The 114,812-nt window shown below is 52.1% G+C and overlaps 6 protein-coding genes and 1 long non-coding RNA gene across 8 annotated transcripts in view; 4 read left to right on the top strand and 3 right to left on the bottom strand.

The window, feature by feature from the left end:
• Positions 1-8,502: 8,502 nt before the first annotated feature.
• PDRG1 (p53 and DNA damage regulated 1) lies at positions 8,503-14,976 on the top strand. The gene is made up of 5 exons (XM_046680065.1): positions 8,503-8,665; positions 10,210-10,285; positions 11,350-11,424; positions 13,359-13,439; positions 14,033-14,976. Exons 1-5 carry the CDS (start codon positions 8,579-8,581, stop codon positions 14,113-14,115), a joined length of 402 nt encoding a protein of 133 aa, XP_046536021.1. The 5' UTR covers positions 8,503-8,578; the 3' UTR covers positions 14,116-14,976.
• A 1,827-nt stretch (positions 14,977-16,803) lies between these two features.
• Positions 16,804-63,842, bottom strand: TTLL9 (tubulin tyrosine ligase like 9). Of its 2 annotated transcripts, XM_046678222.1 has the most exons (15): positions 63,788-63,842; positions 60,474-60,517; positions 49,692-49,784; positions 45,535-45,646; positions 44,516-44,701; positions 36,095-36,163; positions 35,350-35,424; positions 34,161-34,251; positions 32,693-32,733; positions 31,778-31,865; positions 25,855-25,913; positions 24,564-24,760; positions 22,888-23,001; positions 21,546-21,670; positions 16,804-17,307 (listed from the first exon to the last, which is right to left on the bottom strand). In XM_046678222.1, exons 1-15 carry the CDS (start codon positions 63,800-63,802, stop codon positions 17,231-17,233), a joined length of 1,386 nt encoding a protein of 461 aa, XP_046534178.1. In that variant the 5' UTR covers positions 63,803-63,842; the 3' UTR covers positions 16,804-17,230. The 2 variants fall into 2 exon arrangements, with proteins under 2 accessions (XP_046534178.1, XP_046534179.1); XM_046678223.1 differs by lacking the exons at positions 32,693-32,733; positions 34,161-34,251.
• Positions 63,843-69,231: 5,389 nt separating this feature from the next.
• LOC124249222 (uncharacterized) lies at positions 69,232-70,955 on the bottom strand. The gene is made up of 3 exons (XR_006891299.1): positions 70,646-70,955; positions 69,643-69,843; positions 69,232-69,408 (listed from the first exon to the last, which is right to left on the bottom strand). It is a non-coding gene; the product is annotated as an uncharacterized LOC124249222 (long non-coding RNA).
• LOC124249221 (dual specificity protein phosphatase 15) lies at positions 70,471-78,808 on the top strand. Its single transcript, XM_046680113.1, has 7 exons — positions 70,471-70,555; positions 71,269-71,302; positions 72,888-72,970; positions 75,077-75,126; positions 76,061-76,135; positions 77,274-77,445; positions 78,290-78,808. The coding sequence occupies exons 1-7, from the start codon at positions 70,535-70,537 to the stop codon at positions 78,560-78,562; spliced, it is 708 nt and encodes a 235-aa protein (XP_046536069.1). The 5' UTR covers positions 70,471-70,534; the 3' UTR covers positions 78,563-78,808.
• A 2,922-nt stretch (positions 78,809-81,730) lies between these two features.
• LOC124249219 (interferon regulatory factor 4-like) lies at positions 81,731-91,175 on the top strand. Its single transcript, XM_046680111.1, has 8 exons — positions 81,731-82,072; positions 85,126-85,315; positions 85,619-85,716; positions 86,581-86,692; positions 86,812-86,877; positions 87,518-87,889; positions 88,469-88,587; positions 88,828-91,175. The coding sequence occupies exons 1-8, from the start codon at positions 81,842-81,844 to the stop codon at positions 88,933-88,935; spliced, it is 1,296 nt and encodes a 431-aa protein (XP_046536067.1). The 5' UTR covers positions 81,731-81,841; the 3' UTR covers positions 88,936-91,175.
• Positions 91,176-91,230: 55 nt separating this feature from the next.
• On the top strand, positions 91,231-92,940 carry FOXS1 (forkhead box S1). The gene has a single exon (XM_046680112.1). The coding sequence runs from the start codon at positions 91,686-91,688 to the stop codon at positions 92,676-92,678; it is 993 nt and encodes a 330-aa protein (XP_046536068.1). The 5' UTR covers positions 91,231-91,685; the 3' UTR covers positions 92,679-92,940.
• An 8,621-nt stretch (positions 92,941-101,561) lies between these two features.
• Positions 101,562-114,812, bottom strand: part of MYLK2 (myosin light chain kinase 2) — a 14,294-nt gene continuing 1,043 nt past the window's right edge. The window contains exons 4-14 of the mRNA XM_046677997.1: positions 114,126-114,812; positions 112,953-113,254; positions 111,253-111,358; positions 110,556-110,649; positions 108,237-108,346; positions 108,010-108,151; positions 104,797-104,867; positions 104,545-104,673; positions 103,789-103,941; positions 103,505-103,637; positions 101,562-102,516 (exon numbers count right to left, since the gene is read on the bottom strand). Coding sequence (XP_046533953.1) covers positions 102,436-102,516; positions 103,505-103,637; positions 103,789-103,941; positions 104,545-104,673; positions 104,797-104,867; positions 108,010-108,151; positions 108,237-108,346; positions 110,556-110,649; positions 111,253-111,358; positions 112,953-113,254; positions 114,126-114,812 — 2,008 coding nt within the window. The 3' untranslated portion in view covers positions 101,562-102,435. The remainder of the gene's footprint in view (positions 102,517-103,504; positions 103,638-103,788; positions 103,942-104,544; positions 104,674-104,796; positions 104,868-108,009; positions 108,152-108,236; positions 108,347-110,555; positions 110,650-111,252; positions 111,359-112,952; positions 113,255-114,125) is intronic.

Raw genomic sequence — 114,812 nt, 5'->3', positions numbered from 1 at the left:
CTTTTTCATGGCATCACAGCATTCCATGGCATGGATGTGCCACAATTTACCTCACCAGTCCCCTAAATGATGGGCAATTAGGTTGTCTCCGGCCTGTTACAACAATACTTTAGTGAATAACTTTGTGGACATTTTGGACATCTGTAGAATAAATGGACTTGCTGATAGAATGGCATGTGTGTTTATAATTTGGTAGATGCCCTCTGTAAGGACTATACCAATTTATTCCCCACACACCAGCATTGAGTGAAAGTGCTCCTAAAAGACCTTCTAAAATGGACTGCAATAAGTCCTCAAGATGCCTTACAGATGGGCAGATCACTCCACCTTGCTAAGCCTGTTTCCTCTTCAATAACATGAGCACCCTACTCACGGGGGGTGAGGATCCAATGAGCCCGTGCGTGGAAAGCGCTCAGTACAGTTCCCGGCACACTGTAGGGCCTCTAGGAAGGTTAGCCACTCATCCTCTGCTTAATGCGAGCCCAGTGGGGACAAAGACCTTGTCTGTCTTGCTCACAGCTGTAGCACAGCTCCTAGCTAATGGAGGGTGTTCAATAATTATTTACTGAGTGAATTAGTCCACTTTCCAACTTTGCTTGGCCCACCAGGCCCTCCATTGTGACCTAGTTCCTGCCTACCCATTCAGCCCTCATCTTCTACCGCTTTCCCCTCTTCTCCTAGCCCTCCTCCAGGCTCCCTCCTACCACAGTGCCTTTGCACTTGCTGTTTCTCCTACCTGAAACAATTTCTCTATTCCACCTCCCCATAGCTTCTCTGTTTGCTTAGTTTATTTCTACTCATCCTTAGATCTCTGGTCAAGTGTCACTTTCTTAAGAAGGTTTCCTCCACATCCACTCCCTGAATTAGGTTAAGACTCCCCTTTATACAATCTCATTGGACTCTGAGCTTTTCATTTAAGCCTTATCACACTAGGAATGGTACAGGCATGAACGTCAGTCTTATCCTTGTGACTGAAACTCCATGAGGCTCAGGACTGGGCCTGTCCTGTTTACCATTGGGTCCAGGGGCTGGCGCAGTGTAGGCATCAACAACCATTGCCTTCAGTGAATAAGTGAATGCCAACATCCATTTTACAGTTGGGTTGAGCCACTTATCCCTGCTCAAGACAGAAAAAGTCTTGATTCCATGTTCTTTCCTCTTTCCAGTGGAATGAGCTACAACTGAAATTTCCTGGTTGGTAAAGAAGGGGAGAGAGAGAGAGAAAGAGAGAAAGAGAGGGAGAGAGAGAGACTGGACCCTTAATTCCTTCCAAGGCATGAGTAGATCATGGCCTCACTGAAGTCATTCAGCAGACCTCTCCTGAGGCATCCTCTGAGGGTCCTGGGCACCATGGGGAAGCACACAGAGCCCCTGGCCTCAGTGGGCTCCCAGGCCGGTGAGAAAGCCGAAACCATGGCAAAAATAAGCCCAAAACAAGAAAGTGATTGATGCCAGAAGAAAAGGAGGACCAAAGTTCCTCTGGAGGACCTGAGTGACTCTCCTGGGGGATCAGGAGGGGTCTTCTAGGAGGAGGGACCTTAAGGGGAGTGTAAGCACTCAAGAAGCGGAGAAGGAAAGCAAAGGCTATTCCAGGCAGAGCACAGCCCGAGCAAAGGCGGGGAGGTGGGAAGGCCAGGCTGTGCTGGGGAACCAGGGTTCAAGAAGAGTGAGGAAGACGAGGCAGAGAAGTTAAACTCACAGACAAGGCCAAGGAGACGCGCTCCTGAAGGAAAACAACTTAAATGTCCACCCACAAGAGAATGTTTCAGTAAATACAACACTAACAACCACCCCACTGGCCAGCTGTAGAAAGGTGGATAAGACCTAACGGTGGAGAGGATGCGCATCCTTGGTCGGAGTGCAAACGAGTACAGCCATTCTGGAGAGGAGGGTGGCAGTATTTAGGAAAAGGAAGTGTGTGCATGCCCTAGGACAGGGCAACAGCACACTCGGGGGATCAGTGTGGCACTGTGTGTGTTGATGGGGGGGGGAACTCAGGCATCCACAACCAAGGGAGAGGACAAGTGAAATGCGGGGGAAGCAGCCCTGGGTTCTCCGGAGCTCCCAGGAACGAGGAACTAGAGGTACACAAGTCCATGGATAGATCTGAGAAACACAGAGATGAGCAAAAAGAGTAGGAAATGAACACGACTGACAGCACAATAATATTCACGTGGATTAAAAATACATACCTGGTTTATCAGTATCTGCTAAAACTAAACACACCCAGCAATCCCACTCCTCGGTATACACACAACAGGAACGCATACAGACGTGAGTGTTCCCAAAGACACACACACAACTGCTCATCTCTGCGCTATTTGTAACACCGCCAAGCTGGAAGCTACCACATGTCCACCAACGGCCGAATGGTTTAATTGCAGTGTCGTCATCCAATGGAACGCTCTATGGCGTGGAGAGTAAGTGATCTGCAACTACGCACAGCAGTAGACATAAATCTCATGAACAAAATGTGGAGCGAAAGAAGTCAGACACAAAAGAGCACACATTGTGTGGTGCTATTTGTACAAAGTTCAAAAACAAGGAAACCTATGTGCAGTGTTGGGATCCAGGGTAGCGGGTACCGCTGGGCAGTGGTTGCCAGGGCTTGGAGGGGATCTCCTGGGGGCGGGGGTGGTTGATGTTCCGTTGCTTGATTGGAGGGCTAGTTACACGATGTGTTCAGTTTTCGAAAGCTCACAAGCTGCGTTCTTATGACTTGTGCACTATTCTGTGTGAGTGTTACATCTCAATGAGGATTTTAAAAATACATCAACACATAAAACAACGACTATGCATTTTGCAAGAAAGCTCGAATATTTCAGGACGTACGTCAAACAAAGAAGAGAGGGGGTCAGTGAGGTCAGAATTGAGGGGGCCTGAGGGAAAAGGAGAAAATAATATAAACAAGAGAGGGTCCTTCCAGATGAGCTCATGACCGTGTGCTAAGAACGGAGAGCTGGGACGAATTCAACCCTTTGTACCTCAGCGCATGAAAAAATTAATGTAAAATTTAATTTAGAAAACTAGAGAAACAAATGAACCATAGTGTTTATGCACTATAGGATATTTTTCAGCTGTCAGAAAATAAGAGGGAGATGTCGATATACCAATCAAAGATGGCCCAAAGCAAACAGGCTTCAGAGTGTGCGACACCCTGCATCTGACCTTCCCACCCTGCCATGTACACGACTGTGCCGCATACGTTCTCCAGGCTCCTAACTATGTCTCTACGTGCATATCGCAGTTCTGAAAAGACACACCCTTTTTTCCTCAATTGGGAGGGAACTGAGATGGGGGAGGGGTGTCAAAAGGAACTCTAGTCTTCTCCGTAATGTTTTCCTTTTTGATAAGACGAATCTATTAGTGGAACTTAAAATGAATGGATCTAGTATTAAAGGTAGTACTAAAGACCAGCTCAGGGAGGCCTGGAATGTTCTGGGCTTGTATTCTCTTTGAGGTCACTTAAGCTTTTTCAAGTCAAGCCTTGGGACCATCTGTTGCCTGATGAAATCGAGGTGTGGAGAGTTGGGAGACAGGTCCCCACCTGGTGTCTCCATCTGGCTGCATGACCTTGGGAAGGTCTTATCCCCTTTCCGGGCCTCAATGTCTTCATCTGCCCAATGGGAATCAGATTTCTGTGTGACCCGGACATGTGGGAGGATGAAGTCAGGGCAGGAGGAGAATTGCATGAATGTAAGGGATTATTCTCTGGGTCAGGGGAGGAGAGGGCGCGGAGGCCTCCCTTCCACCTGCCAAGCCCGCGAGGGCGCAGAGGAAGCAGAGGGAGGAGCTGGGGACCACCCAGGAGAGCAAACAGTCCATCTGTGGGACAGGGGCATGTTGTCAGCAGCTGGGAGGCCTGGCCTGGACAACTCAGAGGCCAGAGCCAGGGGGGCAGCCACCCAGGCTGCCTGGAGAATTGGGATATTGAGCTGTCTTCTCACTGCTCCCCTCCCCAGTGCAGCCACAGCCCTGTCACCTCTTCAAGCTGCCATCATCACTGTCCCACCTCCAAGACACACCCCTCCCCCGGAGGACTGTACCACACGTGCCCCCTTTCAGCCCATCCCATCACCACAGCCAGAGGGGGCTTTCACAAAGTAAACCTAGTCACAGCCTGTGCTTGCTCCAAACCCTCCAGTAGCTTCATGCTAATCTGAGAACAAAATCCAATGCCTTACCTAGGCCCACAAGGCCTGGCGTGATCTGCCACTCCCGCCCGCATGCCCAGCACAGGGGCTAAAAGCCTGGCCTTAGAGAGGATCTGCCTTGGTTAGAATTCCGGTTCTTCTCCTCATTCATTCATTCATTCAAAAATGTTTATTGAGCACCTACTATGGGCCAGGCACTGTCTAGGCTTTTGGGATACATCAGGAACAAATGAGACAAGAATCCCTACTCTCACCGGGCTTCCTTTCTAGCAAAGGGAGATTAATAAATATAAGGAAATATAAGGAAATTAATATAATAACTATAAATAAATACAATAAAGATAAGTAAATTATATAGCATGTTGGAAAGTGACAAATGTTAGGAAAAAAAGGGAAAAGTAGAGTAGAGGAAGTTGATCAGGAGTGCTGGGAGGGGCGAGGGTTGCATTTTTAAATAAGGTGGCCAGGGGAGGCCTCACTGAGAAGGTGAAGTTAAAGCAAAGACTCCTAGGAGGCAAGGGAGGGAGACATGTAGACATCAAGGGAAAGTGCAGGCAGAGGGAGTAGCCGGTGCAAAGGCCCTGAGGTGGGACTGTGCCTGGCTTGTTTGAGGAACAGCAAGGAGGTGGGGAGAGAGGTGGGAGATGCCTCAGAGAGGTAGGGCAGATCAGGTAGGGCCTTGTGGGCCTCCCTTAAGAGTTTGGCTTTTACTGAGTGAGATGGGAACATTGCAGGGTTTTGACCATAAATGAGCGAGGGAGGCAGGACCACGAGGGTGAGGAATTGAGCAGGGCCTGTGGATGTCGTGTGAGTGGCCGCTCAGCCTGATCCCACAGGGGAGCTCTGGGGTGTAAGTTATACCTCAGAGTTATCCACCTACACACTAGCATCCCAGGCAGGGAAGATGGACTTTCCTGTCCCTGAAATGATGGGTCACAGCTTGGCGGGAGAGTAAGGCCCCCCAGGAGCTCCAGTAGCCTGAGGGCAGTCCTCCCCAAGGAGGGAAGCTGCTGCTGGTCACTGAACGCATACCCAAGGTGGGTGTACAGAAATGGTAACAGGAGACCCAAGGGGAATGGGCGGAGCATCATTCTTGTTGGCTCCGGTCCCCAGATACCAAAGCCCCAGCACCTACCTCCCTTTCAGCCTGGCTTGGGGTGGCTAACGATGCGGGCATACCCCAGTGTGACCAGGTAGAGTTATGCTGGCTAGGAAAGACTTAGGGATCACCTACTCCCGGGCTGCAGAAGTATGCACCCTCCACAAAATCCCGACCGCGTGACAGTCAAGTCATGCACACCTTCTAGGATGGGAACTAGTTACCCTTGAGTTAGCTCTGTTCATTTTTGGATACCTTGGATTTTAGAAAGTTCTGCTTCATGTTGAGTCCACTCGTTCTTTCCATAAACATTGGCTGAGCACCTCCTGTGTGCCAGGTACCATTCTAGGTTCTGGAGACACTGTAGCGAACAAGGCAGATGAGGTCCCCACCCTGAGGAGTTCACGAACAGAGAGGGAGATGATTAGAGAAAAAAGATGGTGTGGTAAGTGCAGAGATGGCGGAAGCCCCGGAAACTGTGGGGGCCCCGAGAGGATTCTTGACCCTTGGAAAGAGGTGACATCAGGCAAACAAGTGGTGGTAGTTACACAGGGACAAAGGTGTGGGAGAAAATTAACCCAGGCTCTTGGAGGAGTGTGTGCAAAGGCCCTGAGAATACCACTACTGCTCACCAGCCCCACTGCTACCCCTGGTCCAGCGACCATCCTCTCTCACCTGGATGACTGCAGCAGCCTCGTCTTGGGTCTACCACAGAGGGACAAAGAAGCTGGGGTATGCAGCCTCTACCTCCTCTCTCTTCCTCGTTGAGGGCCACTCCTGTGGGTAACTCACCAGCATTCCCCACTCAACCTGCATCAGAGAGGGCGGAAAGCCACAGGCCTGTGCAGCAGCGTCTGCAGGTGCCCTCCAGGGACGGCCTTGCCAATTTGGGCGGGGCACCTACAGCCCTTTCTGTAACCCCACATGCCAACGCCTCCTTCCCCTTTCTGACCTCACTTCTTACCTTCTTCCCCTTGCTCATTCTGCTCCACCTATGCATGGCCTCATTGTCCTTCCAACTTGCCAAACAAAGGCTCATCTCAGGGTCTTTGCATTTGCTGTTCCCTCTGCCTGGAATGCTCTTCCCCCACATATCCACATGGCTCACCCCCTCGCCTCCTCCACATCTCTGCTCAAATGCCAGCTCTTCAGAGAAGCCCTCCCTGACCACCTTTTCTCACAAAGTCGCTTTGTCATTCCCTCTTCACCTTGGCCTGCTCTGTTGTTCTCCAAAGCACTCATCACCACCTGACATAGGATGTGTTTACTTGTTCCTGTGTTTATTGACTGTCTCTCCCACCAGACTGGAAGCTTTCTGAGGGCAAGGACCACGTCTGGTTTTGCTCATGGTGGAATCCTTATAACAGGGCCAGGGTAGTGAATAAACATTTGTGAAATATATGGTTCTGAAACAAGAGCCTTTCCAGGTCAGACTGTCTCAAAGTCTTGGGTATGACCTCCCTCCCCAACACTTCTAGTGGCCGGGGGTGCCCTCTAAGGGCCGTCACAGCCAAGAAGCTGCCAATCTGGGAGCCTCCCTCAATCCTTCCCCAGCCAGGCCCATCTAGCAGAGGTCAGGGGTCAGCCTGGTCCAGCCCTCTTTGGGGCCCATGGTGGAGAAGACCCAGTTCTGGGGTCCAGGCCCCAGGGATGCCTGATGAGCACCATTTCTCCTTAGGCAAATGTTCCCCCTTCCTTCATAGGGCCTGTGTCTGCATTTCTGAACCAGAAGGTGTTTACACAAAACATCCCGGGTTTGGCAACAAATTCACCCTCAGTGAGGAATCCTTAATGAATTTCCTTCTTTCCCCACGCCAGGCGGCGGCAGGGATAATTCGCCGGGCCTCTGGCAGCTGAAGGAAGCCAAAGGCCAGGCACCGAGGAGGTGCTCCTGAGACTGCTGGGGCCACAGTTTGGGGGGAGTTATTTTCAGGATCCAGAGACAACTGTGGTTGGAGAACAGAGCACTTCTAGACTCACGTTTACTCCTGATTTGCTGTGTGACAAAGCAGCGCCCTTCTCCCGGCCTCGGTCTGCAACTGTGAAATGCGGCAACAATAACACATCTGCACAACGGTTGTGAAATTCATGTAAGGCAAGGGGTGGGAAGGGTTTTGTTCCAAGGGGAGAAGAAAAAGCTGGACTCAGGGAGGCGGCAGGTCAGAGTTCTAGTATCAGGTCTGCTGTTGACTTTTTGAGTGTTGTCCTCACCACTCTCTGAGCCTTGGCTTTTCCAGCTGTACAATGAAGGGCGTGGGTGTGACGACCTGTAGGGAACCCTCTGGTTGTGAAGGGCAGCCACTTTCCACCTGCCTGCCTCTTCTTGGAGGTCTTCCTGGATCCTATAGCCCACCCCGATTTGCTTTCCAGAACTTCATTGCTCACTGACCTTTCCTTGGGTCTAGGTCAACTGCTCTGGGCATTGGGCCCAACACAGGGACTCAATGAACGCGGGTCAAACTGAATTAAAAATGATTGCTGCCTCCTTCCAATCCTGCAGAGAGACAATGAGGGGGATCTTTATTTATTTTTTTGAGGAAAATTAGCCCTGCGCTAACATCCGCCACCAATCCTCCTCTTTGTGCTGAGGAAGACTGGCCCTGAGCTAACATCCGTGCCCATCTTCCTCTACTTTATATGTGGGATGCCCGCCACAGCATGGCTTGACAAGCGGTGCCATGTCTGCACCCGGGATCTGAATCGCAAACCCCAGGCGCTGAAGCGGAACGTGCGCACTTTGCTGCGCCACCGGGCCGGCCCCAGGGGAATCTTTATTGACTTCCATTTTCCAAATCGGAAAGTGAAGGTGTCAGAAGTTAAATATAAGTCACATTGCCACATGGGCCTCCTTGGCGTTCCTCAAACAGGGGAAGAATGATTTATACTTCTCAAAGCTCTCTGGCTGCCTGCCATAGTGTATAATTATTTGTTTTGTCATTAATTGTCAGGTTTTGCCACTAGGATGAAGTTGCATGAGGACAGGGACTTTGTTTTGCTCACTGTTCCATTCTCAGCACCTTAAAAATGCCTGGCACGTGGCAGGTGCTCAAGAAACAGACGAAGGGAGCGAGACGCAAGCGGCAGCACTTCGGACCGAGCTCTCTAGGCCTGCAGGGGGCGCTCCAGCCTCGCCCCCAAGCTAGGTCCCGCCTCTTGCGTCCGGCTGACGCGCGTGCGTTGGGGCCTGCGCACCACCGTTCTTCTTTAATTGCGCATGCGCGGCGGAAGGCGTGTCCTAGCAGCGCCTGCGCAGGCGGAGCCGAAGCGGAGAAGGAGTGGAGCTAGGTCTCCGTTGCCCTGGAGCGAGTCGGAGCTGGTGGGCACCATGCTGTCCCCCGAGGCGGAGCGGGTGCTGCAGTACCTGGTGGAGGTGGAGGAGCTCGCCGAGGAGGTGCTGGCGGACAAGCGGCAGGTGGGAGGCCCGTCCGCGGCGCTGCGGCCCTAGTGGGCGCTTGGGGCCTGGCGGCGAGCGCCGTAGGGACGCGCGCGGGGTCGGGTCTGGCTCCAGCCCCGCTCGCAGCGAGTTGACCCGGGCTGGTGGGCCCGCGGCCAGGACGGCAGACATAGGGCGGTTTGTGAGAGAGTGTGGGTCAGACGCTTGGCACAGCGCCGCGCTTCGCCCTGTATTCGGCTGGGCATTCCCTCTCTCTCCATCCTTTCTCTGCCCGTTACCGTGCCTTCTGGATCCCGACCCGTTGTTCTTTTGGGCAGTTTACCCGAACACCCTTTTCAGAATGCATTTCCTGGGTCCCCTCATTGACCTGGGCTGCACCGCCCGGGGCCAGGCCTCGAGGGGAGAAGAGGAACAGAAAAGAGAGCCTGAGCGGCCTTGTGATTGCGCAGGAGTGCGGACGTTGGAGGAAGGTGGGGCCGTGATCACGGAGGACCTTGTAGGGATTTGGGTCTGGTTCTAATTGGCGTGTTTGAAGCGAGTTCATGGTGGGGGGAAGCGGGGCGGGGGGCGATGATGTAATTGGATTTAGGTTTTAAAAGGATCCCTCTGGCTGCTCTGTGGAGCACAGAATATAGGGGGGGCCAAGGAGCTGGTGAACGGCCATTGTCATGGTCCAGGTGAGAGAGAGATTTGGACCAGGGTGGTGGTGATGGAGACAAGTGAATGGGTCAGAAACATATTTTGGAGATGGACTTAGACTTAGATGATGATTACATACAGGGGTGAGGGCGTAGGAGGAGTCGGGAATGATCCATGACTGCTCATTTCCAGTTAGAATGACTGGATGCTTGCTCATGGATTTACTGGGAAGGATTTACTTCCCTCCAGGGGAAGACTTGGGGGAAAGCTCATTCAATTAAACACTGCATCGAGGTGTGCCGGGTGATAGTAGCAATAGCCGTGAGAGTTTATCGAGTACTTAGTGTGTCAGTACTTAGTACTAAGGTGAAATTACACAGCTCATAGCAGGCAGCAGGATTCAAAGCTGGGTGTCGGGGCTCCAGAGCCAGCGCTCTGAGATGGTGGACCGTACTGCCTCCTCACTCCCTTAGCAGCTCTTGTTGTGTTACCACCACGCGCTGCTTAGCAACCCTGCTGCTCCAGTGTAATATTGCTGGGTTTCTCATGATCCTGGGTCAGAATCAGCTGGAGGAGCTTGTCCAGGGCGAGGTTTCCATGCCTCTGGCGATTCTGAAATGCTCGAAACCTTGAGAACTAGTGCTCCAGTGGATAACAAAAAACCATCCGTGTGTCAGCAAACACTTTCCTAGCACTTTCTCTGGCAGGAAGACACCTGCACAAAGCGTGGTCTTTAAGGACCTGGGAGCTGAGCGGGGAAAGGTACACGCTAACACAGCAGTCCATTTTAGACAGGACGTTGCAAGTAATCCAGGAATGATGCCTCATTGTCTCTGTTAGGTTTTAAGAGCCCCTGGTCTGTTAGGAGGTGACAGGTCCAGGCAAGAGGTAGCTGAGTTCCCTCCTGCCTCTGTGCTTTTCAGATTGTGGACCTGGACACCAAAAGGAATCAGAACCGAGAGGGCCTGAGAGCCCTGCAGAAGGATCTCAGCCTGTCTGGTGAGTCAAGACAACGTAAATGCGTAATGGAAAATTGTGAGAAAGTGGAAGACGGAATTGGATATGGGGTAGGTGTTGGAGGAAGGGCTGGGGGCTCTTTAGATGAGGCCAAGTGACTGTGACAGAGTAAGCGCTGGGGAGGGGCACATGATAAGGCTGGAGAGATGGGCAGAGGCCAGGCCATAATGAAGGGCCTTAGGGGCCCAGGGAAGAAGTTTGAGTTTTGTTTCAAGTGCACTGGAAAGCCTAAAACCTTCCAGTTGCTTATCCAACCAGAGTAAAATCCGGAGTCCTGCAAGACCCGGTGTAACCCAGAGCCCCTTGAGCTCTCCCCCGTCATCTCCTCCACGCTCCGCCTCACTCATTCTCCGTCCATCCTGTTTCCTTGCTGTTTCTAACACTCCGAGCAAGTTGCTGATCTTTCCTCTGCCTGGCTCCCTCTGTCCCCGCATGTCTGCAGGGCTCACGCCCTCACTTTCTTCACTTTCTTTGGGTCTCTGCCCAAATGTCACCTAAGTGAGAAGCTTCTCACACTGAGAAGTTCCTCTCAGTGAGGCCTTCTCGGACCACCTGGTGCAAGTAACGAGTCCCTCCCCCACTCCAGCATGGCCCATCCCTCTCGCCCTGTGTTGTTTTTCTTTTTTTTTTTTTTTTTAAGATTTTATTTTTTCCTTTTTCTCCCCAAAGCCCCCTGGTACATAGTTGTATAGTCTTCGTTGTGGGTCCTTCTAGTTGTGGCATGTGGGACGCTGCCTCAGCGTGGTTTGATGAGCAGTGTCATGTCCGCGCCCAGGATTCGAACCAACGAAACACTGGGCCGCCTACAGCGGAGCGCGCGAACTTAACCACTCGGCCACGGGGCCAGCCCCCCTGTGTTGTTTTTCTCTACAGTACTTAGACTTGTCAGGCTCTCACGGATGATGTCTTTGCTTGTGTATTCCTCTTCTCCATTACAACATGAGCTCTATTAGGGCAGGAACTTTGTCTCTTTCTCAGCATCTAAAACTGCCCGGCAAACTGCAGGTGCTCAAAAATATTGAAGGAATGACCATTTGCCATTTCAGAAGATGTGATGGTTTGCTTCGGGAACATGTTTATCAAGATGCCTCACCCTCAGACGAAGGAGATGATTGAGAAAGGTAAGGCCTCCTGGGCGTGGGTGAGGGACATGGCTGCCTCCCCCACCGGCCTCAGTCTGAACCCGGAACAGGCAGCTTGATGAGCGGCAGCTCTGTTGAAGGGCTCAGACTGATGAGGGTTTTAATCCCTGCTTTGCCACTGAGTTATTTCCTCACCTCTGAAGGGGCGATGCATCTACGCAGCTCAGTTGTCGTGAAGTTGAGATAGAATGGTATGCATGCTCAGCACAATGCTTGTTTATCAGTGAGGAACAGGTTGGGCCACAAATAACAGAAGACCCAACAAATGGAAGCTTAAGGAAATAGAGTAAAAAGTTGTCCAGAGGTGAGCAGTCCAGGACTGGCACCGCTGCTTAGCAGTGTCACCTTAGCATATTCTCATGGTTGTTGTGTCATCATTGCTGGCCTCATGTCCACGTGCCAGGCTGAAGGAAAGGCAAAGGGCTTTCTCCATATGTGACCTTGCCTTCTATTTTGGAAATAAGGCCGTCCTCCTCGGGGGCTTCTGACGTTTCATTGGCCAACACTAAGTCCTATAGCCACCCATAGCTGCAGGAGAGCCTGGCAGGGTGAGCTGCTATTTTCACATCCCCTGCAAGAGAGACTGGGTTGAAAATGGGGGTTTGAGAAGAGCGACTATCTAGGGCCTGCCACAGCCCAGGCACTCAGTATGTGTTACTCAAATCTTCCTAACCACGATCCTGGGGCTCTCTGGAGCAGCATTGTGCAGGCAAAAAGGCAGGCAGGGAGAAGGGCAGGTTACAGGTATTTTCTCTTCCCCACCCTTGGAAATGGAGAGGCCAAGAGGACCAGCAAGGTTGCCTCAGGCCCTGAAGACAGGGTATCTCCATCCCTTTTGAAATCAAAATTCCAACAAAGGAAACTAGGTCAGCTTGGAGGAGACGTTTCTTGTCCTGTTGAAAAATACACACTAATATTATGGTGATAAAATTGAGAGTGGTGTTGTGGACTGGAGGCCACTCAGGCTAAGCTTTCAGAGGGTCGTTCGCTAGGCTCAGTTTCTGGTCCTCAGCTCTCTTGGCCCACAGATGTGGTCTTGTCACCGTACCTGGAGGGGTTCCGGGACATCATCATCACTGATTCTCAGGGATTGGCACGGGCTAAACAAGCTTGTGAGAGCTTGGGGTTACTCGTTTGCAGTGAGACCTCGGACCTTGCCTGAACCGGCAGGCTTGGCTGGTCAGGGCTTCTCCTTCAAAGGATGAAAGTCTGTGGGGAGACAGACAGCCAGAAGGTCCCTCGTGAGCAGGTGGGGTTGTGGGTGATGCTAGTCAGTTGCACCATCAAGCTTGGACAGCCTCCACTTGGTAAGATGCGGTTTCTTCGGGTCCAGTCCGTTGATGGTAAGATACCCTTTTCTGTTCCCTACGGTTGAGTAGGTTTAGGTTAAGCTTAAGCACTAAGTTTAGCATTAACTGCTTAGGTTGCATGTTAGCACAATCATGTTTTTCCAAAAACTCCTCTCCTTGACGGACTTGAGTTTGTAAAATTCCTCAGCCACCCATTGTCCAACCATCTTAGGGTGGGCTGAGTCTAGGTTCTTCACTTTGCTCTTACATTTGAGTTTTCTGTAATTTCACTGTGGGAGGGTGACCTAAAATCCTGATGTTTCCTTCCCCATCCACTGACCACCCCAGGTTCTCTGCATAATGCAAACAGGCCAGTGAGCTGAGAGGCAGGGGACTGGGGTGCTCACCCTGCCCTGGGCTCACTGAGTGGTCGTGGGCAGGTCACATCCCTTCTTCAGCCTTTGGTTCCTTCCTCAGTTGGTCTCTGAAGTTCCCTGTGGCTTCCCTGGTGCTAGAGCCCTTGTTTTCAAGGGGGCTGGGAGAGGCCAGCATCCCCGACTCCCTTTGCGTCAGTCCGTCTATGGGATAACCTCACCCTCTGTTTGCCCTTCTCGTTTTTCCTAGATCAGGATCATCTGGATAAAGAAATAGAGAAACTCCGGAAACAACTTAAAGTGAAGGTCAGCCGCCTCTTTGAGGCCCAAGGTATTGGCCTGGGGCGGGAACCGGAAACCAGGAGGGGAGAGAGCCATCGGCTCAGAGTCTGAAGGGCAGGGTTGGGAAGGCCCTCCCAGGTGGGCAGTGGCCTGGGCTGCAAGTGAGTGGCACTAAAGCTGTGGGTGGTGGGGAGTAGTTGTCTCTAGCAGTCCAGAGATGGAATGGACAAGGAGGTTTGTGGGGTCTCATTCCTGTCACGAGTTCTTTTCCAGGCACAGGTACACCCTGCCGTATCTTACGTTATATTCTAGGGTATGGGGTGGGGACCAGGATAGCACCCACTGAGGGGACTCATTAAGGCCTCGGTCAGGGGGTCGAGGTCAGAGCTGAATTTCTGGGTAAACCTAACCACTGCAGGTTGGTCCCAGGTCTGCCAGAAGTCTGGAGCTTTCAGGGCAGCAGGGTCACGACTGCAGGTTCTCGATGACTCAGGAGCAGGTGTCCATGGGCGGTGTCCGGTTTGCTGCAGAATTTGAGGCCCATCTCTGTCAAGCCTCAGGCCAAGTGTTTGGCCCGACTCCAGGGCCAGTAGGTTGGCCCGCAGGAGTCCTGACTTGCTGGTGATGGTCTTCTCCCCCTAGGCAAACCGGAGCTGAAGGGTTTTAACCTGAACCCCCTCAACCAGGATGAGCTTAAAGCTCTCAAGATCATCTTGAAAGGATGAAACTCAAGGAAGAAGACGGGGGACCTAAGTCCAGCATCCCACCTTGGCTCCTAGAGGACCAAGGACTCTCCAGCCTTGAAACCTGCAGGGATAGGATCTCCCCTAAGGGGACAGGCATCAGGAATCTGGCTGTGGCTCCCGTATGAAACCTCTTTGTCTGTAGCGCTTGGCTGCTCTGTGACGGCAGGAGGGAACTCTCAGCCTGCCCGGGTCTGCACCTGACCACTGGAGCTGAATGGACACAAGACCCATTGACAGGCCCTGGCAGCCACCAGTGGGTGGGTGGGGGCAGGCCTGTGGGGCTGTGAGAATGTCTGCAGCAGGCACTTCTCATAATGGCCCGCTGTTCAAAGGGGCCCCGGGCAGGGAAGAAGGGAGGGGAGGAGTGGGCACATCATTCCAGCGTTGCTCTCAGAAAGGCAGAGAGGTGTTTTCAAGCAGCGTGTGTAATGGAATTGGAATAAACTCCAGGGGGCTCACAGGTGGTTTCTGAACGAAGGGCAGGATCTCGGGGCTTTGTGGTTCACCATAGCCATCTGTGGGCAGACACGCTCTTTCCCCCACTCCTTCCATTGTGGCCCTTTTTTCCTGCTTGCCCCTCGTAGGGGCCCAGAGTGGCTGCTCTTCAGGCAGGAAGGCCTTGCAGAGTCCTGCCCCAGGCCTGGGTGAGGGGGCTGCCTCGTACAGGCATCCTTACATCCATGATGCCTGTCCACCACCGAAGGCAGGGCTGGGGCCAGTGCTGCTCAGAGTTCCCGTCTGCCTCAGGGGTCTCAGATCCTAATGCGAATGTGCTCTGAGGACAAAACTGTCTTTTGTGTTTGTTGAGGGCTCAATAAATGTTACCTAACTGAGTGCATAGCAGCTGCTAATGTTTACCTGATTTGGTCCTTTATTGAGGGCACACCACTCCCTTTAGGATGCCACCTACAAAGGGACTGTGGTTCCTCCTTGAAATGATAGCAGGGTTAGACAGGCAGCAACAACCACAAATGCCAAAATGGAGAGAGCAGAGCCAGCCCTGATGGCCTAGCAGTTAAAGTTTGGTACACTCTACCTTGGCAGCCCAGGTTTGGTTCCCGGGTGCAGAACCACATCTCTCCTCTGTCAGTAGCCATGCTGTGGTGGCGACTGACAGCAGAAGTAGGAGGACTACACCTAGAATCTACAGCTGTGCACTGAGGCTTTGGGGAGGTGAGGAAAAAAGGGAGATTGGCAACATGTTAGCTCGTGGCGAATCTTTCCCTCGCTCACTCGGCTCCGACAGATGGTTATATAGGAACACAGGTTAGCATGGCCAGATTTCAAGAGAAGCTAGAAATTTGGATTTTTAAATGGAATCTTCTGCCTTTTAAATACTCTAATTCGGAACAATTTTAGAACTTGAATTTTAGCCAAATAAGATACCTTACATAAGCAAAATTTGGCCCAGACCTATGATTTGGCATTATGAATTTTTTAAGTAGACATTACTGTGTATTTTCCTCATGATGGCCCTACGAAGTAGGGAAGTGGAATTGGAAACTAAATGTCCACCCCAGTAGACTAAAGGGATCCATAGCTCCAGATAGTGGAGTATTATACAGCTATAATCAAGAAGAGGGAACCTCTTTGAGCATTGATTTGGAACAAGCTCCAAGATGGGTTAAGTGAGAACGGGGCAGGACAAGTGTCGAATAGGCTGATAATTTGTGTGCAAACACTACGTGGTTCCCTCAGGACAGAAATTGCATGGTTGGGGCACAAGACTGGAAGGGAAGGACGTGTTAGATTGCATGTTTTAAAATATAAATGTAAAATAGTAGGGAGTTGTGGAACTCACTTTGATAGATTCAGTCCTGTATGACTGCCTGGCTCACAATTCCTCCATCTGTCCAAAATTATCCCTGCCTGTCTGGGACAATGAAGAAGAGCCAATCAGATTCTCTTTCCTAGAAATGTGGACCCCATGTCTGGGGCTGGCTGCGCTTGCCTCAGTCACAGACATGGAGGGAAGTCCCCACACTCTGGAGGCAGGAGACCCAGAGTGGTGTGGCTTCTGGCCTTCCCAAGCCTGGCTGGTTCAGTTCTTAGATTTGCCAGTATTTTCCTTCCAAAAACCCTCCCTTTGCCTAGGCAGATTCTGCTATTTGCAGCCAGAAGAACTGTCCTAAGCAGGGAGAATGGTAGGTCCCTCATGGAGCAGTTAGCCCACCAGCCCACTCTTGCAACCCCTCTTAAACCGAGAGGAGACTGAGGAATGTTGGGATGTGGAAATGTTACTTGTAGTCAACTCCCCAAGCCATCTTGCCTGCCAGCCCGAGGCGTTCTAGTTTAAAAAGCTCAGCTCCCCACCTCAAACAGGAAGGCCCAGAGGGCACCTACGTCACCCAGCTGACTTAGATAAGCACATGTTTGCAGAAACCCCCGTTAAGCAGCTCTGCCTTCTTGGCCCTGACCTTATCCATCTGAGAAATGGGGATGCTCTGGCCCACTGCTTTTCAGATGGTCAGAGATCCTGAGTTCTCTTGACATGCAAGGTCAGGGTTTTGCAAGGAGGGGAAGATATACTTAGGGCTCACTCAGCCCTTCCCCAGACCCCTAATAAGTACAGTCTAATCGTGCTGCTTTGCAAGCACAGCTTAAGTCCGCCCCTCACCCCCTGCCCCCAAACCGTGCTCCTGAAGACCCTTTCAGCACTGACCTCCTGAGAGACATCAAAGGTCAAAGCCAGGAAGACTTGGCTGCAGCTGACAGCCGCCATGCCAGGCCTGGTGCCCAGTGACTCCGAGTAAGGCCTGTGCTCGTTTATTAGATGTGCTCTCTCTGGGGTAGCAGAACTTGATGCCTTTGGCCTCGTTGGGCCTGATTGCCAAGTCTGTGAAGGTTAGAGCCCATGCAGTCCTGGGGATTGGCTGTCTCCCGGTGCAGAGATGCCCGCCGGTGGCAGGTGGGAGGGTGTGCATCCAAGGGGCCTGGAACGATTGGCAAGCAGCCTGCCGCTGAGCCAGCAAAGCTGCTGCCAGGCCGAGGGAGGAAGGCGAATGCTCTGAGGTGCTGCCATGCTGGAAATGTGGAGCGGAGAGAGGACTGGGGTGGCACTTCCCGGGGTCGCTCTCCTCCCGGTGGCTGAGGATTAGCTGGAAGCTTTCTTCTGGCCTTGAAGGGAGCGGAACAGCTGCCTCAGCTGTTTTTTCCGGTCGTTGACGCAGCCTGCAAGGCAAGTGAAGTGTTGGGACACTCTGGGATGGCCTGTCCTTGGTAGAGGGGTCAGGGGGGAGTGGAGGGGCCTGTGTCCCCACTATCTGGTGGGAAGAGGGGGGCAGCAGGAGCCACGCAACCACAGACAGCCTGTGGTTTGCATCCTGGCTCCACTCCTGAATCCCGTGGCCCTCCAGCGGGTCATTTACCTGTCTGTCAGTCATCTCATCTGTGAGCCAGGGCATGTGCGTTACGGGGTGAATGTAGGGGTCGTCAGAAAAGGTAATGTTCACTGGGGACTTAGCTCAAGCCAGCGACTGCTTCAGGTGCTGACGTGAATTAACTGTTGAGCCCTCCCAGGAATGATGTGTAGAAGAGAAAACGGAGGCTCAGAGAGGTTAAATGATTTGCTCCAAATCACACACTAAGGAGCAGAACTGAGACTTGAACCCAGGCTATCTAGGTCCAGAGGCCAAGCTCCTAACCTCTACCCCACACTGCCTTTCCTCCTGGCTTTGCTCAGGGAAATGCATTCAAAGCCAGCACAGTGCCTGGTACCGCATAGGTTAGATGTTAGCTTTCTTCCCTTACCCACCCCCTGCACCAGGCGCCATCAATTAAGAGAGGACTCTTCCCCACAATTGGCCCTACTCTGATGGAAGTGTGTCCCAGGGCAGTCCCCGCTGAGACCTCTCCTCTCCCAGCACGTTCACGGTGTCACCCACTTCCTGTCAGCTCTCAGATCTGATTCTCGAGGCAACTCCATGGGCATTGCCTCTTGTGCCAGGGACATTGATGACACAGTGGTCGAATGACTGAATCTCCATGGCCACAACTCCTGACCTGGAGGTGTCTGCCATCTTTCTCAGCACCCCAAAGCCCTGTCCTTGCCTCTGCTGCATGCACCGCTCATCACGGTTTCACTGAGCTGAGAGCCCACCATATTCATCCCCAGGGTTTTTCCAAGTGAGTTTCATGGGATGCTAGCTTTAACTGTAATTGGCTCTTTCATCACTCCCAAATCTTCACAGCCAATGCAAACCTCTTCTCGGAGTTCTAGGCTCATCTCCGAGTTATCTGTTGATCTTTTTCACCAGGAGATCCCTCAGCACATTCCTAATTCATTTCATCAATACTCTTCCTGCCCCAACCAGCTCCTGTTGTATTCACCATCCACCCAGACACTTGACTGGAGACTTGGGGATCATTCTAGAAACTTATAAAGCAGTGGCTCTCAACCTAGTCTACGTTTTAGAGTCATCTGCAAGCTTTTAAAAGTACTGACATCCAGACCAACTGTATCTTTTTTTTTTTTTTTTTTGAGGAAGATTAGCCCGGAGCTAACTACTGCCAATCCTCCTCTTTTTCTGAGGAAATCTGGCCCTGAGCTAACATCCACGCCCATCTTCCTCTACTTTGCACGTGGATGCCTACCACAGCATGGCTTTTGCCAAGCGTTGCCATGTCTGCACCCGGGATCCGAACCAGCGAGCCCTGGGCCGCCGAGAAGCGGAACATGTGAACTTAACCGCTGCGCCACCGGGCCCGCCCCCGACCTGTGTCTTTATCTTCCCCAGGCATCAGTATTTTCTAAAGCTCCCGTGTGATTCCAACATGCAGCCAAGCTGGAGACCCACAGTTCTGCCTCTTTGCTACTCAGATTGGGTCCAGAAACCAGCAGCATTGATCTCTGAGGTGGGCTGTTAGCAAAGACGGCTGCAACAATTCCTCCCATGCCTGTATGCACACCTCTCTGCAAGGTGGCTTTGCTGCTCCTGACATCAAGAGGTGGCGTCTGTTTCCTGGCCTCGTGCATCTGGGCTGGGCTAGCTTTGACTGATGGATTGTGGCAGAATGACACTGGGGGTCTTCTGAGCCTAGGCCGCATGCGGCTTCGCTGTGTCTTCTCTTGCCTTCTTGGAGCCCTGAGTCAACCATGGGAAGGAGCCAGGGCTGGGCTACTGGAGGACAAGTGGCCACCTGGGAAGAGAGGCCCCGCCGGCAGCCGGTGTCAACCACACGTGTGAGAGAGGCCGTCGTCCTAGGCTATCATGTCACGGTAATCTGCCAGGGGCCTGCAGCCCAATGAGCAACACCTGAAGAATCATGAGCGAATGAGAGAGTTGTTTTAAGTCGCTGGGTTGGGGAGGGTTTGCCACAGAGCAGTAGTTAACCCGCAGAGCATCCCGTGGGAGCTGGTTAGCACTGCAGAGTCTCAGACCCCATCCCAGACCTGCTGAATCACAGTCTGCGTTTTAACAAGATTTCCAGGCGATTGTATGCACAGCTTGAAAGCTATATAGTCATCCAACAACGCCACATGGCAGACGCTAGGGATCTGCTGTGGAAAAGCCATTCACAGACCCCCTCTCCTTTGCCTTCCTCAAGGCAAACTACTTGACATCATAGGCTTCCTTGCGGCTGGGGTGACCACATGACCCAGTTGTGGCCAATAAGATGTGAGCAGAGGTCCCTGGGAGGGCTTCCCTTTTGGAACAAAGAGTCAAAGCTTGAAGGAAAGGCCTTGGCCCTTGGGCCTTCCTGCTTCTTCCTGCCTGGGGCAAGGACACAGTGTCTGGAGTTGGAGCAGCCATCTTGCAACCATGAGGCAATAAGCATGAGCACCAAGACAACCTGCTGAGTGTAGCAAAGCAGAAAGAGGAAAGAGCTGGTCCTTCGGGGCATCGTGCAGCCATGTGTCAGTCCTGTGCAGCCCACCCCCAGACCCCCTGTGGCTCAGGACAAGTCAGGCCCTGTCTGGGTAACTATTTGTTGTCCTTTTAGTTGCTTGCCGCCAAATCCAATCCTAAATCATCCTAAACCCTAACAATGATTTAGAACTTCTTTTCATCAGGAAAAGGAAAAAAGGTGCCACAAACAAAATTTAAACAGCAAGTGACAAACTCAGGAAAATAGTTACAATGTCTGACACAGGGGTAATATCCTTAACACATTAGTATCCAAGGCCTTTATAAATTTAGAAAACTGTAAGGAACCCATTGAAAAATAGATAAAGAGTCTGGACAGCTTACAGAAGAAGAAACGCAAATTAAAAACTCTGAAACCTCACCAGTAATCAATGGAATGCACAGAAAACAAGTCAGTACTTTTTACCTGTCGAGTTGGCAATTTTTAAAAAAAAATAAATTCACAATTGGCAAATTCATATAATCTTTCTAGAAAACAATTTGGCTGTAACAAGTCTGTCCCTTTGACCCAGTAATTCGACTTCTAGGACCTGTCCTAAAGACATAGCCAGAATTCCAGCTGAGCTTTATCTAGGAGGATGTTCGTCACAGCATTATTTATAAAAGTAGAAAAGTGGAATTGTGCCAAATGCCCGATTATAAGAAAGCGGCTTAGTAAATTTTGGCACATCCACAAGCTGGAACATCTTACAGCCATATGGTAATTTTGTTGTTCACTGCGCTAAGGGGCAGGGGAGTCTAGCAGTCAAGCTTTCCGTTTGAAGTCAGATTGGAGCTGAGGTTATAAGGGGAGCGCGCCATTTATAACCGAGCCCTCCAGCAAGGTACGTCAACACATGCAGGCCATTTCCTCGTCTGCATGCTGGTAGGAGAGCAGCCTAAAGAGGAAATGAGACCGTGTACTCAGTTTGGACCTGGCCAAAAAGTGTTTCCAAAACAGAGGCTTTTATTAATATTGTTGAATGACATGAAAAACGCGATGTGGAAAAGTGGGACTCTAAACCCCAGCGCCATGCCAATTTTCTAGAAGAAAAAGTAGGAATGTATGCATTTTTGAAAAACTGGAAGCAAATACGCCAGATTGTTAAAGATGGTTGCGTCTGGATGGTTTTTTATTTCCTGCTTTAGTTTTCAAATATTCTGTAATGAGTGTGAACAATTTTGATAATCAGGGAAATTTTTCACTTTTTAAAAACCAAGTTTAAAGTCAAGCCCTGAAGGCTTTAATTTCTCTTAACAGCATATCGCGTGTTTTTTTGTTTGTTTTCCACCTAAGCCTTTGAAATCCACCTCCTGGCAGATTAATAGTCCCCCTCACTATGTGCCAGGCAGTGTTCTGGGCAGATATTGAGGATAGGAACTATTTAACCTCTGTTTTACAGATGAGGAACAGAGAGGTTCAGTCCCTTGCCCAAGGTCACACAGCTGGTAAATTTTAGATCAAATTAAAACAGTCTAACCATTGTGCCAAGCTGCCTTCTAGACTTCCTGGCACCTCCCATGACACATCCCCAGTGCCCACTCCCCACCTGGCCCACATACCAAGGTGCGTGTTGGTCACAAAGTTCCCCATCCCAGACAGGTCAGGAGGCCCCTCCTCTCTGCTGACAGGGCCGTCATTCCACATGAGGTCAAAGCCTCCGACTCGCTTCTCCCTCCCTGTGAGCCTGGACGGCAGGAGAAACGAACGGTTAACGAGGGTGCACCTGGTGGGGCCCTAAGACCCGAGCCAGGTCCCTGCTCCACCCCCGCACCCAGTGGTGCCCACCCTGTCAGAATTCCTTCTTCTGTCCATCCAGTCACTCCCCTTTCCCAGGTGCCCACACAGGCCTCAGAAGGGTCGTCCCCTGTTTTGTCCCCAGGTACCCACACATGCACCTAGTTGTGCTTTCTGGTTTAAAGTCTGCTGTTGTCCTCCCCAGACCATAAACTCCATGAAGGCAGGGACTAGATGTGTCATGTTCTGTACTGTGTCCCCGGTGTGTGGCACAGGCCTAGCACACAGTAGGGGATCAAATGTTTGTTGAATGAATAAATGATGGTGGATATAGTAGCCATCTGAGGTTTCTGCCTCCTGCAGCATTTCACCTTCTTTCAGCCTAAGTGTACCTTGGTTTTTCCTTCAAGAACCACTTCTCCGTCTCTCACCCACATGGCTCAGGTGGGGTTGACCTCACCCCTGGAAGGTGGGCACAAAACCTCAGCCTGGTTGATCAAGTCATAAGGATTGTTTCAGGAATGGGCCAGTGACCCAATCCCCATCAATGACCCATGAGAGTCAGCCTTCAAACTTGTGCTGGAGTAATTGGGAAAAAGCTAATGCAGAGGAGAGGAGAGAGAAGGAAAGAGGGGGAGGGAGAGAGAGAGAGAAGATAGACCATCTAACACCGACTGAGCACCTAGATTCAGCCATTCCTGAAGTCAGACCCTGGATTTTTCCATTACACACACATTGCTATAATAATATATAGTCTGTTATTGAACACTTTCTGCAAGCAAGGCTCTTCACATTATCTTGGTAAATTAATCTAACAATCCTGAGAGGTAGACAGGATGTTTCCCCTTTTACAGATGAGGAAACAGCTCTAGAGAGGTGGAGTGACCGGTCCAGGGTCCTACAGTCAGGAAGTACAGAGGAAATCCTGCTGGACCAGATCTCAGAAAGCTGTAGTTGACCCTGCTCTGCTCTGAAAGGGCTGAGTCCTCGGACCAGGATGCAACTCTGTGTGGACATCTCAATTTCTCCATCTATAAGATAGCAGACAGGCCAGAGCTGTCTCTGAGGGCCACTCAAGTCCCAAGGTTGTTCTGAGCCCCCTGTCTTCCTTGTCGGGAGCCCCGGTCGCCATGCACAGGCGTGCATGAGCGAGGTCGCCTCCCTCACCTGGCCTCCATGTCCACAACGTGCAGGGTGTCTTCCAGGAGGCAGGTCTTGAGCTCGTAGTCCTCCTGGCTGCTGGCTGTCAGCGATGGGGACGCATTGACCTCCAGGAGCCACCTGGGGAGGGCGGGAGGGGCATGGAGAGCCTCAGGGTCACCTGGTCCCCGGAGACCCTGGGATTTCACTGAGAAGCTGGATGGGGAGCCTGGGCCCCACCCTCAATTCAACTCGGGTCGCTCTCTCCATTTTTCCATTAAAAGAAAGGTTGCAGCGGCTAAAACTTTTTGAAAACAATTGTCGCAAACTTGAAATCCCCACAGGGGTCAGGTGGTAACTTAGGAGGCAAGCTGGAGTGTTTAGAAGGATGCCGGGGCCCTCGTGCTGTTACTGCTTTTCCTTCTTCCAGTAGAGCTCTGAGAGCAGGAAAACTTCCCTTTCCTGGTGAAAGTTTGCCTATAGGTGGTACCCGACCTGCCGGGTCAGCGTGGGGAGTAGTAGGGAGGGGTGGAGACTGCGGTGAACTGGAAAGAGCCTTCCATGGCTAAAGGGGTGGCTACGGCCAGCTCCAGGAGCGTGCTGCCCTGTGGGGGTGTGAACCCAGAATTTTGAGATCTTCCAAGTTTTCCAGAAAAGCCAAAAATCCAGATTTTCATGCAAACGCAAAATCTCCCAATTTTTCTTCCAATATTTGGAGATTGTCAATGAATTTAAATTGAAAGCAAACAAACAAAATGACATTCTGACAGTCAAACTCGAAGTTTCTGGAGGCCAAAAGCAGCCCATGGGCCTCCAGCTTGCAAGCTCTTGCTACGTACAACCCTGTCATTTTACAGACGGGAACCCGAAGCACAGAGAGGGGAGGGCTCACGGGTGGGAGATGGAGCCCCCTTTCCACTCTCTGCTGCCTCCTCGCAACTTTGCTCCCCCATCACTATTCACTCTAATGCCCTGGCCACATCTTGCAGGAGACAAAGGACACTCGCTGGGGCTGGAACCCTGTTTCTCTTGAAGCCCGGCCCGACTTAGGTCTTGCTCCAGGGCCCCCACGCCTGGCTCAGACAGCCGCTCCACACCAGGCAGCGGCCCTGGGGAGGGGTTGGGTCCAGGAGCCGCAGTGCTGGCACGGAGCAGCTCAGCCCAGGAACTTGGGCCTGGCTCTGCCCTTGACTCACGGCATGACCCGAGCTCCTGGAACAAGCTCACCAGGCTTTGTGTCCTGCTGTATCGCGCAAGGGCCATCCCCGTGGTCCCTGCCGGCTCAGGCGTGTTCTACTCTTCAACACAAGCTCCTCCACAGGCACTGTGGGAGGGCACCCAATTCTTGGCAGGATCGCCAAGTAACAATATTCCCTGATGTGGCATGCACATCCTCAAAGCACCAGGGCTCACAGAGGGGAAGTTTCTCATCTGATGGTAGGGGAGGGGCCCTGACTCAGCAGATGTTCAGGAAAGTTCTCTTAGTGCCAGGCATGGGGCTCAGTGCTCGATAGACAGCACTTCATTTATTCCTCATAACAATACTACAGGCACAACGACCATTTCACAGATGGGCAAACTGAGGCACAGAAAAAAGAAAGTGTGCCCAACGAGGAAGCAGCAGAGCTGATCTGAAGCCTGGCGGTCCGGGTGCAGAGCGTGTGAACGACCCCCTGGCTGTCTGGCCCGAGCCCACCACTTACGGCTTGAGGTCCTGATCTATGAGGATGTCGTAGCCGTACAGCTCGAAGCAGTGCTTGTCGCTGATGATCACCTTCTGCACGCTCTGCAGGCTCCTGATGAAGATGTTGTCCATGTCACTGAATAGCGTCTCCACCGCCTCAGGCCCGTGCTTTGACGCCAGGTACTGTCGGAAGCGCTGCAGCATCCACTTGCAGCCCTGGGCCCCGTGCACCCGGGTTGGGAGAGGGAGCCTCAGTTAACCAGAACGGGCCTGCCAGGACCCTCAAACAACCACAAGCAGCATGACCCTTAGGCTCGGACAAGAGGGGCCCACCCTGAGTCCTGTGACTAGGGGAACCCCGAGTGTGTCCCTCCTCATGGGGCAGAGATCCTGCATGCCCAAGGGGATGGGCCCACCCAGAGCCTGTGCCTCTCTTTCTAGAGCACAGCCTGGGTACCCACGACCCCAGAAGTCCCTGCCCAAATGCCCTGCACAGGCCTCTTCCCTGGGCCTACCTGCCTGCCTGAGGACGACTGCACTGGCCACGTGTGCACCCGAAGGGTGACCAACAGGTTGCTGTTTAGGGAGGTGGCACTTCCTACTTGGGCACACTTTCTTTTTCTGTGCCTCAGTTTGCCCGTCTATAAAATGACCCTTGTGCCTATAGGGTTGTTAGGAGGAATAAATGAGGTACTATCTATAGAGCACTGAGCCCCATGCCCGTGTGGGACGGAGCCTGCGGGACGGGAAAGAAGGGAGCAGGTGTGAGCCAGGCGCCAGCTCTCCCTGTGCCCCTCTGTCCTGGCTCTTAACTCGGAGAAGTCTCAGAGTTCTTCCTTTGATCCTGGCCTTGCAGGTTATTAGATAGAAATGAAAGCTAGATAGACAGAGATAGATGACAGACATAATGATAGATAGATAGATGATAGACAGATGATGATGATAGATAGATAGATAGATGATAGACAGATGATGGTGATTGATAGATGATAGATGATGATGATAGATAGATAGATGATAGAAAGCGGATAGACAAGCACATCTGTCAAGGTAAGAGGAGAGAACACATTTTGTTCAAGGGTGTGTTGATTTGATTTGTAACTTTTAAATTTTGAGACACGTGATGCCTGGGCCTCCACTCATCCTCTTGCCCTAGGCCGTGCACACGGGAAGGGTGAGTCTGACTTTGCTGGTGAACTATGAACCTAAGACGGGCCCATTCTGGGGCCCTCAGTGCTCCCCACCCCAGCCCCCCGCCCTCCCACCTGGCCCCAGAGGCGGCAGCGGGGGCAGAGGCCCGGCTTCCTCACCTTCTTTGGGTGGTAGTCGGGAGACGTCTTTTGCACGGCCACATTGGTGAGGTGAACATCTGGCAGAGATGGTGGTCAAGGGCAAGTGTGGACAAGAGCGAGCCCTGCTCCAGGGAGCCCTCAGGGATTTAACTGAGACCCTTGCTTGGGAATTGATGGGGAAAGGCACAAAAGAGCCCAGAGGTCACGTGCGTGGGCTTTCGGGTCAGGTGCGCCTGGGTTTGAATCTTGCCCGCATCTATCTTTACTGGCTGTGGGCCCCTGAGCAAGTCACTTAACCTCTCTGAGCCTGTTTCCCCACCTATTAAATGGAGGCGCACAGTAAAATACTGACCTCGTGGTTATTTGAAAGATCAGATCAGACACTGTGAAGAAGCGCCTCTGATAGTGCCCGGCATCGCTGATATTATTATATTACGATTTTTCAACTCCAGAAGAGGGAACCCTTCCTAACAAGTAGAGAGACCAGATACAGAAGAGCCATCTCAGGACATTCGGAGCTCTCTGCCACCAGAGGGGTTCAGGCGGGGTGGCCACTTTGTAAGAATACTGGACAAGTGATCCAGCATTGGGGTGGGGACAAGATGGCCTTTGAAGTCCCAATCCTGAGAGTCTGCCTTTCCGTAATATCATCATCGTCACCAGCAGTAACATCGGCAACACTGCAGCTTACAGAGCACGTTCACACACGTCATCGCATTTGTTCCCCAAACTTTCCCGTCTCACGGATGAGAACTTGGAGGCTCAGAGAGGTTGAGCGACAGCCACTCTGACTGCCCCTTCCTCCGCATCCTCCCCCACAAGCTAGGTAGGATGGATCCCCCACATCTCGTGAAATGCCCGTAAGACGTAACTTTCCCCGGGACTCATTGGGCCAGTTCCCAGATGGGGAAGTAGCGGCTCTCGGTCCCTGACCCAGGTCCAATTCCCCTACAACGCACGCTTCTCCGTGTCCGTGGTCTATGGGACAGGGCAGGGGCTTCAGCCTCTCGAGAGGAGGTGGCATCCTCTTTCTCATCGTTTCCCTAGAATGTCTTCTTTAGAGCTTTTCAAAGACTTTTCACTTTTGCCTGAGAGTTTTTCTGCCTTAATTTCAAAAGAATAAGCACGTGACAAAGCATTAGATAGGAAGAGGGCCCTAAGGTTTAGGGTCCATCAATTTTCAAAAGGGTGTCAAGGCAGTTCAGTGGGAGAAGAGCAGCCTTTCAACAAACGGGGCGGGGACGGCCGGGACCCACGGGCAGAAGGGGGAAGTCGGGCCCTCCCTCTTACCACGGACGAAAGTCAACTCACAGGAACCACGGATCTAAACATAAGAGCTAAAACTATAAAGCTCTTAGGATAAAATCTGGGAATAAGTGGTTGTGACGTTGGGTCAGGCAGAGCTTCTTAGATGCGACACCAAAAACACAAGTGGCAACAGAAAAAATAAATAAACTGGACTTCATCAAAATTAAAAACTTTTGTGATTCAAAGCACATTATCGAGAAAGGGAAAACAGGGCGCAGAGGAGCTTTAGGGCAGTGGAAACACTGTGTATGGTACAATAATGACGCATACATTTGTCCAAACCCATGGAGTGTACGATCCTAATGTAAACTACGGACCCTGGGTGATAATGGTGTGTCAATGTAGGTCCATCAGTTGTAAGAAATGTCCAACTCTGGTGACTGATGTTGCTAATGGGGGAGGCGATGCATGTGCCAGGGCAGACGGCATGTGGGAAATCTCTGTACCGTCCTCTCAATTTTGCTGTGAAACTAAAACTGCTCTTCAAAGATTAAGTCCTTAAAAAAAATGGACCAGAACTGTGAGAAATAAATTTCTGGTTTTTAAGCCAAAAAAAAAAAAAAAGGACAACTCATAGAATGAGAGAAAACATTTGTAAATCATGTATCTAAGAGGGAGTAGTATTAAAAATACATAAAGAACTCTTACAGCTCAATAATAAAGAAGACAAATAACCCAATTAAACAATGGGGAAAGGCTTTGAGAAGACGTTTCTCTGAAGATTTGTGAATGGTCAAGGAGCACAAGAAAAGGTTCTTAACACCATTAGTCATCAGGGAAATGCTAATCAACTGCTCTAGCTCACACCCACTACGGTGGCTTTAATAAAAAGGACAGATAATAACAAGTGTTGACGAGCATGTGGAGCGATTGGAACCCTCAGACCATGCCGGTGGGAACGTAAAATGATGCAGTGCTTTGGAAAACAGCCGAGCAGCTCCTCAAAACATTAAACATAGAATTAGCATGTGACCAGCAATTCCACTCCTAGCATACACCCAAGAGAGATGAAAACATGTGTCCACACAAAAACTTGTACATGAATATTCATAGCAGCATTATGCATAATAGCCAAAAGGTGGAAACAACCATCAACCCATGAATGGATAAATAAAATGTGCTCTATCCATACAACAGAATCTTATTTGGCAATAAAAAGGAAGGAGGTATTGATGCCTGCTACAACATGGATGACTCTTGAAAACATTATGCCAAGTGAAAGAAGTCAGGCACAAAAGACCATATATTGTATGAATGCACTTATATGAAATGTCTGGAACAGGCAAATATATAAAGACGGAAAGTGGTTGCACAGGGCTGGGAGGGGGGCTGGAGGGAAATGGGAACTGAAGGCTCATGAGTATGGGGTTTCTTTTGGGGGATGATGAACATGTTCTCAAACTGATTGTGGTGATGGTTGTGTGAACACAATGAAAACCATTGGGTTGTGTGCTTTAACGGGTGAATTGTGTGGTATGTGAATATATCTCAATGAAGTTGTCATAAAATAGACAGGAAGAGAGGATGTTCAGGCAGAGCAGGTTACTGACTCAGGGGAACTCACCGCGTGTGATGGAGGAAGCATTGTTGCCAGCACTTCACACTCCTCCACACCCTGCTCCTGCCTGTGAGGAGGAGAAACTGGGGCGTGCCCTAGTTTCGGGGCAGAAGCAGGGGCTAAAAGAGGAGAGTGGGGGACGGTCGGCTGAACTCCATCCTCCCTCTCCACAGACGGACTTGAAATCAGGTTCTAATGGAACAAAGAGCCTGGTGGCAAAGAGTAAACAAGCAATTCAGATCAATCCATAGAGAAGTGGAACTGATTCGTCATGAAATATTCCAGGCAAACAGAATTTTCTTAGCTTAGAAATGACAATACAAATCACAGAGGAAATCAGTGGACAGAGTCAACTATGTAAAAGTAAAAAGAATCAGATATCAAGGCAAAAATGAAAGGCAAATATGACTAGAGAAAAGATTTGTAGCAAATATGATAGGCTAATGTTTTTGGGTTTTGTTCTTTTTTTTCTTTTTTTGCTGAGGAAGATTTGCCTGAGCTAACAGCCATTCCCAATCTTCCTCTTTTTCTTTTTAACATGTGAGCCACTGCCACAGCATGGCCACTGACAGATGAGTGGTGTAGGTCCATTCCTGGAAACTGAACCACTCAGCCACAGGGCCAGCCCTGAGGTGGATATTTTTGAATTTTCTGTGAGTGTGTGTGTGTATATATACATATATATATGAACATATATTTTAATAATTGTGTGTAAACTGTATATATATACACACGCATATATATTTAAATTTAGGTTAAAAATGTCTTATTTTGTGAGCCAAATTTGCTTTATTATTTTAAAAGTTGGTGTGTAATATCTGAAGCAAATATGGCAAAATATTAGTATCTGTTAAATCTGGACAGTAGATGCATGGGTTTTTGTTGTAGTCTTTTCTGCAGTTTTCTATATATTTTAAATATTTCAATATTAAAAATTTAAAAACAATGAAAAGAAGGGTGGAAAATTACGTGTATTCACTCATTGTGAAAATAGCAAAGCCTCATTCAATAGAAACTAGCCCTGGGAGAGAGCTGGAGTGTTTAATAAGGCCCCACAAGGGCAGGAGATGTGCAAACAGCTTTAAATGGGGGAGAGGGGACCACTAACGTGTCCTGAGGCGTCCCACTGGGCCAGGCCCTGTTCTAAGTGCTTTCCATCTATTGTTTAATTTTAGTGAAAAACGAGGTGGCAAAACAACGAAACTAAAATAAATTTGATGACTTGTATATGATAAATGCTTGTTAGAATTACAAAATAAAACAAACATACTAGAAATGCTGTAGTTGGCAAAATAGAAAAAAACAAACTGCACAAAATTTCCCGAGTAGGAGGGCCTACACTCATTACCCATCATGAGGCAAATGCGTTACCTCGGACGGACACTCAACGGAACGCTGAAATGAAGGCAGAGAGAGGTGAGGCGGCTAAAAGCATCGGCTGGGTCACCAGGGCCAGCGGCTTGGCAGCGTCGCCCTGCATTTCCATCTCTCCCACACGCAGGTGGTCGAGTCCTGCCGATTTATCTCCTAAATATTTCTGGATTGTCTACCCCTTTTCCTCTGACACTCAGGTCTAAAAACCTTTAAAACTGTTTTTTGATGTTTATAGTTTAACCAGATAATACACCCACGTTTCAAAAGTCAAAAGGTACAGAAATGTATAAAAGGAACTACCTCCTTCCCAGCCCTGCCCCACCCACCCATTTCCGCTCCCAAAAGCAACCGCTGTTTCCAGTTTCTTGTACATCCTTCCAGAGATGTCTACGCACAGATAAAAACATATACAATCATGCGTGGCATAACGATGTTTCGGTCACCACAGCCCACGTATAGGATGATGGTCCCGTAAGATTAGTACCACACAGCACAACCAGAAGCACACACAACTAGAATGTACAACTATGTACTGGGGGGCTTTGGGGAGAAGAAGAAAAAAAAAAGAAAAAGATTGGCAACAGATGTTAGCTCAGGTGCCAATCTTCTAAAAAAAAAAAAAGATTAGTACCATATGGCCTATGTGTGTAGTGGGCTACACCATCTAGGTTTGTGTAAGTGCACTCCATGATGTTCGCACAATGACGAAATCGCCTAATGACACTTTCCTCAGAATGTATCCCTGTCATTGAGTGATGCATGATTATATAGAGATATAATTTTTATATAAATGGGAGCATACTTTTCACAGAGTTCTACACTTTTTTTTCCCCAATTAACAGTGCATCTTGGAGATTGTTTCCTATCTGCACATAAGGCACTTCCGCCATTCCTTTTTACAGCTACATAGCACTCCATTGCGTAAATGAGCCATGCGTTTAGTTGTCTCCTAGTTTTCGGCTCTCACAAACAGGGCTGTGCAGAGAAGAATCTGTAAACCTCTCTTTCCCTGCCTTGTGCGTGTATCTGTAGGATAAGCTTCCCAAAGGAGAACTGCTGGGTCAGAGTCTGTGCGTCAGTCTTTGATAGACATTTGCCAGATTGCCTCCCAAGATGTTGTGCCAATTTACACTCCCACCAGCAACATATGCATTCGCCCCGCCTCGCCAACACAGTGAGTCATCAAATTTTTGGTCCCTGCCAATTTGACAGGTGAAAATGGCATCGTATTTGAGAGAATGAGCCAATGACTAGGCGCTGGAGCACAGGCACATAAAAGGATGCAACTGCTCTCCTGAGGGGCTCAAACCATCCGATCCTAGAATACGGATCAATGTGAGTGTTAGATCCAATACCCGTGAATCACTGTCAACGTTGGGTCCTAATATGAGTCAGTGTGAATGTTAGGCACACCAACAGTGTGATCATCAGGCAGAGCAGTCGGGATGGGCTGCTCTGAACAGACTGGGGCTGCTTCCCTCGGATCCTGGGGGATCGCCCGCCCCCTCAAGACTCTAAGCTCCTGGAGAGAAGGGCCCAGGCCCGTCTTGCTCACTGCTGTACCCCCTGTGCCCAGACCAGAGCATGATCCTCAGCAAGCCCCCAGCCAAATGTGTGGAATGGACGAGTTCTCTCCGGACCAGCCAGAGGACGGGAGGGGCAGGGCGCGCGGGGTACGGTCAGGCGGGGGTCCCAGGATACACTGGTCATCAATGCTGCTGAGTGTGAAGCGCGTGTTGGAGAACCGGGCGAAGCCATCCCGGTACAGCCAGGTCCGCAGCGGGATGTACTGTGGAGCAGGTGGGAACCGAGGAGAGAAGAGGGAGGGGAATAAATACAAGCACCCCCAAGCCTGCTGGCTTCTGCAGGAAGAGCTTGCTCAAACATCAGCCTCCTTCGATTCTGCCCCCTCCTTCCCTGGGGGTGGGGGCGGGGAGATGCAGAAGGGAACAAAAGGAATGGGGCTCTTCTCTGCTCTACAGCAATGTGCGTCACCCCCGGGCTCAGGGTGTGTCCATATTCCCCATAAGCCAGTGAGCCTGTCTCGGACACCCTATCTCCTTGTGCCCACCGTAGAGTAGCACACCATGAAGGTTTAAATGTTTGTTGAATGAATGAGTGAATGAATGGGTGGAGGGAGTAAAGCAACAACTTGTTTAAGAGAGAGGCTCTGGGGCTAGGCTGTCTGGCTTTGAATCCCAGCTCTGTTCACCAGCTGTGTGGCCTTGGGCAAGTCACTCAACTCCTCTGCATCTGTTTCCTCATCTGTAAGATGAGAATGATAGAACCTACTTGCCCAGTTAGCAGGAGGGCCGAGGAGATAGGACCTGCTGCATACCAGGGCCTGGTACTTAGTAGGTGGTCAATAAATGCGAGCTGTGCTTACCGTGGGTGACTGGGGGAATAAAGAACAGGTAGGGGGGGCAGCTGGGCTCTGAGACAGCAAAGCTTGGGTCCATCTACCTGCCCCTGGCCCACCCTCAGATGTCCCCCCGGGGCGGGTAAAACCAGTCGAGCTCACTCAGAGGTCCCCAGAATGACTTCTGCCCCTGCCCCCCAGGCCAGCAGCCCCCCACCCACCACTAAGACAGGAGGGTCCCTGGCTTAGTCACTCACTGACATCACCAGCACGTAGACACGCAGGTCAAACTTGCGGCCTGTCAGGCAAGGAAAGAATTAATTTCTGTAACAAATATCAAGGGATCACTGGGCACCGTGCTAGGTTTGGGCGTCCAGCAGTGGACAGACAGACAGGAATCCCAGTAAAACCATACGAGGTACAAGGGGAGGATAACTGGGGGGAGGGTCGATGTTGGGAAAGGCTGGAGACATGGTGGTCAAGGAAGGCCTCACGGAGCAGTGGGGACCCGAAGGAGGAGAAGGTGCCCACCTAGCCCGGGGGGGCGGGACCCTCAGGCGGGAGCAACCGAATGAGCGGAGGCCCGGAGGAGGTGAAGAGCTTCGTCCAGGGGCAGAGTGGAAGGCGGTCAGCGAGGTCAGCAGGGGCCAGGGCATGTGCAATTTTGAGAGTTGGTGTTAGCAGCCATGGGAAGCCACTGAGGGTCATGGATCCCTTGGGCTGCTGTGTTGGAGTGGAGCGAAGGGGACCAGAGCAGCAGCCAGGCACCAGTGAGGAGGCCAGCCCAGGTGTCCAGGTGGGAGAGGACAGTGGCCAGGACTGGGATGGAGGTGAGAGCGCTGGCCAGACAGATCGGAGAGCTGTGTGGGAGCTTGATGAAGAGCCGGATGTGGGAGGGGAAGAGAGAGATGCACCCAGCACCCTCTCTGACTTCTGGCTTAGCAACCAGGCGGTGGAGAGCTACATCCCTGGATGCGGAGGGCTGGGGAATGCGCCACATGGTGGGGGGAGGACGAGGGATGGATTTTAGTCATGTTGGGTTTGAGTTGCTGGGAGATGCCCAAAAGGGGAGGTCACAGGCTGTGGGACATCAGGGTCTGGGATGTGGGGGTAAGGTCTCGGCTGGAGACAGAAAGCTGGGGGTCACTGGCATCCAGGTGGTGTTTAAAGCCACGAGACAGGATGGGGTCAGGGGGGAGGGAGGGAGGGGAGGAGAAGAGACCCAAGGACTGCCCCCTGGGGAAGGACATTGCCCGAGGGTGGAAAGAGCCAAGTGGCATCAACACTATTCAATGATGCCCTTGCTCGATTTACTTCATGACGCCCACCACCGTGTGGACCTATCTTATTCATTTGTTTCTGATTTATTGCTGTCTGCCCATCTGGGGCGTAAGCTCCATGAGAGCAGGGCAGGCAGCACCCCGGACAGTGGCTGGTACTGAGTGGCTCCTATAAATATTTGTTGAATAAACTCACGAATGAGTTGCTTCTTGAAGAATGAGGAGAATTTTAGTGAACCAGAAGGGAGTGGGAAAGGACATGCAGGCGGAGGGAACTGCATAGACAATGGCTAGGAGGTGGGAGAGTGCAGGGTGGACCTCCCTCTGCATCCCTTCATGCCTGCTGTCAGGTTGAGCCCACGTGAGGCCGCTAGTCAAGCCTTGTTGACTGACTGTTTGACTAATGGGTCAGCGGAAGGGCAGGGAGCAGAGACGGCCATCTCACCTCCTATCAGGTAGGGATTTTCGATATATCGCTGAGCTACATAGTTCTCCACGGGAATGTCCTCTTTCTGGTCGTCAGAACTTCTTGCGTCCTAGTTGTAACAATAAGCAATACTAACATTTATGGAGCATTTCCTGTGTACTAGGCACTGTGTTAGGCACTCTACTTGGGGTATGTCACTTGATCCTTAAGTCAACTGCATCAGGGAAGTACTAGTGTTATCCCCATTTTACAGATGAGAAACTGAAGCACAGATAGGGGGAGTGACTTGCCCAAGGCCACACAGCTGGTCAGTGATGCAGCTGGGAAGTGGACCTACACAGGCTAGGCCCAGAGCCTGGGCATTTAACCTCCAGACCCGCACTGCCCAATAGGGCAGCCGCTGGCCACATGTGGCTCCATATAGTCACAGTGAAATTGATTAACTAAGTGAAATTACATGCTACAACGTGAATGAACCTTGTAGACATAATGCTAATTGAAATTAGCCAGACGCAAAAGGACGCATATTGCATGATCCCACTTATGTCAGGTACCTGGAGTACCACATCCACAGAGACAGAAAGTAGAATGGTGGTTGCCAGGCACTGAGGAAGCTGAAAAAGTCCTGGAGATGGATGGCGGCGATGGTTGCACAACGCCACTGAACTCTGCACTCAAAAATGGTTCAAATGGCAAAGTTTATATGTATATTACAATAAAAAAGGAAATAAAAAATCCAGTCTTTGGGTCGCACTAGCTGCATTTCAAGTGCTCAGTATCAACCCGTGGCTGGCGGTCACCAGGGTGGAGAGCACGGTATGCACTGTTTCCATCCCTGTGGAAGCTTCCGTGGGTCAGAGCTGCCAAGAGCACACACAAGCCCCCGAGGACATTCCGCTCCCTTCTCTCCTGCTAGTTCCTTCCCAGCCAGCGCAGCTCAGGAAGAAGCAGCGCTCTCTCCCACCTGCTTGCACACCCTTCCCCACCCACTGTCCCCTTCACAGCGACCTTGCGAGGAAACTGAGGCCCAAAGTCAGGTGTCACACATTTGAGGTCACATGACAGCCCAGTGGCAGGGACACTGGAACTTGGGGCTTCTGGCCCCAAGGGCAGGATTTTCTACACCTCTCATCACCCCCGCCCCCCATGCTGCTTCAGGACAGAGGCAGCCAGGCCTCCCCTTCAGGGACCCCCCACTTAGACTCACATGGCTGCCAGAGGGGTTGGCAGTGCTCCGGGCTGGCTGGGCCTCCAGGCTGGTGAGCTTCTTCCTGGCGTTGCCCTGATGGTTTCATGGGAGAATCCGAGACACACAGCGGAGGGGGGAAACGCATTTATTGAGCGCCTGCTGTGAGCCTGCTGCTGCAGGAGGTGCTGGTCATGAGGGAGTTTGGTCATCCCACAACTCTCACCCTCCCTGCACCATTATCATCTCTAAGGTTCTGAGGGGTTGAGCAATTTTCCCAAGACCACACAGCTGCTGAATGGTAGAGGCAGGACTGGAACCAGGGTTTCTACTGCACCGCATCCTGCGACGAGGATGGGGTGGAGGGGAGGAAGGGAGCCAACTTAGGCTCAGTCTAGGACCTTGAGGAAGAGTTAGTTAGCTAAACTATTCCCAGCCAGGTGAGCAGGAGGCCCAGGCAAAGAACACACTGTTCTCAGCTTTTGGGCATATTAATTCCTTGCATCCTCAGCAGGTATTATTACTATCCCCCAGTTACGTGGGCACAGAGAGGTAAAGTAACTTGCCCCAGGTCCCACAGCTATTAAGTGGCAAGGTCAGGATTTGAACCCAGGCAATCTGGCTCCAGAGAGCCCATTCCCATGGGCAGGCCTGTGGACAGAGCTCTTCTACCAGCCCTCTGAGCTTTGAGGGCAGGAAGAAAGGGCCCCTCGTCCCAGAAAGAGCAGAGGAGGGTTTGGGGAGGAAGGGGGAGAGGCAAGCTCACCTTCCTCCAGTCCATGATGTCCTTCAGCCTCCGGAAGAGGAAGATGCCCTTCCCCTGTGACCGGGCCACCTGGGGGGGTGAGGTTGGTGAAGAAAGGTGGGCTCTCAGCTCTGTGTGCTTCCTTGTTGGCCCCTGCGCCCAGGCCCCTCCCCAGCACTTCTGTCTCCATCTTCCCCACGGCCCCCAGCCTTCCCCAGAGGAATGGCCCCTCCCGCCCCCTGCAGGGGCTGGGACAGTGAAGGTGCTAAGGCCAGGGGAGGCAGGGAAGCGGGGAGGAAAGTGCAAGACCGACCTAGCTCTCAAAGGCACGCAGTTGCATGCATAATACAAAAGAGCAGACAATTAAAAAACCATTTCCAAGAGTCCTGGGAACATATCATCCAATTCTTTTTTTGGAAATCAATTTGCCTTCCTAATTAGGTTTTGCTTCGGCTAACACTGAACTCACTCTGCCTTCGCTGAATCCCAGCATGGATAATTCATAGCTTCCCAGAGTCTAGGGGCTGGGGAATTTTTAATATCATGCAGAGCAGTCGGCACCAAAGGCATTACTCCCTCCTGTGACATTCCTCTACGATGTCACCTGCCTGGCCTTGCACACCCACAGCGCCAGGGAGCTTACCACCCTCCCCCACCTCCCGACAGCCCATTTTGTTGCAGGATAGCTCTAGTAAGCAGTCATCCAACAGGTATATATTAGGTGTCTACTGTGTGCTGGGCATTATGCTATAGCAGTAACCCAGATCTCATGGAGCTTTCACAGCCTAAACCGTATTGAGCTAAAATTTGCCAGCCTGGTTCTGGCCTCTAGGGCTTCCTAGAACAAATCTGATTATTGGGGCAGATCAGCCCTTTGATTATCTGCAGCCTCTGAGCAGGTCTCCCTGAGTCATCTTTTCTCCAGCATAAAGGCCCCCAGCGAGTGCGAAGTCTCATTTCCCTCTGTTCTCCTCTGAGCACGGCCCAGCTCGTCAACGTGCGGCTCTCTGTACAGTGTAGGGGCGGGCAGAGCTGTCAGGCCCGGCTCTACAGGTTGTCCACTGCATGAAGGGCTCCCAGGTGTGGGGGCAGTGGAAGCTGACACCCAGCCCTGCTCTGCCTGCAGTACTGTGCACCCTGGTTCAGGGCTATGTGTTCTCAGAAAATGGCTCGGGGACAGTCACATGGGCACAGTATTTTGGAAAGCAACTAATCAGTGTGCTCCAAGGGCTTCCAGCCATTCACAGCCATGCAAAGTCTTCATGAAAGATCACCGAACGTCAACAACGAAAAGACACTCAGCTTCATTAGTCTTCAGGGAAATGCAAATGAAAACCCCTAAAGGATACCACCACACACTCCCTGAGAACGGCTAAAATTAAAGACAGACAATGTCAAGTGTTGATGAGGACGTGGAGAAACTGGAACTCTCACGACTGCTGGTGGGAGTGTCCACTGTTTGGAAACTGGCAGCATCCACTAAAGCTGCACTAGGCACCCCCTATGACCCCGCAGTTCCTCTCCTAGGTACCTACACGACAGAAACACGTGCATATGGGCACCCATGGACATGTACAGGAACGTCCATGGCAGCCCAAATCATCATAGCTCCAACCTCGAAACTCCCAAAGGGATAAACACCCACTCAAGGAATAGTATACAACAAGGATCATTAACAATTACCCACATCAGTACGGATGAAGTGCATGAAAATAACATTGAGGGACAGAAACCAGATACAACGTAGCCATACTATATGATTCCAATTATTGAAAGCACAAAAGCAGGCAAATGAACCTATGCTGTTAGTGACTTGGGGAAAGTGGAAAAGGGTCTGAGGGGAGCTGTTGAAGAGCTGGTAATGTTCAGTTTATGGCCTAGGTGCTGGTTACTCGAGCGTGTTCACTTGTAAAATTTTATCAAGCTGTACTCCTATAATCTAGGCACATTCTGTTTTATTAAACTTCAATTAAAAAGTTTTTTTGAGGTTCACACGTTATGATGTAGGAAGCCCGGCCCCCACTCCCACTCCTGTTGGCTGCCTCCCCTACAGCCGTCCCCCTTGAGGCTTGACAGACCATATTCTTGTTTTCCCAGCCTCCCTTGCAGCTAGTGGAAACCATGTGACCAGTTTTGGCCAATGAGACCTAAGGCGAGATCGGCTTGGAGCTTCAAGGCTTCTGAGAAAGATTTCCTCTCTGTTAAAAATATTGGGATGGGAGTGAGAGAGAGAGAAAGACAGAGAGAGAGAGAAAGAAAGAAATGCCTGGCCCCTTTCCTTCCTTCTTTGAATGTCACAGACTGAGGAGGTGATGCCTGCAAATACAGCAGCCATGTCACATGGATGAGGTGACAAGCCTGATGACAGAAAGCCAACACACTGAGGATGCAGAGTGGACAAAGAGAAGGAGCAGGGCTTTTAAGGGCATCATTGAGCACATTCCCAAACCTGGAACTTCCTGCCCCCAGCTTTCTTGTTATATGAGATAATGAAATGCCTTTGCTGCTTAAAGCATTGTTGGTAACTGACATGCCTGTTCCAGGAGATGCCCTCCTAAGGGAATAATCCTACAGTGGAAAATAAACTTCCTGCATCATCATCTATCAGGGTTGTTAAGACTGGAAATCACCTAATAGCTAGCTCCAGCAGATTGTAGTTTCCAAAAGCAGTCACAACAATATTTCCAGTCCCATATGTTTTGCAGAACCTTGCTACCCCTGACCTCCATCAAGCGGTAAAGTCAATGTCCCCTCCTCTTGAATCTGGGCGAGCCTTTAGGACTGTCTCGAACAATCGTGCATGGCAGAAGTGACGTTGTGTGCATTCCAATGCTGGGTCATAAAAGTCAATACAGCTTCCACGCAGCTTTCTCTTTGGGGATGGGCACCCTTGGGACCCAGCCCCCGCGCTGCGAGGAAGCTCAGGTCACATGGAGAAGCCACAGGGAGGGCCACTGAGCCTTCCAGCCCTCAACTCTGGCTGAGCTCCCAGCCGGCAGCCGGCACCAACTTGCCAGCTGAGTGAGTGAGCCAGCGTGGAAGCAGACCTTCCTGCCCTCAGGGAAGCTGCCTCAGTGGAAGCTGGAGCAGCGACGAGCCATCCCTGTCAAGTGTTCCCCAAACTGGAGGCCCACGAGCTAAATAGGACACGGCTGTCGTTTCAAGCCATGGAGTTTTGGGGTGCAGCAATGGAACCAGAACACCAACTTTAGGAAAATGCTTCATAACAATGGCACCACCAGCAGCTAAGTCTTCTCAGATGTTCTGTATGTGCCAGGCACAAGGATTTACACACACTACCTCATTAAAGTTTTCTTTAAAACTCCTATATATAGGCATTAATATTATCCCCATTTTGCCGCCAAGGAAACCAAGGAACAGAGAGGCGAGCACTCTGCTTAAGGTTACCCAGCCAGTAGGTGACAAATTCAGGACAGTTAAATCTGTGCTTCACAAGCCTGGCGCTCGCGCACCTCCTGCAAAGTGCCGGGGAGAACACAAAATCACGTGATCAACATGGTGTGACTTCCGGGAGTATGACCTTTACTTGATAATTTGGGAGGAAAACATTTTTATATTATTTTTATAAAAAGATACATTATTGATTAGAAAACAATGTGAATGAATATTAGAATGAACCACGCTTTGATTTTGCACCACGTGTGGCCACTCGCAGCCTTGCAGATGTGGCTGGTGGTCTCCCCAGCAGCCCTTCCCTTTTTTCCCTGCCAAGAGAATCCCACTCAGATCTCCTCTTCCCCGTGGCCCTTCTCTCCGGGGAGGTCGGAGCCCCCGTGGTGGTCCCATGCCTCTCCCTGCCAGGTGATCGGTTCAGGGATGGAACAGCAGGCTGCCAGCGGAAGTCTGCTACAGGCACTTCTGGGAAGCTGTGTCTTCTTCAAATGGGACACAAGGCCAGGGGGCAGGTGGAGGGGTGAGGAGGTGAAGCTACACCTGCGGCAGCCGTTTTGTGACCGAGAGGAGCAGCCAGCCCACTGGGTTGGGAATTGATGATGACGTTCAGCGGCCCAATAAACCATCCCTGGAGTCGACCTTGCACCATTAAAGGAAATTCTCTGGGGTCTGTAAACTTGAATGAGAAAAAATTTCTCATCTTTATTTTCATTAACCACCCCCCAACCAGATTTTCACACTGCCTCCTGTTACGAACGCAGCAACAAATCCTAGACTACCAGCCACACCAAAGATGTAGCTCTCAAAAGAAATCAGTTCTTTTTCTATCGCATTACGATTGTTACAGATACCTCAAAATACTGTTTATGCTCATGATGACTTTGAAATTACGGTAACCGTTGGGCCTGCTGTAGCCTCTCTTTAATTGTTAATGAAAAACGCTTACATTTCTACAGCATGAAGACTGTTTTAATAGTTTGTGTGGCAGCCGGGAGAAGGCCCTCGAAGGCCTCCGACGGCGGGAGAGCCATGGCTGGGAGCGCCAGGCGCGGCCGCTGAGATGCAGGCTGTGCTCGCCGGGCGGGCCTCGCTGGCTCGCTGGGGCGGCTCCAGGCCAATGACCGAGGACTGCAGGGTCGTGAAGGCTGGCCCACTCCTGGGAGACAGGGGACGCCTCTGACAGTGACTTCAGCTTGAGGCCTCCCCGCAGCCTTGCTGAACTTCCTGTAGGCTGCACAGCAGTCTAGCGGCTTCCGCCCAACCTTCCCTCCCTGTCTCCCTCACTGGGGTCTACAGCTCCCCCAGCCTCCCAGGCGCCCTCTCCCTATTCTCTCACAGGCAAAACTCTGGTGTGTTGAATCTCTTCTTGGCGTCTGTTTCTCCAAGGACCCAGACTAACACGGCTTGATAACTGTTTTTCAATATAGCTGCTTTCTTTCACAATCAAGCCTGTGTTATGTGATGCTTTGGAAAACATTACTCTGTGACAGGGTCCACACATCTCACCAGATGCCAACGAGGCCCACGGCATGAGAACGGTCCAGAAGCCCTGCCCTCTCGTCGAGTTACTTTAATTGCATTCTCTGTTATTTGCTACCCAAAGCATCCCAACCCTTAGGAGATTTCAGTGAAAAAGCGTGAGAAGCTCCGATTGCGGTAAACCCGAGTCATGGAATGTTCAAATGCGGCTCTTCCTCTCCTGCAATTTGGACGGAGGCCTCCAGAGCAGAGGTTGGGTCCTGGGACGCCCACAGCCAGCCCCGAGTGAAGTGCTGGACCAGCCCCATGGACACACAGATAGACTGACAGACAGGCCCCGGTCCTGACAGCCTGGTGCCTGCCTCCCAGCCACATGAGGGAGGCTGGGGGAGGCGGTGTGGTCCCATTGGTCTGGGTCCCACCCACCTCCCCACCAACCCAAAGGGCCTGAGCTGGTGGGAGGGGAGAATGTTTAGACAAAAAAAAGTTTGGATCGAGGAAATTTTTACCCTAGACTGGACTTTTAAATGCCAAATCCAAGGGCTTGTTCTTATGGTCCCGAGAGTGATAGCAAAGCTCAGTGGGCCGGGCCTGGTGGGAGGAGGGGCCCCGCGGGGTAGCATGGAGGGGACGATGCGGCCTGCTCCCTTCTGAGTCCGACTCAACTCCCCTGTCCAGGACTATTCTGCTGCCAAAGAGGAAGATGAAAGCTCACAGGCCCCCGGGAACGGAGCAGAGGAGACCCCGGAGGAGAAAGGCAGGCCATCGGCTGCCCCAACGGGCCCGGCCACTGCAACCATGTGAAAATTCTTGTGTGTGGGTGGAGGAGAACCAACTGCACCACAAAGATAGGCCCTGTGGGAAGAGTGGAGGGATCCAGGGGACTTTTTCCCTCTATCTTCCAAATTTGGGGTTAGGTTCTATTTTTTATCATTTCCCCACCCCAAAGGAATCCAAGCAACAGGATCCCAGAACGAATGCTCTAGCCCCGTGCTTCTCAGAGTGCAGTGCCCAGACCAGCAGCACCCCCATAACCTGCGGTGATGATCAATTTTATCTGTCACCTTGGCTGGGCAAGGGTGCCCTGTTGTTTGGCCAAGCGCTAGTCTAGATGTGACTGTGCAGGGATCCTGTAGATGGGATCACGTCTACAATCAGCAGACTTTAAGTAGAGGATGTCATCCTGGATGACGTGGGTGAGTGTTATCCAACCAATTGAGGACTGAAGAGCAAAAACTGAGGTTTCCAGAAAAAGAAGCAATTCTGCCTCAAGACTTTCACATAGAAATCCTGCCCGAGTTTTCAGCCTGCTGGCCTGCCCCTGCGGGTTCCAGACTTGCCAGCCCCCACAATATCACGTGAGCCAGTTCCTTAGACACACACCCAAATGGCTCTGTTTCTAACTAGAGCTAGAACTAGAAATGCACCTTCTCAGGCCCCGTGACAGGCCTGCACCACGCCAGGCACTTTAACAAGCTCTTCAGAAAATTCTGACGCACTCTCACGTCTGAGAATTACGCCCCCACAGTGTCAGGACTCAGTGTTGTTCGAAATGCAGACTCTTGGGCCCCGCCCAGACCCGCTGAGTCAGGCTCCTCATCTTCACCAGGTGCCCCATGATTTGTGGGCACATTCAAGTCTGGAAAGCGCTGACCTCGGGCTTCCCAGGGGCACGGGGAACAGACGGTGTGGCCTGGACTCTCGGACATGAGAATAAAAATGGTCAATTACTGGGCGCCCGAGTCCCAAGCCCTTTATTTAACTTGTATGATTCACATACACGACATGTACAGCTTCACGGAATTCTCTCACAACCCTGTGGGCAGGCACACCTGTTAATTCCATTTTACAGATGAGGAAATGGACTGAGAGGGGTTGAGTAACCTGCTCAGGGTCACACAGCTGATAAGTAGCAGACACAGAAGTAGAACCCAGGCTAGTCTGACTAGAAGCACCCACTCTCCACACCCCACACCCCAGACGCGGTGCCTCAGCTATTCCGGAGAGAGGACACACACACACACACACACACACGGAGCCAAGATTCCTCCTCTTAATTACAGCTGTCGTTGTGTCTGCCGCTACAAAGGCCGTGGGCTGGGAAAGGAATCAACTTAATATGCGATTGTTCGTTCCCAATTACACAAATCACCATTTGTCTGAGAGGATAATGCTGGGAGCTGGAATGCGCGCAGTGGGTGACAGTGTTCATCGGCCTAACTCCTTCTGCTCCGGCTCCAGAGCCCTCCTCACTGCCCCTTCGCATCGCTGTCCTTGTCTGCTCCGCCTCCAAGATCCCATGCATCGGCCCACACAGGCCCCACAAGGAAGGGCTGCTCCCTCCTACGCGACCCCCAACTCCCTTCCTGAGGGCTGGCACAAGCCCAGAAAACATCAGGGGGCTTTGAGGAGGCCCTTAAAGGCTAGGGTGGCTTTGCGGTGAGGGAGGAAGAGGAAGGTTGAGGGCCTGGTAGGTGCTCTGCCACCCTCGGCCTCCACTCAGTTTCTGGGTCCCTAAACGGCTACCCCCAGATGCAGGGTCTTTGGGCATGCAGTTCTCTCATTCCGGAATGCTCTTCCCTACCTCTGCCCTTCTCCAGGCTGACTCCTCTGCATCCTTCAGGTTGCAGCTTAATGCTAATTCTTATAACAATAATAATAATAACAACTATCATTTATTGAGTACTTAATATGTGCTTTACCTGTGCTAACTCACTTATCACACAACAACACTATGCTATAGGTACTACAGTTATTCTCACTTTGCAGATGGGGAAACTGGGGCCCAGGGAAGTTAAGGAATCCGCCTGAAGTCACACAGCCAGTACGTGGTACAGCTAGTATTTGAACCAAGGGGTTTGGCTTCAAAGTCCAGTCTCCCACTTCTTCAGAGAAGCCTGCCTGGCTGGGGGACATCATCCCACTGTTTTCCCTCCCAGCACCATTCTCCTTAATAACTCTTAGCACAACTGTAATCAAGCATATGTTCCCTGCGAATTGTCCACGCTCAGGAGAGCAGAGACCCATGTCTCACTCGCCAAGGGCTGTGCCTGCAAAGCGCCTGGTTCTGTGCCTGGCACGGGGCAAGTGCTCAGTGTTTGTGGAGGCTTAGACACGGGTCTCAGGCTCCTCCTCTTTAAAATGAGGTTGGTACTACCTCCTCCCAAGGGCCATTATGCGAACTGGGGCATTGCTAGTGAAACACTTGTCACAGCCCGGCCACCATTTCCTTTCACGTCAAGAAGACAGGTGGGGGTCTAAGCTCCGGTGAGGCTCAGGATCCCTGCCCTGGTGTCCTGAGGATCACTTGCCCACCTAGTGAACACTTATTGAGCACCTGCATATACCAGCAGTCACAGCTGCTGGCTCCACACACCTCAGGGAGGAGGAGATGAAGTTGGCCCTTCAGGGGAGCAGGCAGTGCAGCCAAGGCTGGATTCCCAGGCAGAGTCCTGTCCTGAGAATGTGCCCTGAAGGATCCCTGCTCTAGTGTCTAGGAAACCCTTCCTCCTGCCACCCTCTCCCCAGTTCCCAGCAATGGGCACTCACCGGCTTCATGATCCAGGTGATTCCTGGGTTTTTGCGAAACTCCTCCACAAACAGGTGGTACTCGCATGGCATCTCAAAGGTTTTGGGGAAGAAGTCGCACTTGGCCGCCTCCAGCTTTCCTGCCTCACGCTCCAGCTGTTTCCGGAATCGCTTCAGGTTCTTCACCATGTAGTTCTTGCGGGTCAGCTGAGCAGCAGGATTGGGGGGCAGGGGGGATAGGCCCTTAGTACTTGTGCCCACTGCCCTGCTCCGCTTCTCAACCCACCAACTGCCCCCAAACCCCTGCAGCCTCCACCCTCTGGCCCACAGAACAACAAGAACAGTGAGAGTACCTCTGACTGAGGGCCTGCTGCTCTAGAATTATCCCCACGTTCCAGGCCCTGAAGGTTGTCAGCTGCCCAGAGCTATCCAGCTAACGGGCAGCACAGCCACGGTTTGACCCCAGGCCTGTCTGACTCCCAAGTTCATGTTTCTAACCGCAAAGCTGCACTAAACTCTTTTTTTTTTTTTCTGCTTTATCTCCCCAAAACCCCCTGTACACAGTTGTATATCTTAGTTGCAGGTCCTTCTAGTTGTGGGATGTACACTAAACTTTTAAAATCTCCTACCACTGGCTCCTCCAGCCCCGTCTGTGTGGTCTGGTTTCTCCAGACCTCTCTCCTATCTCTAGACTCCAAACTGCTCAACTTGCCTCACCCTGAAATCCCCATAATCCCTCAAGCATCCCGCCCCCTTTGCACCCGCAAGCCAGCCTGCCCCTCACATCTCTGGTGCTAAAAAGCCAACCAGCCCGTGACTTCAATCCTCACCCCAGGACAGCTGTTCCTCAGGTCTTAGCTCCCTCCCCCTCACACCATTTTGCTCCTCATATGCCTAGTGCACGCAACTATTCCCCACCTGGCACGAATCCCGAACTCCCTCTTACTTTTCCATTCTGGTCCTTGCCCCCTAAAGCCAGCTCCTGCTCAGTGCCACACCCAGGGACGTGAGTTGCAGTCCCCTGGGCCCACGCAGCTCACCTCGTAGTGGTTTCGGAAGTGGCTGATCCGCACGTGCTCGTCCATGTAGGTGTGGTCGAAGTTCTCCCGGAGCCAGCTGACATCACACCAGTAGAAATCCCACTCCCCTTCGCTGAGGGTGGGGTAGGACAAAGGTCATGACCTGAGGACCTCAGCACTGCTGGGGGTCAGGGACCCAGAGAGGTGCAGCTGAGGGGTAAGCAGCAGTGTGTCCATCAGGAATCAGGGTGGCCGCTGTGGGCCACTGCTGCCCACGATGTGCTATTAGGCCAGAGGGAAAACTAGAGAAAGGTTCCTACAGAAATCCAGGCTGCTGGCTTCCTTTGAATAATCAGCAGATCTGGCCACACTGAGCCCAGATGCCTCCTGGCACCTATTGGCTGGACTGAGGAGTGGCCACCAGGTTAGACAGGGCACGCTCTCTCCAGATCACATCCCCACCGCTCTGCATGGCCCATGACAACCAACCAACCTCACCTGATCATGCTACCCACCTGGGCTCTGGAGGCGTCTCCATTGCCACCCCCCAGCCCACACAAGCAAGCAGCGGAATTAGGTAACATCTGCAACCCCTTCCCAGCTCCAAAGGCCCTCCTCTCACTGAGCCCTCAGCACAGCCCCAAACAGTGAGAGCTGACTTCGAGCACGCCTGCAGCTCTAAGTCGGGGGCGGCCTCACTCGCTGAGCACACGGCAGCGTCAGGATTCACCCCAGGCCTGCCTCACTCCAAACTCCAACCCCCGTCTTCACCACCACGCCAGGAGAGGAACAGGAAACCAGACTAAACCATCAAATCAGACACCAAGCTGGGGTGCGGAGAGCAGGGGCCCGAAAAAGACGTGATGGGAAATCAAATAACACCACCACGACTGCTTCCAATTTTTTAAGTAAAAAGTTACAGATATAAGTGAAGCACCACGTATATTCCTGCCTGATTCTATCTCCTTCTCTCCTGCCCCAAAGGGAGCTATTAGCCTGAAGTTGGTATCATTTCTGAGTGTCTTTATAGTGCTACTATCTGTATGTGTGTGTGTGTCTCCAGATTTAGCACAAGGCATTGTTTGGCACATTTGAAAACTTTCTAGTGGCTAGTACTCACACAGTGCTTACCACGTGACACACACTGTTCTAAGTACTTTGAGAATATTAAGTCCTTGATCCCCATAGCAACCCTAAGTGCTAGGTTCTGTTATGCCCATTTTACAGATGAGGAAACTGAGGCACAGAGAGATTAAGGAACTTACCCAAGTTCCTACGGCTAGTAGGTGGCAGAGCAGGATTGGAACTCCAGCCATCGGGCTCTAGAGTTCAAGCTCTGTGGTTAGAACCACTCCCGTCTGTTTCCTTCTAAAACTTGCTTTTTCACCAACCCTTTGTCTTAGATGAACGAATAACGCATTATTCATTCATCCAACACATATATGTTGAGGTTGTCCTGGTGTCAGAGACAGTGCTGGGCGATTGCCAGGGGCAAGGATACAGGAGGAAATGAAACACCTGGCCAAGTGGTGCATAGAGTCCAATGAGGAGGGTTAACAACAGACAAGGAAACAAATAAATAACTCCATGATGAGGAAACGTGAAACACGCCACAAGTACTCCAGGAGGAGGCCATGACACAGGGTAGCTGAAGGACCTGTGTTGGGTGGAGGCCACCCTGTGGAGGTGACATTTCAGCTGAGATCTGAAGGGCAAGGAACAGCAGCCAGGCCAAGAGCACTGGGGAGAGGGTTCCAGGAGAGGGAAGGGCAGGAACTAAGGCCCTGAGGTTGGGAAGGGCATGTTCAAGGACGTGACAAAAAGCCAGAGTGGAGGGAGAAAGGTCAAGGATGTAGCTAAAGAGTGGGGTGGGGCCCAGTCAAGCAAGGCCTTGCAGACCATGGTGTGGAGTTTGCATTCTTTTCTAATTCTGAAAGTTCGTCCATTTGTACCCCATCTTCACAACTATCACATTCAAGTTGCTCTTAAATCACCCAGGAAGACATTAACTGCTCAACAAGGCCAGCAGGGATCCAGGTTCCTCTACCCTCCCAGTCTGCCATCCTTAACATGTTGTCCTCATGCTCATCACCTCAGGCTGATGACGGTTGCCACAGTTCCAGGCATCACATCAGCATGCTCAGTGGGAAGCAAGAGAAGGGACAGCTCTGGCCGCATCTGTTCCAAACTCTGACCTCACAGACTGACAGTCTGAACTGAGATGTGATTCTGCCTGGAAATAGCAGACCCTAGGTTAGATCCTAAAGGATGAGGCCTCACATTCACAGGGCCAGGTCTTGTGTAAAGACCCTGGCCTCTGGTCCTTCCTGGTTTGAGGATGCCTGAGGCAATTTAGGATCAGCCATGGAGCAACTTGCTTCGTGGATTCCCACATCGTCAGCATCAGACAGGTGGGCCCTCTTCCACCTGATGATGGAGTGAGGCTGAAGAGGGGCAGGAGGTGGCTTGAGGTCACACAGCAGGTCAGGACAGTGCCCTTCCCCATACACCACCCCCACCTGCCAGTCACCTTGCTGTCATCTCCCAACTCCCCCCGCCCCCCATCCTGCACTACATTCAGTTCTTTTGGATCCAGGGAAAGAAACCCCATCCCGATATTAGTGTGATACATAAGAGAGCCAAGAAGGAAAATCCACAGTGGCTGCCACCATCGCCATCATCAACATCATTATCATGGTCGTAATATTCCCCAAAGTCCCAAAGAGAGGACTCCGCCATCTTGGATTACCTGTACCACAGCCTGCTATAGACAACTCCTAATTTTCTGTGGGATGATTTAGTCAAAGCCTGTCTCTTCCGCTAGATCCCAGCACCAGGCAGCAGGAATCATGGATTCAGCCATCCGCTCCTTTGCTCATTCATTCACTGTATGGCTACTGGAACAGGGCGGAGATGAACCTGGGACTCCGCAGACAGACAGACCAGGTGCAAATCGTAGCCCAAGCCCTTACAGGCTGAGTGACCTCCAACTTGGCATTTTTTACTCTTTTGTGTCCAGTTTCATCATCAGTAAAATGGGGATGATAACAGCACCTACCCTGAAAGTTTGCTGTGATTATTTATAGAGGTCATGCGTGAAAAGTGCTGAAGAGCGCCTAGCAGGCTTAACTGTTGTTTTGCAACAAATATTTATTGAGCACCACACGGGGCAGCTGGCTGCCTCACCCCTCGTATCCATTCTCCTCTTTTTCTATAGTAATAGAATTCCCAACATTTACCTGGGAAAATGTAGTCTACACTTTCCAGAATAAAGACTACATTTTCCAGATTCCCTTGCAGCTAGGTGTGTCCAAATGGCTAAGTTCCAGCCAATGAAACGTGAAGGACTGTTAGGTTGGGTCCTTCAAGGGCAGGGCATGCCTTTTCTGGCCTCCTTCCTACCTATTACTGATTGGAATATGGCTGTGAGGCTGGAGCTCCACCTGGGACCATGAGGACGAGGGCCTCACTCAAGGGATAGCAGAGTAGGAAGACGGAAAAAGATGGGGCCTACATTTTCATACCATCTCTGAACTTCCCACATCCGGGCTTCAATGGGAGAGATAAATAAACTTCTAGTCCATCAAAGTCTCTTTTACTTTGGGTCTCTGTTACATACATCCAAGCCTTACCCTAACTAATATTAGCACCTACTATGTGCCAGCTATTGTAGGCTTATTCTTCTCAGTATCTCCTGGGGCCAGTACAGAAGAAGAAACATAGGCTTAGAGTCAAGTAACTTATTCAAGGTCACAGAACTAGTAAGTGGCCAGAGAAAAGCAGCCCTTGACCTGGACTGTCACTGGAGGACTCAGCCCAGCAGATCTGTGACGGATGTATTCCTTGTTTCTACTGAGAGCCACAGCATACTGGCTGTGGATTAGTAAACTGAACTGGGTTTGAATCCTACTTATGTGCTGTGTGATCTTGAGCAATTGGGTAGATACCTCTGAACATAATCATATCCTGCTGGATGGTTGTAAGGCCCAAGTAAGACAGAGACGGCATCAGTAATGCACCTGATACACTGTGAATGCCAAATAAATGTCAGCCCATGTCACAGCCAAATTGGGACAAGTCCCCGTAGCCACCCAGCAGAACTGGGAGAAAAACAAAGGGAGACAGGACCTGTGAGGCAAAGGGAAGGAGGGATGAGGTTGGAGGGGGTGGTGTCTTACTCCTTCACTTCCACCCATCCCGGCCTGTTGCGAAGGACGTCCATGAGAGTATTCATAAGGGTGGTCTTGAACCGGATCGATGCTCTCTGCTCTCTGCAAGACAAGCCAACAGAATTCTTTCTCAGGATCAACTACTTCCCTAGGATGGTCCAAGGATAGGAAAAAACAGGGAAGAAAGAAAGGTCAAGTTCCATACTTGGAAATGCCAAAACACAGAATTACCAAATTTCAGAATTTAGCACCATAACATGCAACACTCAATCAAGTTTAGAATTACAGAATTTTTGAATTGTTGAAAAATAATAGCAATCATTTTATTTGGTACCCACTATGTGCCAGGCATGGTCTGATTCCTTTACATGTGTCATCACAAACCCTTATATGAAATGATAAGTATTTGCAAATCCCCTTTTCTGGCACTCATCTGGGAAGATGGAGCAGATGTCCTTTTCCCTATTCCTCTTCCTCCTACAACTAAAACCCTAGAACATTACATATAAAACAAACAAAAGAAGACTCTGAAAGGTGGACAGAAGAAGGCAGACTGGCTAGGGACCTCGACCCAAGGAACAACATGGTGGTGAATTCCCCGGGTTTTCTTTTTGCCTCATAGATCCCCAATGTGAAGATGAAGAAGTGGGAAGCCTGAAATGCCAATGGACACAGACAAAAAAGCTCTCTCAAAAGCCTCCTTTCTCTAGCCAAAGGAGCAAGACAGACTTAGACAATAGCTCCTCTACTCCAGCCAACTGCCGCAGAAACAAATCTGTGGCCCACCCCCACTCACGCTAGCAAAGGCTGAGTGGGGAAACTAGACTTCTCACAAGGTTGTAATAAAGCACCCCTATTCCCCCTAAGACCCCTGCTAGGTGGTGTTGGAGACGGTCAAAGATGGAGCTGGGCTTTTATCCCTAACAGGTGGTAGTAAGGCTCCCACCCGCACTGTGTCAGTAGAGACCATGTGCCTAGGCTTCCACCCCCACCTGGCAGTAAGGAGGTGCCCTTTCCCCTGTAGGTTGATGTCAAAGGAGGCCTAGTGGACAGTCAGGACTTTCACTACCACCCAGCAGTAACAAGGCTACACACCCAGTGGTGTCCATACGGGCGAGGTGGGGAGCAGTAACAAGGGACTCCTAACCCTCCCAGTCAGAGTGGTATCAGTGGAGGCCTAGTGGAGCCAGAACTCTCACTCCACCCAGCAGTAAGGAGGAGCCCCCTCTCCCCTCAGGTGTCAATGGAGGCCAAGAGGGGAATCTGGACTTCTACCCTACGAGGCAGCAATAAGGTGGTACTATGTCCCCTTCTCTAGCCAGAGTGGTGTCAGAGAAAGTCAGCTAAAACAGGTTTAAATAAGGTCCAGAGTTCTATAACATAATACCCTAAATGTTCAGGTTTCAATTGAAAAATCGCTTGTCATACCAAGAATCAGGAAAATCACAATGTGACTGAAAGACAAAAAACAATCAATAGACGCCAACACCAAAATGGCCAAAAATAACCAGACGTGTTAGAATTTTCTGACAAATATTTTAAAGGGGTCATTATAAAAATGTTCCAGTGAGTAATTAAGAACACATTTGAAGAACATGTGCCGAACACGGGAAGAAAGCAAGGACGCCCACTCTCACCACTCTCATTCAACAAAGCACTGGAAGTTCTAGCCAACGCAACAAGGCAAGAAAAGAAAATCAAAGGGATAGAGATCAGAAAAGAAGATAAAAAAACCTGTCCTTTCCTGCACATTACTATGTTAAAAATTCCAAGGAATCTAAAAAAACAACAACTCATGGACTAATAGGTGAGTTCAGTGAGATCACAGGATATAAAACAAACAGACAAAAATCAATTGTATTTCTGTATACTACCAATGAACACTGAAATAAAAAATACAACTTACAATTACTTAAAAAAAGAAATATTTAGGTGTAAATCTAACAAAATATGCACAGGACTTATGTACTGAAAACTACAAAATGCTAATGCAAAAAGTCAGAAAAGATCTAGATAAGTTGAGAACCCCACTGAGTTCATGGATTGGAAGACTCAGTGGGGTGGGGATGCCAAGTCTCCCCAGATTGGTGTGCGGATTTAATACCATTCCTGGGATCCAAATGCTAGTAAGATATTTTGTAGATATAGATAAGATAATTCTAAAATGTATATGGAAAGGCAGAGGAACTAGAATGTCTAAAATGATTTTGAAAAGAAGAATAAAATGGGATAAATCAGTCGAACTAATTTCAAAAAGTATTATGTAGCTATCGTAATTAAGACTGTGTGGTACTGAGAAAGGGAGACACACGTAGACCAATGGAACGGAACAAAGAACCAAGAGATAGACCCACACAAATATGCCAATTGAGTTTTGACAAATGAACAAAAGTAATTCAATGGAGGAAAAATAGCCTTTTCAACAAATGGCGCTGGAGTAATTGGATACGCATATGCCAAAAAGGAACCTAGGCCTAAACCTCATACTTTACACAAAAATTAACTCAAAATGGATCACAAACAAGTACAAATTGTAAAACTATAAAACATAGGAGAAAATCTTTGGGATCTAAACGCTAAGCGAAGAATTCTTAGACTTGACACTGTAATCATGGTCCTTAACAGGAAAAATTGATAAATTGGACTTCTTCAAGATTAAAACTGTTTATGCCGGGGCGGCCCTGTGGCTGAGTAGTTGAATTCGCCCACTCTGCTTTGGAGGCCCAGGGTTTCGCCAGCTGGGATCCTGGCTGCAGACGTGGCACCGCTCATCAGGCCATGCTGAGGGGACATCCCACATGCCACACCCAGAAGGACCTACAGCTAGAATATACAACTATGTACTAGGGGGCTTTGGGGAGAAGAAGAAGAAGAAAAAAAAAAGAAGATTGGCAATAGATGTTAGCTCAGGTGCCAATCCTTAAAAAGAAAAAGGGGGGGGGGGGAGTTTGCTCCTTGAAAGACTCTGTTAAGTCAATACAAAGACAAGCTACAGACTTGGAGGGAATATTTGCAACCACATATTTGACAAAGGACTACTATCTAGAATACACAAAAAATTCTCAAAACTCAACATTTAAAAAAAATTCATGGCCAATAGGCACATGAAAAGATGTTCAACATCACTAATCATCAGGAAAATGCAAATCAAAACTACACTAAGATATCAGCTTACATCTGTTAGAATGGCTAGAACCACCAAGAGAAAAAATAAATGTTGGAGAGGGTGAGGAGAAAAGGGAACCCTCATACACTACTGGTGGGAATGCAAACTGGTGAAGCCACTATGGAAAACAGTATGGAGATTCCCCAAAAAATTAAAAATAGAAATACCACATGATTCAGCTATCCCTCTACTGGGTGTTTATCCAAAGAACTTGAAATCAACAATTCAAAGAGATTTATGCACCCCTATGTTCACTGCAGCATTATTCACAATAGCCAAGATGTGGAAGCAACCCAAGTGCCCATCGACTGATGAATGGATAGAGAAGATGTGGGATGTATACACAATGGAATACTACTCAGCCATGAAAAAATAAAATAAAATTGTCCCATTTGCAACCACATGGATGGATCTTGAGGGTATTACATTATGCGAAATAAGCCAGAGAAAGACAAACACTGTATGATTTCACTTATATGTGGAAGATAAACTAACACACGGACAAAGAGAATAGTTTAGTGGTTACCAGGGGAAGGGGGTTGGGGGGTGAGCACAAAGGGTGAAGGAGTGCACGTATATGGTGACAGACAAACAATAATGTACAACTGAAATTTCACAACGTTATAAACTATTATAACCTCGATAAAAAAAATCCAATTAGAAAATGGGGAAAAGACATAAACAGATATTTCACCAAAGAGGATATACAGATGACAAATAAGCACATGGAAAGATGTTCAACACCATTTTTCATTAGGGAAAAGAAAACTAAAATGACAAGGATATGTCACTACACATGTATCAGAATGGCTAAAATTTAAAAATGGTGACAACACCAACTGCTGGCAAGGATGCAGAGAAATGGAATCACTCACGCATTGCTGGTGGGAATATAAAAGGTCACAGCCATTCTGGAAAATAATTTGGCAGTTTCTTTAAAAACTAAGCATGCAACTACCATACAATCCAGCAGTTGCACTCCTGGGCATTTATCCCAGTGAAACGAAAACTTATACTCACACAAAAACCTGCACGTGAATATTCATAACAGCTTTATTCATGATAGCCCCAAACTGTCAACAACCCAGATGTCCTGCAATAGGTGAATGGTTAAACAAATGATGACACATCTACACCATGGAATACTAGTCAGTAAGAAAAAGGAATAAACTATTTATACACTCAACAACCTCGATGAATCTCTAGAGAATTATGCTGAGTGAAAAAGGCCAATCCCAAAAGGTTATTATATATTGAATGGTTCCATTCATGTAACTTTTCGAAGTGACAAAATTATTGAAATGGAGAACAAATTAGCAGTCACCAGGGGTTAAGGACTGGATGGGGAAGGGATTGTCTGGGGGTGGGGTGGGGGGGGGGGGGGGAAGTGGGTGTGGCTATAAAAGGGCAGTATGAGGGATCCTTGTGGTGATGGAAATATTTTCTGTGTCTTGACTGTATCAAAATCAACATCCTGGTTGTGAGATTGTTTGATGGTTTTACTCTATGTCACCATTGGGAGGAACTGAGTAAAGGGCACATGGGATCTCGCTATATTATTTCTTACAATGGCACATGAATCCATGGTTATCTCAAAGTCAGTAACTGATTTAAAAAATTTAACACATCTTTAGAAGTCTGGATAATGGCTACCTTTCTCGGGGGATGACTGGAAGAGGGCAGGAGGGGCATTTCTGGGGTGCTGGGGATGTTTTGTTTCCTGATGTGGGTGTATTAAGCTTAACAAAAATTCATTGAGCTGTAAACTTATGATACATGCACCTTTCTGTATAAATAACATAACTCTATAACAAAATACAGCACAAAGAAAGCTAAAGGACGGCTATAGGTTAAGAAAAATATTTGCAATGCTTATAATCCATAAGTATATAAAGAACTCCTACAAATCATCTTTAAAAAGACAAAAACTCAATAGAGAAATGCCTAAAGGATATGAACAGGCAATTCATAGCAGAGGAAACTTGAATGACCAATAAGCATGTTAAAAAATACTCAGCCTTACTAATAATCAAGTAAAGGCAAATTAAAATACCAAGGAGAGGACCTCTACTTCTGGTTACCATATGAAAGGATGCGAAAGACTTTCACTCCACAGGAACAAGAAGAAAAAAATGTACCAAACAAATGTCATACTTGTCCATGGGGCTAGTGGAGAGCAATGGACAGAAGAAACCTTGACAAACTGATTCCAGAGAGAAACAAGCCCTTCGAGGGTGAGCAGAGAGAGGTGACAGTTTCCCAATCTAGGTGGGGGGCTGCTGCCAGGTCTGGTGTGAGCAAGTGGAGGAATGAGCCCGCCTGGGACAGAGACTTTGCAGGCACCAGAAGAAATCAGCTGAGCTTAGACAAGATGCAGAGTGTCAAAACAAATCAAAATGTGGAAGAAGTCCACTCCAAAACCAAACCTAAGCAAAACCAAATGGTGGCGATTTTGCTTAAGAAAGGAGCAATAGAGAAAACAGAGTAAAATGGAGAGAAAACCCATACTTCTGCGCATTTATGAGGCGTCTGCCTTCTGGCAGCCCAGGCAGAGCTGAATCCAAAAAATACCAAATGAACGAATGAAAAAAACTGAACTGCTCCCTCCCAGGTCAAATACTATCGAGCTAAAAATGGCAGCCCAGGAGGCTGGGCTGGGGGAGAACTCGTTGTAATCAAAGCTTCAGCCCTGCCCGTGCTCAACTCAGCCTCAGGAGGAATCTGGATGATCAGCTTACAGGAAAGGCTTGCAGGCTCTGGGAAATCAATCAATCAATGTCTCTCTCTCTCTCTCTATATATACATATATGGGTGTGGGTGTGGGTGTAATTTTTTGGTTCCACTGTTTTGTTATACACAATGTCAGAATGCAATATAAAAAATATAAGACACAGTAATAAAGCAGAAAAATGTTATGCAAAATCAAGAGGAAAAGAGCCAATTGAAATAAACCTATAAATGACACAGTTATTGGAATTATTAGATAAGGACTTGAAACAGATATTATAAATGTGTTAAAGGATTTACATGAGAAGATGGATATAAAGAGTAAATACATGAGTTACTGCCTAAAAGAAATTGAAAGTCTGAAAAAGAACCAAATGGAAATTCTACTGCTGAAAACCACGATATATGAAATTAAAAATTCATAGGATGGGCTTGAGAGGAGATTGAATATTGCAGAAGAAAGGATGCTAATGTTAGCCAAAGGGGACAAATTTCCAGTTATAAGTGGAATAACTTCTGGGGATCTAATGTACAGCACGGGGACTAAAGTTAACAATACCGTATTATACACTTGAAGCTGCTGAGAGTAGATCTTAAGTGTTCTCGCCATAACAGCAAGAACAACGAAATGGTAATTATGTGAGGTGAAGAATGTGTTAATTAACCTTATTGTGATAAGCATTTTGTGATATATACGGGTATCAAATCATCACATTGTACACCTTAGACTTACACAAGTCATATGTCAATTATATCTCAATAAAATTGGAAATTTAAAAAAAAAGATAGTAAATTTGAAGGCAGGCCAATAGAAATGATTCAAATGGAATTAGAGAGAGAAAAAATTTAAATGAACAGAATCTCAGAGCCTTGTGGATAATATGAAGCAATCTAACATAGATGTCATTGGAGTCCTGCAAGGAGACAGGAGAGAGCATAGGACAGAAAACATTTTCTGAAAAAAATGATGGTTGAAAACGTTTCCAAATTTGATTAAATCATCAACCCACAGATCTAAGAAGCTCAATTAACACCAAGTGAATAAATACAACAAAAAACACACCAGGGCAAATATAATCAAATTGCTGAAAACCAGAATAAAGCCTTAAAAACAGCCAAGGAAAAAAGACACATTTCATACAGGTGTGTGTGTATTACTGCCAGGGGGTGGCCGAGGAGAGACAATGCAAGTGACAGCCGACATCTCATCAGAAACAATGCAAGCCTGAAGACAAAGGAACAGCCTCTTTCAAGCGCCTAAATTAAAAAAGATCAACCTACAATTCCATATCCAGTAAAATTTTACAAAAAGTGAAATAAAGATATTTTCAAATAAACAAAAGCTGAGAGAATTTATGACCAACAGACCCACACCATAAGAAACACTAAAGAACTTTCTTTGGGCAGAAGGAAACTTATACCAGATGGATACTCAGATCTATAAGAAGAGATAAAGAGTGGAGTGAATTTGAAATACTTTCTTCCATGTCTTAATTTTTTTAAAAAACCAATTAACTATGTAAAACAAATATAATAAGAATATATTGTAGGGTTTACAACATATTTACAAGTAAAATATATGACAAAAATAACAGCACAAAGGATAGAGGCGGGTGTCAAAGCATGCTGATCTTGGGTTCTTACACTGCACACGAAGTGCTATGACACTGATTCAAGGTAGGCAGCAACAAGTTAAGGAAGCATGTTGTAATTCCCAAGAGTAGAGGTTCTTGAAGTGTGGTTAGAGTATTCTTCAGGGTCCCCAACTCTCTTCCAGGAGTACACAAAGTCCTCCCTTTTCCAACCACATATCTTTGAGAGCCTGGATTTCCTTCCTATTCTTCCACCAAAACAACAGATCGAATACAGATGATCTGAGAAGCTGAATGTTTTTTATGAAGCCAGACATTAAAGAAATTCACAAAAATGTACAACAATTACTACGTGTCTCAGTAAATTTAGGGGAGGGAGAATATAGTTACAGTTCATGAAAATAGGTTATTTATGCTGCCATGTAATGAACATATTACTGCTTTTAAAATGAACTAATAGATATTTTTTAAATTTATCATTTTAAATTTCTAATGGGAGTAAATATTAATAAGTATAAGCCACATCAACAAAAGTTAGAGTTCACAAAAATTTTTAAGTTGAAAAAGGATCCTGAGCTCAAATTTTGAGAACCACTGCTCTAAAGGAGTAAAGTATTTAAAATTAATCCAAAACAACCAATCAAAATCCATCAGATTGAAGAAAATGTTTAAAAGCAGACAAATACCAAGTGTTCACAAGAATGGGGAGAAAGTATAATTATTCTACAACGCTGATGGGAGTCTAAATTGGATAAACCTTTGGAGAGTGATTTGGAATATTAAAACCATATATACTGTTTCACACACATCAGACTGGCAAAAATATAAAAGTCCAAGTTTTGGCAACGTGTTAAAATGGAAACTCTTCCACTACTGGAAGAAGGCACTTTGGAGAACCACAGGGCAGTATTTATTTGGTAAAGTTGAATGTGTACATACTCTACACCCAGCAACCCTATCTTAGCTCTATTCCCTAGATAGATACCCTACACCTGTATTAGGCAATGTATGTACAGGGATGCTCATTTGTAATTGTTAATATTTTTTAAGGAAACAACCGGAAGCACACACTGTTGGTGATCCACCCTTATCCCTTGGGCATTCGCCATTCCTGAGCATGCCAATCAGAGGGCTTTCCCTGCCAGCACCCACAGCTCTTTACCTGAGAGCTTTTTCTGGCCCCCAGAGTCTGCTCAGCCAGTGCTTGGAGCAGATCTGAAGTACCAGGGAGTTAGCTGCTACCCTCCTGAAAACATACAACCAGAGACGACTGGAGTTGATGGCTAAATCCTCCAGCTCTCTCATCACTCATTTGGGGTGAGTGTGAGGTGTGGTCCATACTGTCTCCTGGGAATCCCCAGCGGGATTGAGCCTCACTTGCCCCTAGCAATAACCTGTCAATAATGCACTTTTATTGGTTTCTTTCCCTTAGCTGTCTCATTTTCCCACTTTCCTGTCAATGCTTACTGAATAACCTTGCAAATAAACTGCTTGCTCTCACATCCTTGCTTCAGGAGGAAACCAATATTAAGACACAACCTGGGGCCAGCCTGGTGGCACAGCGGTTAAGTGCGCACGTTCCACTTCAGTGGCCCGGGGTTCACCGGTTCGGATCCCAGGTGCAGACATGGCACCTCTTGGCAAGCCATGCTGTGGTAGGCATCCCACATATAAAGTAGAGGAGGATGGGCATGGATGTTAGCTCAGGGCCAGTCTTCCTCAGCAAAAAGAGGAGGATTGGCAGTAGTTAGCTCAGGTCTAATCTTCCTCAAAAAAAAAAACGAAAAGAAAGAAAGTATATATATAAAAAAAAAAGATACAACCTACGTGCCTTTCAACAGGAAGATAAATAATTTGTGGTATACAATGGAACACATAGTTACAATGCATCTAGAGCTACATGCACCAGTATGAATAAACACTGAAAACATAATTTTGTGTGACAAAAGCAGGTGTGGAATACTAATAACAGTATAATGCCATTTATGTCACTTGTATTCCTAGCTACTCATGCAGCTGGGGTGCCCATGTGACACAATTCTGGCCAATAAGATAAAAGCACAAGACTGCTAGGGAGGGTGGGAAGCTTTTGTTCTTTTGATTAAAAAAAAGAGAGAGAGAGATGTGAGTTGAGACTTCCCTCCCCTCTTCTTCCCATCTTGATCATGAGATGAGGGCTCGAGCTGTAGCAGCCACTTAGTATCCATAAGGAAAAGGTCAAGACAATCACAGACACTTCCGCTGACATTGTTGAACCACTGCACCAGCCCTCCAGACTCTTTGTTATGTGAGGAAAATAAATATAATTTTTTAAAGATACTATTAGTTGGATTTCCTATTACTTGTCGCTAACCACATTTCTAATTGATATCTGCCCTAATAAAATGGAAAGGATAAGTCCTATTAACTGAAGTGCCCTTTGTCTTGTTGGGATGGGAGTGAGAGTGTAAGTAATGGACATGATCTGCAATAGGGTTGAATTTCTCTCCATAAGAGAGTGAGAGGTTTAAAATCGGTGGGATAGAGTTCGCGTAGAGAGAAAGAAGGCAAAGAAGATGGGTGCTGCATGAGAGAAGGGTCAGAGACCACACATGTCCTCCCCAGTGGTGGGTTAGCCAGGAAGGACTTTAGAAAGAGTAGAAATATTGAATGAAATAGAGAATAGCAAAATCTAAAATATTTGCCACGGTGCGTGCGATGTAAACTGCCTCCTCTAACTCCTCACAAAAATCTTCAGTAAAGTCTACACTGCTCACTCCTGCTTTGTGCAAGTGGATTCTGTTTAGGAAATTCAAAGAGACGCTGAGTTCTGCACCCAGGTTATTGATGCAGGGTGAAGCAGAGGATCAGGGGAGTTGACATGTGAGTTATCAAGTCAACTTCATGTGGCTGTTGAAGGAGGCAGGAGAGCATAGTTAGATACAATTCAGGCCCTGGAGTCCAACAAGCTGTGCTGCTAACTGATCCTATGGTTTTAGCAAGTTACTTAGCCTCTCTGGGCTTCAGTTTCCCCATCTGCAAAATGGACACAATAGCAGTATCTACTTTTAAAAATGACGGTAAGGATTCAATGAGATAATACAAATAAAATGACTAGCCCAGGACCTGGCACATGGGAAGTACTCAATAATTGCTTATTATTATAATATCATTACCATTATTGAATTAGAGAAGGGAGAAGGGAGGGATGGAAGAAGGGAAGGAAGGAAGGAAGGAAGAAGGGAAGAAAGAAGGGAGGGAGGGAGGAAGGAAGGAAAGAAGTTAGCTTGTTAGTTCTGTGTTTATTGGATGGGTGGGACCACTCACCGCTCTTTTCCCTTTGACAGCCCATGGCCCTTGTAATTTTGATTCTGAAATGAGAAAAGGAAAGTGATGTAACTGGTTTTGCACAACCATTCTGCCTTCCCAGCTCAACTTACTGCAGATATTAAAATGCTCAAACCATCAGACTCAACACTGCACAGAGCCTGAGGCAGGAAGGTCCAGCCTGGCCAAGTTCTCATTGGTCAATACGTGCCCAGCAACTTGGTCCTTGGAATGAACCCCTAAGTATCCAAGTGCCCACCTCGCTGTAGGCTTGTTCCCCAGGCATGACCAGTATAGTGAGTGTCTGGTTTTCAATGCTCCAAAGGTCCGACCATGAACCCCAGTTTAAGGGCTGATCTCAGCAGGCTCTGTGAGAAGGATCTGAACCTTCTGCTCTAACCTTGAATGTTTGATTAGACCCATCATCCAGAGGGGCTGGGTCAAAGACTCAGAGTAATGTTAAGTCCTTCTACCCAAAATGGACCTTTCAAATCCTCAAAGGATGGTGGGTGTTATTCTGATCCAACCACGTCCAAAACAGTTTGGCTCTCAGTCCTGGTAAGGCAGGTATGAAAAAAGAAATCAAAATTGGTCCTGCGCAGGATGACCTTTGCAGCTTGGACAGACTTGCCATCTGTATTAGTTTTCTATTGCTACATAACAAATTACCACAAACTTAGTGCCTTCAAACAGTGCAAATCTATACCTCCCAGTTTCCACAGGCAAGAGTCTGGGCACAGCTTAGCTGGATCCTCTGCTCAGGTCTTTCAAGGCTACAATCAAAGTGACGGTTGGGGTTATGGTTCTCATCGGGGCTTGAGGTCCTCTTCCAAGATCATCCAGACTGTTGGTGGAATTCAGTTACTTGAGGTTGCAGGACTGAGGTCCTTCTTTACTTGCTAGTTGTTGGCTGGGGACTGCTTTCAGCTCCTAGAGGCCACTTGCAGTTCCTTTCAATGTGACCCCCATAGGCAGTTCATAACACGGGTGTCACTTTCTTTTAGGCGAGCAGGAGCACGGCCCTCTGACTTCCAACCCACCTCCTCCAAATCAGCCATGATGGAGTCTTATATAATGTATTATAATCATGGTAATAACTATCTCATCAAATTCACAGACTCCACCCACACTCAAGGAGAGAATTATATGAGGTGTGCACACCAGGGGTAGGAATCTTAGAATTCTGCCTCCTACACTGTTTTACCTCTCAAAGAGCCAGTGGAAGGGGAAAGAGGATACTGCTTTACAAAACTGGCAGAAGTAAGCCCCCTACACAAGCAAGTGAAATTTTATCCCATTCTTCCATTCAAGCCCCTCCAATCCCCCCAGCACTAGTCAGCATCCTAATCTCTTCAGATTATATCTTTCATACTCTCTCACGTTTTCAGTTCCATTTTCTATATGTTTATTCAGTTGCTCCAGAGTCTTTGGTTGAAAAACTTTTTGCTTCCTAACTAAATTGCATTAGCTTTTCTGTCAAAATTCAATTGACTATGTATATGTGGGTCTATCTTTAGACTCCGTTTTGTTCTATTTACTTGTCCACTTTGATGTCACTACCACACTGTCTTAATTACTGTAGCTTTCTAGTTAACCTTGAAATCAGGTAGCATAAGTCCTCCAACTTTGTTTCAAGATTGTCTTTGCAATTTGAAGTCCTTTGCCCTTCAATACAAATTTTAGAATCAGCTTGCTAATTTCTGCAAAAAAAAGGCATGTTGGGATGTTTATTGGGATTTTATTGAATCTATAGATCATTTTGGGAAGAAGTGACATCATAAAGTACTGTCTTCCAATCCATGCATATGGTCTATCTCTTCATTAATTTAAGTCTTCTTTCCCTTTCCGCAGTGTTTTCTAGTTTTCAGAATGGAAGTCGTGAACGTTTTTTATTTATTCATAGGTATGTGATTTTGTGATTCTATTGCAAATAGTAGTCTTTAAGTTTCATTTTCCAATTATTTGATGATAGTGTATTGTGGTAGGCACAATAATCCTCCCCCAAAAGATGTCCATGTCCTGATACCCAGGACCTGTAAATATGTATCTGTAGGTGAGGAAGACAATTCCTCTACCCTCTAGGTCCTTCTGGCTGGCCTAAGAATTAAATTGATAGAGACAGAATAACAGGAGAAAATCAAACAAAGCTTTCTAACATGTATACACGGGGAAAAATCCAGGAAAAGTGGGTAACTCACCAGGATGGCTGACGTCGCCACCTTAAATACCATCTTCAGCTAAAGGCAAAGGAAGATTTTGGGGGTGAGGGGAGTCAGTTATGGGAGTTTACCAGAAAAGCACAGTAAACAAGAGTAAGGTTACTATGCCGATCTAAGTCCTTGCCTTCGGCATTGATAACAGTTTCTAGAGATAAGGTCATCCCCCTCTTCCAGGTACAGAGAGAGAGAGATCTTTACAAATGGAGATTTCCCTTACAAATGTAAATGTCTCTTACAAAGGGTAACTTCTACTTGGTTTTCAGAGCTTTTCCCAAGTCTGCAGCTTTTTAAAAAAATAACCAGCCAAAAATAATCCTCATGCCAAAGAGACCTATGTTGAGGTGGCCAATTCTGCTTCCCTACACTACATTACGTGGTAAAGGGAAATTAAGGTTGAAGATGGACTTAAGGTTGCTAATCAACTGACTTTAAAACAGAGAGGTTATCCTGGTGGATTATCTGGTGGGCCCACTCGCTTTTTGTTGTGGGAAGGAATTAAAGAAATGGAGGTGCCATCCATGGGAGATGGAGCACGGGATAAGAAGCAGGTTGGGGTTGGGGGATCTGGGGTCTAAAGTAATTCATTTCCCTTCTTTGAGTCTCATTTTTCACTCTTAAGATGGGGGAGTTGGCCTGTGCACTCCTAGAAGGCAGGGGCTTGTCTGACTCACCTCTGTGTCCGAATTGGCTAGCACTGTGCTCAGCTAGGAAAAGGCACTAATTAGCGTTTTTTGGATGGATGGATTATGAATGAATGGATGGGTAGGGAACCGGAAGTAAGGAATGAATAGATCTCTAAGAGCTTTTCCAAGTCAGGAAATCCGAAATTCTGAGCTTTCCCCGGGATCACAGAAATCGCTGAGTACAGCTCAGAATCCTAGAGTTTCGTAAATTTCCCGCCAGCGAGCCAGAGTCCGCGGACTCGCGCAGACTCCGGCGGCGCGCGGCACACTGGGACTTGTAGTCTTTTCTATGAATTCATCATTTTCTTCCTGAAATTCCTCCGCAAGTACCCCCAAACTTCTGAATCCCTCCGCGGCTCCCCTCCCTCTCTCTAAGGACGATAAAAACATCTGGATCCGGTGGCATGCCTACCTTCGGTCGCGACATGACACGATTCCCCAGGGCCAGATCCAAACCGCCACGGCACCCCGCGCGAGACTGTGCGTCCCGTTGCCAGGGCGACGGAGGGGCGCCCGGATCCGCAGTTCTGATTGGATGAGCCAGGAGCACCTCTCGGCGCAGGACGCAGGCTCAGGAGAGACCCCAGCCGCGGTAAACTTTTGCGAGGGGTGCTGGCGCAGACTCTTCTACTGCCTCAGCCTCCCTTCCCAGCCCCACAGCTTCGCGGCCCTGGGGCACACCCGGCGAGAGACTGGCTGCCGCCTTGGGCGTCTACTGCCCAGGGCCTCTTCGAGCTGCATTTCGCTTAACGTAAGAGCGCTGAGTCTGAAAAGTTGTCAGCTTTCGGTAAATACTGTGGTGCTAAGTTTTCCTAATCAGTCCCTCACTAAGTCAGCAGGTCAGTTGGTCAGTTCTGCTCTCTCCCAGCCATGCTGTCTAATTCTTAGGCACCAACTCCATGCCAGGACTCACCTCAACGCCTGCAGCAGCCTCCTGACCAGTGTACTCGTGCCCACTCTCGCCCTATCCATTCCAATTCATTCTCCGCACTGCAGTCAAAGAGCTTTAAAACGCAAACCCGATCGTGTCTCTCCTCTGCGCATAACCTGAAGCGGCAAATTCTTCGCCTTTGCACCCTGTGTTGGCTCTCTGTCCTTCCCTGCCTCACTTTCCTCTGGTATATATATATCTATATACCAACCAGAGCTGATTAGAAACTGATCTAAAAAATGAGAAGCTAACTTAAACAAATTTTGTTTTATAGCAACAAAAATATGTTATGTAGGAATAGATCTAACAAAATATATGCAAGACATTTCATTAAACAACAAATTCTTATTAAGCATCTACTTTATGTCATGCCCCATTCTTGACTCTGAGGCTGCAGCAGTAAACCAAACAAACAAGTATCTGCCCTTGTGGAGTTTATATCCTCACAGAGAAAATTACAAGCCATTATTGAAGGACGTTAAAGGGCCTGAATAGATGGAGGGATATACCATGTACGTGAACAGGAAGACGCAGTATCTTAAAGATGTGTATTTCCCAAATCCAGTCAGGATTTTTGAGAGCCCTTGTCAAACCAAAGCAACAAAGCATGTATGTTGGGTCAAGGAGACATTTCTCTGCCTGTCGATTCCCATTATGATGCAGGGAGAGGCAAATATCAATGAATACAATGGGGATCCTAGAAACAGACACAGATGTGTGTGTGCACATGTATGTTAACTTGATGTACAATAGGGGGACATCATAAATCAGTGGGGCAAGGATGGAGGACTCAGTAAATGACACTGAGAAACTGGCTTTCCACAGGAGTGAAAAACAGATGCCTAATTCAAGTGGTTTGAAGAATAAATACGGCAAACAACTATTTCAGACTATTAGAAATATATATGTATATATATATAATATTTTTATGATCTCATGATGGGGAAAGGTTTCTTAATAAAGCACAACTCATAAAGGAAAAAATTGATCTGTGACTCTCTTAAAATTTAAACTGTCACGTAACAAAAGGCATTGCATATTCAATTAAAAGACAAGCTGCAGACTAGGAGGAAATATCTGCAACATATTTAACAAAGGACTAGTACACAAAGAACTCCTACAAACCATTAAGAAAAAGACTCCCCCTCCACCTGCAAAAGAAAAAGAAGTGGACTAAAGATATGAATAGAGAACTTCCGGCAGAAGAAACTGAAATAGCCAATCAACAATTGAGATATGTAAATCAAAACAATTACAAGATAGGATTTTAAATCCATCAGTTAGATAAAAATAAAAATATATATCAATGCCAAGTGTTTGTAAGCATGTTGGGAACCTTTATACGCTGCTGGTACCCTCACACTTTGAAAGGCAATTTGGCAACCTCTTGTAAAGTAGAAAAAGCACACACTTTACAAGCCATTGATAGCACTTCTGGACATGTATTCTATAGGCTCTCTGATCACAACTGCACAACCTATGGGCTGCCTTTCACTTTGCAGCTAATGTGCAAGGTGACAACTTTCCCTGAAGAAATTCTCACACTTGTGCATAGGTCATGTGTGTAAGGATGTTCTTTGCAACATTCTTTACAATAGTGGAAAATATTAGAAATGATCTAAATGTCCACTAGTAGAGTGATGGATGAAGAAAATGGGATATACTCTAATAACAAAATCCTATACAATGATGAAAATGAATGATCCAGATCTTTATCAACATGTAAATATCCCCAAAACCTGTTGAGTCAATAAAAGAAACTTGTGGAATGATAAATATTTTTTAAAAGTTACAATTTATGTTAGTTATAAACATACATATAAAATGATATTCTGTATACTTAAGGGTATATAGATATTAAAAGTTTAAAAACACAGGGAAAGATACACGCCAAACTCATGATAGTAGTTGCCTCTGGGAATAGAGTAAAGGAAGAAGGGAGAGGAGAGGGAATTTTGACAACTTCAAGTTTATTTGGAATATTTTGTTTTATTTAAAGAACACAGTTGAAGTAAATAAGTCAAAGTATTGTTATCTGGATTTGTTTTTTTGGTTTTGTTTTGTTTTGTTTTTTCTAAATGAAAAACACACAAGCCATAGCAATAAAAAAAAAAAAAAATCAGTGCTATGACAGGAAGTTTAGGATGCTTTGGGGATGTGTAACAGTGGAGTCTAACCAACTCGAACTGGGGTCAGCAAAGACTTCCTGAGGAAATGGGAGTTAGTCTGGTAAAGGGGATGGGAAGAGCATTCCAGGCAGAAGGAATGGCATGTGCAAAATTGGATGTCAGAGAGTGAAGCATGTTTGAGGAGGTGAACGCAGATCAGTGACCAGGAAAGAGTAGAGAAGAGTTTCTGTTTGTTTCCTTTTTTACAGATATGCAAACAGAGCCCTAGTGAGGGGAATAGAACCCAGGCCTCCTCACTCCCTGTCAGTTGCTTCATGATAATAATAATGCCCGTGATAATAATGATGATGTCCTGTGTGCCAGTCTCTCTACTAGGAACTTTAAATACGTCCTCTCATATCATCTTACTACAGACCTATTGGGGGTTTTTCTTCCCCATTTTACAGACGATGAAACTGAGGCCTATAGAAGTTAAGAAATTTGCTCAAGTTCACAGTGGCAGAAGCCGGATCCCACAAGGCCTTGTGTGCTATTCTGAGCAGGCTGGACTTTTTCCTAAGGGCACTGGTGAACGTATTAGGTTCCTATTGCTGCTGTAATTACCACAAACGGGGTGACTTACAACGACGCAAATGTATTCGCTTGCCGTTCTTGAGGTCAGAAGTCTGCAATGGGTCTCACGAGGCTGAAAGTAAGGCGTCAGCAGGGCTGGGTCCTTCTGGAGGCTCCAGGAGAGAATGTTTCTTTGCTTTTCCACCTGCGTTCCTGGCTCATGGCCCCCTTCCACCTTCAAAGTCAGCAATCGTATGTCTCCGACGCCTGCTTCTGTCATCACAGCCCCTCTGACTGACTCTCCAACCTCCCTCTTTCACTTACAAGGACCCTTGTGATTACAGTGGGCCCACCTGAATAATCCTGGATACTCCCCCCAACTCACAGCCAGCTGATTACCAACTTCAGTTCAACGTGTAACCTAATTCCCCCTTCCATGTGATGTAACATCTTCAGGATCTCCAGGAACTACAGCACGGACCATTTTTGGTGGGGGGACCATAATTCTGCCTACCACGATGAACCACTGAAGGGTTTTAAGTAAGGGAACGACAAGGTGAGACCTGCATCTTAGCATCTTTATATTGCTGGTTTTGTAAAGAAAGTCACTTCATGATTTATTTAAGGCTGATTGGGCTTTGCAACAACTAACACTTTAGAGGTTGAACAGTACATAGATATTAAACGTGTTAAATCTAATAACTACATGTTTCGGGGTTTTTTCAGGATTTTTAACCTGATGGAGCTCTTCTGCACGATTGGACTATCCCCCCAACAACCAAGTATGGGCATAAGGACTATAATAATTGCCCCTTTATGGATGTGGAAACAGACCCTGGTCACTGCCCAGGTTCACAGAGCTGCCAACGCAGAGCCCTGAGGAGGAATTAGTCTTCAGGCTCATTTATCTGGATTTCTTTATGCCATCCATGGGGTGGGGCATTCTGGGAAACTCAAGTGGGCCGTCAGCACATCTTGGGTGCAGTTGTTCGTGTATGACTTGGTGCCCCATAAACATTTGTTGAATGGGTGCATAACCCTGCTTTCACTTCTGTGGCACAGACAGTGATTTTCAAGGCAGGAAAACTGGGAATCATCCTAGAATTTCTTCCTTTCCCCCAGCTCCAATCTATTTGCAAATTCTGTCAGCTGCACCACCAAAACATTAACAGACACTGAGTCCATCCCCTTCTTCCCAGCTTCTCGGCTCCCCCTCCGTCCCAGGGCCTGTCATCTCTCACCTGGGCCACCACAGTGACCTCTTCACTCGCCTCGCTGCTTTGCCTCTCTAATCCACACTCCAGGTAGGGGCCAAAGTGATCGACTTCAAATGTAAATCAGATGCCATGGCCTCCCTGGTTGAATTTCTCATTGGCTTTCCATCATACGGAGAAGGAAACCCTAAACCTCTAATCGTGGTCATATGAGGTCCTGCATGCTTGTCTTCTCTTTGGCTTCATTCTCACCACCTCCCCTGGGCTCCCTCCCTCCAGTCCCACTGGCACCTCCCAAATGCCAAGCTTTTCTCACCAAAGGGCCCTTGCCCATGCTGTTCCTTCTACTGGAAAACTCTCCACTCCTTAAATAGCTGGGTCTCTCTTATAGGTCAGATATCAGCTGGAATATCACCTATTTGGAGAGGTTCTTCCTGCCTCCCCTTTTGTTCCCTTCACAGAAAATCATGACCATTTGTAAATACTTTGTCTGTTTTCTTATTGCATTTGCCTTCCCTCCTAGACTTGAGATGTCCAATATGAAGCTACCAGCCACACATGGCTGTTAAGCATTTGACACGTGGCTAGTCTGAACTGAGATGTGCTCAAAGTGTAAAATGCGCACTGGATTTTAAAGTCTTCATACAATAAAAAGCATGTAAGATATGTCGATAATTTTTAAATAATGGCTACATGTTGAAGTGATAATATTTTGGATATATTGGGTTAAATAAAAACATTTTTAACCACCTGTTTCTACTTTTTTAATATGGCGACTAGAAAATTTAAAATTACACGTGTGGCTCACACTATATTTCTCTTGGGCTGTGCTGGTCTAGAGTGTTAGCCGATGAAGGGAGGCAGCGTCTCCGCCTTACCCACCTGTGTTCTAGTACCTGCTGTATAGTGGGTGCTTAGCAAGTGTTTATTGAATAATTTGTTTTTTATGAGAACCCTGGGCGCAGAGAGAGCTGAGTCAGGTAGCCCCATGCACGCTGTGAATTTGAGGAAGAAACACGGGACAGTTTTATTTTTCTCCAGTCACTGCATCTCAAACAGATTCTGCCGACTTTCTATCCTGCTCTGTGCCGCCATCGTCTCACAGCCGGCGATGAAGAGGGGCAGGTGATAGCTGGTTCAGCTGCTTCGATCTCAGTCCCCGTGGAGGTGTCTGGTCTCAATTATTTTACACTCTTCACCTTTGGTCCTAGTAGCCAGGAAGGGCTTCACCTCAACACACAGAGACACACAGGATAGCTGGGACCCCAAGGGGACTTGCCCAGGCTCGCCCAGCAGGTCAGAGGGGAATGAGGCCTGGAACCTTGGTCTCCAGACTCACCTTCCAGGACTGTTGCCTCTAACTACATCCTGTTGTAGTCTCCTTTACTCAAGGGACCCAGGTGACACTAACTCTCCCTCAGCTCCCTCTCCTCATATTTACCTCTGCTTTCTTGGGGCCTCTCGGGGCAGTTATGCCTGGTCCCAGCAGAGCTGACCCAGATGGCACCATCCTCATAGAGGCCAAAGTGGATGGGAGGATGGATGGATGGATGGATGGGTGGGTGGATGGATGGACCAGTGAAGGATGGGAGGACAGATGGCTGCATGAGCGGCAAAGGAGAATGGTTGGCTGGTAGGATACCTGCTTGGGGGGCGGGGCAGGAGAGGAAATGTACAGAAGGAAGGAATTACCCACTTTTCTCGTCTCAAACAGAACATGAAAATCAGAGGACCCATAGCGGTCAAAGGCCAACCCCCACCACGTTTCTGCTAGAAAACTGAGGCCAGAGGAGCTGGGTGCTTTGCCCCAGGGCCCGCGGGAAGGTCCAGGCAGAGCCGGAACTGAGACCGGAGTCTCCGAGCCCAGGCTGGGGGCTCTTTCCATCCCCCACCCCCGCCCCGCCCGCGCCTGACAGTGCCAGGGTGGGGGGAGCGCCCCCGCCCCCACCTCCGGAGGTGGCGGCCCCACGCGGCCCCAACAAGCTGCCGTTGTCCCGCGGGCCCTGGGCCCGGCACACTGGGGCTTTGTCCAGCCCCCCGCCGCGACCCACGAAGGGGGGGGGCCCACATGACCGAGGGGGTAGGAGGAGCCTGCGGCGGCGGTGGCGGCGGCAGCGGCAGCGGCGGCTTCACCATCGTTTCCCTCGCAGGCCGGGGGTCGGCGGGCGGTGGCGGCGGCGGCGGCCGGGCAGGGCTGGGCGGGGCCGCGGACGCCGGGCCCCCTGCTCCCCGCCAGGCTGCAGGCGCCGGGCCTGGGCCATCAGGGCAGCTGTGACCCGAGCGCGCTCCGGGCGGCGAGCTGGGGGTGCGCCCGGACCCCCGCCCCCGGGATCATGGGGAATGGCATGACCAAGGTAGGGGGGCGGGGACCGCGCAGCCCGCCCTGGCCGCCCCCGCCCCGGCGCGGCGCCCGCTCCGACCCGGTCGCTCTGCCCGGCTCTGACCTTCTGGCTCCGGCTGAGTCTCTGTATCTCTCTCTGTGTCTCTCTGGGGCTGTCTCGTCTCTCTCTGGCTCCGTATCTCTGTGTCTCTGTCTCCCTGTGCCTCCCTCTCTCTGCTTGTTTCTGTCACTCTGTATTTCTTGCTGTGTCTTCCTGTGGCTCTCTGTCACTCCCACTCTCGCTGAGTCCCTATCTCTGTCTACATGTGTCTCTGTCTCGCTTGTCTCTGACTCCTTGGAGTCTCTCTGCTGCCGTTTCTCTATCCTTTCCCCTCTTCCGGCCTTCCCACTCCTTCCTCCTCTGCATTCCCGGCCACCCCTCCTGGCCAGTCCGCCTCTCCCCTTGCCCCCTCCTCTGTGCTCCTCCTACCTTCCCCCCATAGGTCTCTCTGCCCTCCCTCCTCTCTCCTCTCACCCCTACCCAAGCTGACCTCCCTTGGTGCCCCCCTTCTACCCTCCCCAGACCCCTCTCACAGAGAGTCTGGGCCCGCGGGAGAGAGGAGATTGCTCCCTGACTCCTGAGGTCCAGACACCCTTCATGGGACGGAGAGGGGCTGCGGGACCCCAGCCACTGGGTGGGAGGGTGTGCAGCCCCCGCCCCGCTGAGCCTGGCTGTCTCTCCCGCAGGTTCTTCCTGGACTCTACCTCGGAAACTTCATCGGTGAGCACTGCCCACTCCATCCCCAGGCCATGGCACTCTGCCTGTCCCAGGCCTGTGTCCACCATCCACACTCTGGCCCACGCACCTTGGACACGCTCAGGAATGGGGCTGGGGCCAGGGGAGCAATGCCAAGCTGGGAGGGGGAGAGAGCTCATGAGGACTAAGGGCCACGTGGGCCCTGCAGTGTCCCCAGTGCAAAGGGCTAAGAGCCCTAGCCACTGGGCAAGTCTGCACCTGCTCCGAGCCTCAGCACAAGGCCCACCCACCTCGAAGGGTTCTTCCGGCACTGAGGCTCGGGGTGGGGAGTCTGTTTGGAGGTGTTGCTTCTGGCTGGGAAGCCTCCCCCGCCCCTCCCCCCACCCCGCCACCTCCTCCTCAGAGGTAGAAGTTTCTACCTCAGAAACTTCATTGGTGAGCACTGCCCACTCTGTCCCGAGGCTATGGCCCCGTCCTGTCCCAGGCCTGTGCTAAGAGATGGACTGCTCTGGGGCTTGGCGGACCCGAGGTAGGAAAAGTCACTTCCATCTGCGGAGTCAAAGAAAGCTTCAGAGAGGGAGGGGCGTCTGAACCGGGGCAGGGCCTTCCCCATCCCCCACTTCCCCACTGGGCTCAGGTGCTCCTCTCCGGTAAACCCTGGTCCCTTCATCCCTGGGAGCTACCTCAGCAGTCGACGCCGCTTGATTTCTCAGTATTTGGCTCAGTAAAGTTGGAATCCTCTTTAAGTGTGTAGCCCCATGAGGACAGGGGCCAGGAAGTTGACCCTATACCTCCGTGCCAGTCAAGGCCGCACATGGTAACACTCAGTGAATGTGCTGAATGAGGAAGTGGACGTATGGAGATAGAGGGGATGTGTGTCATCTACTCTGACAGTGAAAGGTCTGCAGATGGAGATCCAGCCCCTAGAGATGACCACTGATGGCAACGGGCAGTATATCCCTGGGTCAGCTTCACAGATCTTTGCGGATACAGATAGAATATTTAAAACAAAAATGGAAACCTCTTCTGCATGCTGTTCGGTAACCTGTTTCCTATTTAATAATATATTGTGACATCCTTGCACCTCAGCACATAAGAGAACATTTTAGTGGCTGCACAGTGTTCAAGTATGAATCTATCATTATTTGTCCAATCCCTTTTTGATGGACATTTAGGGTGTTCCCATTTTTAACTGTTTCTGAGGTGTTTACTGTTACAAGCAGTGCTGCAGAGAACATCGTCCACTACACACAGCTTTCTCTGTGAGCGAACCCTTCTGTAGACCAGATTCCTAGAAGTAGAATTGCCGGGTCAAGGATATGCCAGGAAAGCGTGTTTGCAATGGAAAGAACAGAATGGGCAAGGCCAGGGAGATGTTGAGCTGTTACTTGTGGGCGCCCCGGTGGCAAGACTGAAGCCTAGGGGTGTGGTGGGACCTGTCATGCCAGAGCAGGAGGTGATGAAAGAGTGGGGAGCTGGCGGAGGATGGGCCAAGGTGGAGAGAGAAAGGTGAGGAGGAGAGCTGGGCAGCGAGCTCCCGCCTCACTTGGCCGTCAGGAACATGTCAGTCACACCTGCGGGATTGGCTTAAGCATCCTGTTTCTTTCAGATGCCAAAGACCCGGATCAGCTGGGCCGGAATAAGATCACACACATCATCTCCATCCATGAGTCACCCCAGCCTCTGCTGCAGGTAGTCCTTCCCCCCATGCCAGGGCTGCGCATAGGTGGGGAGGGGGCTTCAGACCCCCACAGCACTCCTTTATCAAGTACCTGTCATGTGCCAGGTCCTATACTGCCTTCCTGACCCATACAAACTCCTTCAATTAAAAACTGGCCTGTTTTACGTTATCATCCCTATTTGATCCCTATTTGGCAACTGAGGCCCAGAGAGGTAACGTTTAACTTGCCTAAGGTCAGGAAGTTAAGGAGCTGGAATTTTAACACAGGCCATCTGGCCCTAGCGGGCTCACACTGAACCATAAAGAGGCCCCCACAAGGGCTTCCCATTGCCCAACTGAATAAATGACTCCAAATGGATGATTCTGGGCTCTGTGTCTTGCTGTGTGACCTAGGGCTTGTGACTTCACCTCTCTGGGCCTCCGATCCCTCTGCCTCCAGAGGGGCAGCCCCCAGGGGGCTATTGTGAGGATGCAAAGGGGCTGCAGGTAGGGAAGATGCTTTTCACACTGTAAAGCCTGGCCCCTGCTGGAAGAGTTGGTGCTGGTATTGTTGAGTCCTGGAAAAGAGGGAGTGAGGGGGTTATGACTCAGAGGAGGAACGTAGGAAATCCAGACCTCATGTACTGGAGTCAGGAGGCCCACGTTCACAGCTTCACTACTTATTCTCTCTGTAACCTTGGGCACAGGACTTCACCTTTCTGAGCCTCAGTTGCCTGATCTGTAAAGGGGAATTTTATAACAGTACCAACCTCACTGAGTTGTTGAGAGTCACATATTAGGTACTCAATAAATTACAGCTGCTATAATAACAAAGTTAATCATATTCTTATCCCTTAAACAGAGCGCCTTCCTCCTTATCTGTTAGAGTTTGTGTCACTTGATGAAAGGAAAGAACTGTGGGACAGGCTCTGGAGATCTGAGATCCAGAACAGGTTCTGTCACAGATTTGCTGTGTGACCTTGGACAGGGTCCTTCCCCTCTCTGGGCCTTAGTTTCCCCGTGAGTCAGATTTGAGTGTCTCTATGAACCACCTCCAATAATCTGTGATTCTCAGTGTGTTTCAAAGAAGAAATTTCCAGATCAATGGAGTCTGATTTTGCTGCCCAGGGCAGGCTTGTTCTGGAGTATTTGGAGTACGCAGTCATGCCTACTCCAGATTGCATGGGGAAGGTTGTCAAGTTATGAGTGTATTTACTAATGAAATGACTGCTTGCAAAACGAGTCCCTGCTCTAACAGGCCTGCCCTCTGCTCACAAGCACTCGCCCTCCTCATCCCCATCCATCAGTGAATTTACCAGTCAGTTTGATAATGCCCTGCAAACCCAAGGCCAAATGTGTTGCAAAGTGAAATTGCAAACCTTGCAAAAGATGCAGGATTGCGTGCCCTTGGGCAGTGAGTGAGAGAAGGGCTGGAGTCACACAAAGCCATTAACCAATGAGGACCTGGCCGGGGGTCCCTTAGCCACTGGATGGGGGGGGGGGGGGCCGGGACAGACACTGGAAAAGAGCCCTTTGAATATCAAAGGATTAAGAGAAGTCCTTGAGAAAAGTGATTCTTGGGGCAGTGGGCAGAAATCCTCTTGATTCTCTTGTGTGACAGTTAAGCATAAAGTGAAGGATGTTGTAGAAAGTTTGTTGGAGAAATTACTGACAATTCATTCCTTGATTATTTTAATAATTAGCGTATAGTTTTATAACCACAATTCATGAACTCTAAACTTATGTTCATAGTTTTTGTTTCTTTTCAAGATGATAAAAGCTGCTTTGCCCTTCTTACAGTATGATTTTTGTAATCCTCATTTGGAGGGGAGCCACTTTAAGTGGCCCTTTCCCGGCTATTAAATAAAAGGTCCCTGGATCCTTTTTATCAAGTCCTCGTGCTCAAGTCACCTATGGGTTTAGGATTCCATCCCCTCAGAAGATTCTGGAACCACAGATGGTCAGAGCTGGGAGACACTAGGAGATGGTGTCTACTGTCTTGGGACAGAGAGGATGACAGTGGTCCGGAGAGGGGCAGGAACTGGCGTTGGGTCATGAGGTGCTTGGGCAGCCCAGGCTTGGGTAAGGGGGTACAGGCAAGGGTCCCCCCACTGCCCATGCGTGTTTTTTATTTTCAGGACATAACATACCTTCGCATCCCGGTGGCCGACACCCCTGAGGTACCCATGTAAGTTCCCCTAGACGGACTGACAGATGGACAGACAGCTACTTCCTATGGTGGCGGTAGGGAGAGTGGGAGGTGGTCGGAGGGAGGACAAAGAGGACTCTGTCCTAAGATCCCAGCACAGGTGGCCACCCAGACCCAGGCCTGACGCGGTCTCAGTCATGCCCTTGCCTATGCCCCTGGCCAAGAGTCTTAACCTCCCAGAATTAATGGAGAACAGATCTGATGCCCCAAAGGATTTGAAAGGGTTAGGCTCAGCCTGTTCCTGGCCTTGGAGTTGAGACATCTGGGTTCTTGCCAGGCTTTGCCATTTACTTGCTGTGTGACCTTGGAAAAATCGCTTCCCCTCCCCGAGAGGGAAATAGGGGTGCGATCAGCATCAAGGAGGCTTTCAAAGATCAGATAGCACAGACGGAGAGTCGCAGACAGGGCCTGGAGTGTAATGGGGGCTCAGAAAGCAGGACTTTTGTTCATGTTATTAGCAGCAGTCCCTCTCAGCCTGGGAAGGACCCAGACAAGACACTCCTGCCCCTTGGGAGTCTTGCTCCTGGCCTCGTGCTGACCACCATTGTCCCCAGGTGCTCTGATTGCAGAGCCCAGAGGAGTGGGACTCCTGTGTCTCCTCCCTCCCATTTCCTTCAAAGGTCAAGATAAACCACCCATGAAAATAGAATCCACAGGGCCCGCTGGAGAGGTGCTCCTGCCTGTGGTAGGATTTGCCATTATTGGACCTCCTACTGCCTGAAACGCCCCCTTATTGCTTTACACACACCCCGCCCCGCCCCGTGGGATAGTACAGGCCCCTGCTCACTGTATGTGCTAGCTGACCGGAGGACCCCGGGGCGCTTTGTCTCTTGCCATCCCATAAATGGGGAAGGGGGCAACTCCTAGGAGACCTGCCCCCCAGCGCTGCCCACCCTCTTGCTTTCTTCTCCAGCAAGAAGCACTTCAAAGAATGTATCAACTTCATCCACTGTTGCCGCCTCAGTGGGGGGAACTGCCTTGTGCACTGGTGAGTTAAGAGGGGCCTGGGGGGAGAGGAAGGAAGTCCCGAACACACACTCATCCTCTGGGGAAGGAGGAGCCTGTGACAGATCTTCTGCAGCCCATCACAATGCCTGACAGTCCACCATTCGTCTGACAGAGGCCGATCAGGGGCTCAGATCAGGGCCCTATCCCTTCCCCGCTGTGTGGCCATGGCCATGGCTGTTTCTCCCTGAGATTCCATTTCCTCATCTGTAGAATGGGGAGAAGAATGCTGACCTGACAGGCTATTGGCAGGACTAGGTGAAGTCACGCAGGTAGACCAGCACCCTCCAATAGTCCTCTCCTCCCCTCCAGGCCTTTGAGGCGATAGTGCAGGGTGGTGGGGAACCCCAGGCTGGGAGGCAGGACCCCTGACTCTTCCCAGGGGCCCCTGGCCCAGTTGATGTCATTCATTCCGTAACTTCTCACTGAGAACCCAGCCTATGCCCGGCTCAGGGCGGCTCTGCTGGAGCCCCAGCCATACACTCAGCTCCCTCCTGCCTCGTCTCTCCCCCTCTCTCCCTCTTTCCCTTGCTCCAGCTGCACTGGCCGTCTCCCTGTTCTTCACATCCACCAGGCTCCCACCTTATATCTTCCTACCTGCAGCGCAGAATCCCCATCTTTCAGGACTCAGCTTGATGTCACTTCCTTGGGAACCCCTTCCCTCATCCTCCCCATCCCTGCCCTCCTGCCGCTAGATTAATACCTCTTCCTGTACCATCTCCTAGGCCTGACTCATCTTCAAAGCAGTTAGCACCACCTGAAATTGTTTCCCTGGTTAGTGTCTGTCTCCCCTACCACCCTGGAAGCCCCGGAATGGCAGAGACCATGTCTGTTTTATTCCCCCCTCTATCCCCAGTATCTGAAAAATAACAGATGATCAAGAAATGTTTGTTGAGTGAATGCATGAAATGATGTTTCACTCAGGCCTTTAATGTGGGAGAATGCTTGGGGGATTCTCCAGGCAGAGGGAACAGCATGGGTAAAGGCCTGGAGGTGGAAAGACAGGTCCTGGCAGGTTCCTTGTGGTTGGAGCTCAAGAGGCAAGAGGTGGGGATGGGGTGCTTGGTGGGCACAGAGGAGATTGGGCCTTACCTGAAGCCCGGGGGTGGGGGGCCTCCCAGCTTTGCAGGCATCTCCCGCAGCACCACCATCGTGACGGCGTATGTGATGACGGTGACAGGGCTCGGCTGGCGGGACGTGCTTGAAGCCATCAAGGCCACTCGGCCCATCGCCAACCCCAACCCAGGCTTTAGGCAGCAGCTTGAAGAGTTTGGCTGGGGCAATTCCGGGAAGGTAGGGGCTGGGGCGGGGCTGGGGTGGGGTGGGAAACTCTTCGCCCACTTGAGCCGAGCACCGACTGGACAGAATTCGGCCAGTGCTTCAGACTTGGCGGCAGATTTTTCTGGGGTCTCGAACTCGTGGCCCTTGAGCTAATCTAGGTGTATTTGTTTGGCCAGCCAGGTGTTTTCTTTTTTAATTTAGAATTTGAATGCCTTTGAGCTAGACCAGGTCCCAGCACTACCTGTTCTACAAGCCTGGAACCTGAAGGCATTTGAGTTTGGCTCCTCTGGGGAGACCGTCCATCCCCGAGTCCCCGGAGGCCAAAGCAGTTCCGTCTCTTATGCCCGCTGGGCAAACGGCACAGGGAAATGTCAGGAACTGAGGCCTCCCTGGGAAAAAGGGATGAGAGGGAGAGACAGACACAGAGAGAGAGAGAGAGAGGGAGAAGCAACAAGTTCAGGAAGGCTGTCCTCAGGGGGCGGGCTGGTACCCAGACGCCTATCTGCAAGGCTGCCTTAGGAAGGAGGCAGGCGAGGAGGAGGCCCTGCCTGAGTGGAGTTGCTGCGGAGGGAGGGTATAAGGTGGTCCTCACTGTGCAGGTGGGGGTCACTTTAGCAGGTCTGGAAGATGGAGTGTTAAAGGGGAAGGGGATTCAGGGAGAGAGAGGGGACTCATAGGGGAGGCGGGCTCAATGAAGGGGATGGAAACTCAGGAGGGAGGCTAAGGATGCTTAGGAATGGGAGGGGCTTAGCGAGGTGTGGTAAGCTCACAGAAGAGCGGAGGCTGTGAGGATTGGGGACCGGACCGGCCGGCAACCTGGCACCGACCCCCGCCCCGCCTTACGTCCCCACGCCAGCTTCGCCGACAGCTGGAGGAGCGCTTCGGAGAGAGCCCTTTCCGCGACGAGGAGGAGGTGCGCGCGCTGCTGCCGCTGTGCAAACGCTGCCGGCAGGGCTCTGCCAGCTCGGCCGCCTCCCCCGCGCCGCACTCTGCGGCCTCCGAGGGGACCCTGCAGCGCCTGGTGCCGCGGTCGCCCCGGGAAGCCCACCGGCCGCTGCCGCTGCTGGCGCGCGTCAAGCAGACTTTCTCTTGCCTCCCGCGGTGTCTGTCCCGCAAAGGCGGCAAGTGAGGAGCCCGCCCCGTCGTGGCGCCCCTCTTCCTCCCGACTGGTCCCCATCGGGGGCTGTCTGGGACTCCCAAGGCCTCCAGGACGGGCCCAGAGCCTGTGGGAGTCCCGCGGCGGCCTGATCCCTGCCCCTGCCCCCATGCCCGCCTTGCTTGTCTGCGTCTGCAGTCAGTGTGTCCTCCATCTGTGCGTCTCTGCGTCTGGGCCGGCCTGCTGCAGCCACCTGGTGCCTTAGTCCTTGGGCTGGGGGAGGGGGCACCCAGGCCTCCACCCTTCAAGGCGGCAGGAGTGGGAGTGGGTAGGTGGGTGGGGGTTGGATGGGCCTAGAGGATATTAAAGAGACACAGAAGCTGCCTGTCTGAGTGCCTCCCAGTCATTCAGCAGAGGCGGGGCAGCAGGACTGCCAGGGGCCGGGAGCCTGCAGGAAACCAGGACGGGAGGGGGTCTGCCTGCCTCCCTGAACTGCAGTCTGCAGGGCTGAATTCTGAGACTTTACCCTCTTCCCTGACCCCACCTCCATCTCTCCCCAGCCCTGGTCTCCTGAAGAGACCCCTCAGTCCCCCCTTCTCTCTGAACCCCCACCCCCCATCTCTGAGCCCCTCTCGTCCTCCCTGATGCCGCGTTCTCCCCTCCAGCTCCTTCCCCTTTCCTATTGACAAATACTAGCTAGTGAGGTAACTAGTGCCTCCCTGACACCTGACCTTTTACACACATGAGTGCACCTAATCCTCGAGAGGAAACTGAGGTTCAGAGAGGTCAGGGACCTTGCCTGAAGACACACAGATGAAGTAGGGGAGAGTAGATTTGAACCTAGGCAGTCTGAGTCCCATGATGGTTGTTAAGAAGCAGCTCCTTCTGGTCTTGGAGGTTACTGGCAAGGAGGATCCCCTGCCAGCTAGTGGGAATGACCCTTCCCATCCAGAGTTTAAAGGCCAGGGCAGCCACTGAGGAGGGAGGGCCTCAAGGCAGCCCTAGAAAGCAGCAGACTACTCCAAGAATGAAGGGAGGTCATTGGAGCAGACTTTTCCTAAACTGAAATGAACCTGAAGTTGACAGGGGCCTGAACTAGCCATAATCTAATAGCTAGCTGTCTGGGGTTCTTAGTATGCACCAAGCACGTGTTCAGGGCTCGGGGGAGGGGGGGGGATGGCATCGGGGGTTGGGGGAGGATGGATGAAAGAACCTTCACCTGCTGCCCAGCCCCCTACTCTGAATTCACTCAACAGATGTTTGTTGAGCACCTACTGTATGCCAGGCATTGTGCTGGGCCCTGGGGATACAGTTGCCTACATTCTGGTAGGAAAGACACCAGACAAAGAGATAAACAAAAAAATGTCAGGTAATGAGGGAGTGAACCATTTTGCTCTCTCAGGGGAGCATTCCAGGCAGAGGGGACAGTAAGTGAAAAGTCCCTGAGGTAAGATTGTGCATAAAGAGCAAGGTGGCCAGACTCACCAGTGGTCCTCCTGGCTGGTCAGCAGTGCCACCACCATCCACTGGATTTAAAACACCTTTCTATTTCTGCTGGTGTCCCCCCTATTTAAAAGCCTCCACGGCCCCATTGTCGATAGGACAAAACAGAGCACCTTGCTCTGATGTTCCAGGTCCTTCTCACTTCTCCCCTCCTTCTCTCATTACTTTTACCACATTCTGACTCAGCAACGACAACGATAATAGCACACATTTACTGAGCGCTCACTAGGGGCCAGGCAATGTGCTAAACACTGTCCTTGCATCTCATTTAATCCTCAAGCAACCCAATGAGGGGGGCGTTGCTGACAGACCAGGAAACGGAGGTGGTGCCGAAGGTCATCAGCTGAGGGTGGGGGGGGAGGACTGGGATTTGATTCTTGGCCATCTGGCTGTGGACTCCATCCTCTTAATTGCTACACTCTGTCACCTAGAAAAAGGAAGAGATTGTCTGACACACTCAGGACTCCTGCTCAGATACAATTAGGACTCGTATGTAATCATATGAAATGCTTTGTGCCCCATCGGAGGCCTGCAGGCCTGAGTCTGCATCCCGACTGTCACTGTAGACGTGTCAGAACTGAGTGGCTGCTGGCACGTGAGGACAGAGGGTGGGAGCATGAAGAAGGACCGTCTGACACACGCACAGGAGGGACAGTGCTACCGGCCACTGGTCAACGCTGGCTTGGTGTCCAGCCCTATGTCCACTAACTGAAGGGTGGTTTCTCTCTCTCAGAGCCTCAGTTTCCCCACGTACACAGCATGGGGTGGAGCAGCCTGAGCTACTTGACCTCTTTCGTATCACACACCCCCTTTGACAATTTAATGAAAGATACAAAGCCTAGACAAATACATAGACATGAAGATGTCTACATTGAGGGTGGGGGTGGGGCGTGTCACAGACCCGGACAGGAATCCATAAACTCCAGGTATAGCTGTCGGGAGGCAGTGTGGGGCACTGTTTGGGCTCCTGGCCCTGGGGCAGAGAGACACAGGTTGAGATCCTAGCTCCCCCATGTACCAGCTCTGTGACCTGGTTATTGGGCCTTGCCCTCTCTGAGCCTCAGTCTTCCTCCCTATAAAGTAGGTCATGATAGCATCTCACATGAGAAACAATTGCCACACTGCAGGAAAGGCTTTAGCCAGGCCCGGCTCTGTGGTGAGCTGTCAGTAACCCGGATCTCCCAATGTTTAAGGAAACGTTTCTCCAAGTGTGGCCTATGGACCACGGGAATCAGAATCCCATGGAGGGACTCGTTAAAATGTGGCTCCCGGGCTTCCTGCCCAGGAAATCTGCTTCTGCAGGTCTGGGATGGAGGCCAGGAGTGTGCGTTTTAGACTGGTCTCTGCCTCCCAGTTCTGAAGGGCCTTCATTTCAGAGGTACTGCTCCTTTCCAACCTCTGCAGTCCGGGTCCTGAGAAGAGACTGACAGGTTTCCAGTAGGCTGGGAAGAGCAGAGAACAGGTGCAGGGTGGGGCAAGGGACGCCTTTGGGTGCCCGTCTGGGTCCCCTCCCTAGAGAGACAGAGCCCAGGCTACCCCACGCCATACCTTCCACTGGGTCTTAGCCAACCACGCAGCCCTAAGCTGCCCCCACGCGAGGCCCGACGCCCTCCTGGCCAGGCTACACGGGGAGGGGCGAAAGGGAAGGGCGTCCCGGGAGAGGGGGCAGAAAGGAAAGCGAAACCGGCTGCCCAGACTTTCGCTTTCGCCCGCCTCCGCGCGCCAGCCAGGTGTCCTCGCGATCCCCTATCGCTCTGGGGTCCAGTCGCCGCGCCCCAGACCCGACCCCCGTCACAGTGCGTTCCCCAAATGGCCGGCGACCCCTGGCGGAGAGAGGAGGAGAAGGTCCCCGACGGCAGGCGACCCATGGTGGGAGCCAGGGGGCCCCTGCGCCTCCGCGACTGGCTGGTGGCGCAGATCGAGAGCGGGCGCTACGCAGGGTTGCGCTGGGAGGACGAGGGCAAGACCCTCTTCCGCATCCCCTGGAAGCACGCAGCCAAGCAGGGCTACCGGGCGCAGCAGGACGCGGCGCTCTTCAGGGTAAGGGGGTGGGGGGCGGTCCCCGGCCGCACCCCGGGCGGGCTCTGCACGCGCACCGTCCCAGCGCCAGGACCGACCGACGCGCTGTGTGACCTGAGGCCACGCGCTCGGCCCTTGGCCTCAGTTGTTTCTGGGTTGAGGGTAGTGTTCTGCACAGGCGGGAGACCCTCAGACACCCCCTTAAAAGGGAATCACCACGGCTGCGTGACCCGCACCGCCCCACCTCTCAGGGGGCCTCTGCTCCCTCTCCATGGGGAAATCAGACATCACACATGGGAATTCCCTCAACCTCTCACGCTAAACCACCCACCCGGCAACTTGGGGACATTTTCTGTGCTTCTCAGCCCCAGCCCTTCTCAGAGACCTCCTCCGGGATGCCTTCCCTTTGGTCAGGCATCGTTGCTGTCCTCCAAACTCGCTCGCTCTTTCCCATCAACGTTTAAACTCTGGAATCTCTCCCGTGAGCTATAAGGAACCAACCACGTATCAGGCCACTGCCACACCCCAAACACTGGCAGTGCCTTTGACTCCTGCTCCTCTGGCCTGCCTTCTCCTTTCCCAGGGTGAGGCGCCTGGAAATGGTCTCCTGGTCATCAGCTCCCTCACTCGTAGCCCCCCAATTCCTTCTCGCTACCACCACCCTCGTCCGGCTTCTGCCTTTCCTGCTAATGTCTCCAGTTGTCAGATCCAAGGATGCCATCACGGTCTTCATCTTCTTTCACCTCTGGGTGGGTCTGGGCCTGGTGGACCTGCCTTCTTCCTTGAAGCATCTCACTCGGTTTCCAGAATCTCTGCTTCCCACCCGCCCCCCAGTGTCCCCCATTTTCCTCCTACCTCCCTGGCCCCTGCTTCCCAGCCTCCATTTCCTCCCTTCCTCTTTTGCAGCTCCCAGCACTCACCCCTGCATCTCCCTCCTCATGTCCCACTCTCCCCTTCCACAGCCTCCGCGTGGAACCCCAAGCCTGCTGGTCTGGCGGCCCCCAGACCTCTCAAACTCAGCATGCCCTCAATGCCACACTCGTTAGCTCACCTCTGTGGCTGCTGTGTTTCCCAAAATGGGAAATGGCACCGATTGCCACCCAGGCCCCAGAGCCAGGCACTTGAACCCCAGCTGCTCCCCTCTCTTCCAGTCTCACTCTCCTCTGTCACCAAGGCCTGCTGATGTCCCCTGCAGATCTTCTCTTCAATCCATCTGCTTGGACCTATTTCCACCATCTCTCACCAGGTCAACTGCAGTGACCTCACGGAGCTCCCTGCTTCCCCAGTCCCTTAGCTCTCCCCTCAGGCCTCCAGAGGGATCTTTCTAAATGTAAATCTTGCCTTGAAACTCCTCTACTCAGAATCCTTCCATGGCTCCCCATTGCCCTTGTGATTAAAGTCCCACCAACTCTTTATGATGGCCTCAAAGCCGTGCCATCGACTGCCCCTCTCTGGCCTCCTTGTCTCCACTCCCTCTGCTCCCCAACTCTAGAGCCAGCCTGACAGTTCTTTCAGTTTCTAAGCGCTTTGTGTCTCCCTCACCGTTAGACCTTTGCCTGTGCTGTTCTCCTCCCTGGAACACCCACTCTTCTTCGCCTTCACCTAGCCAACTTCCATTGTGCTCAGCTTCAACATCTCGTGCTCAAGAGAGCCTCCCCTGAAGCACTCATTTGTTCAGTGCATTTATTAACTCCAGCTCAGTGCCTCTCCCAAGTCATCCCTGATTCCTTCTGCTTCCTCCATTGGAACGCCTTTCCCTGCGAATTATAAGTGCCTCGTATGAGACTGTCTCCTCCAGCAGACTCCCTCCTGCTGCTCGAGGGTAGTGACCATGAGCACGGTGCCTAGCCACCAGAAGGTGCTGCATAAGTGTTATACAGATGGTTACATGGCCTGTCCCTGAAGACTGGGTGCTGTTCGGAGGAAGGAGATTCTGGTACTGGCCCTCCCCATCCCTCTGGCTGCTTTCACCCATCCCTCAACCCACTGCTGACAGACTCATGTGACTTCCTGGTTTCTCACCCTCCTAGTGCCCCCAAAGCCCATGGGATAAAGCTTGGCCTCCAAGGACATTCATGATCCAGCTTCAGTCTGTCTCTTCTTCCTCAATTCCTCTTCTCCTTTCCCCTGCCACATACAGTTGATCCTCATTATTCATGAATTCCATATTTGCAAATTCACTTACTTGCTAAAATTTGTAATCCCCAAATCAATACTCAGGGTGCTTTTGCAGCCGCTCACAGACGTGTTCAGAACGGCAAAAACTGAGTCACTGGACGTGCACATTCCCAGCTGAGGTTGGACAAGGGCACGCTCTGCCTTTTAGTTTTAGCTCTCCTACTGTCAACAAGCATCGTTTTCAGTCTATTTAGTGCCGTGTTTTAATATTTTTGTTCCTTTTGTTGGTGATTTCAAATGGTGGTTTGAAATGGTCCCCAGCATAGTGCTGAAGCGCTGTCTAGTGTCCTAAGCACAGGAGACTGTGACGTGCCTTATGCAGAAACGCTTTTTGCCTTATAGTTCATGCCTTTCAAGTTTTGTTTCAGAAGCACTCTCTGCCCCTGGAAGATTTCCTCCTACATTATCTTCTATTAATTTTACAGTTTGACCTCTTAGTTCTGGTTTCTTAATCGTCTGGGGTCTACTTTGTATGTGGCGATAGATGGGGATTTAGTTTTATCAGTTTTACCAGTTAGCAAATCACTGCCATTAGTTTATACCCCATGATCCTATTTATTTTTTATCTATCACAATCCATAATTTGGAATATAGTTATTTGCATTCAGCTGTTTGCAGCCGTATTCTCCCATTAGACTTGAATTCCTTGAGAGCAAGGACATGTCTGTCTTGTTCCCAATTCAGTCCCTAACTCAGGCCTAGCACATCTCAGGGACTCAAGGGACCTGTGTTGGATGGAGGAAGGGAGGAAGAGATGGAAGCATGGAGGGGTGGAGGGACAGAGGGTCAGAGGGAGAGAGAGATGGGTGGGGGGCAAGGCAAGCCCTCACCCCTTTGCATGGCACCGGCCCCCTCTCCCAGGGTACTCCTCCCCAAGTCCCCCTGCTCATCCCCAGGCCTGGGCCATATACAAGGGCAAGCACGTAGAGGGCATTGACAAGGACGACCCCTCCACCTGGAAGACGCGGCTCCGCTGTGCCCTCAACAAGAGCGCCGACTTCTGTGAGGTGCATGCGCGCAGCCAGCTGGACATCTCCAACCCCTACAAGGTCTACCGGATTGTGTCCGACGGTACCGATGGCCCAGGTACCATCCTGCCCCTGGAGGTAGTGGCTGAGGATGGCTCTCTGGGCAATAAAGACCTCACTTTGCCCATCTGTAAAATGGGAAATGGTGGACTTATTGAGCTTAAACTCTAGGGCTGGTAAACATAGGACACTTAGACCACCCAGTTTATCTCCCCATTTGATAAGGAGGAAACTGAGGCCCAGAGAGAGGTGGGCCTTGCCTAAGATCATGCAGTGGGCCGGGGTACTCTTGTCTGTGACCATCTCAGTTGAGGGGGTCCCCCTTGGGGCCCACGGAACAACAGGCTCTCCCTCCATCCAGTTACCAGGGCTTGTGCTCCCCCTGAAGAGAAGGGCATTCTCCAGAGCCAGGCGGAGCCCCCTGGAGAAGCGACGGAGCTGGCCTGCAGGACAGACCAGGTCAGCGTGTCCTTCCAGCCTCTGCAGCATTGCCAGCTTGGTCACTTCTCACCCAAACCACCCTCCCAATGATCTCTGGCACATTTTTCTCATCCCTGCCATCAGCTCCTGCTCTATCACTATCCTCATACCTCAACTCCATCTCTGCCGTCATTTTCAGCTCCATCATTCTATTCCCTTCACCTCCATCATCTCTGGTTCCCTCACTGTTCCCATCACCTCCATCATCTTCAGCTCCATCACTCTGTCCAGCATCAACCCTATTTTCTCCAAATTCACCCCCCTCCCCTATCATCATTGAGTCCATCACTTTGTCCCCACTCACCCCTTCAGATCCAGTTCCATCACGTATTTCTTTTACCTTCATCACCTCTAGCTCCCTCACTATAGAGAGTTGCCATCACCCCATCATCTCTATCTCCATCACCCTGTCTGTATCGCCCTCATTATCTCCACCCCATCACCTCTCCCCCATCACCGATGGTACATTGCTCTGTGCCCATCTCCCCATCAGCCTGGTCCATTGCACTGTGCCCACTGCCCCCATCAGCATCCATTCCATTGCTCTGTCCCCCCATCTCTATCACCTTTGTTCCCCATCTCCTCATTCACTCCTAGAACTTCTCTCCTTATCACAGTGAACTTCATCTCTGACCCTATCATCTCCAACAACGCCATCAACTCTCTCTTTACCTCTGTGGAGGGTGGGGGGAGTCTTGGGCTCTGAAATTCAAATCCCTATCAACCCCCAGCTGGCGTTTGGTCTGTCCAGACCTCCCTCTGCCCCAATGCAGACAGTGTGGGAACTCCTGTGGCCCACAGGTCTCCTCTCCCACCTTCATAACCCTCTCTCCCACTACTCAGGATGGCTCCGAACTAGCCACAGAGGATAAGGACAAGCAGCAGCCTAGGGGGCTGGCCCAGCAGGGCTCCCTGCCACCAACCACCCTGCTCCCGGGCCCTTTGGCTGACCACAGTAAGGAATGGGTCTCTTCACTCACCCCTGCCCCCTCCCCGGCCTCCTCCGGGCCCTTGATCTAGGGGTCGAGGGACCCAGGGTGAGGTGGCACCTGACTGCTCCCCCTCCTTCCCCAGGGTACCAGGCACAGGACCCTGCACACCCTTGGAGCCCCTCGCCCCCTGAGGACTTCAGCAACCCTGGTAAGAAATCTGAATAAGCTCTCCCCACAGCCCTGTGAGACAGATACTGCCATTACCCCCACTTTACAGGTGCAGGAACCAGACAGAGAGGTTAAGAACCTTGCCCAAGCTCACACAGCTAGGAACCCTGGGAAAGTTACCAACAGGTCACAGGTCCTAAGTGGCAGCGAGAGACTAGACTGCAAGGGCCCGGCTGCAGAGCCCACCACCCTGACCATCGAGCATCCTACTGGCTCTTCTTCTGGGAGGCTGCTGTTGTTGTTTTTGTTGTTATTGTTATTATTATTTCTACCAGCGTTAAAATATTTGCTGGGAAGAAGCTCCTAAAATCCCAGAAGCCAGGGCTGGGAGGGCCTCAGTGTCAGGCCCCCATTGACGGCTCCAGACTATATGCTTTTGAAACTCAGCTACCAGATCGTTTATAGTGGAAGCTGCTATTATTTACTACCCCCTCTCCCCAACCCCCGCCACACACACACACTACTACCAGAACTATTATTATCAACTGTAGTGAGGGAGCGCCAGAAATTCCCGAGGTGGGGCCTGGAGGACCTCGAGGTCCCCTGCCTGGTTGGCTGGGGGAGAGGCGAGCGGGTGCCACCAACGCGTGGCGCACGCTCCGCGTCTTCCCTTGCTGCAGATTGCTGGCTGCACGTGCGGCTGTTCTATGGCGCCGAGCTGGTGCGCGAAGCCACCGCGCGCACCGCAGAGGGCTGCCGTCTGAGCCCGCGGGCGGCCGCCGCCGCCGCCGAGCGCCTGCTGGGGCCGCCGCGGCGCATGGCGCAGGTTCGCTTCCCGGAGCCGCCGCCCGGCGCCCGCGTGCTGCAGCGCCTGCTGCCGCACCTGGAGCGCGGCGTGCTGCTGTGGGTGGCGCCCGAGGGCGTATTCGCCAAGCGCCTGTGCCAGGGCCGCGTGTACTGGCGCGGCCCGCTCGCCCCGCACCGCGCGCGGCCCAACAAACTGGAGCGCGAGCGCACCTGCCAGCTGCTCGACACGCGCCGCTTCCTCGCTGGTAAGAGCAAGACGGTGGGGCCGCTGGTGGCGCGGGGCAGAGTGACTGGGCACAAGGGTGGGCAAAGGGACGTGGACAGAGGAGAGTGGGCACACGAGATGTGGACGCAGGGGAATAGAATTAAGGATGCTGGGCATGGGGTGGGCATCGAAATAAAGGACATGACACAGAACATGGGGAGTGGGAACGAACATGGGCATGAGGGCTGGGCACAGATATGGACATAGGCATATGAGAGGTGTAGGCACGAGGCAGGCTTGGGGCATTCGGTGTAGGGCATAAGCATAGGATTTGGGCACATGTGTTGTCATAGGGTGCTAAGCATAGGGTTCACATCAGGGGCACTGGGCACAAGATAGGCATAGGTGAGTGATGGGGCACAAGGCGAGGGGCATGAGCACTGGAAGTGGGCACAGATGGGGGACATGAGACAGGCATCGGGACGTGGAAGTGGGCACAGTGCATGGGCACACAATGGATGGTGGGCTTACAGGACGTGGGCATGGGGCAGGAGCACAAAGTGGGCACCAGGTGGGATGCCCAGTCTTGGCCCAGCCCCCACAGTCTTGGTGCCCGTAGAACTGCGCGCCCACCTGCAGGATGGTCACCCAGAGCCCGAGTACCAGATCCGTCTGTGCTTTGGCGAGGAGTACCCAGGGCCCCCGGACCAGCCTGAGGAGCGGCTCATCATGGCCCATGTAAGTCACCTCTCACTTCAGCGGAGAGCCACACCCTCCAGTCCCCTCTGAACGGCCCCTCACTGCTCCCTGCAGTCCCAGCTCCGCCCCTGACCTGCTGCATGACCGCTGGTCTGTATGACCCTGTATGTAAACAGGTGTGTGGGGAAGGGGCGGTCACTAGGGCTGGGACTTCCAACTGGAACGTAGGGTGCCTGTAACCGAGGTGGTTGGCTCATTGTCCCCCAACCCCCGCTGCAGGTGGAGCCAGTCTTCGCCCGGGAGCTCCTCCTGCATATGAAGCGCCACGGCCATGGTGCCTGGGCCGCAGGTCCCCAGCCCTGCGTCCAAGGCATCACTCACCATTGATGCAGCTGAGTCAGCCCTAAGCAGCTGCTTCTTCCTCTCATGCCCTCTAAAGTCAGCCCCCCACCAAGGTGCAGACCACACCCCAGCCCTGCCCAAACTGAGCCAGAGGTCTTGGGGCCTCCCCCCACCCATCACCCAGGTAGGTTGGGACAGTGGAAGCCGATGGCGGCTCCACCCTCTCAGCCATGGAGATGAAGCCCTGGAACGTGGCACGTAGCCCCAGCAGCTGGGCCTAGGGCATCAGGCGGAAACCAAACTCAAGCTTGAGGTTCTGGAAACAGCAATTACATCAGAAACAAGACTTCATCTCTTTGCTGAGAGCCCAACATGCATATAGTGGTTTACTAAAAGCAGACCTTAACTGTGGTTGATCCGCTGTAAGTTTTGCTTAAAGCTGGGTTTACCAATAATTAGATCCTCAGGGTTCTTTAGAGTGGGGCCAACCAGTAACAATTGCCCACCTCTGAGGGGCTCTGAATTTCCAGACCCTTCCTCCCGCCTGCCACTCATCTCTCTTCTTCTTCTTCTTTTTTTTTTTTGGTGAGGAAGATTGACCCTAAGCTAACATCTGTGCCAATCTTCCCCTATTTTGTATGTGGGATGCCTCCACAGTGTGACTTGAGGAGTGGTGTGTAGGTTCTGCACCCAGGATCCGAACCTGCTAACCCCGGACTGCTGAAGCTGAGTGTGCAAACTTAACCACGATACCACCGGGCTGGCCCCCTCTCTCTTCCTTTTGGGTGTGTGTGGATGGAGGGGGGAGGAGGTCCCAAACAGAGGACTTGGCCTGAACCTGGGGCTGTGGATGCTGACCACTGAACCACCAGCAGCACCTGTAGATGCTGTCTTTGGAGAAGTTGAGGCAGGCCCCCAAACACGACCCTGAGGCAGAAGCCAAAGTGGGAGCCAAGAGTCGGGCCCTCCCCCAGGCCGGCCAGTCTTTGCAAACTGTAAGTTGTAGGGCGTCCTTGAGCCTTGGGAGGCAGCCCACCAGGAGGGCAGTTGCCCCGGCCTCGGCAGGAAGGTCACTGTTTTCCACTCCAGATATCTAGAACTTCTTTCCTTTTCTGGTTTCTGACTTTATTTATAGGAATCCTCTCACAGATGGCAACATCATAGGTCTCTTTTAGTGATACATGAGGAAGCCGCTTTTATGGGGAAGGGGGACTGTGTGATTCAACCAAGGCCAGAAGTCCATCAGATCACTGTTCTTCTAATTCATCCAACAAACGTTTATTGAGCACCTGCTCTGTTCCAGGCCAATGCTGGACACTGAGCATAGAGCAAAACACCATGGTCCCTACTCTCTTGGGGTTCACAGCCTGCTTTCCAGTGGAGGCCCAGTGACTGTCCTCTACTCCTGGCCCTCACAGAAAGGGTGGTGGTAAGGAGTTACAGACTCCTGGGTTGAAATCTCAGCTTTGTCACTTACTAGCTGTGTGTGACCTCAGGCAAGTCACTTAACTTCTCTGAGCCTCAAATTCCTCATCCATTCAAAAGAAGCTATGAAGCCCTTTGGAGCAGGATTGGTCCAAGAAGTAAATGTAAGGAGGGGACGTGAGTGGCCTGGCACGAAGAGTGGCGCACAGTAAGCGCCCACTCAGTTACTTGTGGGTAGGAGAGTGTGGAGGAGGCTGCCCCACCCTTCAGAAAGCCTGACTGTCTGTCCTGGGCTTCGCTGCACCCCCGGCCCAAGGCTGCAGCTGGTGGGGAGCCTCAGTTCAGAGTGACGGTCTAAACCCCTGCTCTGCGCTGGGGAAACAAACTCAGCCAGGGTCAGGGACTGGCTGGAGAGGCTTCTTGGGAGGGTGGACGTCTCTGCCCAGTTGTCTGTCCTCCCCACACCAGTCACTAGAGGGCGCTGGGGGCTCAGCAGACCCAGTTCCGTGGCCCTCCACATCATCCCAGGCTCCCCTCCCTGCTTACACCCCAGGGCTAGGAGGGCAGGGAATGGTGTGACCTCGAGGGCTCTGCACTGCGGGGAGGAGAAAGTAGACCAGAGGCCTGGTGGGAGGAGGAGAGGAGGAAAGGGGAACTAGAGGTGAGGACTGGAGAGGCCCCTGGGGCTTTTCTCACGGAGACTCCCCATTCCCCAGCTCAGCCACTTAGATCCCCCGTCTCTCGTCAGCGTGTCTCTCTGCCCGCCCTCTCTTGTGTCTGTACCTGTGTCTCTCTCCATCTCCCTCTTTCTCTGTAGATTTCTGTGTTTCTCTCTTTCAGTGATTCTAACTTCTGTGTGTGTCTGGGCACTGTGTGTCTTTATCTTTTCTGTCTCTCTCTGCCTCCATCTCTCGCTGTGTGTTCCTGCCTCTCTCTTGTTATGTCTCTACCTCTCTTTGTCTCTGTCTCTCTGTCTTTTTTTTGCTATCTCTGTCTCTTTACGTCTCTGCCTCCATCTCTTTTTGTTTCGGTCTCTGTCTCGCTCGGTTTCACATCCTGTCCCTCCCCAGCCACCACCACCCGGCACATGTGGGCTGAGGGTCTCAGTCCCTTCCCTCCCATCTCCTCACCCCTGGCAGCTGCTCACAGCTTCCCAATCCTGGCCTCTCCTGCCCGCCCCTCTTGGGCCTTGGGGGAGGGGGGTGAGGGAGGAAGGGAGGGCAGCCTGGCGGGCCCACCCCTTTTTGCCTTTCCAGGCTGGGAGGCTGGGCCAGTGGGCCTTTTAACCAGCCCTGGCAGGCTGTGCCGGACGCCAGCCCTGGACGCCGTGCCTGGCCCCTGTGGTCCCGGCAGCCGCCAGCCCGGCCAGCATGCAGCAGCAGCCCCCACCGGGGCCCCTGGCCCCTGCGGCCGAGCCGACCAAGCCTCCCTACAGCTACATAGCCCTGATTGCCATGGCCATCCAGAGCTCCCCGGGGCAGCGGGCCACGCTCAGCGGCATCTACCGCTACATCATGGGCCGCTTCGCCTTCTACCGCCACAACCGGCCCGGCTGGCAGAACAGCATCCGCCACAACCTGTCGCTCAACGAGTGCTTTGTCAAGGTGCCCCGCGATGACCGAAAGCCAGGCAAGGGCAGCTACTGGACGCTGGACCCCGACTGCCACGACATGTTCGAGCACGGCAGCTTCCTGCGCCGCCGCCGCCGCTTCACTCGGCGGGCAGGTGCCGAGGGCGCCAAGGGCCCCGCCAAGGCGCGCCGCGGAGCCCTCAGAGCCAGCAGCCAGGACCCAGGAGTCCCCGACGCCGCGACTGGCAGGCAGTGCCCATTCCCTCCAGAGCTGCCAGAGCCCAAAGGCCTAAGCTTTGGGGGTCTGGTGGGGGCCTTGCCAGCCAGCATGTGCCCGCCAACGACCGATGCCAGGCCTCGGCCACCCGCGGAGCCCAAAGAGATGCCCACGCCTAAGCCTGCAGGCCCAGGGGAGTTCCCTGTGGCCACCTCGTCTTCCCCATGCCCAGCGTTTGGCTTTCCTGCTGGCTTCTCTGAGGCTGAGGGTTTTAGCAAGGCCCCTACACCCATCTTGCCCCCTGAGGCGGGCATTGGGAGCAGCTACCAGTGCCGGCTGCAGGCACTGAATTTCTGCGTGGGGCCCGACTCAGGCCTGGAGCACCTCTTGGCCTCGGCAGCCCCCTCCCCTGTACCACCCACCCCTCCAGCCTCACTCAGGGCCCCACTGCCCCTGCCAGCTGACCCCAAGGAACCCTGGGTTGCAGGCAGCTTCCCTGTCCAGGGAGGCTCCGGCTACCCGCTTGGGCTGACCCCCTGCCTATACCGGACACCAGGAATGTTCTTCTTTGAGTGAAGCCCACCTGACCTCGGGCAGTCCCTGCAAGGCCCCTGCCAACTACACCCTCCAGGCTGAGCCTGCCTCTAGGATCTGGGGGGCTCTCAAAGGACCCAGGCCTGCAAGCCAACGACAATCGGGACAGGAAGCCAAGATTGGAGTACTGAACACTGGGCCAGCCCCCACGGCCTCTGGACAGACTTGGGGGTGAGGGGACCTGGGGCCCCCTTGAGATTTACTCTGTGGCTCTCGGGGCCAATAAAGCCAGTGTGATGATGAGGATCAGCTTGCTGGATGGTTGGGGGCTGAGGATGCCTGGTTCTGCGTGGGGTGGCTATAGTTGTGGGTTGTGTGGCAGGGGTGGGGGACTGCAGCTGGAAATGTCCCCATGAGGCCTTCTCCTGCTGGGGACTTTCTTAGGGAGTTTCCCAGGAAGGCAGAGGACGGGGGAGCAGGGAAGCGGGGAGAGAGGAGGGATGCAAGCAAGAGAGACACCAGGAAGAGGGTGAGGCTGGGCTGGCTGGAGGGGCTGACTCCAGCCCCCAACTCTGTGACCCAGCAGCCCCCATTAGGAGCAGTCCTAATATCGGGAATCGTTTGTGGCATTTATTCTGTGCCGGGCTTGTAGATATCCTCTCACTGAATCCTGTGTGGTACAGAATGTTATCCCCATTTCACAGTGGTGGAAACAGGCTCGGAGAGTTTGGGGCTCTCTATCTCCGACTCCAGATGGCGGGTGAGTGACAGAGAGGAAATCAAAACCAGGTCTGTGTGGCTCTACCTCCGGCCCCCGCCCTGCAGCTTGGGTGAGGGGGCACAGGAGGCACACAGGGAAGGACCAGAGCTGATGGTGACCCCCAGAGCGGGGAGGGCTTTTCTGGAATCCTGGAACCCCTTACCTCGACTCAGACAACCCAAGGCTCGAAAGGCAGGCACCAATTCCCTTGTCTGGATTTCCTACCTGAAACAGGGACCTCTCTGAGCCCCCAGGTTTCTGAGGTCTCCTGGTGACTCTTGAGAGCATCTCTCTCATGGGGAGATGGGGTGCTGTCCTGGGTACAGATTAGAAGCGACTGAGCCCTCACCTCTGGGCTTCTCCAGCTGCCCCCTTGGATGGAAGCAGGAGGAGTGGGTGTATTCGTGGCCTCCATCAGAGGAACAGGTTTAGGGACCTGAAACCTCACTGTCCCTGTACCGTCCAAATACCAGAATTGCTGAGGCAAATGGCTGCCCTCTGGAGCCTTGGTCTCACCATCTGGATCATAGGTATAGGGAGAGAAGAGAGCGGCCAGTGACACTAGGGGTCTTTGGTGTGAGGGCCTGGAGGGTCTTATGTCCCACAAGGTGACACCCAGGGGGCTGGAGACCCCTTTGTCTGGCAGGCAGCCTAGTCCCCTCCAGAGGCCCTCCTTCGGGCAGGCGGCCACACTGACTTCAGTCTCTGACGCTCCCTCCTCCCTCGGCATGTCCCCTGGGGCCTGGGAGGAAGCGAGCCCGGCTGGACAGCCCCAACCAACTGTCTGGTTCCCACAGACTCCAGAGCCGGGGTGGAGGGGGGACCTGCGGGGTGGGGGCTCACTGTGGTTGGAAGGGGTTGAGAAAATGCCTGGCCGACTGTGAGGTCACTCCCCACCCTGCCCTCTGGACCCCAGCCTGGAGCCCGTTGAGCAAGGGGAGAAGGAGAGAGGGTCTGTCCTGTGGCATTGAGGCAGCGTCCCTGGTGAAGGGGGCGGAGAAAGGCGTGTGTGTGCGGGGCTTGGGCCAGGAGAGAGAAGGAGGCGCCCGTGTAGGTCAGCATGTCTCAGGGAGGGGGTGTGTGTGTGTGATGCACAGACAGACAGACAGTTATAGAGACAGGGGCAACCAGATTCAAGGGGTGAGGGTTCTCTCTCAGTTGGGTCAGGGAAAGACGCCTCTGCTGGGCACTGTTCCCTGTGGTGCATTCCTGTGGCGACCTGGTGACCTCGGTCCTTTCCCAGCCTGTGTCCTGAGCTAGTAGGAGGATGGGGAGGCTGCCCTGCCTTGGGGAGCCCAGGCCTCTGCATCCTGCCAGCCCACCCTCTGAGGAGGTTTAGCATCTGCACTGGGGTGGGGGCTTGGGGAGAAAAAATCTGCGCCCCCTGCCCACCCTCTGCTCTGGGGGAACATGCAACAGGGTCAACCACACCCAGGTGCGCAGACTCAGCTCTGGGCATGAGCCCCCTCTCCACATCCCTCTCTGGCCTCCTAACATAGCTGAGAAGTGAAGACAGGCCCCCTCAGCCCCAACCCCCAAGCAGGACCCTGGGCCCAGTGCCTGCCTTGGACTCGCTCTATGAGCCTGGACCAGTGCCCATGATCTCTCTGGGCCCTGATTTCACTCCCTTTGCCCAGTTGGGGGTGGGCAGCCTGACTCTTTGAGTCTGGGTCCCACAAGAGGGTCTGACCTGGGGGGACGGCCTGGAGGAGATCCCATCCCCAGAGGTGCTGGATCAAGAAGACCAGACACCATGATCTCACATTGCCTTGTGCTTGCTGCCCAGCCCAGGGACCCCACCCTCTGGGCCTCCTGCCCTTGCATTCTTTCCATGGCCAACCGACACCCTCTGGCTCCTGCCTGGCCACCCCAACCTGGGGGGTGGGGGGGGGGGCGGGAGTGGACAGTGCTTAGCAAAGATTCAGAATGCTTAAACGGGGCCAACCCAGAGAGAGCACCTTGGCACAGATGGAGAGACCAAGGCCAGAGAAGGTCACACAGCAAGGCAGGAGCCGGTACCCACTCTGCTGCCTTAACTGTTTAGGTCTTAGGGGACAGGGACCATCCCCTCTGACTCTGCCTCAAGGACCTCCCCCCTCAGTGGATGCTTGTCTGTCTCCAGTAGGAGAGCCCAGCCCCTACTCCTCCTCCTCAGTAAGTTAGAGTGAAAAAGGGTACTGAGTCACCTTGTAAAGTTAGGCTATGTCAAAATCTAAAATGATAGAATTGGTGGTATTTCAGAATATTCCAGAATTGTTAATCACAGCAGCTCAGATTCTTGGAATATCGCAGTTGAAAGGGCGTCTCCTGCCTGATTTCTGAATCCCCTCTACATCGAGGCGTGCACGTCACGTGGGCCTCCAGGAACCAGGAGGAGCCTGCTGCCTTCCCAGCCGAGTCTGGCAGCTCTGAGCCACCGGCAGGAAGTTCCTTACCTGCTGGTCCTTTGGTCTCTGCTCTCCCTGCCCCCAAGGAGGCTACCCCCACCCGCAGGGCCGGGCCTTCCTCCGCCGGCTCCTCCACCCTCCACGTCTTATCTCCCGCCCGCCCGTCCTCCCACCCGCTTCCTTCCCTGGTTTATGGCATTCCACTGCCCACACCCCAGACAGCGCCTGGGCCAGGGGCGGGGAGACCCTCTCCTGTGGAGGGTGGGGCGCTCCAAGGCCGCCCCAGGGATGAGGAAGAAGGGGGAGGCGGCGTCGGCCAGCCTGGCACGTCTGCCTGTGGGGAGAGTAAGAACCCAGGAAACCAGGGCTCAGCCAGAACATCCCCTCCCCACACAGGCTCTCATCACCCCTGAAGGCCAGGCTGCCAGAAGCAGTAGTTACAGCAGCTCTGAGCAGGAGCTCCGGAGCCCAACTACCTGGCTTCACAACCTAGCTCTGTCACTTCCTAGCTGTGTGACCTTGGGCAAGTTGCTTCCCTCTCTGTGTTTTCCTCATCTATAAAATAGGGACACTAACAGTACCTCCCCCCGTGGGGTTGTGAGCATTACATGAGTTAATATTTGCAAAGTGCTTAGGACGGGGTCTGGCACATGCAAACTGCCATAGAAGTGTTTGTTAGGTAAAATACAAAAATATTTGGGTCCCAGAGGCATATCCCCTTGGCCTGATTTACCCCCAGGGGAAGGTCCAGCAGCTGTGGAGGTAGGGAGTATAGGGAGTGGGAAGACTGCTGTGTAGACAGGCTTTGGATTCACTTCCCAGCATCTCCACTTCCTTGCTGTGTAACCTTGAGCAAGTGGATTCACCTCTCTGAGTATTGGTTTCTTCATCTGTTAAATGGCGCCAATCATTTCAACCCCCAGGACTGGTAGGTGGGAAACCTTGTCTTGTGCACTTCATGTAAGATTCAGTCAACGAGGAATGAAGTTAGAGCATAAAACAGCTCCCCTGGAGGGCCTCGTGCCCTCAGCCCTTTCCTCTCTGCACCTTCCTTTGCAGGTGGCAAAACCTCCATCCTGCAGGTCGGGAGGTACCTAGCCACTCGCCCCCCACTCTGTTCCCACCCTGCTGGTAAGCGGGACATGACTCAGCCGGTGGGGCCGAAGGAAGTGGTTCCAGGCTAAAAACAGGCCAGAGGCCATTTAGTCACACCGTCAGCCAGACCCTGCCTAGGGCCCTGGAAAGACCTCCTGATCACAGCCCCCAGGGTACCCTGGTCTCCCTGGGGTACAAGAGGCCACCCCTGTGTCTCTGAGTCAGGGAAGCCGACTCCTCGGCCCTTCCAGAATCCTCACTCCCCGCAGCTGACTCCTCCGCATCCAGTGCCGCCTGCTCAGCGTCACCTCCTCAGGGAAGCGCCCTCACCCCCTCGTCTGACTAGGTGCTCTGACTACTCTCCCGTCTCTGCATCCTACTCGTTTCCTCCGCATGGCATCTGCTGCGATGTGGAATTACCCATTTCCACGTGTACTCCCTTTTCATTGTGTCTTCGTCTTAGAATGTAAGCTTCAGGGAGCAGGGTGGGGTCCGCCTGACTCATTTTACCCACTTCCCTAAGCAGGGGACCTGCACCAGCAGGCCCTCAGGAAAGGTTTGCTGAGTGGACGAATGGATTCATGGCCCCCATTCATCCATTCGCCATGGACTGAATCTCAGACAACCCCAGGAGCTCCTGGTTCCCTCAGAGCAAAAGCCCAGGTCCCACCAGCCCGTGTGACCCAGCTTCGTCCCCTCCTGTCCTCCCCTCACCCACTCCAAACAGCTTTGCACGTGCTCGTCCTTCTGCCTGGAACAGTCTTCCCCTAATCCCCTCGGGGCTCCCTCCCTCACGCCCTTTGGTCCTGTCCTCAGAGAAGCCCGCCTGACCAGCGCATCCCCCACGTGCCCACCAACACAGCCTAAAGTCATCACTGCCGTTCAGCGTCTGTCTCCCACTTAGAACGACACTCCGTGTGGCCGGGGATTTTTGTCTGTCAGCTGCTCGTCACCAGCACCTGGAACAGTGTCTGCTACATAGCGGGAGCTGTGGAAATAGTTGTGGAACAGACTCAGCAGCCCGTGCCAGGAGCTCTATCTACGTGTCTCATGTAAGCCCGTGTTAGCCCTGGGAGGCAGGTGCTATCTTACCCCAGACAAAGGCTCAGAGGGGCAAATAAGTAGATTCGAACCCCGTTCTGTCTGACCGGCATCCAGCCTCTCTGTCCTTAGTTTGTCTCTCCAGAGCTGTATGAGATCCGCGTCTCCCTCCCCCTGTCCCCACAATCTTCACAGCCTTTCGAGCAGACTGGGCCCAGCCTCCCCCGGCCTCCCTGCCTCCAGTCTCTCTCTGCCACTCACCTCCCTGGCTGCAGGGATCCTTCTAAACCACAGATCTGACCATGTCCCTCCTTTGCTCAAAACCATTCTGTGGCTCCCTATTGCCCTGATTCAGCCTGGCATTTGGGGCCCATGCCAACTTCTCCAGACTTGTTTCCTGCTTCCTTATATGTCAAAACCCCACTGGAATGCTCCAAGATAAGCTTGTTCTCAGCTTCAAGTCTTTGGACATGAGATCCTCTCCGCCCAGAACACCCTTCTTGCTCTATCTGGAAAAGGCCTGCTCCTTATTTGCTCTCAACTTGGACGTCACTCCACTGGAGAGAAGAGAATAGGGGTTCATGTCTTCTTCCATGTCCTTCCAGCTTCACCCTGATCCCCAGCCTCCCACCCTCTGGGATTCCAGAGGCCGCGAGCTCCCTGAGGGTGGGGACCGTGACTAACTCATCTCCAGGCTCTAGGTTGGGGCCAGGCCCAGAGCAGGGACTGAATAAATAGCTGTGATGTGATTGGATGTGTCAGAAGTCAGACTGCCTGCTTTGCATCCTGACTCCTCTATTTACTGGCTGGGAACCCATGGACCTGTTCATAAACTCCCTGTGCCTCAGTTTCCTCACCTTTGAAGTGCTGGTAATGAAAACACCCATCCATCATGTGGGGATGAAATGAGTTCACCCAGGGGAATCACTTGGTACAATGCTGGGAGCTCAATAAAGAACAGCACTGGGGTGAAGGAAGGAACAGGTGTGTGGGCAGCTGCACGAAGGGGATGTGGTCCAGGTGGGCACATCCTTCAGGACAGCGCGGGCTGCTTCACACCCTCGAGGCAGCCCTGTTACTGGCTGTGGCTTTTCCCACCGCTGCCCTGTTGGGTCCAAGGTGGCCAGTGGAATTCGAGGCCACTGGACGCAGACAGGAAAAGACAGCGTCACCAGCCCTGGTGTAATCCAAACCAGATGCGGCCTCGGACCCATGGGGGTGGTCACTGAGGGCCTGGCCGAGGCCCAGAGGCAGGAAATAGTCTTGGAGGAACGCTCTCTGGGCTGGGACCAGCCGGGAGGAGCTGTCCCATTGAGGGTGTTAACCCTTCTTAGCCCACAGGGAGGCCCAGGTCACCGTGTAGGGGAAGTTGGTGGCCCTGGCCCCATGGGGCACGGAGCACCTGGCGGCAGGTCACCGCGTCAGCATTGTGATGGGCACCACGTGGGAGGAGCCCACAACAACTCAGGAGGAGGCACTGAGGCAGGCAGGGCACACCCAGCAAGGCGCGGGGGACACTCACAGCTGGGCACCCGGGACTTGCAGAGCCCCAGCCCCAGAGCCTTGGCCCTGGCCCTGGTTCCAGCTGGCAAGCCCAAACCCACTGAGGATGCACACCCTCTGTCAGGGTGGCTCCTAGGGTGAGGAAGCTGCTTCCTCTGAGGCTGCGGGGAACAGGAGCTCTAGCGAAAGGGCTGGGGCTGGGGCCCAGGCCCGCAGAGAGGCAGGAACTCAGCCCCACACCAGAGCTGCTGCCTCAGCTTTTCCTGGGTGTGCTCTGTGGCCCTTGGAGGGAGCAAAATCTCTCTGAACTCCCATTTGCCCATCCATATCGTTCCCTTCAGGGAGCAAGGGAGGCCCAAAGGAGGCACCTGACAAATTAAAAAGAGCTTTCTACGAGGTGCTCCCGGGAGGGTGGGGGCAGAGGCAGTGATCACCCTCTTCTGCGGCTCTGGGTGGGCTTCCCGTCCAGGACAAGTTAATTTGCTGTGTGGCCTTGGGTGAGTTACTTTCCCTCTCTGAACCTGTTTCCTCACCAGTCAAACACAGTGAATGAGCACCCTGTCCCATCTCCCGATTGTCACAATGGCCTAGGAGTGGCAGAGGAGAGCAGAGCTGAGGTGGTCATTTTCATATTCTAGAGGAGAAAATTGAGGCTTGTGCTGGGAGTCAGGAGTCCTGGGTTCTAGTCCCAGCTGCGGCTGTCTCTGCTGAGGGGCTTTCCTCATTTTGGCCTCGGTTTCCCCAGCTGGATCCAGGCCCTGGATCTCTGCTCTCGCTGGACCTCATTTCCTCCCCCCCAACCACGGCGGTGACTCATCCCTCATCATCACGCTGTGTGGCCGAGGCTCAGCCTGGGTGGGGGCCAGCGAGGCCGAGACAACTCAGAGGAAATCACAGGCCCGGCCCAGCTGGCAGGTGGCGGGCGGGCGGTCAGGCGGGCAGGGATCCACGGCCCTGGGGGTCTTGCCCATAAGCACATCTCCCACCAAGAGCCCCACCCGGCTCCCCAGGGCCCAGCTCTGCCGGCTTAGACCCCAGAGTCCCCACGCCCCATCCCGTGTGGCACCTGCTACAGCAGGACTCTGCACCCACCTGCTGGAAGAGGGCAGGGGTGTGGGTGAGGACCCTGGCCTCGCCCTCCAGCCAATGTTCATGGAGGCAGGTGCGGAGGGGGACTGTCAAGGTCTCAGTCTGCAGGCAAGTCCAAGATGCTCAGCAGGGGGCAGGCAGTGTAGCAGTTAAGCACAGGGTCCTAGACTGTCTGGGTACAAATCCTGGCTGACCCAGAGCAAGCGGCTTAACCTCCCTGAGGCTTGGCTTCCCCATCTGAGGGATGGACACGAGGCCCGCCATGCAGGGCCACCATGAGCAGTCGACGTGAGCACGAACACACTGGGCTGGGGCCAGCACCCAGCAGGTGCTCTGTGCGTGTGAACTGCCATCCCTGCCATTCCCGCTGGAACCGATACGCCCCCAACAGGCGAGCCAGCTGCCCCCCAGGCGGGTGGAGGCCCCCTCTGCATGGCAGGCCTGGGGCGAGGTGGGCTGTAGCCAACGGGAAACAGCAGAGCACGGGCCTCTCCCCGCAGGCCTCCTGGGAGACGCCCATCACGGCAGGCCCAGCAAAGGCGCCGCAGGCTCTGGGAGGCTCTGCTTACATCTTGTTCTGGCGAGAAGCAGCAGGGCTCGTGGGCAGAGCCTTGCTCTGGGAGACAGAAGAGTTCCTTTCAAGCCCCAGCTTCTGACTTGTTGAGTAGCCTTCAAGTTCCTTCCCCTCTCTGAGCCTCAGGTTCCCCCTCCGTAAAATAGGAATAACAACATCCACCTCATCATCTTTCTGTGAGGAGTGAAGGAGTTAATAGACACGCAAGTGCTTAAAGAGAGCCTGGCTCACAGTCATCACTCAACAAACGCTGGCTGGTGCTCCGACCTCCCTCTCACAGATGAGGAAACGGAGGCACAAAGTGGGGAAGCAACCTGCCCAGATCACGCACTGGGCAGCCTGGCTCCTGGGGCTGCTTCGGTTACCACCATACCCCACGCTGATGGACATCACTAAAGTGCCTGGCCCGCAGCAGCGCTCAGGGCTGGTGGCCACCTGGGACCCCACCCAAGTGCACACACGCACAGAGAAGGAGGCCACGTCCAACCTGTACATTTATTTACAAGGCACAAGCTGAGAGCAGATTGGGGGCTGCCTGACGGCCTTCCCCCTCCTCCTGGGCCTGCTGACCCCCTCATCTGAGGCCGTGGGTGACCCCTGGGAGGGGGGCCCAGAGTGGCGGTTGGGCCGGCTTGGCCCTCAGGCAAGCTCGGGGGTGGTCTCCTGTGTCCCCCAGGCTTCCCCTCTCCCTCTCCGCCAGGCCTGGGCCGGGCGTCCTCTCTCTCGCCCGGAGTTCCTGTGTGTTGGTGGTCGCGAGGAAGGTGGGCGGGGGGCCGGGCCTGGGCCAGATGGTGTGTGCTAGGCCTTATCTGTTGGGAGTGGGGAGGAGGGTGAGGGCACGGAGGTCCTCTTTCACAAAGCCTGCTCTGTCTGCCCGGGCAGCTGGGCCTTAGGAACCGGCCTTGCTGCCTTCCTGCCCCACCACGAGCCTCCTGGCCACAACCGCAGAAGCCCCACACGCTGGGACCCCCAGCCCTCCCACTCCAACTAGGAGCAAACCCAGGCTGGGGATGCCCAGGTGGGGCCAAGCAGGGGTCACCAGGGCAGCAGTTCCAAGAGGAGGAGCCAGGCAGGGAACAACAGCCCGTGCATCTGGGCTGTGGCCGCTGGGCAGAGGCCTGTCCGGGGAGGCGTTAGCGGGATGGGGTCAGGCCACATCCGAGCGGCTCACATCGGGGAAGCAGTCACTGCGCGGGGGGCGTGGGGAGCCCCGAGCCTCCCAGCCTGGCGCAGCCTTGTCCCGGCCAGCCTGCCCTGGGGATCTGGCCTGTCTGCTCTGGCCTTCTGGGCTGTGTGGCCTCAGCCCTGGCCACTGTGGGGCTGCGTCCAGGCCTCAGCTGCTCCTGGGGCTCAGACCCCCAGAGCCATCAGGGCCCCCGAGCTGCTGATCTTCTTGAAGCGGTTGGCAGCGCTGACGGCAATGAAGTTTTTCTGGGGGATGAAGGAGAGGGGTTCTGGTCAGCACCAGGGCAGCGGAGAAGCTGTGGGACAGCTGAGCATCTCCTAAGGTCCCCTTTGTTCCAGAAGGGCCAGACGCCAGGGAGGGTGCAGTGCCCAAAATGGCCACAGGAAGCGCCATGACACTGCAACCTCCAGGATTCCCTCCCTCCTTCAACAGCTAGGTCAGCCAGACCAGAGTACCGCTGTGCTCAAGATGCTCCAATGGCTCCTATTTCCCTCCAAGTATAAGATAAACCCCTCACCATGGTCACAGTCCCTTCATGCTCTGCCTTCTGCTCCTCTCTGACCTCATCTCCCCTGCCCCCTTGCTCATTCCACTGTAGCCATACTGGCCACCTACCTGCTCCTCACACTCATCAACCATGTGTCTGCCTCAGGGCCTTTGCACTGGCAGTTCCCTCTGCCTAGGACACTCTTCCCTGCCAGTCCTGGAACAGCTCACCCCTCAGCTCCCTCAGGTCTTTGTTCACACGCTCCTTCTCAGTGAGCCCTCCCTGACGCCCCTATTTAGAGGTACAACCTCTCCCTTTGCACTCCTGACCATCCTCACTTATTTCTCGAGCCCTTCCTTGATCTCTTTTAATAACTCCCCACCTCCAACCGAAAGTAAGTGCACAAAAACTGAAGTCCTTAGCTTTTTGTCCATTAGCATATCCCCAGTGCCTAGAAATAGTGGACACTCAATAAATATTTGTGAAATGAAGGGAGGAGGCCTGGGCTGGGGTCAGAGACCTTTTCCTGAGCCTGAGCCCCAGATGGACGCCCCTCCCCAGGGTGGAGGGGGTGGGTGGAGGGTCAGGAGACAGCCCAGGACAAAGAGAGAAAAGCCAACACTGTTTTCCAGACAAGGCCTGGCCTGGGCGACAGCATCTGCCAAGGCAGGGCTGGTGGGGCCTGGTGCCAGGGGTTCCTCCTGCCCCGCAGCCCCGCCCTGCTCCCCACCGCGGTCCAGCAGTACCTTCCAGCGCCTCTTCATGAGGTATTTCTTAAGCAAGATCTGGGACTTGAGGCGGCGGTTACAGCGCTTGGCTTTCTCCGCCAGGTTGTTGAGCCAGGGGTGGGCGAGGCACTCGGCAGCGCTCATGCGGGCCCTGGGGGGGGGGGGGGGGGGGGCGGGGGCGCGGTGAGGGTGGGCAGCACGTCCTTGAGGAACAGGAGCCCAGCCAGCCTGCTCCTGCCCTGATGGCACCCACACACACTGGGCCCGCACACACGGGGTTCCCGTCCCGCAGAGAGACTCACCTCTGGTCCTTGACAATGAGGTTGGAGACGAAGTCTTTGGCCTCATCTGACACCGCCTCGAAGGTCTCCTCGTCGAAGTACCAGTTGCCAGATAGAACATTGTTTAGGGTCTCTGTGTCATCATCTCCCAGGAAGGGGGAGAGGCCGCTCAGCCTGGAGGGAGGGGATGGCAGGGGGCAGGGAGGCGAGATTGGAGATGCTGAGTCACCCTTGGCGAGTCAGGGGATGGGGGCAGATCCTAAGATGCAGCACCGTGTGCTGTAAAGACCCCCAGCCTCTCCAGTGGGACAGACCTGGGTTTGAATCTGGCTGGGTGACCTTTGGCAAGTCACTTCCCCTCTCTGAGCCTCACTCTTCTCATCTGTAAAATGGGCGTAATCATCCCAGCTTCCCAGAGTTACGGTGAAGAAGAGGAATGATGAGTGCACAAAAAATGCCCACTGCCCCTCTGCGCCCACCCTGGGTGGTCAAAGTTCTGCTCTCCAGAGCCCGGGGCCAGAACACTATGCCCTTCGGGGCCTTGGTTTATTCGAATTATGACCGACTGCATATCTATACCACATTACCATATTATCTATAAAACAGGTCCACAGTGCCCCTTTCCTGGTCCTCCTTAGCATTCCCTACTCCCAGCAAACCCCTGACTGGGGGAGAGGGAAAGTGGGACCACCTCACCGGGACCCCAAGGCCAATCTTGGCTCAGCTGCCCACCCAGGTGCCCCCACCCCGAGAACACCACACTCCCTCAGGGCTCACAGCATGTAGGTGATGACCCCCATACTCCACATGTCTGTCTTATCGGAGATTTGGTCGTAATTCACCACCTCGGGTGACAGGAACTCCGGGGTCCCAAAATTCACCTTCAGCTTCTCTTTGGGGTTATACCTAGGGTGAGACCAAGAGCTCAGAGCACAGCTCCCAGCCCGTTCCTGGGTGCCCTCCGCCCCTCCCCTGCCCCCTGCCGACCTCAGAGGCTCACCCTGCCCTCCCCACCCACCCAGGCGGTACCTCCGTGCCAGGCCGAAGTCGATGATCTTCACCAAGTGGCCCGTGGTGTTGACGCACAGGATGTTCTCTGGCTGAGGACAAGGGGGCAGCCTACATTGGCCTCTGACCTAGCTCACCCTCCCTCCCCATCCAGGTCCACCCAAGGCCCAGGCTCCCTGAACCAGAAGCCCAGGCTGCCAGAACGGGCAGCTATCAGAGACCCTGGGGCCTGCCCGCTCCAGGCACAGATGAGGATCCTGAGGGCCTGAGAGGGACTCGTACAAGTCCTTGCAGCACAAGGCTTCTGGGTGGGTTCAGGGGGATTTCCTTTCACTTAAGGCCATGAGAAAACAACAGTGTCCTAGCAATTCTGAGGATGGAAAAAGCGACGGCTGCAGAGAAGGGCTGTGCCCCAGGGGGGAGGACAGTTCAGGGCCAGAGCTCCAGAGACCAGAGACCGAGACAGAAACCACCAGATCAGGGCTCCCAGAGGAAGGCTCTCGGGAGCGGAGGGCTCCTTGCTGCTCTGTGTGCGCTCTCAGACGAGCTGCTCCTTCTCGCCACTTAGAGACGACAGCACCCACCAGACGTCAGGGCCCGCGTCATTGCTTTCCAGCGCTAGCTCATCAGTCCTCCCAACAGCTCTACGAGGCAGGTGCTATCGCCATCCACCCCCATCTCGCAGCTGAGCAAACTGAGGCTCTGACACAGAAGTGACCCAGCAAGTAAGGGCAGAGCCAGGACTTGACTCCACAACTGTCCAGCACTGGTCTCCTGACCTCACTTTGCCTGCCATCGGCCAACAACGACCCATAGCGCACTCCACGAGGTGGGGGCTGGGGCAGACGGGACACGAGTGGGTTGGCTCTTCCAGGACAGGGACCATGTTCTCCTGGCCTCCTTGCTCCCCACCCTCAGGGTCCAACAAAGGCACCCAGTAGGTGCTCAGCCAAGGCCCCCCGGATTCCTGGGGCCCAAGCTCAGGTGAGCATGTGAATGCAGTTACTGTGAGGCTGGTCCCTCCCCGCCCTGGGCCTCCACTTCCTCTTCATATAACACAAGGACACAGGACTAATCTGAGGTTGCAGGGCAGAAACATCTTAAATCGTTAACAATGTTTAAAAAGGCAGGAGATTTCGCACAAAACTCCTGATTTCCTGATTTTGAGCACCTCCTCAAACACCGGAAGCCCCAGCCGCACGGCCACACACTGCTTGGACTGAGTGGCAGCTGAGCCCCTGAGATGGGGCGGAAGTCCTCCAGACCCCGGGACTCCACCACCCTGACCCGGCCCCTACACGGTCCCGTTATTTTCGGAGCTCTGTGGGCATTTAAGTTGCAGCCTCTAAGGAGGGGCATTCTGAGGGCCCTTGTCGAGCTGCCGCGTTCACTCCCAGCTGGCTCCTGAAGACTTTAAGAGCTCCACCTGGCGTCCCACCAAGACAGGGAAGAAAGAGAGGGCCCAGGGTCCATGGTCCGGGGAAACAAGACAGACTCAGACCTCCTTTTGGAGGAGCTGGGACTTCCTGAGAAGCTGGGAGGCCTGGGAAATGGCTCACCCAACTTACTTGACTGTGAAAACCTCTTTTTTGATGAAAAACTTATTGTTATCCCGAAAAAAAGCACATTCTTGGATGCAGAGGCTTGTGGCTGAGCTTCTTCCCAGGGCACTACGTTTTGGTTGGGGACCCCGCTCTGCCCCCAAAGAAAAGGGCTTTCCCGGGGGAAGGGCAGGCCTCCCAAGGCACCGCAGAGTCAGGAGTCACCCCTGCCCTCCCCTTTCCTAACCCCCAGTCCCTCCAAACCATCAGCACCCCAGCTCTGCTCTGTTTGCGGAACGTGCCCATCATCTGGCCACTCCCTCCCCGCCACTGCCACTCTGGCTCCAGCGCCCGTCACCTCTCTCCCGGTTTGTTACAACAGTCCTCTGAATTTCCTGCTGCCACACTGGGCCCCCTCAAAGCCATGTGCCTACCTCCTTGCTTCCCCGCGTGTCAGCGGGGATGACAGCGGCACGCCTGTCCCGGCGGGGCCGGAGGGAGGGCCGGCGCTCTGCGCAGCCCTGAGCCCTCAGAAGCTCGCTGCAGGGTGAGGCCGCAGCAGCCCCAGCGTCTCCTGGGCTGCTTCAGGCCTCTGAGCTCCGCCCTGTGCCTGCTTCTCCAAGTTCACCTTGTACGTCTCCCCACTACTCTCACGTCCTACTTCCCCACACTTTGAACCGTTTCAAATGATCTATTCATTTGGTTATTATTTTATAAATGTCTGTTTCCCTGACAAACCCTGTAGACCCCCTTAAACAGGGGTGTGTCCTTCGTCATTCCTATGGCAAGGCCCGTGCCCAGCACAGCGCACAAGCCGGTACTTGGTATATGTCTATTGAATGAGTGAATGAAAGGACTAGCCACTTAGCTGTGGGTGCTAACCCTACCCACCCAGCATTCATATTCCACTCCTCCACTGGCCTTGCCACTTATCCCACAGACATTAACACCTGCCGTGAGGACGCTGCTCCCGCCTACTCCACACCATGCCCACATCACCAAGCTCCAGGCAGCCACTACCGGTTGATCAGAGCTGGTGTGACACATAAACCCTATTTGCTCCCCCTGACCTGCCACGTGCAAGGTACCGGGCAAGGTCAGAAGAGGGACATAAATGTTCTTTCATTAAACATTTCTGTTAGTGCCTATCACGTAGGTATTGCTGCGCTGACACTATACGTACTGATTTGTTTTTCTGACTCCCCTTCTAGAAGGTAAGCTCCATGAGGGCAGGCATTTTTATCTATTTTGTTCACCACTGGCTCTCCACCACCTAAAACACTGCCTGGCATACAGTGGGCCCTCAATAAATACGTGTTGAATAAACGGACATTCACAGTGCCTATCGGCGGCCGGCCCTGAGGCAAATGCTTTTGCAACACTTACTAGCAAGTTCTGTGTGTGAGACACTGAGCTGGGGGCTCACGGGACTGCAAGAGACCCTGTCAACAAGTACCCAGTCCTAGACCAGGAGTCCTGAGAATGGGACCAAGTCTTTTTTTGTTCTCTGTTGTATCCCCAGCTCCTGGTACTTAGTAAGTGCTCAATAAATCCTTTTTGAGTCTACAGATGGAAGGATGGATGGAGGACGAGGAGGAATGACTGGAGGATGGAGGCATGGCTGGCTGTGACGCTGACTTCAGGTGGTAGGATGCTGCTCCCGACCCCTTCTGGGAGGCCCCAGCTCCAGTACCTTGAGGTCCAGGTGCAGAACCCTCATCTTGTGCATGAAGAGGATCCCATCGCAGATCTGCCTGACAAACACCATGGTGTCCACCTCAGTCAGCTGGTAGTCCTCATCCACAATCCTCTCGAAGAGCTCGCCGCCCTCGATGCTGTGTGCACAGACCCCTCTACAGGCTTGGTTCTGGGCCCACTGGCACCCCCACCCGGCCCCCTGCCCCCACTGCTGGCACTCACTACTCCATGAACAGGACGATCTCGTGAGAGGTCTCGATGGCTGCATAGAGCTGGATCAGATTGCGGTGGTTCAGCTGGTTCATGACCTCGATCTCGAGCATCACCATTTCCTGGGGACCGGGGGAGTGAGGGGTACCATCTGGGCATCATCACTCTCTGCCCTCCATCCGTGGCACCGGCGCCCTTGACCAGACCACTGCCAGCCTCCTCCTCCCTGGCCCCTTGCCTCTCCTCTCCCCACCTCCAAGCCTGTGTGCTCGCCACCCCGCCATTCCTGGTGGCTCACCTTTTCTCCACTGGTTTTCCTCTCCTCTTCCTGACTGAAGATGGGGATGCCCCAGGACCCAGTGGTCCCTGCTCATCCCTCCCGTCTCTACAGTCTCCCTGTCATTCTCCTCAAGTCCTATGACTTGACATTCCATCCAACTGTGATGGACTTTCAAGTACATGCCTCCGCCTCCAGGTGCTCCCTTGAACTCCAGATGCCCGGATCTCCAACGGCCTAACTGCCATTCCCCTTGGATGTCTAACAGGCATCTCAAACCTATCATGCCCAAAATTAAACAATTGATGCCTCTTCCCCACAATCGAGTTGGCCTCAGCTTGCCCATCAGCTAAAGGGATACCACTCTTGCCCCAGGTGGGCAGGACAAAAAGTTAGCAGCTATCCCAGCTTCCTCTCTTATCTTCGCTTCCTCCCACCCCCCATCAGTAAACCCTTTGACACTACCTTCAAACTAGATTGCAAATCCAACAGTTTCTCACCTCCTCCACCACTGCCTACCTAGTCTAAGCCGCCATTATTTGTCACTTTCAGAAAGTTGGCAAGCCAGTTGTCACACTGGTAGCTTGAAATCAGCCGTGGCAGGAATATTTACACCAGGGAAATTGGCGAATCCTACAAACCAGACCCGCCCCCCAGAGCGTGGTATCGTCCCCCCAGTGGCTCCGTTGCTCCATTATTCCACTGCTTCGTTCCTACCTCACCCTCCAGGCCACTTCCTCGGAGAGGCCTGGCCTCACCACCCTATCTGAAAGGCCTCTTCAGCCCCACACTCCCTGGCCCTTACCCGGCTCTATTTTTCTTCCCGGCACTTCTCAGTTCCTGAGACTATGCCTTTTGTTTTGTTTGCTTTCTAGCCATCTGTCCCTCTTCTCTAGCGTGTCAGCCCACCAGGACAGGGACTTTTTTAGTTCACTGCCATTTCCCTAGCACCTGGAAGAGTGAATGGCGGAAGAAGTGCTCAGGAATCACTTAACCAGTCGCTGCCTCCAGTTAGTGTAGACAGCACATGTGTCTTGGGCGTCTACGCTGAGCCAGGTCCATGATAGAGGCCTGGAGACCCAGCAGTCAATGGTACAGGCCCAGGCGCTGTCAAGGGGAAGAGGCAGAGAAAGACAGAGCCACAGAAAACTCGTGCCTTCCAGATGTGCCTCGCGCCATGACAAGAAGGCAGGGCTGCCGCAGCTGGAGCTGCCTCTCAGGCTCTTTCTGGGCTCTGCGCCACCGCACGTGCAGGCCCTGCCTAGAGTGCCCATAACCTCACTTCTCCTCGGCCCCAGCTCAGCTCAAAGGCTCCCAGCAGGTGCCTGCCATTCCGGCCCTCAGGCCTTTCCTTCCACAGGCCCCTCTGCTTGAAACTCTCTTTCTGGCCTTCTCCACTGGAAAATAGCTCCTCCTTCTTCAGAGCCGTCATTCAGGAGACGCAGGTTCAGGATGCGTCCCTGACCCCAGGGCTGGGTCGGATCCTCCTCTGCCCCCTTCTGCCCCTGCCCTAGCTTTCCCAAGTTACAGCTCTCACTACACAGGTTCCAGGTTGTCATCACCTCCTCACACACCCGGCTCCCTCACTCCCTGTGGCCTCTACCTGCATTCATTCATTCATTCATTCATTCATTCATTCCTTGAACAAACACTGCCCTCGCCTCCTCCGAACTATGCCCAGGCTGGGTGCTGGAGACACCCTGGCTCTCCTGAGGGCGGGGCCCACATTCGCTTCACACTGGGCCCCCCACTGCCCAGCCCGGGGCCTGGCCCAGAGCCTGCACTCATCAGTGTTTGCTGAATTGAACCAAACAGAGGGCAGAGAGATCCCATGCCTAGAAGGGGAAGTCCCCAAGATAAGTCCACTAACTGAGGGGTCTGCTCTACGGTTCGGGCATCAGGCCCTGGGGCAGGGCTGTCTGTCTATCTGTGTGACACCTCCAGCACATCAGGGCTCGCACGCCAGGGTCCCAGCGCAGACGTGGGGGTGGAGTGAGCTGAGAGGCACCCACTCGAAGGATCCCCTCCCCCTCCTAGGATCCAGCCCCCACTACCTTGTCTTTGGGCGTCTGTTTCTTGATAACCTTGGCTGCCAACTTGAGGCCTGTGGCTTTCTCTGTGCAGGTGCAGACTGCTCCAAACTTGCCGCTGGAGAGAAAAGAGGCTGGGAGTGAGGGGGGTGCGAGGGGCACAGGGCTGAGGGGGCCCTGGGCTCTGTTCTCATCTGGATCCTCATCTGAGAGATGGGGGCACTCGCCCCAGCCAGCCCTGACTCCCTCCTGAAGCTGTGAGCTCTGCTGTGGGGACAACGGCTGAATCACACAAACCAGGGGTGCAAGAAGTGTAGGCCCATCCGAAGGACAGCCCCTGAGGTGACAGCTCACAGGCTTGTGGCAGGTAGGGGCCCTGGGGCTCTGGGCCCCTGGGGAGGGCAGCTTCAGGGCTTTTTACAAAGCAGGAATCACCTTGAGAGGGTGAGTGTGGTGCCTGAAACTGAGAGACAGTAAAATATCGTGTGTTTCCTGCAGGAAACACCAAGTGACTGATGGTGTGTCTGAGTGACAGTGACGTGAGTGCATATCAGCCTGTGTAACAGCTTGCGTACAACGGGTGTGACCCCATAGAAGTAATATGTCCACATGGACATGTCCACTTGGGGTGTGTCTGGGCCTTGAATGGAGAAGACATGAGGCCCTGGGGGCTCGGTGCTCTCCTGCCTGTGGGCCAGGGGCTCGGGGTCCCAGCTCTCACCCGCCCAGCGCCTCCTTGGAGTTCAGGCTGAATTGACTGCTGACATTCCCGGGCCTCAGCTCCACGATGCGGTGGGGGAAGGGGGCTGGGGGTGGCGGGCAATCATCTGGGGAGGCAGAGCAGAACCATCACAGTCAGTGCTGGGGGCTGCTGAGGATTCACGCTGGCACCACCCCCTCCTGCCTGGCCTGAGTCCCCATCCAGGGAAGTTCACCAAGTGATACCTGGGGGACAGGTGGCTCCAGGATATGGGCTAGGGGGCCCAGATTCCAATTTCAGCTCTGCCACCAACACACAGAATAGCTTTGGGAGGCCTCTGCCTCTGTCAGAGGGGGCTCAGCTGCTCCCGGCACAACAAAGGGGATGGCTGATTGGACTTCGACCCTCCCACATTATAAGGTATGAAGACTCCATCCCAAGCTGTCCACATTTCCATTAAAGAAAAAAAAAGCAACTATCATGGTAGAGTTCTAGATCGGGGTTGCTAGGTCTGAATGATGGGGTAGGTGGTGGGACCTGCCCACGGTCCCCTCTAACACCACCACAAGCTGGCCTGACCTGTGGAACGGGCGTCCAATCTGGGCCGAGGGAGGAGACACGGACGGAGATGTTTGGTAGGGAGAGGCTGCCACCTAGCGGCAACCACGGGGAACAGTGGGCCCTGGCGGCCGACAGGCTGAGTCATCGGGAATGGAAACCTCTTTATAAATAGTAAGAGGCTGCAGGGATGCCGGGATGGCGATAAATCAGACGGCTCTTGGAGGTTGTTCAGGTCCCGTTACCCCGAAGATGTGATTTCTGGGCGGGGCGGGGCGGGGCGGAGGTCTCTGCCGCTGCTCTGCTAGGGGAGGAGGCAGGGCTCCTGGCTGCCGCCCAGCCGCCAGGCCCTCCCACCCTGTCTGGGTGGCTCTGTGCCGCTCACCAGGCAGGCTGGCGGGTCTCCCAGGGCACCTCGGCCTGGAGAAGGGGGGCTGTCAGGACATTCTGGGCTCTCCTGACCCCATCTCACCCCACCCCCAACCCTGTCGTACCCCTGCCCAGGCCCTCTCCCTATTCACCTGTTGGCCAAGCTCACTCATGCTCATGGGTCCCTGGTGCCGGCTGAATAATCCACTGACTCCTTGTCTGATCGTTAGTTAAGGCCACTCCACAGCCCTGCCCCATCCATCTCACGTGCCCAGCTTCCCTGGTCACTGCTCCCGCACACAGACACCTGTGCTCCTCAGCTCACCAACCCTCTGTGGCTCCCTTGACCCTTGTCAGCCCCTCCAGAACGCAGTTTAACTACCAAAGCCTGGCATTCGAGCCCTTCCACACACTGACTTCATATTCCACTGTTTAGAGAGTTGGTGTTGGTCCAATAACCTGACTGATTTTTTTTCAAAACCCCATTTTAGACAAAGTAGAAGAAAGTCAAAAGTGAGCCCTGGAGCCAGGCTTGTTCCGACAGGTTCAAATCCCGTCCCAGCTATGGATTTTTGGACACTCACTCCATTTCCCCTTTTCTGAGCCTCCATTTTCTCATCTATCAAAAAGGAATAGGAACTTGTACTTCCTGGGGTTGTGTGACACTTGCATGGATCTGCCTGGGTGAGGCAGGGCTCAGAGCAGTGCAGTCCTCTGAACAGGGAGACATGGGGGTCCCTTCCCTCCTCCCTCAGCCCCAGGGCAGCCCCAGCGCCCACCTGCCCCTGGCCTACCCAAAATCTGGAAGCAGTCCTCCTCCCTGGCGGTGGGACAGAGGGCTTGCCCCACCTCCGATTTCTCCGAGGGAACAGCCTGGAACTCGATCCCCCTCGAGGTATCCCCTTGCACCTTAGCCTGGCCAGCTTGGCCTGGGGCCTTCTCTTCTGCTTCCTTCTGGCTGCCTTCCGGGATGTTCTTCCCTCCTTCTGGTGCCTTGGCTGGCCCAGGATCTGTGGGGCCAGGGGTCTCCGGCACCCCTTCAAAGATGAGCTCCAGTGCCTCATTTGGGGGCTTCTCAGCCAGCAGCTTCTCAGAGCTAGAAGGGGGGAACACAGAAGTGACACCCTTAGCAGCCACAGCCCCTCTGCGGCCTCCAGCAGGATGCTTCCAGATCCTCATCTGCGATCTGGAGTTGATACAACCCTGCTCCCCATCCCAAACTCCCAGGATAATGTATCTGAAGCCACTTTCAGCAAAATCGAGGGATGTTAATAATAACATAAATGTCTGTGGTCATTATCTTGACTACCAAAGCACTAATAACTATTAGTAGGATTGTTGATTTGGTTAACCATTATGTGGATTCAATTAGGGAGATTATGTAGCTCTCGATGCATAAAAACTGTGGCAATACAATTGATATTAATACACAAATCAAACTGATATGGTGTTATTGTTGTGGTTTACAAAAGATCACTAATAACCTCATTAACATAATTAGCATTCAGGTAAGTATAACTGGTTCCATCATAAGCCTGGTGCTAGATTATGGTTATGCAAGTATTAGTAATGATATACCAATCCGGTTGTTAGTCATCTTTCCGTATTACACTGATAATTATATTAAGAGGAAGTGTTCTCCTTTCCTCCTGCATCTCAGCCCTGCCCTTGGCTAGACCCAAGTTCACAGAGTAAGGGGAAGTCTGGACTCCAGACGCCCAGAGAAGAGGTCTTTGAGGACCTCTCCCGTCTGACATTTCAGGCTTCTATGAACTATCACGAGGTCTTGGTTTCTGCAGTGGGACAAGGAGGTCAGACCAATGCCCAGGACAGAGGAGCCGAATGTCAGAACTACCCAATCCAGCACTGAATGTGATGACAACGATGCCCAAGACACAGGAGCTAAGCACAGGCCCTGGGGACAGAGCTGCAGGACCCTTCTCTGCTCCCAGGCAGGGGACCTTCACCTCGAGATGGCAGCAGGACAGCTGGGGCTGTGCAGAAAGGCCGGTGAGCCCCTCCTGGCTGCTGTTTGGCCCTCAGCCTCTTTCTTGTGCACCTTGGACTCTGCAGGGTTCTGGCTGCCTGAGGTACCCTGCTCGGCACTGGGCTTCCTGATGCCTGCCTCAGCCGTTGCAGTCTGCTGGGGCAGGGCTGCCGGCTGCCCAGCACTGCCCTCCGCAGGCCCCCCACCCAGGTCACCTTCTCCCTCCGGGCCCTGGCTGCTAGGTGAGGGCTGGGCCGGGGCACCATCTCCTTTTGCTAAGGGAGGGGCTTTGGCATCTTTCTTCATGTGGAGTGGATCAGATTCTTTCTTTGCATCTGAGGAGCCAGGTTCTTTCTTTGCATCTGGGGCTCCAGGTTCTTTCTTTCCTTCTGGGGCTCCAGGTTCTTTCTTTCCTTCTGGAGTGCCAGGTTCTTTCTTTCCTTCTGGGGCTCTAGGTTCTGTCTTTCCTTCTGAGGCTCCAGGTTCTTTCTTTGCATGTGGGGCTCCAGGTTCTTTCCTTCCTTCTGGGGCTCCAGGTTCTTTCTTTGCATCTAAGGCTCCAGGTTCTTTCTTTCCTTCTGGGGCTCCAGGTTCTTTCTTTGTGTCTGGGGCTCCAGGTCCTTTCTTTCCTTCTGGGGCTCCAGGTTCTTTCTTTGCGTCTGGGGCT

This window comes from Equus quagga, chromosome 12 (assembly GCF_021613505.1).
Source record: "Equus quagga isolate Etosha38 chromosome 12, UCLA_HA_Equagga_1.0, whole genome shotgun sequence".
Lineage (NCBI taxonomy): Eukaryota > Metazoa > Chordata > Mammalia > Perissodactyla > Equidae > Equus > Equus quagga.
The sequence above is the reverse complement of the archived record's forward strand: the minus strand, read 5'-3'. Positions and strand labels throughout refer to the sequence as shown.

Bases quoted from the DNA above. Each gene is read 5' to 3' on its own strand.
- FOXS1 (XM_046680112.1), top strand. From the start codon at position 91,686: ATGCAGCAGCAGCCCCCACCGGGGCCCCTGGCCCCTGCGGCCGAGCCG.
- TTLL9 (XM_046678222.1), bottom strand. The intron at 44,702-45,534 runs GTGAGCTGCGTG...CCTGCTGCTCAG, and splicing joins ACTTCCGAAACCACTACGAG to CTGACCCGCAAGAACTACAT. The intron at 17,308-21,545 runs GTATGTGGGCCA...CTTGCCTTGCAG, and splicing joins TGTGACCAACACGCACCTTG to GCTGCGTCAACGACCGGAAA.
- LOC124249221 (XM_046680113.1), top strand. From the start codon at position 70,535: ATGGGGAATGGCATGACCAAG. The intron at 71,303-72,887 runs GTGAGCACTGCC...TGTTTCTTTCAG, and splicing joins CTACCTCGGAAACTTCATCG to ATGCCAAAGACCCGGATCAG. The intron at 72,971-75,076 runs GTAGTCCTTCCC...TTTTATTTTCAG, and splicing joins CACCCCAGCCTCTGCTGCAG to GACATAACATACCTTCGCAT.
- PDRG1 (XM_046680065.1), top strand. From the start codon at position 8,579: ATGCTGTCCCCCGAGGCGGAGCGGGTGCTGCAGTACCTGGTGGAGGTG. The intron at 10,286-11,349 runs GTGAGTCAAGAC...TTGCCATTTCAG, and splicing joins GAAGGATCTCAGCCTGTCTG to AAGATGTGATGGTTTGCTTC. The intron at 11,425-13,358 runs GTAAGGCCTCCT...CGTTTTTCCTAG, and splicing joins GAAGGAGATGATTGAGAAAG to ATCAGGATCATCTGGATAAA.
- LOC124249219 (XM_046680111.1), top strand. From the start codon at position 81,842: ATGGCCGGCGACCCCTGGCGGAGAGAGGAGGAGAAGGTCCCCGACGGC. The intron at 86,878-87,517 runs GTAAGAAATCTG...CCCTTGCTGCAG, and splicing joins TGAGGACTTCAGCAACCCTG to ATTGCTGGCTGCACGTGCGG. The intron at 87,890-88,468 runs GTAAGAGCAAGA...TGGTGCCCGTAG, and splicing joins CACGCGCCGCTTCCTCGCTG to AACTGCGCGCCCACCTGCAG.